Source organism: Oreochromis niloticus, linkage group LG3 (assembly GCF_001858045.2).
Source record: "Oreochromis niloticus isolate F11D_XX linkage group LG3, O_niloticus_UMD_NMBU, whole genome shotgun sequence".
NCBI classification, from domain to species: Eukaryota; Metazoa; Chordata; class Actinopteri; order Cichliformes; family Cichlidae; genus Oreochromis; species Oreochromis niloticus.
Window position 1 is genome coordinate 30,294,501 of NC_031967.2, and position 128,938 is coordinate 30,423,438.

At 41.7% G+C, this 128,938-nt stretch overlaps 6 protein-coding genes and 2 long non-coding RNA genes across 9 annotated transcripts; 3 read left to right on the forward strand and 5 right to left on the reverse strand.

The window, feature by feature from the left end:
* The first annotated feature begins 208 nt into the window (after positions 1-208).
* Positions 209-3,748, forward strand: LOC100703374 (uncharacterized). The gene is made up of 6 exons (XM_025905476.1): positions 209-400; positions 1,966-2,354; positions 2,567-2,775; positions 3,003-3,123; positions 3,265-3,448; positions 3,524-3,748. Exons 1-6 carry the CDS (start codon positions 301-303, stop codon positions 3,568-3,570), a joined length of 1,050 nt encoding a protein of 349 aa, XP_025761261.1. The 5' UTR covers positions 209-300; the 3' UTR covers positions 3,571-3,748.
* Positions 3,749-4,292: 544 nt separating this feature from the next.
* LOC106098876 (uncharacterized) lies at positions 4,293-12,461 on the forward strand. 2 transcript variants are annotated; one of them, XM_025905477.1, is made up of 5 exons: positions 4,293-4,893; positions 5,905-6,113; positions 7,047-7,164; positions 10,480-10,657; positions 10,867-12,196. In XM_025905477.1, exons 1-5 carry the CDS (start codon positions 4,435-4,437, stop codon positions 10,899-10,901), a joined length of 999 nt encoding a protein of 332 aa, XP_025761262.1. In that variant the 5' UTR covers positions 4,293-4,434; the 3' UTR covers positions 10,902-12,196. The 2 variants fall into 2 exon arrangements, with proteins under 2 accessions (XP_025761262.1, XP_013132190.1); XM_013276736.3 differs by lacking the exon at positions 10,867-12,196 and adding an exon at positions 12,203-12,461 and having other exon boundaries at positions 4,294-4,893.
* Positions 12,462-16,514: 4,053 nt separating this feature from the next.
* On the reverse strand, positions 16,515-33,384 carry rab39bb (RAB39B, member RAS oncogene family b). Its single transcript, XM_003453925.5, has 4 exons — positions 32,924-33,384; positions 29,924-30,205; positions 22,971-23,151; positions 16,515-21,922 (listed from the first exon to the last, which is right to left on the reverse strand). Exons 2-4 carry the CDS (start codon positions 30,136-30,138, stop codon positions 21,677-21,679), a joined length of 642 nt encoding a protein of 213 aa, XP_003453973.1. The 5' UTR covers positions 30,139-30,205; positions 32,924-33,384; the 3' UTR covers positions 16,515-21,676.
* A 2,290-nt stretch (positions 33,385-35,674) lies between these two features.
* Positions 35,675-48,568, forward strand: zgc:162171 (ras-related protein Rab-38). The gene is made up of 4 exons (XM_003453948.3): positions 35,675-36,490; positions 41,398-41,528; positions 43,423-43,572; positions 47,761-48,568. The coding sequence occupies exons 1-4, from the start codon at positions 36,298-36,300 to the stop codon at positions 47,977-47,979; spliced, it is 693 nt and encodes a 230-aa protein (XP_003453996.1). The 5' UTR covers positions 35,675-36,297; the 3' UTR covers positions 47,980-48,568.
* A 4,170-nt stretch (positions 48,569-52,738) lies between these two features.
* On the reverse strand, positions 52,739-62,833 carry LOC100707337 (uncharacterized). Its single transcript, XR_003219030.1, has 10 exons — positions 62,398-62,833; positions 61,542-61,833; positions 61,323-61,459; positions 60,884-61,178; positions 55,919-56,070; positions 55,544-55,835; positions 55,238-55,383; positions 54,750-55,005; positions 53,524-53,702; positions 52,739-53,427 (listed from the first exon to the last, which is right to left on the reverse strand). It is a non-coding gene; the product is annotated as an uncharacterized LOC100707337 (long non-coding RNA).
* A 19,671-nt stretch (positions 62,834-82,504) lies between these two features.
* Positions 82,505-91,592, reverse strand: LOC100710080 (uncharacterized). Its single transcript, XM_025904838.1, has 8 exons — positions 91,568-91,592; positions 91,185-91,476; positions 90,966-91,102; positions 90,356-90,650; positions 85,412-85,563; positions 85,029-85,323; positions 82,726-82,904; positions 82,505-82,629 (listed from the first exon to the last, which is right to left on the reverse strand). The coding sequence occupies exons 1-8, from the start codon at positions 91,590-91,592 to the stop codon at positions 82,565-82,567; spliced, it is 1,440 nt and encodes a 479-aa protein (XP_025760623.1). The 3' UTR covers positions 82,505-82,564.
* An 11,377-nt stretch (positions 91,593-102,969) lies between these two features.
* LOC100709541 (uncharacterized) lies at positions 102,970-115,536 on the reverse strand. The gene is made up of 10 exons (XM_005458624.4): positions 115,512-115,536; positions 115,128-115,419; positions 114,897-115,033; positions 114,309-114,603; positions 112,261-112,412; positions 112,080-112,173; positions 111,586-111,731; positions 111,075-111,330; positions 103,158-103,336; positions 102,970-103,048 (listed from the first exon to the last, which is right to left on the reverse strand). The coding sequence occupies exons 1-10, from the start codon at positions 115,534-115,536 to the stop codon at positions 102,984-102,986; spliced, it is 1,641 nt and encodes a 546-aa protein (XP_005458681.3). The 3' UTR covers positions 102,970-102,983.
* An 11,883-nt stretch (positions 115,537-127,419) lies between these two features.
* LOC102077924 (uncharacterized) lies at positions 127,420-128,912 on the reverse strand. The gene is made up of 3 exons (XR_266987.4): positions 128,833-128,912; positions 128,195-128,348; positions 127,420-128,091 (listed from the first exon to the last, which is right to left on the reverse strand). It is a non-coding gene; the product is annotated as an uncharacterized LOC102077924 (long non-coding RNA).
* Between the last annotated feature and the right edge of the window lie 26 nt (positions 128,913-128,938).

The window sequence follows — 128,938 nt, forward strand, 5'->3', positions numbered from 1 at the left end:
TAAAGAACGGACTGAGGCTCTGCGCGACTTGCCTGTGTCTTGCCACGCAGTAAGCCTCACCCATGTACATGCCATAACTTGAGTTTGTGTTTCTTGCTTCTCTAAGGTTTTTTCCTTTGACAGAGTGTTCAAAGAGTAAGTTTCATTTCTTAGTTAGCGCATCATTAGTCACTGGGTGTGGTATGGAAAAACGGTTGGCTGTCACAGAGGAGACCTTACTTCTCTTCACACCAGCTGACGGTGCGCTCGCCCTCTGCACAGTACAGACCATTAATTTAGGTTTTTGATTTACACCTGATCATGCAGACAACAAGAAACAGTCGTGGAATTCCTGAAGATTACTTAATAAGAGAGCATGCAAAGCTGAGTCATTTGAAAGAGGTAGCTCAAAGTACTCATTTACAGGGAGTGCAGAATTATTAGGCAAGTTGTATTTTTGAGGAATAATTTTATTATTGAACAACAACCATGTTCTCAATGAACCCAAAAAACTCATTAATATCAAAGCTGAATGTTTTTGGAAGTAGTTTTTAGTTTGTTTTTAGTTTGAGCTATTTTAGGGGGATATCTGTGTGTGCAGGTGACTATTACTGTGCATAATTATTAGGCAACTTAACAAAAAACAAATATATACCCATTTCAATTATTTATTTTTACCAGTGAAACCAATATAACATCTCCACATTCACAAATATACATTTCTGACATTCAAAAACAAAACAAAAACAAATCAGCGACCAATATAGCCACCTTTCTTTGCAAGGACACTCAAAAGCCTGCCATCCATGGATTCTGTCAGTGTGTTGATCTGTTCACCATCAACATTGCGTGCAGCAGCAACCACAGCCTCCCAGACACTGTTCAGAGAGGTGTACTGTTTTCCCTCCTTGTAAATCTCACATTTGATGATGGACCACAGGTTCTCAATGGGGTTCAGATCAGGTGAACAAGGAGGCCATGTCATTAGTTTTTCTTCTTTTATACCCTTTCTTGCCAGCCACGCTGTGGAGTACTTGGACGCGTGTGATGGAGCATTGTCCTGCATGAAAATCATGTTTTTCTTGAAGGATGCAGACTTCTTCCTGTACCACTGCTTGAAGAAGGTGTCTTCCAGAAACTGGCAGTAGGACTGGGAGTTGAGCTTGACTCCATCCTCAACCCGAAAAGGCCCCACAAGCTCATCTTTGATGATACCAGCCCAAACCAGTACTCCACCTCCACCTTGCTGGCGTCTGAGTGGGACTGGAGCTCTCTGCCCTTTACCAATCCAGCCACGGGCCCATCCATCTGGCCCATCAAGACTCACTCTCATTTCATCAGTCCATAAAACCTTAGAAAAATCAGTCTTGAGATATTTCTTGGCCCAGTCTTGACGTTTCAGCTTGTGTGTCTTGTTCAGTGGTGGTCGTCTTTCAGCCTTTCTTACCTTGGCCATGTCTCTGAGTATTGCACACCTTGTGCTTTTGGGCACTCCAGTGATGTTGCAGCTCTGAAATATGGCCAAACTGGTGGCAAGTGGCATCTTGGCAGCTGCACGCTTGACTTTTCTCAGTTCATGGGCAGTTATTTTGCACCTTGGTTTTTCCACACGCTTCTTGCGACCCTGTTGACTATTTTGAATGAAACGCTTGATTGTTCGATGATCACGCTTCAGAAGCTTTGCAATTTTAAGACTGCTGCATCCCTCTGCAAGATATCTCACTATTTTTGACTTTTCTGAGCCTGTCAAGTCCTTCTTTTGACCCATTTTGCCAAAGGAAAGGAAGTTGCCTAATAATTATGCACACCTGATATAGGGTGTTGATGTCATTAGACCACACCCCTTCTCATTACAGAGATGCACATCACCTAATATGCTTAATTGGTAGTAGGCTTTCGAGCCTATACAGCTTGGAGTAAGACAACATGCATGAAGAGGATGATGTGGACAAAATACTCATTTGCCTAATAATTCTGCACTCCCTGTATACTATAAATACCTCTCCAAAGAAAACATCCCTGATTACCCTCAACCTGAGTTTCATGTGGCTCAACTGAAACATGACACACAGCGACGGGCACTACTTCGGATCTGGAAGGACGAAGGCTTCAAGGATCCTCGTGGAGGTTCCTCTGATCCTCAAAAACACTCCCTGGTGTGGTGGAGTCTGGCTGTGGGAACTGAGGAGATCCAGAAGGCTGAGGCGAGGCTCCTGAAGAGGACCTACCCAGACTGGACGGAGGAGCAGACAGCGAAGCAGAAGAGCTTCCTGTGGAAGTTTGCCACCTCTCCAGCCTTCAGTGAGAAGTCCATCTTTGGATCGTACCGCTTCACCTTCACAGTGCAGGAGGTGCTGGAGGCCTACCGCAAGCAGGTACTGACTGCTTACTTTTAGACTAATGTGTGTAGAGGGTGGGAGGGTTTCTTACAATTCATTTATCCATCATCTCAGACTGAAAGTAACATCAGGCTGAGAGAGTAAACGACCACAGAGACAAAGAAGAACATCCTGTGGCCACGAACAGGATCTGCTGTGTGTGTGTCAGTACACCAGTGTAACAGGTGTGTCTCTATTGTTGTTGCCAGTTTTGCTCCGGAGCTCCGCCCATCATGAGGGTGTTCAAAACCTCCCTGTACAAACAGGAAGTGGTACATGTTGTCCTGGTCCACAGCCCGGACAATCAGGAGCTCTTCTCAGGGTATCCTTTGCTCCCTCATAATGACCCGAACGCTGTCTGCACTTACAAAGATGGACGCTTCATCTGGAGACCGGAGGCCATGTGCGAGACACACAGGTAAGAATCACACAGGTAAAAATGTTAACCAAAGGTCACTGAAGGGCTGTTGGTTGAAATGTATTGAAAAAGCAACTAAATCAGTTTCACTCTCTCCAATGATTGGCTCCTTTGCTTCACTCTGGCTGTGAGCATCAGTGTGATGGACCTGTCACACTGCAGCAGGCTGAAGTCCTCTGTCAGCTGATTGGTTAAAATGCTGTGTGTGTCTCTGACCTTCCTCTCAGCTATGAGTTGATCCGAAAACCTGACGAAAACCAGATGTACACTCAGAGTCTATTTGGGTCTGATCGTCAGTTTTATGTTTGGGATAATGTCGCCATCGCCCTATACGTGGAGCGCGGACAGGTACTGTCACCTCTTCCTCACTCTGTACAGCAGGTGTCTTTGTGTGATAAAGTGTAGTGTGTATTTGTGAGCGTTTCATTCATAACAAAGTTTTGTAGTTTCTCCTCATAAACGTCGCTCGTCTTCTCTGCTCTCTGTCAGGTGCTGAAGTTTGACTGTGACCTTCTGGGAGAGAACCTCACGTTCTGCAGAAAAACCGATGGGAATGTCCCATTAGGAATCCAATTTGATGACTTTAAAGCTGCTAAAGCCTTGGTGGAAGATTTGTGGCCTGACCCATGGTTCCAGCTGGAGGAGGAGCTTTCACTCAAGCAGGATTTCAAAGGTAATAAATCAATACGTCTCTTATTTTTGAGCCTGCGCTGGCCCGTCTGACCTCCTCTCTGTTTCTCTTCAACAGAAGAACCAAAGGAGGAACCAATGGAGGATGAGGACTCCCAGAAGTGAGACGACTCCTGTGGTTTACTTTTATGAAAACCAAACACGGAGCTTCATATTCGCGTGCTCTCAGCCTGCAGCTCTGAATCTGATGTGCCCCCATGCTGTTAGCGAGGGGGGCAGGGTTTAAATGCACGCTGTCTGTGTTCACGTGGAAGATGGAGAATAAAGTTGTTTTGAATCTGAATGAATCTGTGTGTCTGTGTGTAACACCAGCTGCATCCACTGACCGTGTAATCGTGGTGGTATAGTGGTACACATGGTTGTAGAGTCAGGAGCACAGTGTTTGACTTTCCTCTGAAACACATGTTCACCATCGATCAGGATTGTTGATTTACTGAGAAAAGTTACTAAAAGTTTGCAGAGCCGAAAATGATTGGATGAGTTTTTCAATCTGAAACTAAAAGTCTCAGACTTTCAGTTTGTGAAGAAAAGGAAAAAAAGAAAACAGAAACATTTGGCTCGTATAAAGAAGCCTCTGTGTGACCGTGATGTCTCTACAAGCCAGCAGAGTGTGTCTGTGTGTGTGTGTGTTTGGGGGGGTGGCATCAAGGGGGCGCTTCACACAGGCTTGTTTACATGCTGTTCGTGGTGAATCATCACATGACAGCATGTTTCCTCAGCGCCATCGGCTGTTATCGTTCTGTTTACAGGCTATAAAGAGTTCATATCGCAGGCGTGTTTGGCCACGCCCACAGGCGGATCTGACACAGTAGTTTCATTTCTTAATAAATCCATTATTCTAGGTGGGGTCTGAATAAAGTCTGAGCTGTCAGAGAGGAGAAATCACTAATGCTGAGAGTGAACTCAACGTCTGACAAGGACAATTTTCTTTTTTCTTCATTGTTGAACTAAATCGTCCTCTGTCTGATCATGCAGACACAAATAGAATATGAAGTAAAAACTATAAAAAGTAAGCATTTGAGGCTGAATGACCTGAAACAGGAAGCCCAGGATTCCTACTTGTACAAGAAATATCTGTACAAAGAAGACATCCCTGCATATCCCCGACCGGAACTTCATGTGTCTTGTCTGAAACACGACACAAACCGACAGGGTTTATGCGGGATCAGGGCTGACGAAGGTTTCAAGGCTCCTCAAAAACTCTCCCTGGTGTGGTGGAGTCTGGCCGTGAGGCCCGAGGAGATCCAGTCGGCTGAGACGAGGCTCCTGGATGAGACCTACCCAAAGCGGACGAAAGAGCAGGCCGCGAAGCAGGAGAACTTCTTGTGGAGGTTCGCCTCTTCTCCAGCCTTCAGTGAGAAGTCCAGGTATGGCTCATACCGCTTCACTTTCCCCGTGGAGGAGGTGCTGACCGCCTACAGGGAGCAGGTAATGACTAACACTTAATGTTTACAACGATCCTTTGAAGCATCGCTCCTCTAAAACAGCAATAAGGATAATTATTAGGTTATATACATTATTATGTAAATAACAAAATAACTTAAAGCAAAAATTGGTAAACGTAAAGTCCGAAGTCTTTATTATTAAGGGCCATCAGTCAAACAATACTGTTTGGTCTGGGTCTAAACAGAGCGCGTTGACATCTTCTTTTGCGTATGCGGGCCGCTTTGAGCGTTCACACTAGAGCGCGTTTGCTGTCGCATTTTATTTGTAGTGTGAACAAGCAGACAAAAAAAATCGTATTTCATCAAAAAATCGGAATTGAGCATTAAGACCTGCAGTGTGAAACAGCCACCTAAACCAACCCAGAGCTCTATGAGACAGTTTGCAGAAGTCTGTGACCCAGCAAGACAGAACTCAGCTGATAAAGACCTGGCAAACATGACTGCACTTGATTTCCAATTATTTTCAGTTGCTGACGATAAAGGATTCAGAAAGTTTATTCATGCACTGAATCCTATGTATGTAATTCCAAACAGGAAAACACTCCTAAAAAATCATCCCAGGCCTATATGACAGAGAACGTGCATCTTCTTTTTGTTTTGCATATTTTAATTTATATTTTATTGTGTTGTGGTTTGCAATGTTTGGTTTTGTTTCACTTTAAATTTGTTTAAAAGGAAAAAGCTGAAAATTAAAATCGTTAAATATTGAAATGTAGTTGGTTTTTGATTTTATAATTTATTTTTTTACATTTTATGTGGAGTGAATAAATAAAAGTACATCAGTAATTTATTTTGTCCATAATTTTATATTGTTGTTGATAATAAATTAATTAAAGCAATAAAACAACCTGAAATTCCGGCTCTCTAAAAAGAGCCGGAATTTCCATCACTAGTGTGAGTGTGTGAGTGTGTGTGTGTGTGTGTGTGTGTGCACAGTGCCTCTCGGTCCTCGGCGTTGTGTAACGGGGTGATGCTTCCACTTTTTCATGTCCAGTTTTGCTCCGGAGCTCCGCCCATCATGAGGGTGTTCCAGACAAATCTGTTCAAACAGGAAGTGGAGTACGCTGTGCTGGTCCACAGCCCGGCCAATCAGGAGCTCTTTTCAGAGTATCCTTTGTTTCTGTATGATGACCCGAACGCTGTCTGCACTTACAGAGATGGACGTTTCGTCTGGAGACCAGAGGCCATGTGTGAGACACACAGGTAAGAATCACACAGGTAAAAATGTTAATGGACTCTCATGAAGTATGTTCACAGCTGTCCACCTCAGAATCAGCTGACCTTTATCAGTAATGGGGACAGGCCACACATTTGATTTTTTGTTGTTATTGTTTTATTTTGTCAGCATTTTTGGTCTCAAACTTCATAAGTCCAGCAGATATCCACATGAAGATTTCACAGCTGAAAAACATATTTAAATCTAACCAGCTGTGAGCATCAGTACGATGACACATCACAGTCTGAATAATTCTCAGTAGTTTATTGTCTGTGACGTAGAGGAGCAGAGCTCGGCGTTTGATGTGTGATGTCATAAAGTGCATCCTGGGTAAACCTTGAGGCTCAACATGTGGAATAGCTGGCTGATCAGGAAAGGTTGAAGCAGTGTGGGCTGGGCCCCCTGGTGCCCCGCAGTAATAACAGAAAATAGTTTGAAATGACTCACAAGTATGTACAGTTTATTTATTTAAATAAAAGCTGAATTCAAACTGGTACCAGATTCGTTTGTCATTATCTGGCCTAAATTCACTGCTTTTATTTTGTGTATTGATTAGAGCAAAGATTTAAAGTTGAGTGAGTAGTGTGGGATTTTGTGGACGGACATCTCTATGCAATATTAGTATAACCCCGCCTCTCGCCGTATGACAGCTGGGATAGGCTCCAGCGACCCTGATGAGGATAAGTGGACAGAGCATGGGTGGATATGTAATGCAGTATTAATAACCAATGATAAAACTAATGACCTCTTAAAACATTCATTTAAATATTTGTTTTGACAAATTAGAAAAATCTGATGAAAATGAATGACTTCATTAACAAATTGTTAATTTTCCGTGACTGCTGTTGTTGCTTGTGACGGTTCTAGTGTTGCAGGCTTTAATAAACTGAATGACTGTCTCTCTCTGACCTTCCTCTCAGTTATGAGTTGTTCCAAAGACCTGATGAAAACCAGATGACCGCTCGGCCCTGGAGTTGGAGGCCTCCATTTTATGTTTGGGATCATGTCGCACTCGCTCTGCATGTGGAAAACGGACAGGTACCCTCACTCCTCCTCTTCCTCACTCTTCAGAGACACCTGAAACATTTTAGAAGAGGAACTGAGTTTTATTTTGCTTGTTTCATATCCTATAACTGCTGTCACTGAGAGGCATTATCACCCCATCAAGAGAATCTGCAGCTTGTCTGCTTGATAACAGAAGTTCTTTGGGATTACCTTTAATATTTTAAGCAGATGCAGATAAATAAATGTAGTTCCAGGTGTAGAGTGCACTAGTTGCAGAAGAGAGAAGGATGGGACACCGAGGATGGGGACAAGTGGGTGAAGAATTTGTCTGACAGACAGCTCACCCAAACAGAGAAAAACATCCTTGCTAAAGGGTTGAATTTTGCTGTCACACTGAGACAAATCCCGCTAGTGGAGCTGATCACAGCCACAGAAACAGCAATTCGTAACAACAGTATTGCAGAAGTGGAAGCAGAGCAACTACGGACAAAAGTTTCAGCCTGTCTCAGCAATGCAAAGCCCCCAGCATCCAACATCACCATGGAGGAGAGGAAGGCACTCACATCACTTAGTGATGACAACAACATTATCATCCTTCTGGCAGACAAGGGTAGGTGCACAGTATTGCTAAACCAGAAAGACTATCATGAGGAAATTTTGTCACTACTTGGTGATGAAAATACTTATGAGCCCCTGAAACGAGACCCAGGAAGTGGCTACAGGAAGAGGGTGATAGACTGTCTGAAGCAGTTAGAAGAAGACAAGGCTATCGACCGGCCCTCATACCTCAGGCTGTACCCAGGGGAGTCTACACCAAGTCTGTATGGTTTACCGAAAATACATAAGCAGGGTGCACCTTTAAGACCGATTGTCTGTATGATCAACTCTGTCACCTATAACATCTCCAAGTTTCTGGCTTTGATCCTCAACCCGCTGGTGGGCAGCTCTGAACACCACATCCAGAGCACTTTGGATTTTGTTGAGAAGGTGAGAGATGTCATGATGGAGGCAGATGAAACCAACAGCAACAGGACCACTCTCAGCATCGACCAGGTGTGTTTGAACTGTGTCTTCATTCCACCTGTTTCTCATACAAGGGTCAGTACTACAGGCAGAAACATGGGGGGCTCCCCAGTTTCGTGGCCAGTTTGTACATGGAAGAAGTGGAAAAGAGGGCTTTGCTATCCTACCCTGGAACACCACCAAGTCATTGGTTCAGGTATGTGGATGACACCTGGGTGAAAATCAAATCTCAGAACGTACCACAATTCACGGATCACATTAACTCGATGGACCGACACATCAAATTCACCAGGGAGGATATGAAAAGTGGAAGTTTAGCCTTCTTAGACTGTGAGATTTCCATCAGTAATGGGGGACATCTAAAATCTGATGTCTACCGTAAACCTACGCATACGGATCAGTATTTAAGGTTTGACTCTCATCATCTGTCACAAAGGCCAGGAGGCCAGTACATGAAAATGGACCCAGATGCAGCGCTTACTAGGGTTTCTTTAGGCACCAGTGTGTTTATTCAATAACACAAAAATACTTGTTCCATGAAAAACCAGCAATCACCTACGACGAGAAAGATTCTGAGGACGAAGGAATCACAGGGGTGAAGGTACTGTAATAGAGAAAGAGACTGAGTAGAGTAAAGACAGATATGAGAGAGGGAAAACTACAACTGACTGGTTAAGGCTTACTTGTAGGCAGAGGCGAGAGACTCTGGAGGAGGGGGTGAAGGGCCGAGTGAGTGAATGAGGTGGAGGAGAGGTCCTGAGTTCCACTGATTCCAGAAAGAATGAGGAAAGGCAGGTGACTACAAAGCAGGGACTGAATCCAGAGAAGCGGTAGTGGTGCAAAGGTGCAAACCTTGTAACGTTTAAAACAATTATAATTTCTTGTAACAGCAACCAGACAGGTAGGTTCTGAGTGATCGGCTCATTTCTACTAAACAACAACAAAGAAAGGTAAGTACACAACAGAGTCATAAGGCAAAGGTTGTTTTTCGAGTCCTGGTAACCACCATAGGGTAGCTGATGGACTGGAGAGGAACTGATGGAGACGGAGCTTCGAAAGAAAAGCGTCTGGACTTCTTTAAGAAGACGTTTCATCCGAGAAGCTTCTTAGGGTCAAATGGTGGAAAGTCCCAGATTTAAGCTCTGTGGGAGTGGTCCCCCCCCCCGAGAGGGACAAAAGGACCCCTGATGATCCTCTACCTAATGACATGAGCCAAGGCATGAAAACGAGTGTAGGTCACAATCAGCCAGGGTTTCGGGTGAGCTCATTGTGAAACCTGGCCCCACCCTATTATGTGATATGAAGCTCCTTAGACTACGATGACCTGGATGACTTAGAACCTTCAGTTTGAGATGCTGGTCTTAAGTATAGCCCAGCTGATTCCTGGTGATGAGGAACAAGTGCCGGGGAGGAACCAGGGCTCCACCCCAGGTGCAGCAAATCAGGGCCGGAGTGGAAAAATACCAGAAACTCACTTGGATTATGACATCATCCACTGGAGCACAAACTGGATTTCCTAAGTACTCTGCAACATGTAAATGTGGTTATCCCAGCTGGACATTTGTCAAAGCTGAGAAGGCACCTAAAGAAAGCTCCAGCTGACCCAAAAATTGGTCCACCCCAAGGATCAGGTCCCCCGACACAAACAGAGTAACATAGTGTACGCTGTTAAGTGCCAGGAGGATTGCCAGGATTTATACATCGGGGAAACCAAACAACCTCTGGCGAAGCGGATGGCACAACACAGAAGAGCAACCTCGTCAGGCCAGACTCTGCAGTCTATTTACACCTACAGGCCAGTTACACTCTTTCAATGATGAGGATGTACACATCCTGGACAGGGAGGAACGCTGGTTTGAGCGCGGAGTCAAGGAGGCCGTTTATGTGAAAAGGAAAAGACCATCTCTGAATCCAGGAGGGGCCTAAGGGTGCATCTTTCGCCATCTTACAATGCTGTGATTGCAGCCATTCCCCAACTCTCTGTGAATGGGACTCATGGCCATTGATCAGTGGCTGTTGATCAATGGTAATTTGCATATTAATGATCATAAACTGACCTCCCAACACATTGTGAACACACCTGATGATGACAAAACGTTTCTCCCACTGAAAATGTCCAGATGAACAGAATCAACTTTTTGAGAATCTGCTATTTAACATTTAAATTTGTAGGAAAGTAGCACAAACTGAAAACATAACGTCTGGCATCTTTTGATGAACATACATGATAAGTAATAAAAACAGTTTATGTAAATGAAGTAATAGTTTATATATTTGCAACAGATTACTACATGTCTTTCATGTTTTTGTCTTTTCCTTTTGAAGATGCTGAAGTTTGATGCTGATCGACTGAGAGCAAACCTCACATTCTGTGATCAGGACAATGTGAAACTCCCTCTTAAATTCAACTTTGATCGTTTCGAGGATGCTAAAAAGGTGGTGAGACATTTGTGGCCCAAATCCACCCCGCTGAAGAGGGAGCCTTCGATCTGGGGTTTCACAGGTAATATAATCTGCAATTAAAACTCACATTTCTTCTGCCAGTCTGGGTGGAGTCAGCTTTAGGTGGACATTAGGACAAGTGCAGGTTTTGATAAATGACTGCTGGCTCCATATTTCAGCTCCAGAGATTGCTGCTTGCTTAAAACACAACTTAAATGTAGTGATGAATTATCTGACCCTAACTTTAATAATGACATTTTTTTCACAAAGATGGACCTTTGTACTTGCCACCTGTGATGACTTAGACCTCAGAGGGCAACAACCCAAGATCATGGGGCAACTTTTGCTATGCTTTCAGACAAACATAAGGATCCAAGCACAGAGCCAGACACAGGAAGAGTTCACAGCAGTTATTTGCAGTAGAGAGTTGTCTTGGTGCTCATCAACAGTTTCCTTTCAGTTTGCCAGTGTTACTATAATAGAGACACTGTCCTGGAAGGATGCTCTGTCACTCCTCCAGCTGCTCATTACAATGACCTACAGTAGACGTGACAGAGGTGGTGGACAGAAGAACAAGTGTTATTGGAGGCGAGTAGATTGAATTCGACAGATTGAATTATAGTTTCATTCACAGGCTTCCTCTTGAAGGTGTCTGCAAACCTATAAGCACGAGCTGATCAAAACTTGTAGAGTTGGGGCTCTGAGCATCTCTTCTGGCTCTTGGAGGAGGCGGATGCATCTCTCCCTCTCCCTCCCTTATCTTTCCTGCTTCGGTTCTATGTCCTCGTCTAGTCTCGTCTAACTCTAACCCACAGAGAGCCTCTGTGTCTCGGTCTTGTTCTCTAAATCCTAAAGAATTATGGATTTGATCAACTGGTAACGTAATGCAGTTGACACTCTCTCCTGGGTTTGGGAGAGCCTGAGTGTCCTGGAGGGACGTTCCCTGCCGGACACACGATGGACGGGTGGCAGAAGTGGAGCATCGTGTGCCTGGCGGGACTGTCTATCGAGGACATCGAAATATAACGGGGTTCCTGCTGATCAGAGCTGGCTCGGCCCTGGCTTATTGGAAAAAGAAGAAAGCGGTGACAGGTGTTCAAAACCCCACAAGGCTAGCTGCTATAATCGAAGGGCTGGGACAAGCTGTGAGTACTCAGACTGTTAGAATGCAAGAAAGATCTTGGAGAAGCTCACGGCTATCATCAGCTCAAACAATCAATCAATCAATCAATCAATCAATCAATCAATCAATCAATCAATCAATCAATCAATCACCTCTGGTCACCATAAGCATTTTGCACTGCTCCTCGGGCTGAAGGAATCTTAAAATTTCAGAAGCACAAACCTACAACACAGGAACAATTCAAAGTGTTTATTTAAAGCAACAGAGCTCAACAACTGCAGTATTTTCACCTGAGCAGGTTTCATGGAGGAGCTCACAGGCAGGAGAGTAATGATAAAGTTTAAGGTTCAAATGCCATCATATCCAAACTGTGATGATCCCACCAGCAGCAGGAAATACACTGTGGGAATCAAAAATAAGGAGACCAGAAGGGTCAGCCTGAGCCTAGAAAGATGACTTTAAGTCTTCTCCTCTCTATTTCAGCTGAACAACCAAACAATGATCCACTGACAAAGGAAGAGGAGGATTCAATGGAGTTTGAAAACTCCCAGCAGTGAAGTGGCAGCCTCAGTCTTCACCCCCCAGGTTCATCTGTGTTCTTTAGATTAGAATAGAATAGAATAGAATGTTTTTTTATTGTCACCAGCATCTCCTCCTCAGTGCAAACATGCGGGAAAAGAAAGGTGGGTGAGGTGCAGTTCTGCAGCACTATATAAACATGAACAGTAGTCAAAATATCTAATGTACAAATATACAAATCCAGTCAAGAAAAATAAATAAATAGAGTTTTGTATTTACAGTTTGGGTTATTGCACAGTGGTGATGGGTCTTTGGATTGGGGGGTGTCGTCAGTGCATGTGTGAGATCAGAGTGGTCATGGCCTTTGGGAAGAAACTGTTCTGGAGTCTGTGGGTCTTTGTGCTGATGCACCTGTAGCGCCTCCATGAGGGAAGCAGGTTGAACAGGTCAAAACTGCCTTTACTTTCAAAGAAACCAAACACTGAGCTTCACAGAGTCTCACAGTATGAAGACGTGCATGTTTATTTATTTTACTTATTGTATTTAGAAAGAGGGACAATACATATTAATGAACATTTTAACAAATGTAAATATGCCAGATTATAGCCTTGGGCTAATTTCCACACGCTAGTAAAAACATACAGAGACACTATTTACAGATCATGTGACAGTGATCACATTATACTACAACAAACAATGACAAGAAGAGTGGACACAGAGGACAATAACGGAAACACATCGATTATATTGCACATGCCCTGACTGTCCTGATATTGCACTGACCCGTTACACTAATAGTTGTTTCCCTTTTTGTAATACACTAACTGTTTTTCACGTCCAGTATACAGCATGATTATTAAACATGATCACATGTTTGTGTGTCCCTCAGCCGCCCTTTTAAGTGACTCTTACAGACAGGGAGACTTTCCCTCGCTGACAGTGGAAGAATATTCCAGAAGCTCACTCCCTGATATGACAGAGCATCTGTGAAAAGTGCTCCGTCTAAATGCCAGTTCACAATCACCTCTAACAGTGGCTCGAGTCCGTCGAGCAACACTGCTACACTGTTGTTTAACAAAATCCCTAATTGGTGGAGATGAGCATATGCAGGATTAGATCCTGATTCAATCACATATTTGAGTTTTTCTTCACTTTTATATATATTCAGAGAAACAAGCATCACTGTGCTGCACTGCACAGGCAGTAGTGATGTGTCGGTTGCGAACGAAACGGCTCTTAGAGCCGACTCTTTGAAGTGAACGATGCGAGCCGGCTCCTTATTGAGAGCCGTGGGTTTTTTTTTTCTTTCTCTCACCCTCTCTCTCGCACTTTTTTCCGCTTCACTCCGCACGCGAGCTTTGTGCTTTGCGCTGGGAAGAGGGGGGAGGGGCGGTAGTTACACTCACAGTAGCACAGGAACAGAGCGGGAGGGAGAGACAGAGAAAGACAGCCAGGGACAACAACGTCACATTAGAAAGGTATAGTGATCATCCACAACTATTTTCAGTTGCGGATGATAAAGGATTCAAAAAGTTTATTCCTGCAGTTAAAAATATCCATCCATCCATTCGCTTCCGCTTATCCTTTTCAGGGTCGCGGGGGGCGCTGGAGCCTATCCCAGCTGTCATTTTTTTGAATTATTTGAATATATATGAGTGCTTGTGCATAAATACACAAACAATACACATATGCTTTCAATTGTGTAATTTAAGTGATCTAGGTAGCTCTGTTTGGGAAGTTCAGTTAACGCTAGAAATGTGTTTTGGAGTTTGTATGTGCTTTGTCTCTAGGGGCCACCGTATATATTTATATATAAACATATATAAATAAAACCACTTTTTTTTACATTAGTAATTCCTTTTGTGCATAATTTTATATTGTTGTGAATAATAAATTAATTAAAGCAACAAAACAACCTGAAGAGCCGGTTGGGAGCTGGAAGAGCTGGTTCTCTAAAAAGAGCCGGAAATCCCATCACTAAAAGTCATACTTCAAGTTACTGCTGCCAAAGGTGGTTTCACTACTGTATCAAAGGGTTTATTTAGTATATCACACTGATTAGGTTTTGTGAAATAAACGATGACACAGTGTAATGTGTAGTGTTAATCTTAAGACCTCAATGTTTTTTAATGTCCTGATATATACATTTTTAGAATTAACAGATGGTGTGCTTTGTTTTTAAGACTGTAGTTTCATAAGTGCACAGATCCACTGAAGGGGTTAAACCAGTTGATTAAACAGTGATTTGTATTGACATCATCGCCATTGATTATATGTTGCTGACAGAAATCAGTTACCATCCTCATCCTTCTAGTAATAAAAGAAAACATTGTAGAAAGATCTGACTTTTAAGTGTAATTGTTCAAACCCTGCAAAATAAACCCTGTTAAAAAAAATCAGATTTGCGTATAGCAGTGAATTTCTTGTTGCTTTTCTTCACTATTGCCCTCCTGCACTGGCCTCACTTTTCACGTCTTTTATCCATCTATATATTGTCTGTGTACAACACATGTTCTGTCCTTGCTAGTGTTGCAATACAAGGTTGAAAACAACAAGGTTGCAACAAAATGACAGTGGAGATAAAAACCTTTCAGCCCCTGTAAGGCTACAGCCGTGGTGACATCAGTGTTTTGTATTCAGTGTGAAAGCAGCCTCAGTGAAACCAAAGCCAAGGATCCCGGCAGAAAACTGTGCAGCGTGCCCGTAAATCACTCTGTTGGTTTCCTCTTGGAAAAGAGCCATAAAGGAGATTGCTGTGCTGTCAGCATGAACCTACTTTCCACCATGTGAAAGACATCTCTCAAAATACTTTCCCTTGATCACTTCGCAGGTCCTGAGGTGACTTTGTCAGCACCCTTGAATGCTTCTTTTTGTTACCTGCCAAGCCAAGATTCAGAGCCTTTCAATGCCGAGGAGGGTTTTCTGTAAGGGGGAAAGGACCAGTTGACAGAGTGTATCTTTCGAGATCAGCAAGTTCATGTGACTTTCTGAGGAGTGTGTGTCGGAGCCGGAGAAGGAAAGTAAATTACTTCACTCACAGGCTGCAGGTCAAACTAGCACTGAAACATTAAAAAACACTTCCAGACCACAAGAGCTTAGTGGACTTCTAGGAAAGAAGAGGCTGCTCACATAAAGCCTGTGTTACTGCTGGCTGCTTATTTCACACACTGGCGTATGTTTTACTGGAAACGTGACCTTTCTTTGGGAGTAATCCTGACTAAAAATGAACGTGCCTTTTTGGTCATTATTACACTTTTCTGTCCTTTTATTGAAAAGAAACAGTTTTAGAGGTAAAGAGCATGGACGCCTACAACAACCTTCAACATTTAGAAAGTGCCCCATGTTAAAAGACCACAAATGTGGAGCATGAAAAAGAAATTAGAGTAGATTTCACACTTTCTGCAAACTAAGAATGAAAAAAGTGAATTTTATTGTAAAAGGTTTTGTCCAGCAAGAAGTAGGAAAAATTTGCAAACTCAGGAGGGTTGGGTTGTATTTCGGAAGACATATTGATTAAATTGGACAGTGAAGATGATCTTAAAGGGTTCCCCCATAAAGCCTGGAAACAGGATGGTGAGAGTTGGTAAGAAGAGGGTGCGTTTTGTCACCAAGTCCTTGCTTCCAAAATGTATTCTGGCTAAGCCAACAGACAGCTGGCAGTGGTTTCATCGAGCTTCTCTTTAAACTCTCAGCTTAGGAGAAAATATGCACACCTCCCAAAGTGTTTTAATGCTGTAAGACAGGCGTATCAAAGTCAGGCCAAATTTAATCTTAAGAGGTCCAGACAGCTAAAACTATGCCTAATAAGTTTGCTGGGAAGAAGTTCAGCTGTACATTAAATATAATAAACCATCCATTTATAAAACTGATTGTGAACAGCATGAAGCTTCTTAAGAAAAATGTGCACAGCTTCAAAAATGCACCACAGTTGTTCCACACGTTAAAGCTATAACGCTGCTGTAGTAAAAGTCAGTGCCACTCTTGGCTTAATTGTAGAAAAAGCGCAGGCAGCTCTTATCCAGACTTGTCCCTATAACTACAAAATTGGATATTTATTTTATTTTGCAAAATAATTTGTGTAAAAAATGGGATGTTTTCTGTTATTTAACAGAATAGTGTTTTTCTTCTTAATGTCAATAAGAAGTGCAAAACTGAGGAAAACATAGCTAAAAGTCCAAAATTTATGGGGGGTTTTTTTCCTTTAGCAATTTTCACAAAGCTTGGACTCTTTTTGGCTCCCAAGCTATCAGACATTATTCAGTAAAGCCCAGCAACATTTGTATTATATATCATTTATTTAACTGACTGATATGTTTCATCTTGTGGCCTTCATGAAAATCATCGTGAGAGTATAAGACAAACTGTGCTGGAGCTGCAACCTGCAGACTTTATGCTCTTCTTTATGTGGAAGTAGATGAAAACCTGTACTCTGTCTCTCCAGCCACGCCGGTCTAAAAGCTAGACAGCATCTGCTGACAAAGCTTTTGGCACCCATGAGGAGGAGCACTGCACCGACTGTAACCCACACAAACCTTCTAAACTGTCGATTCAATGAAATCCACTTGGGAACTTTGAGCATAATACAACACAAACTCTCGTAGAGGATACAAAGTCAGAGCGATACATGTTTTGAAATGACAAGTAGCGGGCGCATAGTACACGCAGAGCCTCCACAAAAAAATACATACAAGCAAACCACAGCGGACAGTGCAGCACTAATTTTGGCGCAGTGCATGCGCGTCCGATGTAAAAGGGCCTTTACTCTGTAGAGACTAAAGGTCTTAATGATGATGTAATAACATAAGAGTAGGCCCCACATACCAACACAAATCCCTAATGAGGACACACATCTCTAAGATCTTTCTCTTAGTAGAAGAGAAAGAACCAATATGTGGGAACGATAGAAAGAACTTGGACTACTGGGAACCAGTTTTCTACAAGAACCGGTTCTCGATTCCCATCCCTAATGATACAGCAAGGCAGAGGAAGGAAACACTTCTTAAAGCGGTTGTGAGATCAAACATTTCAAAAACAGGAGGACCTCAAGCAGAGAGAGCTCAGGCTTTTTTATTATTCCTGTAAGGACTTTTCTGAAGATCCATCTTTTCTGTCTGGCGACAGCATTTCACTCACTTCAATGAGGAATAATGCAGTGTGTATAGCTGTGGAAATGGGTTATTATAATTAGAATAGTTTCTCATAAACTCTCAAAACATGTACATCACTTTTCAAAGCTTTCAGAGGAGTGTTTTGCTTTGACTTGAAATTATTCCTCTAATAGGACAACTCAGTGTAAAATCCCCCCCTACCGATACATTCATGTAAAAATAAAATGACAGACACAAAACTCTTTGGAAACACTTAAAAAGAAGGCATGTGAGAAAATGAAGACATATACTTATCCTCACTGGCCAACAGAGGACTGTAATGCTCATTCATTTAAAAAAACAAAAGAAAAAGAATAATTAGTGCTGTGATCATAGCAGGAATGTATATCTGGTTAACAGACCAGAGTAAAACATTTAATCAAACCGTAAGTTTCCTACATCTACAGCAGCATCCCAGTTACACAGAAGAGACAGAGAGGAAAGAAAAAACATGGAAATTTTTCAAAATGATATATAGATATCTACATGTACACCAAACAATCCAGGTGCTTTAGATGAGTATTTTAAGGTACATTTAATTGCTAAGAACCCTATAACCGTCTATGTTCCTTCTCCATGTTTAAAATGGCTTTAATTACACTCATATACACTCACCAGCCACTTTATTGGGTACACCTTGCTAGTTTTAATTCTTCTGGGCATAGATTCAACAAGGTGCTCTGAGATTCTGGTTCATATTAACATGACAGCGTCACACAGTTGCTGCAGATTTGTCGTCTGCCAATTCATGATGAGAATCTCCTGTTCCATCCCAAAGGTGCTCTGTCGGACTGAAATCTGGAGACTATGAAGGCTATTTGAGTGCAGTGAACTCATTGTAATGGTCAAGAAACCACTTTGAGATGATCTGATCTTTGTCACATGGTGTGTTATCCTGTTGGAAGCAGCCATCAGAAGATGGTACACTGTGGTCATAAAGGGATGGACGTGGTCAGCAACAGTATTCAGGTGGGCCGTGGTGTTCCATCACCCCTAGTATGCTCTATTTATGTTGAAGGGCCCATAGTTTGCCAAGAAAATATCCGCCACACCGTTACACATGACCAGTCTGAACTGTTAAAACAAGGCAGGGTGGATCCATGCTTTCATGTCGTTTATGGCAAATTGGGACCCTACCAACCAAATCTCATCAGACCAGGTAGCAGTTTTCGAATTTTCTATCATCTGACTTTGCCTGTGTGAATTGTAACCTCATCTTACTGTTCTTAGTCTACAAAAATGGCAGCCAGTGTGGTCTTCTGCTGCTGTACTCCATATTGATCATTTAGAGATGGTCTTCTGCATACTTTGGTTCTGCTGGGTGGTTTACTGTTGAATTACTGTGATTTCAAAGCAGTCTGTCCATTTTCCTCTGAGCTCAGACATCAACAAGGCATTTTCACTCAAGCTCACTGGATATTTTCTCTTTTTCTCATCATTCTCTATAAACCCAGTAGAGCAACAGAAATAATCAGATGGTCTACATGGCACCAACAACCATCCCATGTTCAAAGTCACTCAAATTAATTTTCTCCCCCATTCTGATAGTGCACACTAAAGGCAGTCTAACATGTAACTCCAACCCTGTGTTGGAATCAGATATCTTTTTTTATTAAGACACTCAGTTTAAACTTCAGCAGGTTGTCTTGACCATGTCTACACACCTAAAATGCATTGCATTGTTGCCACAAAATTGGCTGGTTAAATATTTTCATTAACGGGTATTTGAAGTGTACCTAACAAAGTGACTGGTGTGGGTATGTAGGTCAGGGTAAGCAGAGTATTATATTTAGTCCAGTGCTGATATCTGCAGAACATGTCATATAAATGGCAAGAAAGTTGCCTGCTGATTTTCCTAACTACTGACTGTTTTTGTTTGTTGTCTGGTATTTAAAAAAAAAAAACTGTAATAGTGTAAAATAATAATATTAATTTAAGAGTAAAATTACTTTAAAAGCAATCGGGTTTTTTGCAGAATATGTTCAGTCAAAGGACCGATGAGGCTAGCAGCTGTTAGCTTAGCTTAGCAATTAGCTAGTCTCTGTGCAAAACGTTAACATCTTACTTCTTGCTTAAGTTGTAAAAAAAATGTGCATAAATAATAATTTGTTATTGTGGTTAGGTCTGTCTACCAGTATTTCCATTCATGGCAAAGTAGCTGTACCTCTGGTCTTAATGATGATGTAATTATTTATTATTTAAGCCTTTAAAAGAAATTTAATAAAAGTATCCCGTAAAAGTAAATATAACATAAGGCAGACAACTGTGATTTAATCATTCAAGTATCCCACAAATACTGAATTTTGCATCAAGGTCAAAATTATAGTAAAATTGGGCTAAATGTGGCTAAAATTTCACTTTCTTAAACCTCTAGGTCACACATAAACATATTTTAACAGCATTTTAATGATTATATATCCACATTCAAATTCAGACTGTTTGAAATATAGTCATTTGAGATCTCAAATGTTCACCTTTGTTTTAAATCTACCTTCATGGCCATCTTATAAATAGTATAACTCAAGTAATCATGGCAGTAACATCCACTTGAAGCTTTGTGTTAAATTAAAAACAAAAGTTAGATATGATACACTTACCCACACACATTAAAAAACTTGTATACTACTTGCTCAGAAAAAAAAATTAGTATCCCCTGTATCTGAAGCTTCAGTTCATTTTGTCTCGTCTTGCATTGTGGGTAATGTGGTTCTTTTGTGGAGTCCGTTTTTCAAGTTTCCCCTCAGTGCATCTCTTTCCAGTGTATGTGTTTCTTTTTCCTAGGTCGCTTGTTTTCCCTCTTCAAATGTCCCAAATGGTACCACATTTAAGACGAACTTGGTTACTAAGGTGCTTTTTGGCTCCATTTCTCTCCTGTTAATCCACCTTAACAAGTGTCTCGTTGAAAGGTAAACCATCAGGAATTTTTACAAGAGTCCACCTGGGTTAGACAGCTGTACACGTTGACTTTTCTTGTATGGTGTTTAGCAAAATGATAGTGGATGTAACCATGTAGTCAATGTCATTGAGCTTACAGGAGGCCTAAACTGCTTCAAAGTTAAATAAAATAGCAACAAAATCACATTTGATATATTTAGGACCTCCAGGACGTCTCCATTGAGCTTTGATGGTTGAAACTGGAGATACAGTAATGTGCAGAAACCTTGAGTCGCCTCTCATTTCTCTATATTTTGCTTTCATGGAGCCAGATTTTCTTGTAATTTTTTTATGTGGTCTCGAGCAATAGTTGTCCAGCCTTTCTGAAGGTCTTTCGGGGGTGGGGGGGTTGTTGTTAAGCCACCGAACTACGGACCATTGAATCCAAATTTCACATTTTTGGTTCAAATTCTCACATGTACAATGGACATCAGTAGAGAAGTACAACAGTGAGTGCCAACAGCCATCTGTAAAACGTGATGGAGGCTCTGCCATGGTTTGGGGCTGCATTTCAGCCAGTGGTGTTGGAGATTTTGTCAAAATAGATGCTATGATCCACCACTCAATATCATCTGGAAAGCATCTGATGGGGAACAGCTTTTTTCAGCATGACAATGATCCCAAAAGCATTTCCTATGCAGTACAAATATGTCCGGATAGAAAAGCACACAGTGGAGCAATATCAGTCACAGACTGGCCTCCCCAGAGCACAGACCTTAACATAACTGAAGCAGAGTGGGACAGTCTTGGCATTGTGTGTTTGCACATTTTAGTACATTATTGCAACTATTTCCCATTTTCCAAACACAATATTTAAAACATTAGGCTGACTCAAGATTTTGGCACAGTACTGTAGATGCTAACACAACAGAAATAACGAATGAGGCTGAAGTACACTACACTGAAAATGCAGAAAAAGATGTTGGACACTAACATAGGAGTGATAGCTTTCAGTGTGATCGTGTAATTGCATATTGAGAGGAGAAGGCTAGGGTGCAGAGAGGTGACCGAAGACTTAAACGGAAGAAGAAACATGAAATGGATCATCTTTCTAAGGCTTTTGCAAGGGAGGTTTATTCAGGAAAGGAACAAAAGAAAAGGGAATTCAATCATGGGAGCCCTCAAATGAGCATCATTGATGGGCGCAACCATTTTTAGTCTTACACCCACATTCAAGGTGTTCTTCTCCACGATCTACCAACCTTTTTGTTAAAATATGCCAGACATCCCTTTCTGTGTCTTTTCTAAGAAAGAACAACGAGGGTTACCACCAGTTTTCAGTCAGAGGGCTGACACCTCAGTCCGTCAGCTACCCCTCTCTGATCCACTTCACTCCCCTATCTTCAGTCTTCCCAGATCAACAGAGACAGCGGCGGTCACTCTTGGTCACTTCCTCGGATGAGTGAACCACGTTGGGCACAAACCCACTCTTCACACCCTCCCAGCCCTCCTGGATGGTGATGTCACCAGACCGAACCAGGGCGAAGATGTCTCTGGTCAGCTCAGTGAAGGCGTGTTCCACATTGATGGCGTCACGGGCCGACGTCTCAACATAGCGCATCCCATATGCCCCAGCCAGTTTCTCTGCTTCTTGGCGGGTCACCTACAAGATCAAATGAGTTAAGTGAGTTAATGACGCTATCTCCTGTAGTGGTTGTAAAACACGTTTGAGTGCCACAGCAAAAATTCAACAACAAGTGGTCTTATCAGGAAGTGCAAGGACTAAGAAGACAAGCTGTAGTTTGTTTTGGATTGGACTGCCATTCGCACACAAAGTACAATTTAAGTGAACCAATTAAGCCTAGTTTATGCCTGAAGTATAAAGAAATAGTGTTGGTAGTTCAATTGCATTTTTCCGCATCAAAACATTATTATGTATCATATTGTGATATGCCCCAAGATAACTGAGCACAACTAAAAATCCCAAACCAATAAGAGGCTAAAACACTCCTTGAACTTCAGCGCACTGCTATTGCATTTTCCTAACCCAATTTTTTAGCTCAGTGCTTTGAAGTTGAGTTGAGCAAACCTGCACAGAACAGTTTAAATTTTTAATTTTACATGTATCATCTATTTCATTCCAAAGATCAAAGAGAGAGAGAGGATCAAACTATACTGCTTCTACAGATACTCTGAAGTGTGTTATTCTGCTGACATAGGCCTGATTCCACACCCACAGATAATGACTGTTCAGTACTGTTACAAAATAAAGCTGAAGCATTATTGACCAATTTATGATGGCAACTGAAAATCTGGTAAATGAGCCCTCTAACACAAAGTTATGAAAGTGAGCAGATCAAGATAGGGGTAAGTGGCTAATAGAGGAAATGTTGCATAATTTCATTTTAATCCTGCTCTTACGATGGTGGGATATTAATGTAGACGTGGTCGTATGCTGAGCATTTTCCAGTGTCATGCTGTCTAATTTTCAGTGGGGATATATTTTTATTTCTGTCTGCCCACTGCCCCAAGACAGTAAACTGTGCCTCTGAACAAAATACGTGCAAACAAAAATAAATAAATAAATAAATGTGAACAAAATAGTTATTTTTAAAACTGTGACTTCGTTGAATTGCATCGTGCGTAACCTTTCACAACAGGGGAAAGTGCTTGTTTTAATCCAGTTTTAATCTACTTTACAGTGTACACACCTGGCGCTGTGCCTCCAGATCACACTTGTGGCCCACCAATAGGAATACGATGCTATGTGGCTGGACATGACTACGAGCCTCCTCCAGCCAGTCATGGACATTCTGGAAAGATCGGCGATTGGTGATATCAAAGAGGAGAAGCCCACCCACAGAGTTACGGTAGTAAGCCCTGGTAATAGACCTGGAAAGGACATAAAATAGAGGGAAGCATTTAACATTAATACTACATGCAGTTATTTCACCAACTATAATAAACGCACAAGAATTTGATTATATGAGTTAAACAGATAAAGCAGTGGCCAGTGGATATAGCTTCTGTTAGCAAAGAACATGTATGAAGTTCACAAAGACAATAAATCGACTGAGTTCTGTTGGTCAAGCAAAGCAAGTTCTGCTTGTCCAGCGAAATTTACAAATAAATAAAAATGTAACAAAGTCAATGCAATTTCTATTTCATCTCAAACAGTGTTTTCTCGTAAGTCTTGTATTCAACTGTATCCAATCTTAAAATCACTGCTATCTTGTGGTTGAAGCTGGTAATCATCTCTGGAAGCAGGATTAACTCTGCTTGCAGTCAAGCTATTGTAGTCATTTGAATACAGCTCACTGAAATCTATATGGTCCAGTGTTTTTTGTCTGTTTCTCATATACAATGGCTTGAGCTCAGCAAGCTAGGAGACCAGCAGCTTACAGTTGCTTGTTTGCAGATGCATATTGTGTATAAACCTCTGGTCTTCGACAGGAAAGTGACAGGAATTCTTAGAGCAGTTACAATCTGCTTTGTGTGGAAACAGAGCTAGCATTAGCATGCAAACAAGCCATTTATAATGTATCACTTTAACAAATAAGTTTTCTCTTACTAACCATTTTGATCACATGTGTGATACAGAGGAGTTAAGAGTATAATGGGAAATAGTCTTAATAACTATATTTATTACATTCACAAAGCCTTGATGATGGAGAGGAGACATCAAATCTGGTTTGATAAATAATAGGGGCGATCGTGGCTCAAGAGTTGGCAGTTCGCCTTGTAATCGGAAAGTTGCTGGTTCAAGCCCCAGCTACGACAGTCTTGGTGGTTCTGTCCTTGGGCAAGACACCCGTTGCCTACTGGTGGTGGTCAGAGGGCCCGGTGGCACCAGTGTCTGGCAGCCTCGCCTCTGTCAGTGCGGCTGTGGCTACAATGTAGCTTGCAATCACCAGTGTGTGAATGTTTGGATGACTGAATGTGTAAAGCGCTTTGGGGTCCATAGGGACTAGTAAAGCGCTATACAAATACAGGCCATTTACCATTTAATAAAACAGGCAAGTAACCAATGCAGGTTCAGCCAGCACTTTCAGAATAACATTCAAAAGAAATCTTCTGGTTGATCTCATTTACAAAGTATAACCAGCTGTTTTGTAATACATCACCTTCATTTTGTATTCATTTTTAAATGCCTTTGTAAATATTGATAATTACATTTGTCACAGAATGCTTCAGCCTTTTAATTCAGCTGTTATTTTTTAATGTTATAAATGTATTCAAAATATCTTTTGAATATAGGTAAAGGTATATTTTTGAGCCCATTAAAAGCTATTTATTTAGAGATATATGGTCCTTACAAGCTAGACAAACTATTAAATTGTAACTATCATATGATTTGACAGACGGTAGATTCAGTTTTGTATATAGTGAAATGTTTTTAAATGTTGTTTGAAAATAAAAACAAAGACAAATGCATTTAACTTTCTTAGTACAAAAAATGTATGTAATTTTTTAATAGATTGTGAGTCTGCAAACTACAGGCAACAACAGCAATCGGGTGGTGACCAAAGCAGTTGCAAGGAGGATTTTCGGTGCAGCACTACATACCAATTTCACACTACTGTACCTGCAAAACAACCTCCAACAACAACTCACAGCCGGTCCGGGAATCTCCAGGTCTGTGTAAGCAACTAAAGGATGAATATATTCTTAAACTATTTTTATTAAAAAGTTTCAACAGAAAAAAAAACAAATAACAGACAAGACTTATTGGATAACTCATCCTGGGTAACAGTGTCCTTAGTTTGGATTGTATAATAATACAGTGAACTGCTAAAAATCCAGAATTACTGAGTGAAATACATTAATTACACATTATTCCTGCAGTGATTTTTAATCTAACTCAAAAAACATTAAAAGTCTTTGATGTAGCAGTTGAGCTGGTTAGCCAGACACGCAGCTTGTACATCACAAACATCCTGCACTTTATACATTTTTTCTCTTGATTTTAAAAATAAACATACCCATTATATGTTCAGGATGAATAGAAAAATTAGCCATATAAGTAATAAAACAGATGAACCTAAAGAAAGGAGGTGTGAACGCAGAGGAAGATGGAGGTGTCATTAGGGTATCATTTTAATACCAAGTGGAAACTGGATTTGTGGTGTAGGTTTATATAACTGTAACTCCTCTACGCAATCTGACAGGAAGGAAAAGTGCTGCTAGATTTTGACGAGATGTGACAACCTGCATGCACGCAGGGACACATCAACTGCCTCATGACGTCTCTCTCTCTTCCTCACAGAGTGCATGCGAATATAAATATAACTGGAAGGACAATTAGACGGAAAGAGAGACGTGTCTTGAAAGAGGAAGAAGGGAGGAGTTGCTGACAGAGAGGAGACAGTAAGAGAGGAGGAGTGGATAGCAGAAAAACCTGAGCCGGAGAGTGATTCATTTGATCGGACACACACATAGTTTATATGTATTTTTAGAAGCAAGAACCACGCAGATGAAACAACAATGACTAAGAGATCTGCATCGCTGCTGGAGAAGAAGTGAACAGAGGACTGTGTGGTGGATTAAAACAAGCGAGAACTGCTGCGTCACAAGTTCCCAAAATAGTGGCTTTTAAATATTTTCCTAAAACAGCTACTTTAGTCAACCATAGTGTAATAACTGAAGGATTATCTGGGTGCAGTCTGTGCCACTGCAGCTCCAGTGACAAATGAACAAATTTATGTTTAATTCTTGTTTGCTGCATGTAAGATAAATTATTAGGCTGATAATGTCCTCTATTTCTGTTATTACCAACAATTAAAGGGGAAAACAAAGGAAACAGTTCATCTGTCCATCTTCGCTGTTCATAGTTTTCGGCCTCAAGCCTCTTTGTACCTACTGAATTTATAAATGTTTGGCAGATACATAGTGCTATAAAAGGCTAAAGAAATCACTAAACCAGCGATAGTTATTAGAAAATGTGAGTGGAAGAGGAGTAAATGATTATTCCACTGGGTGTTATTATCAGCTGATTAATACACCATTAGTAAGTACAGTATGTGTGTGGGATCATGTGGGTGACTTGTTCCAATGTAATGAAATTTTCCATACTTAAAGAGAGAGATAAAGAGTGAGTGATAAGGTGGGGCTGAAGATCAGTGAATCTTATGTAAACACCTGATTGGTTGACTAGATATTACAGAGGGAGTTGGAGTGAGTGGGCACATGACAAAGTATAAACTGGGATGCCAGGAGGCGTTCTGGGTCAGTCTCTGGCGCCCTGCGAGATGAGCAGTTCCAGAAGTTCACCGTTGGAAATTCCAGCAGAGGCGCTACGGTGGACTGGACTTAGAGATTGGACTTGGATTTGGCTTTATTTCTGCTCATCATCATCATCATTGCCATGTTGGATTAAAATTCTGTGAAGGATTTGGACTTTAATCGTTTTCCAAGTGGATTGCAGATTCTCAAGACTTTCAAGGTTTCCTCTGTGAAGATGTTGGACTTATCAAGGAATCCTGCATTCCTGATTATTACCATTAACAGAGCACTAAGCACATCTTCAGTGCTGGAAGTGCCCATCTCACCACCAACCTCTCTTCCCCCAAAGATAGGAACAACATGAACATTAGCTTAGAGTGGGTTAATTAAATAGGTAGAATTCATGCGATTTGATTATTCTCTTTTTGTGTGTGCTTTTCCTTTGCCAAGACTCAAAGGAAAGTCCTGATAAATTCAACCTGCAAGGCTACTTGAGTTTTTTCATACCAGGGCAAGAAGGGAAGACACCTGCTTGTTCAAGGCAGTCAGGCTGGACGAGTCCCTTCATCCACATCAGCTGAAGAACCCTGCATTATCTACTGGGAAAGACTCATAGGATCTGGGATGAAACTTTTCTTTATCAGAGCGCCGAAATCAACTTCCTGTATAGGGGTTTTGTGGGTCTACCAATCGACAGGCTTCAACAAGTGCATTAAAGTCAGGTTCAATATCTGAGTTGGATCTTTGAGGGAAAACATCACTGAGAGAGGATCTATAGCTCGATTTATAAAACTTCTTCAATGAGAACGTGAAGCATCTTCACTGTTGGCATGTGAATAAAAATGTTGTTTTCCAACTAGCTTTAAAGAAGCTGCAACCTTGTCGTGAGCATTTCATCTGCAAATATGCGCTTACAGTTTGGTTTTTAGGTCTTTAGTCTTTCCATTCAGCATTTGAGCTCTAGGATATCTTTGACTTTCTTCTTCTCAACAAACTCTTTTAAATTCTGCTCTCAGTTTCCACAGTCTTTGCTCACAGCTGTGTGAGCCACCTGACAGCTGTGTGGCAGCCTATGTCACCATGTTCAGTCTCCTCCCCCATCAAAAGTGTAACAAACTATCTTTTATTCAGTGCTGTATTCAGTTGTAGGTTAATTTCAGTCACTTTATCTTGCACCCAACTCAAATGTCTGACATTTTTCCCAGATTTGCAGAGCTATTGATCATAACACCTGCCAGTTATCCCATTGCAGCCCAAGCCTATCTAAGCATGGACTTACCCCCATTAACAAATCACTCCCTGTTGTTGTCGCTTTCACTGCTGCCAGCTCCTCCATGATTTTAAACTTTTTTAATATCCTAAGTTGAAAGATGAGTAACTGGGCTGAGAAAATCTGATTGCTAGCATAAGAAAGTAAAAAATGATTTCATGATACATAAATTCAAAGGAAATCATCTGAGAAGTGAAGTGAGGTGCTACTTATCTGTGTGAAGTGCTTCTAAAAAAAGTCACTGGATCACAGATTTATTTCGAGGATAATGCCTCGTGGTGTTCGGGCTGAAAAAGGTCTGAGACATCCTTCGTTTTCGGAGGGACTTGCTGCGGTTGCCATAGAGATTTTCATCATGGTGACAGGTGAGACCCGTCCTCCTCTGTTAGGATGATGAGCTGTGCTGTGTGTGTGCGTGCATGTGTGAAAGTGCTTTCCCGCTATGAGGCATACATTATTATAGCTATCCATTACCCTTCTTTATTCTCCATGTACTGTAGGTTCTGTTCTGATGGAGAAATATCTTTAATCTAACATATTAAATTAACATTTTGATCAATTAGCTTGGCACGCAGATATTTGAAAGCTGATATGACAGTTCAAATGAACACTAGAAAACTTCAGTGTGCATGAGAAATAAAAACACTTAAAAATATAAAGATTTTAATAAAATGAGTAAATTAAAATGACTGAAATAAAAGTTTAAATTAGTCATCACATTTCAGCTACAACAGACTTGCTGATCGCTTGATTCCTTAAATAAAATAAATAAGGGCATACTTGTTTATAAATTGACCTAATAACCAAAAGCTCCCTGGTTCAATTCTGGTAGGAGACTCCATCACTTTGAGCTTGTGTCGGGAAGGACATTCAGCATGAAAATCTCACCTGCTGTGTTGAATAAGGGGCACCCAAAAGTAGCTTTAATCGCAGGATGCATATTAAACGCTGGCTTCCTAGTCAGTTACATATTTTTACATGTACATTTTACATGACATACTTGGCATTTCAAAGACTACCATTTAATAAAATGCGTGTTTAACTCTTTCATTAGCTAAAAAATAAATCCCCTATCTTAATCAGTGTGAGAGAGGTTTAATACTTTGGTGTTAAATCTAGGTCATAACCGCAAACCCCTACACTGGCATCCAACTCTCTGGAAATACGCAGCAAAGTACAGTTAAGCAGTTTGCAACTACTGCGATGGGCCTGTTCAGTCCTGTTGATTCCTCCTGTGCATTTCTGGATATTTTCTCGTCACAGTTTTTGAACTTATCAGTGAAAGAATAACAACAGCGGCCTCACAGTTGTCAGCAAATTCCTGGAAGGGGATTGACGAAACTATTGGACGTGTGGGAATGTAAAAAAGAAATCGACAAATGTGTTTTTCTGGAAACAAATGACCACAACAGGCAGTGGGAACTGAGGAGGGGACACCGGGACACGACAAGAACTGCAGATTCATTACAAAAGTTTAAATCTGCCATGAAAGTGGGACACTTCCACAGCAGTCACTGTTTGCATTTCTGTATGTGATTGTACCTCTGGAAGTAGTAGGCAGCACTGTGGGACCTGAGTGTTAACTACTAAACTACTTTTTGTTCTTTCTCCTTTATTACACCTTTATTACACCATATTACACACCATAGTCAGGTTTGTGTAATCTGACTATGACCATATAAATACACCATCTGAAGCAACTGAGACCTTCTTCTCTCTGTTAATGTAAAGGCAGTTCACTTCAGAGTCGCCTGTAGCACCAAAATGACGACTGTCAGGTTTTAGGAGCACCTGCAACTGTTTACTTCTTAGAAACAAACGCTCTGGTTGTTTTCTCTGAGCACATGACCCTGGAGCTCATTTGAATGCCTGCTTTCCCTGTGCAAATTATTGCCGGCAGTTCACGTTCTGAGACATCCAGGCTGTGTTTGTCTAGTTCTGAGCGCTTACATGGTTCTTAATTACCACTTTATAACACTGATAGCTCCTGACACACCCTGTACACATGTCACTATTTCTGCTGAATATAAATGCATCCTCTCCTGCTAAACAAATAGCTTAAATTACCATGCGTCACCTCCAGTAAATTTAAATAATATTTCCATAAAGATCTAAAGGAAATAACACCACATTAAAGGCAGACTCGTTGTAAAGCTCCAGACACACACTTACCTGAAGCGCTCCTGACCAGCGGTGTCCCAGATCTGCAGCTTGATCCTCTTGCCCGGCTCGATCTCCACCAGGCGGGAGAAGAAGTCCACTCCGACGGTCGGGTCGGACACTTGGGCGAAGCGACCCTCCGTGAACCGCCGGATCAGACATGACTTGCCCACCGTGGAGTCCCCAATGACGATCAGCCGGAACTGATAGAGCCATATTGCCTCCATGACTTGGCTTGGTCTGCAGCTCTCCCCGGTGCGTTTGTAAGTGTTGGTCTGCTTGCTGTGGTACGAGCTGTTAGTGCACAAACATGAGAGAGAGAGAGAAAGAGGGAGGGAGAGAGGGAGGGAGGTGGAGAGGGAAAAGAGGAATCAACAAACAAGATTAGATTTAGTGCACGTCTTACTGTTCTTCTTGGTTTAAGCGTGGTTGTTTCTTTGCAAACCAAATGCTAGCATTTGACCTTTCACTTCCTGTTCTCTGAGCAGCCGTGTCCAAGCTCCCACAGGGTGACAAAATAATGAGTTTTGGAGGGTTTTTTGCAGACCAGTCTGGTACTTAGAATTACCCGGGCTTCCTTGATGAAAAGTCAATGGGATTTTTTTGGGATAATCACAAGAAATAATAACTAAAATTAATAAAAGGTTGTGATATTTACAAGTCTTATTCTGCAGGATTATCTTCACAAACTGACACAGCTGTAATTTTTGAAGCGAGATTCCAAGCGCAGAAAGTAAAATGACTTCAGCGTCAACAGCACTGTTTAACATGACGTCTTCAACAGTCCACTGGTGCTTTTTTATTGTTCATTTGTAGACTTTTCGTGTTATAACCTAGTATTTTTCACTTTCCATGGTTAATAAGAACAAACTCAAAAGGATTGTAAACATTTGCATTAAGAGTACAGGCTCTGAAACATGTTTCTGGGCTTTAGGGCTTATTTCTGCAGCACTGAGTGAGAAGTAATGAGCAGATGAGATAAGATTAAATGAGGAACAGCAGAGTGGACAGAGCAGGAATAAACAAAGAGAAACATAAGCTAACAATATCAATACTGTTGATGTTGTTAGCTACTGTTGCTACCTTTGACTGATCATTGGCTCACATGCCTGCAACCAGCTTTACTGTGTGATATGATTAACACCACAGGGTACAAGAAGGAATCCTCTTACGCTTCTTTAGTCACTTGATGGCATCAAATGTTGATTTAATCAAAGCCTGCTTTTTTTTGGGGGGGGGGGGGGTGGATATAACCAACTGCTTTGATTGGACTGATTTTTCTTGCTGCTATAATTAAACCAGTCACAGGTAACTAACTATATTTAAGTTCTTCAGTTATAGATGGAGTTTTGAAATGGGCCCAATGTTTCCAATAGTTCGTGTGACTTTATTTTTACTCCTCTACCTTTCAAATGTAATTATCTGCTTTTTGCTCCATGCCACTTCTCATACAAAAAAATTCTTCGATCCAAAATCGATTCTGATAGCTCCACAATAACAAATACCACTCTAAACAGGTGCTGACATGTTAAAGCATGTCTTAAAATAATATAATAAATATATTAATGTAACAATCTGAGTACTAAGGGGACCAAAGTGTGCCAAGAAAATATCCAGCACACCATTACATCTCCATCATCCAAAACTGGTGATCCAAGCTGTGATGGATCCATGCTTTCATGTTGTTTGCACCAAATTCTGACCCTATTATTTGAATGTCAAAGCACAAATGAAGACACAGAGCAGGGAACATCTTTTCAATCTTCTATTGTCCCCGTCTTCTGTTGTTTGAGTGACTGTGTGAATTTCAGCCTCAGTTTCCTGCTCTTAGCTGGAAGGAGTGACATCCAGTGTGGTCTTCTGCTGCTGTAGACCATTCAGAGAAGCTTTTCTGCTTGCAACGAGTGGTTATTTGAGCATTCTGATCATTCTCCTCTGACCTCTGGCATTTTCACGCAGAGAACTGCCGCTGCTCTGTAAACCCTAAAGATGGCTGTGTGGGAAAATCCCAGCAGTTTCTGAAATACTCAAACATCAGGCACCAACAACACCACCATGCTCAAAGTCCCTTAATTCACCTTTCTTTCTCTTTCTGATGCTCAGTCTGACCTTCAGCCGGTCGTCTTGGCCACGTCTACATGCCTGAATGCACTGAGCTGCTGCCATGTGATTGGCTGGTTAGATATTCTTGTTAATGTGCCAGTTGAACAGGTATATATTTACTCATGCATATTCTGCACATGGTATACGATATTAAGTATATCAGATCTTTAAGGGTTTGCAGAAAAATGTAAACTGAAATAGTAATTCAGTTTTGAACTATGTTTCTTTATTCCATTCAGCTCTGTGTTTTCTCTTTGAAGAGGCAAAACGTCTCTTGAAATTTGTGACTTGAGGGATTTGATAACATACGCTATGTTGCTCTCTGTACAGCAGCCCTGTCTCCTACAGATCCTCACACTACAGCTGTTCCCGACCAGGCCAGGCCATCAGGCGGGCACGCGGCCTCCCATCACCCCATGCGCGTCTCTGTGGAGTCAGGTTGCGTAGCTCGGGAGGTATGCAAACATTAGAGGCTGAATCCCTGCTGAATAGCAGCCTGATGGGCTCTCGCGCCGGGATGGGCAGCTCGTGGGTCCGACACGACACGCAGGGTTTCACATATCCAGCATTTACAGATGGCTGCGGTTCAGACTGACATGATTACATGCGTGGGGGGGTGGGGGGTTGTTATTGATCTCACTGCTTCATTTATTTATTTGCGTACATTTATCCGTGTTTGAGGTGAGTTTGTGCGCAAAATCACGACTTATCATCGATTTGATGTTGTTTATCAACGATGTTTTCGTCCAAATGCGACTTTTCCTGCTATTGTGAATTTAAATCACATCCATGCAAAGGAATCTAAAGGCCTGGAAATAGTCATTACGGTGTGTCGTTTTTAATTAGCCATCGCTTTTATCGCGACACCACAAAGACACGGAGATTAAACAGTAGAGGAAAACAGCCTACTTGGATCAGCAGTGAAGTGCTTCGGGACAGAATGGTCGCTCTTGTCACGCTGTTCAGGCTGCTGAGGGCTCCATGACACAGGCTAGTCCGGGGGATCGATGCTCAGGGAGCCGCAAAAACAACCCAAAAGCAGCGAAGCCTCGATGTTTGTGTGGAAGCTGGATCACAGAGGCTGGTGAGCGGCAGGCCCCGGAGGACTCAGGGCTGACTTCCTCCTTAATCTCAGGCCCGATCGAGCGCTGAAAGGAGAAAACGCATCCAAGTGCAGGTGCAACCAGAAAAAACGGATCTTGCGCTTTCGCTCGGAGCCGCGAATAAACTACGAGCAGGCCTCTGTTCTCGGTTTCGAGCCCGCGAGCTGAGAGGATGACTACGAGGCTGTGAGAGGGAAATCCCGCGGTATCATTTCTGTGTTTGCTCGGGCTTTGGAGGCTTTCGCTGCTGATGAAATGGCAGCAGCATCATATAGCCTGACTCATCCCGCATCAGTACCACTACCGTAAAGGAGCGCGCAGAGGCGCAACACCGGGAGGCGGCACGGCTTTTAGAGGGGAGGGCACATAACAGCAAACCTCCATGTATCATAATATTAACTCCCAGAAGCTGCATTATCCCTCTGTGAGAGAGCATCCTACATACAGTATATGTAGGGAAAACTGGATTAATGTACTGGAACAGTCTGCTGACGTCATCAAAGTAACGTATAATAAAAACACACACAGACTAATTTTTATTTGCATTGCTTAAAGACAAAAAAAACTGAATACTGAAAAAACTTATACAAGTTTGTTTCTCTAACAACATTTTGACCCATAAGTCAAAATGTTGGTTGTTTGGTTATTTGATCGTAATTTTGAGGTAACTAACTGAAAATATGACTTACGGATGAGAAAAACAAACAAACTATGAGTGTTTTCATTATTATTATTAATAATTTATTTGTTTATTGAAGAATATCGCCACCAGAGGGAAGCTGCACACTCACTGCGCCGTCTATGGGCCACTGCGCAGTCACGGAACAGCCGGTGAGAGGCTCCAGCACCTGGGAGTTGTAGTTTTAAGCAATAACAAATAGAACGCCCTCTCTCTCTCGGTGTGTGTGTGTGTGTGTGTGTGTGTGTGTGTGTGTGTGTGTTAGATGTCCTCACTAAAATATCAAAACGAGAATGTGTGTGTTTGTTACTCATGCTGCTGCTGTGGGGACATAAATAAATAATAAGTAAAAACAATAAAAATAAACCTGTTATAAAGTCAGATATCACTCAGAGAATCCACAATGTAACTCATTCACATGAAATGTTCTCTGTATTACTTTTTTTAAATCTGTGCTTAAGCACTTTCACCTAACCCTCACACACTTACACTCCAATGGACATTCAGTATTTTGTCCAAGGATACTTCGGCGTGTAGACTAGAGGAGTTGAGGCTCAAATCATGGAGCTTCCAGTTAGCAGGTGACCTTCCTGCTGAGCCACAGCAGCCGATTTAAAGAGTGATTGTGCTGCGTGGGCCAGGTGCTTTTTAAATGTGGGCACAGTGGAAGAAAACAAAAGGGAAAATGTGATAGAGGTCTGACTGAAATGTCACAGAGCTGATGTGGGATTGTGAAGACGGGAGTCCTCGTGGCTTTTAGTTATATTTAGGAGATGTAAACGACAGCTCACCTGCTGACTGTACAGAGAGGCAGCCTGACTGGACAGTTACTCACACACTGCCTTTCTACGTAGTTGGGTGCAAAGTGATTTCTACTGCAAGTCCTATTCATACAGTGTTTTTAATCCATGCCTGAAGGCTTGATCCAAGATTCACACACACACACTCACACTCTGATGGATGCTCCAGGGGAAACTCAGGGTTCAGTATCTTCAACATGACCATCGGTCATCAGGGATCCGCTGACCTTCTGCTTGTTAGATGATCGGCTCTTCCACCTGAGGCACAGCTGACTGGTGATCAAGCAGAACAAACTGAGACAGGCTGAGCCTGCAGTTATCTGGGATCCTCAAACAAACTACCTGCTAAACACAGAAAATACTGCACTTGTTTCCCACATCTGTGTGACAAATCAACCAGTCACCCAATCAGCCTTCCCAATCAAAAGTAGCCCCCAGAAACCCAGAGCTGCTGTCCCATGGTAGACTCCAGTCAGCAGAGGGAGCACAGCATCTTAAGTAACACGCTGGTTTGTGTTTGGCTTGGAGGATTTATAATTTATTTCAAACATGTTTCAGTGCTAAAAGGATCTACGTGATCTGCAAGCACAAAAAGAATTCAGCCTGAAGCGACAAGGCACCTGTTCTCCTGTGTGTCGACTGCCGCCGACGCCTCTGCTGACTGAAAGCCAAAGACTGCTCATAGAAAGTAAAGTCAAGCTGATGAAAACCCTCAGCCCTGGATCTGAAAGTTCCCTCTCCTCACTCCTAGCGTCTCATACCTATGCACTGTCCCATCCACCAAGCTCTTAAAACACTGCCTGCACCTTGTGAACTTGTTCTCTGTACTTTCTGCTGGCTTTCTGAGTCATTTTTAAGTAAATAGTACTTCATGAAAAACCACCGAGTTCCCCTGAGCAAAGACCAAAAAAGAGGCCGGGTACAGTGACAGCAGAGGAAACTAAACTTAGACTGAAGAAGGCGTCAGAGTGCCTCAGAGCTGTTCCTGTTTGTGTGTCCATCCTCTGCACAACACAGCGTTTAATATGCGCGCTGTGCGTTTAAAAAGCACACACTCACACACACACACACACACACTGGCAGTATGTGGGCGTGGCTCTATAAGACAGTGAGCTGCTGTCAGAAACGCAGTTTGTTCTCTGAAGTCGTGGCAACAGAGCAAACTGCTGCAGAAGCGCGCACAGACCGCAGACTCATCAGATAACAGCGCCTCGTTTTTTCTCGTCTTTATCTCATCAGAGTTTGACGTAAAACGTGATTTTCTTCTTGTTCTTTTCCATTTCACTGTTTAAATTGTGAAACAGCTCGTGGGTGTGTGGCCGGGACACAGAGCAGCCACGGAGATGTGAGCACCAGCGTCCTGGGACGTCATCGAGGTCAGCAGTCATCAGCTGTGGACTGATACATGCGATCACTCCTGTGCGCCTCCCTTTGTGCATCTGCGCCTCTCGGGCACACTCGCTTTCATTTATAACTTTTAACATGAACATTAAGATATGCGCACTTGTTGTAATTTGCGCCTGATCTACTTTAATAGCGCGTTCTGTTTTATTTATTTCCGAAAATCTGCTTTAAAAATTGCGCTTCAAAGTTGCTCTCGAGGATTTGTCGATGGTGTTTGTTTTCCTGCGAGAATCCATTATTTAAAAGCGTGACACTTCGCAGTTTTTGCACGTCTCGTTCACGCGGAATTCAGTAATCATGCAGCGCGAACGCCTGCTCAAAGTTTTGGTGATCGGCGACCTGGGAGTTGGCAAAACGTCCATCATAAAGCGCTACGTCCACCAGGTGTTCTCTCAGCATTACCGGGCCACCATCGGAGTGGACTTCGCACTCAAAGTGCTCAACTGGGACCACAAGACAGTGGTGAGGCTGCAGCTGTGGGACATCGCCGGTACGTGAACCATACTGTTATTGTTTTGTGGGTGGAATATCAGCTAATGACACACCGCTGTTTGGCTTAGATGTACCTGCACAGGTTAATACTCACTCACTCACTCACTCAAGAAACACTATCACGAAAAGTTTTAGTAGCAGATGCAGAGATGACAACTCTCCACTCAACCAAACCCAACGTAAATATCTGGATATTTTTCCAAAACACGTCAGATCCACACCAAATTTTACTGAGCTGTTCCTTTGCGCATGCGCTACGTTGCTACCAAGTTTCATGAAAATCGGCTCCTAATGACCTCAGCAAACCAATGAAAAGTTAACTTCACCTTGTGGGGTTGTGTTTAAAAAAAAAAAAAAAAAAAGGGACTCTGTGTCCCTCTGTTTACAGACAGAACTACGCAAGTTTCAAACGTCCATCAAGGCTGAAAGGTCAAAGCTGTATCTCAGTAATGCCACAGTTAACTCTACTGTCATCTCAGCCACATACAAGTACACATGGAGACAAAAATATGAAGCTCAGGGTCCACGGTACACACCAAGTGCAATTAGAACAAGAAATAGAGACCAGTGCAAGTACAACAAGTAAGGAAGTAATAAGCCAGGAAAGTTGGGCTGCATGCATAATCTGTAATATAGTGTTGCTCGACCTACAGCGACTATAGAAAGATGTGACCAGTAATGTGCAACATATAATTGAAACAGGACCCGCATTTCATCAGGACTTCCTTTACAGATCCTCCAAAGAGCCGGTTGCTCCACAGGCATGCAGACAAATAGCACTGAAAACATGACCTTGGCCGAGTTCCCCTTTCACCAGCTGCAACAGCAGACTGATGTTTACTCAGAACTGCATCAATACTTGTAACCCAATAATACGAGCCCACGATTCTGAAGGCGTACTGCTGCAGTGAAAGCAAAGGGACTGACCACGTCATGTCATCCACCGCTGACTAAACATGACATAGAGAGAGAGAGAGCAGTGTGAGGGTCATAGTCACGTACAGCCGTCTTCATCCATAAACTTGGGGGTCATTTTGGGACAGTCACCTCAGGATTACTTACAGTAGAGTGTCTTGAACGCAGCACACGGCAGGGAAATATTCAAGACACACAAGACGTTAGCTGCTCCCGTCGCACCTGAGCAGAGTCTGACCCACAGATTCTTTAACCTGCCAGCTTCCTCACATCGTCTGGATGTGAGGAAGTTCTGGGTAAAGTCTAGGGGGAAAAAAACATCTTTAGGAAAGTTCAAGACTGTAAACAATGTGTCTAAGACGGAGACACAGTTAGAGGGACGAGACTGAGATGGTTTGGACATGTGCAGGAGAGGGACACTGGATATACTGGACAAAGCAGGAAGGCCACAGAGGAGTTTCATGGATATGATGGAGGAGGGTTGGTGTGATAGATGAGGATGCAGGTGATCTATTGTAGCAACAGAAGAAGAAGATGGGTTATGTTACTTAATCAATAACCTTAGAATATTTCTGAACCTGCAGTGTGTATTTGTTTTGGCCTGCATGATTATCACGCAGTCAGACTCCACTCCTGTGTAAGATACATGCACTGTGTTGCTTTGTGGAAAACTTTCTTTTAAAATGGCACAAATGTCAAAACTTACCCCCGTACAAAGATGCACTCTTTACAAGCAGACGTCTTGCATTCAGAATAAGTACAGATATCTGGAACGAGTCCCTCAAACACAGTTATTAGGTGAATTACATATTTTACTTCTGGTTCTGCAACATGTCATGTTGTAGATGGCTGAGGGGGAGATAACTGTGTTTACTTCCCCTCTGAATTTAGAGACACTTTCCTCTGACATCAGAAGCATAACGCAGCATAAAAGTAACAGAATCTTAAAGTCGAGTTGAGTAAATTCCCAGAAGCTCGGAGATCCCAGAGTGGACAGTGGTGTGCTGCTCCTGGAGCTGTGGCGTATGCCGATGCTGCAAGAGTAAGCCAACATGTTACAGCGTCAGGCATCTGTTAGAAAGTGCTGTGTAGCTCCTGCATACTTTAAAAAAGTACCACTATAGATATAAACAAACTCGCTCAAAGTTAAGCGAATGGATCTGCACTGTGCACAGTGCAAGTAAGCAGTAAACCCCAGAACAAATGTGAAGTAATCTGCATTTTCACACTCTTCAGCTGCTTTTTGCTGATGCATCTAACAGCTATGTTGCACGATTTGAGAAGTGGCCTTAAAAAAAAAAAAAAAGTGGTCAGCCATCATTCCTGCAGAGGCACATAACAAGCTCTGTATTCAGCTTATAAAACCCTCCCATGTGTCTCTTTAATTACATGTAATTAGATTTTTGGGAACTCCTTTCTTTCCTGTCTCATAGCTGTCTCACTCTCACTCTCCCTCTCCCTCTCCCTCTCACTCACTCACTCACTCACTCACACACACACACACACACACACACGCTGTGTGTGCTGAGTCACGTGCCAGCTGATAAGAGTTATCATCTAAATGAAGAGGTCCGGCTGAGGCTGTTTTCCAGGTGGACTTTAGCAGCGAGGCAGGTCATGACTTTACAATGAAGCTGCTGCTGTCACACAAACAGCCGGCAGGTTGTCCTCACGGTGTGGATGTGGTGACCGTACAGCTGCTCTGTGCGGGCTTTTCTGGATGTAGGGAAGCCGGTTGTTCAGGGTCACGAGGAGCGTTTTCAAGTCACAAAGTCGACAAAGTTTTTGCATTTTCCCATTTGAATGTTTTATAGTTACAAATGTCAAGATAAAAAATGTGAGTTGGTGTACGTTCTTTTCAGGTCAGCCTTCACAGAGTGCTTTTACATAGACGTTCTGTCTGTATAGTCATTTTTTACAAGTTATAATCTCTTTTTTTGTGTGTAGAAGTTTCTGATATGGTGACATCACGACTTCCCTCACCCACAGGAAAACATCTTGTTTATTACTTTAACATGGTAGGCGTTGTGTGTGATAGACAGTTTTTATTATTGTTCTTGTTCTTGTTTTGTTTTTAGTCGCCATGTTTGCTTTCCATGCTGGTTCCATTCCATATTGGCTCCTGATTATTATATGGCTCGGGGTGCTAAAACCCCACCAATCAGATGACACCCCCATGAGCAAGCATTTTGGCAACAGAGGGAAAGAAAAACTCCCTCCTAACAGGAAGAAACGTCCAGCAGAACCAGGCTCAGGGAGCGGCTGCCATCTGCTGGGGGTGAGGGCGAAGACGGGGAAAAGACACGCTGTGGAAGAGAGCCAGATAATAATAATAATGCTGATTAAATGCAGAAGGGTGTATGAGCTGCCTGTTGGGTGGAGCTCTCACGTGGTGTTGGCTCTGCCTGTTGCATTGTCCACATAGGATGCAAGAGTGATGTCTCCTAGGAGCACAAAAAATAAAAGGATATTACACATGTTCTGGTTAACTTACATAAACTGTTATATACAAAAAATAATAATGATGTGTACATTTACCTTTGAGTGAACACAGTCTCCTGGTTTTTAGATTGCCGCACTTGCTTATTTTAAATTCTGAAAACACTGGTCATTGGTGCTGTTGACCTTTGACCTCAGACTAATAGTACTGATCAGATGGTGTGCAGAAAAAAACGAAAGGTACCATCTGCTTTTAGGAGACAGTTTGTGTGTGTGTGTGTGTGTGTGTGTCAGATGCTCCACTGCTGATTCAGCGGTATATTGGGATCATGTGGAGCAAGTTAGTTTCCAGGATAGAGAGTTAAATGTTCACACACATGCTTCTCTCATTTGCAACAAATTTTTTTTTTTTTTTTTTTTTTTTTTTAAACAAGTGAGGGTGTCTGTCAGCAGTGAGAAGAGCATGTGCAGTACCAGTTCCTGTTTAAAAAAAAAAAAAGTGTCTTATTGTGCTGTAAAACCAGGGCTAAATGCTTGATACTGACAAAGATATCAGTTATTATTATGAAAAGTGACCAGTTTTAATATTAATGTTGTGACCTTCAGAAACTGATGTGATCACCCAAGCTATCATCACTTTAGATGGCTTGGGTGGGCTGGTGCTGCGGCGTCTCTCAGACTCTGGCTGGTCTGTTGGGCTTTTTTGTCTTCATTGTTGGTTGAGTGAGGTGCTTGTGCCGGCCTTTGAGAAATCCAGCTGGACTACTATTGCAGTGGGGAAAACAGGTGCTGGCCTTCGGTGCGGGGTTGCAGTCAACACGGGTCCCGGATCCGCTGTTCCTCGCCTCCTCGAAATGGGGGGTGCTTTGCTGGCTCTCTCCTTCCAGGCGTAGTCCTCTCCTCCGCCCACTTCCTCTGACAACACATCACTCACACACATAGGACTGGTTGGACCATTCAAGTGTCTTTGCTGGGTGTGATGTGTGGTCATCTGTTTCTCCCTTTTTAATGACACCATAGTCATTACATCTCACCACACATGTAGGACCTCAAAATTGTGTATTTGTTTATGTACCTCCCTCTGTTTTGTCTTTTTTGGTGCTGTTGGAGCAGTTGGAGACCCAGTTTTGTCCGTTCACCCTTGACTTTTTCCCCAACTCCCATTCTTCTCTCCTTTTTTTCCTCCCCCTCTTCTTTTTCTATTTCTCTGCTTTCGTTTATCTTTTGCTTATCTATCTAAGGGCAATTCTGGGCTAAAACTTTTAGGGAGGCCCAAATGTCTCTCACCAAGCTGGCCTTTACCTGTTCCAGCATAACAGCCACAAGACAATAATATGAATAATAAAATAAAGTATATAAATAAAACAAAAATATTATCGAGAGGAGCATACAGAGAGTCAAGAGTGCTCCTCTAGGGAAAGCAAATATGTTTGGCACAACAAAGCATTCAGACCATAATTCTTCTTGCTTCAACTGTTTGATGTAAAAAAGAAAAAGTCTCTACTGTAAATTAACGTTGGCCTGGGTTTGTCTTCTGTTTTCTTTAAAAAGGGCAGGAACGATATGGCAACATGACCCGTGTGTACTACAGAGAGGCCGTGGGTGCGCTCGTCGTCTTCGACATGACCCGGCTGTCCACATTTCAGGCCATCCTTAAATGGAAAGGAGACCTGGACTCAAAGGTAAAATATCAGAGATGAAGGAGGTGGAGAACTGAGAAGAGGAGTGTGGTGGGAATAAGGCACGGCGAGTCCACGGGTCACAGTTTTGAGCCATCTTTATTGACCGCGGCTGCAGCTCTCGGCTGTCAGCTGCACATGTCATGAATCAGGTTGTAACTGATCTCAGAGCAGTGAAAGCGGAGTTAAAGGCAGCACATCAGGTTAAAATGAAAGACCAACATTTCTCCACAGTATGCATGTGCTTTGTCTCTTAGCTTGAAAACCTCTAGCCATTGTTAGCAGGATACCTATGCCTGTAAAACTGATGCACGGCATATTTCAGTGGAACCTAAGCCAAGCGGAGTTGAGCCTCCTTCCAGAGACTGTGGTCCACTGCACCAACAACATGTCAGTAATTTAAACGATGGATGCAAACAAGCAATAGGAGAAGCTTAATGACAGAACACTGTCTGAGATAAAAGGAGAGTGCTCACTTTACTTTGGCTTTAATTGATGTCTATTTTTATATTTTACTGAACAACTGCCTGCCTTGTTTGTGTTGATGGAAAGCCACTGCTTAAAGTTAAATGTTGTGTTTTCATCCTGATTTAGCTAAAAAAAAAAAAACAATTAAAAAAAGCTGTTTCTCAATAGTTGTGCATCCCCTTCTCTGTTTTCCTGTTGTTGGTGGTGTTTTCTTTTTAATGTCACTTTTGCTTGTTCAATTCATTTTGGAAGTACTGTATTCAGGATGGCTAGCCTAGCTTGTGACTCAGCAATGTCAGGGAGAAAGCAGCAGGTGAGATAAAGACAGTTATATTCTACACATATAATTTTGTTATGATATATGTTTTGATAATATATGTATTCAAGATCTAAAAATAATAAGAATTAAATTTTTGTACGTTTTGTGTCTTGTTTCTTGAGTTTTTTCTTGATTTCCCCTGATTCTCAGAATCCCCGTTTGCTAATCTGGCCTATTTTCCAGTTTGGTCATGAGGAAGCAATCCTCAAATGACCTGCTAACTTTCAGCTTAGTATCAAATGACCGACAGCTGACTGACTGACTGATTTCATTTGCCACTTCAAAGCAGTAGAAGTACTTTACACAAAAGTGAAAAGTGAAGTTGTTGTTTTTTTTCTTTTACACATCCAGCAGTTAAAGAGCTATATTTGGAGGTGTATTTCTTTTTTTTTTTTTTTTTAATCTTCTTTTTAAAATGTTTTTCACTGAAAAAGAAGAGACCTGAATAAAGACATCCAGGAGAAGAAAAACAAGTATAAAACAAAGACCGCAAGTCAAGGCTATATATAGCATGTGTATATGTGTATTTCCTTGTGAGAAATGTCTCCTTTGTTACTTACAGTGTTTTACCAGCTTGATGCTAACTATGTTCAAAGATCTTCAGTGAGGTTGAGAGCTTATTCTGGACAGATACAAATTATGCTTTGAGGGCTATAAGATGGGGAAAAAGCATATTTGCATACAGGACAGCGTAACATTGAAACATTGAGCTGAAACTGAGTGAAACTGTAATGCTGAGCAGGGGCTGCAGACAGAGGCCAATCCCCGGAAGCAATGCTCTTTATATTGTCATCTCATTCTCAGTGCCCTCTATCTATCAACGATGTAATAGATAGCCAAGTCAGTATTTTTTTTTTTATCACTGTATTACAAGCCTGATGCCTCTCTGATATTGATATAGATAAATAAATAGGCATAACAAAACAGACACATGTCATCACTGAATGCTGCTTTATCCCTTCACAAACTGCAGATTACGGTGAAGTACATCAAATTGAGGCTCATCTACTCGAGTCTTTGAGATTAGACAGGTCTTTGTTGCTTCATCATGAATTATTTTCGTAAATTTTTATTGCATTTCTTTATCCGTCTTCCTCTGGGATTCATTAGGTTGCCCTCAGCAATGGGAGGCCAGTTCCAGCCGTTCTGTTGGCCAACAAATGTGACCAACGGCGTCATGGTTTGTGCCCCAAGCTGCCTAAACTGGAGAACTTCTCCAAAGAGTATGGATTTGTCGACTGGTATGAAACCTCTGCCAAGGCAAGATGTGATTATTTTCTGTTTCTTGCTTCTGCTGTCAGTGCTGCTCTCATATACACTGATTTCTGCTGTCATCGGGGCCTTGTAGTTTATGCTTGTAGTTTATGCTTGTAGTTTAGCATGTGTATATATGTCTGTGTGTATCGCTTCCACAAACTGGTGTGCCAATCTTAACAAAACTTTGAATGATTATCATCACATATACAGTGATTATTATGATTATCATTCTGATTATTCTGATTATTATTATCAATGTTTTTTTTTTTTAAAAAGATAGGAAAAAAAAAAAACATTTTTTTTTTTCATATCCCAATTCTTCAGACTTCCGTATTTATCGCTTTCCTGCAAATCTGATGTCACGTTGTCTGTTTGCGTTTGTTTCACGTGTCACGATCAGCGTATGTCCCCATTTGTAACTTAACGGTCACCAAAGTTTGTATCCAGGGGAAAATTTAGTTTTTTGACCAATAAATACAGAATGAGAAATTTAAAAAATGTCGTAGGCAGCTAGTAATGTAATGCTGTAAAAATGTTTATTTCTGCTGCACAGTTATGCATTTTAACATGGGAGTCAAACAGAACCGACTCGCTTTTAGAGGCAGCCTCAAGTGGCCACTAGAGGAACTGCAGTATACAGCACGCCCGCGATGGCTTCATTTTTTTTCTTAGCCCTGGTGTCATGAATCAAATGAGTGTTTGGAACCCAAATTCAGGTGGGTTCTAGGTAAAGCTTTATTTTGCATTGTTGAATTTCCACCAGAAACACAAACACGATCCAAAACTTGGTGGAAAACACACATAGAGGAAGTTAACAAACGCTGAAACAACGACTGAGAGGAAGACTGCGCTATGTATGCACAAGGGTAACAAGAGGCAGGCGACAGTAATCTAAGACAATGAGACAGAAAGGGAAGTAAAACTAAACACGCTCTAGAGACAAGACAACTATTAATATAAAACAGGAAGTGAGAACTGTAACTAAACGGAGAACCACCGACAATTAAAAGAACGTCGCTGTCTTCTCCAGGAAACGCTCAGAATGAAAAAAACTGAGATATATTTAATTTAGAAAAAAACAAGACTAAAATACTCCAGGAGCTATTAAGCTTAATATGGATGTGCTGCTGTAACAATCTAACAATTGGGATTAAAAAATTGTCTACCAAAGCAACAATTCAACCCCAAAGCTTCAAAAGCCCACAGTCTGACCCGGGGTCGTGACACCCAGAGGGTACAACTAGGTCTCATCAACTAAAATTTGAAAACGGTGTTGTCAGCACCGTGTCAATACATACTGGCCCTTTACAAAAATAAAGCATGTCTTCTTCTAGGCTGTTAGAAGAAAAGAAGTTAGCTACATCAGGTTATCCGGTCTTTAAGTGATGACGTGATGAATCCTGCTTCTGGGCCCAAAGTAGTCTGCAATTTAATAAAGCTGATGTGTTTTTAACATGTTTTAATGCTTTGTATCTTGTTCTATTTAATCTCAACAAGCCCCTAAAAACAGTCAGTGATCACTGTCGGCTTCTCTCGGTTTTTATTACTGCTAATCATTTTAAAGCCCAGTTTTTAAACCCTTAAGATGTAACTACAGCCCAGGTCATGCAGAAGTATATTAATGACTAACCTCGTATTGTGGATGGATTATCTCGGTGGTTCTCCTGACTGACGTTTGGTCCGTTTAAAGCATCCTGCCATGCGAGTGCATTTGCCCCTAACCATTGGGAACCCTCACATTAACTTTTATCGAGTGGAAAAAAAGTCCTCCGTTAGCGTTCCTCCTCCAGCTTTACTGTTTATGTTATGCTAACATAGCTTTGTCGCGCTAGCGGTCACGTAGCACATGATTATATACCAGCTAGCCAAACTTCAGTGACCCTACAAATGTCACTGTTTAGTTTTCTGTCTTCACTTATGTTGGAAGTGATAGCAGAGCTGTAGGTTTTAATTTGTTTCAGAAATCTCTCAGTCAGAACATGTTATATTAAATTTAGATGGAAGCTAGCGAGCTAACTCCCTGCTAACTTCTAACTCCGTTAAATGTTATAAATTCCGTTTTCATGGATGCCTGGATGTTAAACTCAATTGTTACACCTTGTAGAGCAGCCACAGTGATCATTTTATTACAGATGAGAGAATTTAGACAGTTTTTCAACTCTCAGTAATGCTGCAGTGATCATTTGACATGGGGACTTGCAGCAGAGTTTGGGCCCAGACATGGGTAATGACGTCAGACTTAAAGACCGGATAGTTGAATGCCATGTTCACATAATATCCAGTTATATAAGTTTTCAATATTCAGTCACAGCTGGCTCTCGTAGCTGCCAACTTGGATAATCCAATTAGTTAATATAAGCTAAAAGTACCAACAGAAAAACTTTGAATTCAATTAAATCTTAAAAGGGGAAAAAAAAAGTGAGAACACGGCGTTTACTGTGGCTCATCTGTTGATCAAATTTATTTAAATTATTAAATTGAAGGTGGAAGGCTGGAAGCACAGCTTATTGTTCACCTTAGAGAACCTTCAAAGCCTCATGTCCTCCTTTTACCCGTTACATAACAGAAACAACTTTACTCATAATGAAATAAAAAATGTAAAGACACACACACACACACACACACACACACACACACACACACACACACCCCTCAGCAACTGAGGAGAGCTCTAGTAGACTTTAGTCAGTTTCCTTTTTTAGTAGATGTTGTAGACAATGCAGAGAATGCTACATTTCAGTGTTTGTTTTACTCTTTTACTCGGATGTCAGCAAGAGCTGAGATCCCTAATACGGTCATCACAGGCACACATAAGCTCCACCCCCTGCTGTTACAACCCTTTGTTTCCAGTGGGCACCCAATCAGAAAAAAGATGCCTTAAAGAGAGGGTGGTCTGACAGAGAAGGGATTTAAATGATGACAGTGAGAAGATCTTTATTGTCATTAATTGAACGAGCATACAGAAATATTTCGTCTCCCTACAGTTCACGACACTCACAAGAAAATAGGAATTGCTCCTAAAGGGCTGCAATAGAAAACCAGTTAAAGGCACATTGGTAATAAATAATAATAAAATGAGTTGACATAAGAGGAACAGTGTGGCAACTTGTTAAAGCAATCACATGATTTTGTGGAGACTGATTCAAATGCACGATAGTGTTTGTTAGGGTAGTTGTATGATTTTGTACAGTTAGAGGGAAAGTTGTGAACAGGGAACGTCCTGGGTGAGAGGTATCTCTCGAAACTCAAGATATTCTCCTCAGTGTTGTAGACTCTCGCCAAGGCCGAAAGCTGCATTAAAAAAAAAAAAAAAAAAATGTCCTGAGCTGTACATCTTTCAAACCATATGGTGATGGCATAGCTGAACACGTTCTTTATTGCACATCTTTGCATTGTTGGGTTTTTTGTTTGTTTGGGTTTTTTTTGTTCGGATCCTCAGGAAGTATATCTGTGCTTTGTTTGTGACTGCTAATGTGTCTCTTCCCTGTTAGATAATTTTTGCTGCACCAAGGCAACCACACACCAAGTCAACTGTAAATCATGCAAAGCAAATTTAGTAGAGTTCAAGGACAAAATGAAGTTGAAGCTGTGGGTTCCAATAGATCACCATTCCATTGAAAATGCACCCTTTTCCAGCTGTTCTGGACTCTGCAGACATGTGCACAGAGATGCCCAAACCTCCCTGTCCTCAGCCACCTCCTCCAGCTCTTAGAGACAAAGCACTGAGATGTTCCCAAGCCGGTCCTGGGGTAGACCCAGGACACCAGTGTGTCCTAGGTTCACACCAGGACATACAGGAAGCGGCTCACTTAGGAGGCATCCAGGAAACATTCTAGTCAGATGCCCAAAACATCTGAGCTGGCTCCCTTTGACGGATTAGCACCTCCGAAATGACCAAGTTCCTAACTATATCAATAAGCTGAGCCCAGCCACCCTTCAGAGAAAGCTTGTTCCTGCTGCTTGTGTACATTATCTCTTTCTTTGGGTCATTACCCAGAGCTCTTTTAAATCCAAACAAGAGTTTTAGTCATTCGTCCAAGTTTTTCCTGATTGATTAAGCTCCTTAAGACAACCCTTAAATACTTAAATGGACAATACAGTGGATTTTACTGTTAAGACATTTCTCTATTTCTACCTCCATTGACCTTCTCCAACCCTTCAGCTTCATCCTATCTCTCTTTCTCTCCCCAGGACAACACCAACATCGACGCTGCCATCACATGTTTGGTGAAAAGCATCATGTCTGTGGAGGAGGAGAGAGCGTTGGGTGAAGCCACCAGCGGCGCCGATAAGGGGGATCCTGATGGCAGCGTTCTTGTTCTGCCTCGCTTTGACTACAACACGACGGAGAAGGGACTCGGTGGATGTGCGGGGTGCCTGTCAATTAAACCGAAACAAGACCAGGACTGAAGGACTGTCTGAACCAAAAGACTGCAGGGACATGCAGAGGATGGTGTGGATGACTCTGCTCTCCGTCACTTTCTCCTCACTGACTTTTCCTGAGATAATTTAATAGAAATGTTTTTGTTTTTTAAGGATTTTTCAGGAAAAAAAGATCTATCAAACACTTTTTTAACCAAATAATGAAGTTTTTATATCAAACTGATTCAAAATGAGTTCAGTCATTGCAACAATGTGTTATTCGGAGAATGTGATAAATAGCATTTTTTTTATGGCTTTGAAAGGCAATTGGTACACGGGATTTAAAAAGTTGAGATCCTAATGAAGGATATTTGTCAAAATAATATTTTCCCAAAATTTGTATTTATCTTGTCTGATACTTTTAAGGGTTTTTTGCTTTGATGCTTCTATTGTAGCAGAGACAGCAGGTATGTGAAATTTACAGCTCTGTCCACCAGTGTTTTTTAGTCTTTAAATTGCTTTGAGTTATAACTGCTTTGTAAGTTACTACTGTTTGCCTTCGAGCAGTGCCAAGTAGCTACTTATTGTTCATTTTTAATATTTAATTAATAATTAAAAAGATTTGTTGTGTTCTGTATTTGATCTTTATTTGTTAAAAAACAACTTTACAAAATACCCCATTTTATACATAAAGTTTATGGGGGTGGTTGTGTTCAGCTAAAGGACATGAGTTTAAAGGCAGTTGTATATGCTTTTGACCACTAGTGGTGCTAGAGCAGTGGTTTTCTTCCTGTTTATATCTCAAGATCCTATCTGTCTGAGATTGAAGAGGGGTATTTGAATTGTGCTTTTCATGTAAGCTGTAATGTATAGCGTATTATTAGCCAAGAAATATACCAAAGTGTGAGTTTATATGCAGCTTAAGGAGACAGCTGGTAGATGTCAGCCACGGACATATTAAGAATGGAATAGGGTTCATCTATGCTGCCACTTTTTCTGCCATAATTGTTACAATACTGCAACAAAAAAGCATTTTCCATGTCAAACACCAGACTGTTGATAATTATTATTGATTGTGAATTTTGAATATTTGGTTTGGGAGACCTCCCCAGCTCAGCTGAGAGGAGACCGGCAAGGAAGCATAATGTTTATATATGTGCTACATGAAAGCAAACCTGGAGCCCAGAAACTGAAATAGACAGGCAGTCTTTGAGTTTGGTGTCCACTTCTCTTCAATACTAATGATCTATGCAGGTTTGAACATAATTACCAAAGTGGTTTGATGAGAAACAAACTGCATTGTTAAGTCTTTGTCCCTAGGACACGGTTGTGTTTGTCTAAGGCAAAAAGTACAAGTCTTACCAAAGTTTTAATCCCTAACACTGTTCTATTCTAAAGATTTTCCCTTGTTTGCATCCATCCTTTAAATTACTTCCATCTTGTGGCTGCAGTGGCTGTCATGTGTGGAAGCAAGCTGGACTCGAACCCCACTGAAATATGTAGCACCCCTTAATTTCATGGCGATGTCGGTGGGCAAGCTGAGAGACCGACAAATGTTTCTGATTGTGTATTGTTGATAAATCAGACAAGCTGCTGCTGCTGGCTCAGGTTTCACTCCTCTGAGATCAGTTACCATCTGCGCTTTGTGTGGAAACAGCACTGGCGAGTAACCAAGCCCTCTAGGATTCATCCTGGTAACAGATAAGTTTCCTCTTACTAAACATCATGCAGTATGGAAACATTTTCAATATCTCCTTTAGTACATTAGCAAAGAAAGCCTTGCTGGTGCAGGGGAGACATCGGCTCTTGCAGCAGGTCTTGGTGAGCGCTCAATTATCCAGTTAAGGAAAACCCACAAAGTTGACTCGTAGCATTTTCAGTGTGAGAAACGTCGTTCATCCAAATGATTTCTTCAAGTGTCAGCGTCTCTGCTGGTCTGTCTGCTAAAGTCACCACACACTACTGCATCACTGCCATGGTCGCCACATTTTTTTTCTCGTTTAATTTAAGCAAATTTGGGTTATTTAACCTCCATTATCTCTGGGGTCTCCCCATTTTGCCTAAAATATTATAAACCGAAGGCAATCCAACCAAATGTTCATATTTGATGAGCTGGAAGAGAAAATGTGTTTTTAATTGTCCACCGAATTAAAACGTAATTGTGCTAAATTACGGTAAACTGATAGTGAGCATACGTAAACAAAGGAGATCCACCGGCGTTGCTGTCAACTGTCCCTGTTTCTTCTTCACTAACTATAAACATTTGCTTTTTTAAATTATGTAAATTGTGTTATTTAACACATGTCAAAACTTACAACTTTAAGCAATCTTATCCCACAGCAGTGCTTCAGTGAAGCACAATAGTCATGCTTTTTCACTGCGCATGCTTTGAACAGTGGTAATTGTGTCAGATTATATATGATGGTCTGTGAAGAAAACGTTTCTTTCTACCACCAGCCTGTTATATTCATGGTTGCATACAGTCTGACCGTTTATTGATGCTCTTCTCAGCAGGAGATCTCTTGATCACTTGATGTTTGATCTCCAGCTGTGATGCTGTAAAGATTCGTTTATGCTACACGTAATAGCCGTGCATTTGTTTTTGTTTTAGTTTTGTTTTCTTACTCGTTCAGGAGAATACTGCAGCAATTACCAGCAGTGTAACAACAAGCAAAAACGGACATGGCTGTGTAATGGCGTTAGTGGTGGTGCACAAAGCAACCAGTGTATACAGGTATACGCTTTGGTCATTAGCAGGAACTCTTCCTGTTTGTTGGGAATTGTAGTTATTAATGTGCACCGCTATTAATGTGCGCAAAACGGGCGATGTGCAATAGATCACAGTACTGTCCAAACATCTTTGGCCACAACTCATTTCTGTATATTTATTTGGGAAAGTGTAGTATATAAAGCACAAACCAGAGTTTGTATAATTGTACTTCTCTCCTGGCCTCCTCCAGACTTTGACAAAAATGTCAAATTTGGATTAATCAGCTCATCAGACAACAGGGGTTTTCAGTAATTTCCATACCTCAGCCTTTTCTCTACCTTAAGAATAGTTTCTTTACAGCCCCCCTTTCACTGACCATTGATGAGGCTTCAGTGATCAGCTGAAAGGCCAGATGTATCTCTCACATCCTGATCCTGGTGAATTCTCAATGATAACTGAATTATTGATGTAAAATTAAAATCATGGAGCAACTAAATTAAAGTCAGATTGAAGATGGTGATAAACACTCCAATAACGCCCCCTGGTGTTTTACTTGTAATATTACAATTATGGAGAAGGAAACAATAACGAGGAGCACTGTATAGTGTACCATTTAATCAGCATCAGCTGCTTTATTCTCCCTGATATAATCAGGTAAATTATAATTGTGTCAGTTAAAAATAGAAAAGCTTGAACATTTTTGCAGCTTTTACTTCTTTTCCATTCTTTACTTTTACATCCTTCCAGAGAAATACATGTAAAATTACATAGAAACAATCAGAGTTCCTGTTACTCTACATCTCCACACAGACATAGCAGTGCTGCCCTTCCCTCACAGCTAACAGTAATGCTATTCTAGTACAGGCTCTGGTTTTATCTCATATTGATTATTGTAATTCTATCCTTCCTGCCTCACCACACAGACTTCAGCGGATTCAAAATGCAGCTGCTCGTGTTTTTATTAGAACAGGTTTCAATGGACCCCCGTCCTTCAGCAGCTTCACTGGCTTCATGTAAAATACGGCGATGATTTTAAGATTCTGCTTCGAACTTTCAAGTCTCCATAATCTCTCTGATATTCTGCACATCTCCACTCCTTCCTGTACTCTGAGATCATCCTCCTTTTTTTACTCTTTCCCACACCACATTTCCTTTCTGCTAAAGCATATAGTTAGGGCTGGATCAGGTGACCCTGAATCCTCCCTTAGTTATGCTGCAATGGGGGGATTCCCATGATGCACTGAGTATTTCCTTTTCAGTCAACTTTCTCACTCACTATGTGTTAACAGACCTCTCTGCATTGAATCATGCCTGTTATTAGTCTCTGTCTCTCTTCCACAGCTTCCATCCCGCTCTTAGCCTGGTTCTGCCGGAGGTTTCTTCCTGTTTTTCCTTCCCACTGTTGCCAAAGTGCTTGCTCATAGGGGGTCATATGATTGTTGGGGTTTTCTCTGTATGTATTATTGTAGGGTCTACCTTACAATATAAAGCACCTTGAGCTGACCGTTGTTGTGATTTGACTCTGTATAAATAAAACTAAATTGAAATTCACAATATTGGTTCTGTCCCTTTAATCTTTAAAGCCAGCCATAAAACACATTTTAATCTCACAGATTCTGTTTGATTGTTATTTATTATTATTAATTTTCAGACATCATCATTATTATTATTCTAGACCAAAATTTAAAAAAAGACAAAACTCAGGTGTATGAGTCTTTTTCAACCCTGAAAATTTAATATGGGTGGCTGCTGTATTGCAATGTTAGAAACTAAAAAATGAGTGAAAAAGAACAAAGTTTAGACTTGTCACTATCGGGATTATTATAATTAACTAAAAATAACAAATAAGATGAAACTTTTACATACTGAAAGAGTTTTGTGATGTAACTAAATCAAAAGTGACATTATAGAGGAAATAAATGTAGTGTTTGTTAATTTGGTAAAAATGATATCAGAACTTCCCTGATGAGGCATCGATAGAAACTCTGGATCTCTACAAGACTGGTTCCACTGCTTTTGAAATACCTAAAGAAAGTGTGTATAAGCGAAGGGCAAAGCATGGAGACCACACATGACATAACTTGTATGAGAGGCAAATTTATTAAAACCCAAAAGTTGAACACGTCATAAATTGTAAGCAAATCAACAGATAAAGCAAGCTAATGACAAATACAGCCAAATGACTTGAAAAAGAGAGAAAGAAAGAGAGAGGCATAGACTGGTAAGATATATTAACCAAGATGGCAACTATTACTCTAAATAAGCTGCTTCACTACAAGCCACACAAACCTACAAGTGGATGTAGGAGCCTAAGAGCACCACAGGGCCCTACTTGTATATTTTTTTAATGCAAATTCAATTCATTTGGTGAATTTGGAGTTAAGTTCTGTGTTGTTTTTAATTGTAATCTACATTTAATTGCTAACCTTTTTCATATAATCCAGAACCATCTTCAGAGTTACATCTGTTAATTGAATGAGGTTCATAAATATTAATTACTGTTTTTTTAAACTAACAAACAGGAAACATGAGTACATATTCTATGATCATTATAGTATGATGCTGCGATACAATATAACAAGCGATTTAGATCTGGCATTCAGTTGTAGACTATGACGCTGCATTTGGTGACCAAACTGTCAGTTATATATATGTATGTGTATGTATATGAAAACTATTAGTAACTTAGAAGTATTCCGATATGCAGTATATTGTTGGCCTTTACTTTACAGTTGTGACATTCTTGGTGCTGTAGAAGTCCACTCTTTGCACATTGTCCCCAGCACCTAAATGAACAGAAGGTAGAGTAATTAATCCTCAGAAGCACAAAACTTTCTGAGGAACAACAGTGCACACATGCATTAGTGTCGTCTAAGCCCGACCTGATTGGCAGATGAAGTTGAGGTGTTCCCCACAGTGCAGGTCCTGCCACAGGAAGTGCTCTCCATTGCTCATAGCTCCACACGTGCTGGAGTAATAGTAAGGGACAAAATCTTGTGGCCAGTTGAAGAAATTCATGGAGTGTCCGGACATCCAGAACCAGTCGTCTCCACTCAAGGATCTGTTGGACATAATGAATCAAAATACTGCCATTTTTGTAGTCTATGGATTTTAACTGCTTTTTCACATTTTCAAGTTATGTGGTCTTTATGATATAACACCAAATCCCTCCAAGCATTCATTCATTTTCTTCCTCTTACCCAGTTCAGCATCATCACTATTCACTATGACCCCAATGTTGGTCCATCAAGAACTGAGTTACCATGAGGACCACTGTTGTCTTTACCCTTCACATCTTCTCTAGCTCCTCTCTCAGTCCATGGTACTTCTCCAGCTTCCCATGATCCTTCTTCCTGGTATCACTTGGGATAGCTACTTCTATCACAACATACTACATACATACTGTACAGTGGTCTTTCCTTCCAATATGGTTCCTCTTCTTTCTCCTCTTCTTTCTCAGGTTTCTGCAGACTGAAGTGTTCACTTGCACGATCAGTTGTGGACATCTTCCTGATGTACTCATGGATGTTTGTTGTCTCATCCTGGAGAGTGGTTCTGACACTCACTAGTCCTCGGCGTCTCAGGGTGCTGGACTAAGATGAACACTTCATTCCTGGTAATGAGCTCCTTGTCTTGATGTAAGTAGCTTCTACCTCCTCTTTTGGCCTGCTTATTATCCCAGCACAGCACAGGTGTTGACTGCCAGAATCTTATTCTTCCCATTCAGCAGACTTCTTGTGACTCGCCTTACTGTCTGAATGTTTTGCATGGTTGCAGCTGTCCTAGCGGCCTCTTCATGCTTCCCATTTACCTGTGGATTCCTTGGTGCTAACAACTATCCTTGATGTCTGTAATGTAATGCCTTCTGTCTGTGTAAAAGTGGAAATCAAAACCGTAGATGAGACTGGAGTTCTGACAATCTTCGCTCTCTTTGTTACCATCCGACTCCACTTCTCCTGTCTAAATGTTATTCCGATCTCATTAACACACACACACACGTTCTTAATGTGCATAAGAAAACTTGAACTATGACCTTTTGAATCCTGGATGACTCTGTGTCCTCCCTGTTCATTCATTGAGCTGTTAGAAGTATCTTCTGTATAAGTACCTGCGCAGTCCCAGCCAGACGTGGTCTGTGAGGGAGAAAGGAATGAGGCCCAGCAGCTGCTCCAACTCGCTTTGCTCCTGTTGGCTGCGAAGGCTGAGCAGGTCCCAGTAATAACGTCTACAGTACATCAGAGCATCAGACCAGCAGAGCCTCTCTCCCACCACCGTCACGTTCCTGCCACCAAGCTGCACACTCACAGTGGGAGGAGCAGGAGGAGTTGGTGGAGGAGTCGGTGAAGGAGTAACAGCTTCTGGTGCTGGAGAGAAGTTTGTTAGGTTTCTGTTTGTTTCATCCATGACTGTTTGTTTTTATTGTAGTTTAACAGGTTAAACTGTAATGTTGCCATCAGCTCCAAAAATCAAATAAAAAAAACACGAACACTGAAAGCTAGAAAGTCAGTTCAATTTCTCAAATATGAGAAATCATATAAAAAAAACAAAAAAAAAACAAGCAGCTTCCACATATACCACTAGAAAGAACGGCTATACCAGGCAGAGGAGCAAACACCTCCACTTCACACAGCGTCAGAACTCTCAGAGGTGCTGGTATGATCACATTGATGTAGCGACCTTCCATTTCATTACAATGGAATGTGTATGTTGGTGTACCTGCTAATGATTCAATAATGCCACACCTGATGGAGTTGTAGAAACATCAAAGAGAAATGTGTCAGTTTTACTTACTAAAGGAAAAAAAGCTAATATCTATTCAAACAATGTGTTGTTTAAATGGGAGAAAAAAAATGAACAAACAATTATGGAGAAATGTTCCAGTTGTCAGAAATCACGTCTCACCTCGGGTTTTGATTTCCATTTTGATCCAGTGAGTCCCCGATCCGAATCTCTACCCCAAGAATCCTTTCAGAGCAACAGTCTTGTCTGTTGATGATGGTGACAGCATTGACTTTATAGACAGCTAACAAGTCTACTCTCCACCAGGGATTTGTTTCTTCTAAAGTGTGGGAAAAGCCTGCACCATAGAAGCTTCCATTTTTGTACCCATCAACAGCTTTTGAAGAGAAATGTGGTGACGAAGTCGATGACTGTACTGTTGGCTTTTTTAAGGCCACATTTGAAAGCGGCTCCACTAAAGTGTTAAAAAGAACAAGTATGAATCAGTATTTGGGAAGTGTCTTTCAGTAGATCAGATCCAGTCACTTAAAGCTCTACCTGCTGGGGCAGCATACACCTCCACTTCACACAGGGTGAGAGTCTTCTTCTGTCCAGGAAGAAACACGTTCACAAAGCGACCCTCCATGCTGCCTCCGTCACACTGGTATGTGTAGGTTTTACCTGCTTTGATATGTGAGATGGAAGCACACCTGACAGCAGAGAGTGTGGGGAGAGTATTGTGTTAGTATTATGGGCCTCATGTTAAGAGAAATGTAACATAGATGGCCAAAAGGAACATCACTGGGTTCTTATAAGTTTTCAAAACTGTATCTAAGAAGTTATCAGTGAATTAGGTATTTGATCCTGAAGCAAGTCTAAGAAGTTGTATTGAGAAAATTGTGATGGAAAAAAACAGAATTTTAAAGAAAAAAGTAAACAGAAGTATTTCTATATAACTGGATTAAAATGGAGTAAGTTTAACTGTGAAAATAATCAAATCTAATTGAAGAAAGATAAACTGAATAAAACACAACGTGAAGCATATTTATACGTAACGGAATTTTCTAATGTAATGCTATTTTCTATGTGCTCCTCTTGTTCATGAGAATCTTTCATTTGTTTATTTATTCATTTCTTTTTGTATTATTTCAGATATTACATTACATTCAGCACCTAGAACACAAAAATTAGAAAAACACAGATACAAAAATCAACAATCTTCTTACAGTGTATGAGTGAGTGTGTGTGTGTGAGAATGCCTCCTGTCCAGCTTACGAGTTATGTGCTTTAAGGTGCGCATTTGAGAGTTATACCAGGGAGTCAAGTCCTTGTGATTTGAGGCTCTCTTTTTCAGAGGCGCTACAGTATCCAAGGTCATACATAGTGAAGAAAAAAAAGTTATTAACAAGATAATCGACCTCTGTTGAAGTAGCATAAGTAGCAGCTGCTCTGCTTTGTGTTGGCACAAGGCGTTAAAGAAGACAACAGTGAGTCAAATATACTTAAATTTAGTTACAACGTTATTAGGAATTGATAAGCCCAAAAGAATTTTCAGGAAATACTGTTAAATGTTCAGTTTCTATGCTCTATGCTAGAAACCATGGTTAAAGTGGTGGGTAGTGCTCTTTTACATTTTGAAAGAAGGCAATTGAGTCTAATAACAGATTAAATGCTGTTGTTGTGGCAGAGGTTTGGTCTGTGGCTGCATTACACAGGAGGGGTAGCAGGCTTGAGGTGCAGTGCCAGGGAGGTTGGCAGGGCAGCTGCACCTCAATTTGTAATGATTCGCTCACTCTTTTCAGTGATGTCGGGACCTGGAGAGAGGGATGTGATGTAAGCTGGTAAGCTTTCCAGCCATGGACTGTACAATGGCGCAAGACAAATCCTCTGTTCGTCGTAAAGACCATCTCAAATCACACCAAAGTGTCCAGAGTAGTGACTGCGATAACAAAGTGGTGCAGAAACCAGTGCCATCATGTCGGACCTGCAGCCTGCACTACCTCCCCAGCCAGTACAATTGCCCATGCAGTTGCTAGCGGAGATGGCAGCTATGCACAGGGAGGAGGCATTGGCACAGAGACAGCAGTTGAACAGACTACAGGACCAGGCCAAACACCAGACGCAGGTGTTGGAGAGGCTGGTCACTGCGGCTCCGCCCCTCTTCCGTTATCAGTGACAATCCCCTAACCCTAACTCTAAACCGAGGTGTTCTTGAAGGCTTTCCAGTTGCCGCTGTTGCCCACTAACCTTTTTTTTTCTGATCTGCCTCCCCTTGTCCTGAAGGTGACACCCGGCCCACAGAGGGCTGCACAAACACTGAAGCAGGAGTCCAGGCAACCAGGACACCTGAGACAGGGCAGTGTGTGGGGATCCGCTCACAACCTTTCATAGCATGTAGTGTTTGCTCTGCACTCAGCTGTGGCACCAGGTTTTCTGACCCCTCTGGGGAGGAGCAGATGGCAGGGCCTTCTCAGGAGGCGCGGCCGGCTCCGGTGATTTGGTCAGTAGAAGATTTTCCACTAGAGCAATCTCGTGATGACGGCCTATGCTCAGCCTTTGACCAAGTGATAGAAACTGATGGTCACTTTGTGCACCCTGAAGCTGCATGGACCTACCTGCAGTTCATATTGATGAAAGACAGGCTCTGCTGCAGGGGTGGGCAACTCCAGGCCTCGAGGGCCGGTGTCCTGCAGGATTTAGCTATAACCCTGGGTCAACACACCTGAATCAAATGATTATTTCATTACCAGGCCTCTGGAGAACTTCAACACATGTTGAGGAGGTCATTTAGCCATTTAAATCAGCTGTTTTGGATCAAGGAAACATCTAAAACCTGCAGGACACCAGCTCTCGAGGCCTGGAGTTGCCCACCCCTGCTCTACTGAGTGAATTCTGATGAGTGTTGGTCAAGTTACTTGAAAAAAGTAATTAGTTACTAATTAATGATAACTTCTCTAAAAAAGTAGTCCAGTTACTTTACTGATTACTTATTTTCAAAAGTAATGAGCAAAATGTCGAGGAAAAGTTTTCTAAATCAACTAACAATGAGGTTGAGTTGTTGCTGCGAGTAACACAAAAGTTCCAAAAGCGAGTGAGAATTAAAGAATTTGAAGAAAAGCTATCTGGAGCATGTACAAACTGATATTAATCTTTAATAGGGCTGTCAAAATTGAGAGCAAAAATAACAGCTGCTGTATAATGCCCTCCGCTATTTTTGTTTAATTGATCACATGACTAAAATGCAACACATAAGCACCGTCTTCAAATGTATTCATTTTCGAGAGCGTTTTAAAAACGCTGCGTTTTTCCTTGGGGAAAACGCCGTCTCAGTGTGGACGGGAAGCCAAAACGGAGAGAAAATGATGCGTTTTCTAACGAAAACGCATTAGTGTGGACGTAGCCTAAAGCTAGTTTTCGGATACGAGCCCGACATGGAACCCGACATATTAGCCAGAGGTCCCTTTAGTACGGTTCGGAGCCGTGGATCTGTTTTATATACGCGTGGAATAGTTTTCTATATGAGGCCTGGTTAAAGAAAACTGGGAGGAAGGTCCAAGCCCAGTGAAGAATGAAATCCAGATTCCTTTGTCTGCAGAGTGTAAGGAAAAAACAGCCTTCTCCACTCCATGTGGGTTGTACAATTTTGGCACACTTTTGTTTGGCTTGTTCAGAGCCCACACCACTTTCCAGCCCTACATGGACTGGGTGCTGCATTCACATGCTGCATATACTGCAACCCACCTGCATGACGTTTTCATCGACAGTAACACCTGGGAGGAGCATATGGGTGACTGCAGTCATAGATTCTCTGAGGCAGCCAAACCGAAGAAGTGTGCATTTGGACGGAGGGGGGTACAGTATCTAGGGTACCATTTGGGAGGCGGGCAGGAGCATCCACAGGTAGACAAAACAACAGCAATTGCATCCTGCCCACCTCCCAAAACAAAGAAGGATGTAAGGCAGTTCTTGGGGCTGGCTGGGTACTACCACTGGTTTGTTCCAAATTTCACAGACCTGACAAGCCCCCTGACCAACCTCACTCAAAAAGATGCTTCAGAACTCATCCAGTGGATGGACTAGTGCCAGACGGCAGGTAAAAAAGGCTCTCTGTGGGGAATCTCTGCTGTACATGCCTAATTTTTCCCTCCCTTTTCTGCACACCAGCACCTGGAATTGGGGCTGGGGGCAGTTTTGTCCCAGCAGATAAGTTGGGCCAGCGGCCCAGTTGTGCCAGAAAAAGAGAGAGTGCCTCGCGATACAGTGGGTGGTCCACTCCTTTCGTTATCACCCTCTGTTCGGATTATGCCCCGCTGTAGTGGCTCCATCGCGTGACGGATGCAAACCCTCTCAAGAGAAATGAGAGCACCTCAGTTTGAGGATAAGGTGCATTCTCCACAGAACCAGGAGGGTGTGCAGGACCCATCCCTCATCACACAGACTAACTGCACAGAGAGAGGAGAGCAGCAGCAGCTGGTCCAAACCCACATCAAGGCTGGCGCCAGCCTTGATGTGGGTTTTGAAGCAGCCTTTAGGATATCCAGTATCTTCATCTGTTGCCATGACGACATTCCATTCCCTGACATCTGTTCTTTGGGTTATTTCCAGAATCACTGTGATTACCCAAGTAAAAAGATCTCTACACTAACACTGAGGAAGACAACAAGGGTGTAGGATGTGCTCTGTCCTTATCACCTACAGCTATGTTGGGACACAAAGTAAGAGTGAGAGGTGAAAAAGTGTCCTCCTTCAATGAGAGCTTCAATGAGAGCGTGCCAAGCTCCAGCCCAACAAGGTGGTTTGCAGAGCGAGACTGTGTCATCTACAAGCGATCAGCAGTGAAGCGTAAACGGCAGAGGTCAGGGTGGTTTCAATTTTCCTTAAGTTCCTGCTAAAGAGGAACTTTAGCATGTCAGGAGTTGATTTTTAGGTTTCTTAGGTTTAGGTTTCCATCAACTCAAAGCCTTAGCTCCTTCCACAGATTTTCTATCTGGAGACTGGCTAGGACAATTACTAGTTTGTTGATTTGGCCGTATGTCTGGTGTTTTCGACAAGCCTATTGCTGATGCTCCTCTAGCTCTTTCCAGCCTTTTGCAGTCTTGTCCCTTTAAAAGCTCTTTGCTCTTGCCCACTGTGGTGGAGAGGTCGGACTGGACCAAATTGATTTTCTGGACAGGTGTGCTTTATACTCAATTAAGATCAGTTTTATCTGTAACTGATCGACTAATTTGTGGCTAATAGGAACTGAGTCAATCTATGAAAGCCAGAAATCTGACTGGTTTGTAGGGGATCAAATACCAAACGAATTTATAACTTTTATATTATAGGTTTTTTATTGATATTTTGTCCCCTGCCATTAAAATGAAACTACCATAAACTGGAGACTGTTCATTTCAACAGGGGTTAAAATATTATTAGCCCTCAGTATGCTAGTTGTCATGCTGCACATAGTATATATCTTTTAAACTTATTAAACTTATATTGCTCTTCTAAATATTCTAAAATTAACTAACTTCTCATTATTACCTGGGATTATTGTTTCCATTGTTCTCCAGTGAGTTTCCTATTCTGATCTCAGCTCCATCCAGTCTTTCAGCACAGCAGTCTCCTCTGTTGGTGACTTTTACAGCAGTGATTGTAAAGCTTCGCTGCAGGTCCACCCTCCACCAGGGGTCGGTCTCGTCTTCAGCCGTGTGGCTACAGAACCCATCGCTGTAGAATGAGTTCCGTCTGCCATCGATGGCTTTGGACGCAGTGGCAAAAGAGAGTGTAGATGACTGAGTAGCTTCTCCTTTCAGTGCCACATTGGGTAATGGGTATCCTTGAAGGAAAAACATTATGAGTCAGTATCTGCAGAAGGTGCACTGTGTGGTGATTTTAAAGATCGCATTTGGCTGTCAACAAGTCCAGGGAGTCTGTGAACTACCAGACTTCTGTATCAGCATCAGAATAAAAATGTGATTACCATAGTACACTTCAACCTCGCAGAGATTTAGGACCTTCCCACTTCCTGGGAGAAACACAGTGACATAGCGTCCCTCAATAGAGCTACATGGAAAGTAGAACGTCTCCCCACTGGGGATGTGAGAGATGACCGCACACCTGTGTATGAACAAGAAAAGAAATTGAAGGAACTATGACTGACTGCAAATTTATTATGTTAGTCTGTATCAAGCTGTTTCACCTCTCACGCTCAGGGTCACTGAAGTTTGTTGACTTTCCAATCCAGATTTCTGCACCATCCAACCTGTTTTCAAATCCTGCTCTATTGGTTATCACAACAGCACCAACTGTATACACTCTTGCCAGGTCTACCCTCCACCACGGATCAGACTGTGATAAAGTAAGTGTGCAGGACCCTTTCTGATAGTTCTCGTCTCTGTTGCCATCGACGGCCTTGAAAGCAAATCCGATGTTGTCTCCGTTTGAAGACTGCACAGCTGTCTTCTTCAGTGCCAGGTTAGGAAGAAGATGCCCTCGATGGGAAAAAAAGACATAATTAGTCAAAATTCATAGATTGCACTGGGGGCTTGGGGTTGTTCAAGATTCATTCATTTATTTGTGTACCGCAAATGTGAGAGATGACCCCATACCATTATTATTGATTATATTATATGGATCTGTATCAGGGTCGCTTATTTATTTTTTTTTACATTTCTGATCCAGATTTCAGCGCCATACATTTTTCAATTCCACTCTATTGGTTATCACTGGAGCACCAATACACTATGTCCAGGTCTACATTCCAGCAGTGGGATTGTAACGTGGTAAATGAGCAGCATGGAACAGAGCATGTTAAGCGTAAAGGTCAGGAAGAATTCCAGTATATTACACACCCAGGTATACATCCTGTTTTGGGTATTTAAAGCAAGCAGTCAAATTACTTTTGCCTTTCCCCAAATCACAAATTAACACTGACTGAAGATGGGATAGCGTTTTGATTCAGTGCTAGGTAATGGAGGTTTTGTAATGATAAAAATGAGTAACTATTATTTAAACAAAAAAGATTGTTTTCAAAAGAGGAGAAAAAAAATCTTTACCTGGAAATGCTCCAGTTGTCATCATGAAGAAAGTTCCTGTAAACATATGCAGTGATTCTAAAAATCATATAGATGGTGAAATGAACATAAAATATCATTTATATCTAATTAAACTGTAGTTTCGGAATTACATAGAAAGGCGCTCGAGGAGGGAAGAGTTAAAAGAAGTGAATGTTCCTCAGTGTCTCTGCTGAGCGAGTCTTTTAGTGTTATTTATCTCACTGTTGTTTTTGTTGACTGACTGATCTGCATGAGTATGAGTCAGCTCTTCCCTCATCACTGCTTCTAATAATTTAATACAAAGTCCAGTGTGTGTTTCCTCATTTTCTCTGTGTACGCCAGGATATGATTAAAGGAGGAGGAAATATTTTAATTGTTTAATTGTACCACAACATAGCTGTGGTATTTGGTCTGGGTTTTGTTTTAAAGATGAAAAAGTTCAAAATATCTGGTACTGATTATTTATTAGTTAAGTAACACATTTAGTTAAAGGCAATTAGGCTTACCAGTGAAGATCCAAATATAATCCATTCCACTATTGTCTAGTAAAAAAGTTCTCACATCAAGTATGACATTAAAGAAATGACACTAATTACTGGTATATCCCTGCTGAGTTGTAGATCGGCTTACTTCCTCTGTAGTTTCTTCAGAGTACTTCTAATACAAACACACAAACACTGCAGGGTGATTTAAAGAAACCCCCCTGTCTCCATACTGTACTAATTTGTTTAGTCGGAACATTCCAGCAGCACTAGTGAGTGTTTGCATAAACGACAAGACACCCAAGTGGATATTTGCATTTTCCAAACAAATTACTTTGCACTTTTCTAAAAGAAAAAATTGCATGGGAACACACCAATATGTGTTTTCAGGGCTAGCCTGTATGACAAGTGTCATTAAGAACAACAACTTTAATAACTGTTGAGTCAGTTTGTCATGGTACCTGGATTGTTGACACAGTGTTCTGACTTTAGACTTTTTGTCATTGTTTAGTTTTTCCGTGTCTTTTCCTGTTTTATTGTGATAGTCTTATTTCCTGTGTGCATTATGTTTAGTTTTAATTCCTCTGCTTCATTAGTTAGATTTAGTCCAACCGTCTTCCCACCTGTTTCCTATCCTTCCGTTATCCTGTCCATTTAAGCCCCTTGTTTCTGCTTCTGGTTACATCATCGTCTTGTCCTCATGTTTGTGTGCCCTGTTCGCTCAGTCGTTTATGTACAGTTCACCTATCTTTTGTGTCTTCTCTCTGTGTTTCACACTCATCTGATCGTGTCATAACTTCAATATTTTTAAAGCAATTACCTGAAGCAGTTTCAGTCAGGTTAATTAGGTTGATTATGGACAGTGTTGGGGAGTAACGGAATACATGTACCGTTGATGGCAACGTATTTAAAATATGACTAACTCTATTCTGTTACAGTTACCATTTAAAAAGGTGGTATTCAAAATAGAGTTACTTTGTTGAAATAAAGGGATTACACGACGGTCTTTTCCTGTTTCATATGTTAGAGTGGAAAAGTACGAGTTGTCAACGAGCAGAAACGGGAGATGGAAGCATGTAAATATAACAATAACCACAGCAGCCCAAAAAGAGTGCCTGACGAGCCCAGCTGTAAGTAAGCTATTAAGACTCGACTGTACACTGTGTTCGTGTTTTTTCTCCAAAACAATGAATTCATTGGAGCAGCCTTTCAACGCCTCTCTCTGTCTCTCACTAGCAAAGTTGACCCAGACAACAAAGTAAAGCTAGTTTTCGACTTCGCCTTACCTAATGTCCACCCTACTGTTACTCATTTTATAATAAGATTTAAAAACCTAGTTGATATTGGTATGGCGAGTAACCTTCAGTAATAGTAATAAATCACACCGCAATAATCCATTCATGTAGTTGTAAAAAGCACAACAATATATTAAGTAGTGCTGTCAAAATGAACATGTAAACATAGATTAAGCTGTCATCACGATTAACGCGATAAAGAAACTTTATGCTATTAACACATCTGGAGGGCAGAATGACTCAAAATCCCTGAAATGTTTCTGTCCATGCATTTCGGGCAGTTTGTTCAAGTAGTTACCTTCGCACATGTGCAAATGGGCAGTAGATCTGGTAGTGACGGGCAGCTGAACCAATCACATTGTGCAAGAAGGAATTTTCTTTTCACCGAAGCACTTGCAGCTTAAAATATCACATTGGCGCAACGAGTACATTAGCCAGGGATGCTGCTAGGACTTTGGCTAACGCATCACCCAGCTTGTGACAGACCACCCACGGAGCATCTAGGGCTCAGTAAGTCTACCTCGGACATATTGACTGACACGATTGCTAAGTGAAATGCAACAAACTGCAGACATATTAATGTTGTTGGGAACACGCTCTTTACATAGCTTTGTTTCCTCGTTTCAAGGACTTGGAAGTGCCTCCCCAAGCATGACAGAGAGAGAGTGGATAAATGTTTACAGAGTTTTTTGTTAACATGAATGTTCAAGATGTTCAATAAACATGTTAAGTGCGTATAGTTTTACCTTTTTTTTCCGAGTCTGTTTGCTCATGCAAAATGAAATGCGATTAATGTAGAATAAAAATGAATGATTGTCAAAGGAATTTGCAAAGAAAAGCGTCTGGACTTCTTTGAGTTGCTTGAAGACGTTTCACCTCTCATCCGAGAAGCTTCTTCAGTTCTAAGGTCAAATGGCCGAGAGTCCCAGATTTAAACCCAGTGGGAGTGTCCCCCCAAAGAGGGACAAAGGACCCCCTGGTGATCCTCTAATCACATGAGCCAAGGTGTGAAAGCGGGTTCCTTTGACTACGATGACCTGGATGACTGAGAACCTTCACAGACAAAAATGAATGATATTGCTCTGGGCTCCTTTGATCAGCTCCATCACCTACAGTGGACACATTTTGTCACATTACAGCCACAAACATGAATCAATTTTATTGTTTTATGATAGGATAAACGTATCTATGTCTGTTTTTAGGTAAGTGCCTTTTGTTTAGATGAACTGTTGGACTTCCAGACCAGCAGGTTTAGGGAAGTCTTTATGGGGTCACACTCTGACCCCCCCCCCCCCACACACACACACCCAATGATGTATAAATAAAGACCATGGCAGTGGCACGGCGCGAGTCTCAGAGCCCTCACTTCTGTGCGAGTACTCTGTGACTGCCCTTGCTTGCAAGTAACTAACTGCAGTGTGTGTTTCTCCTCTCTGATTCGAAGCTGAAGAAGTGTCTTAGAATACATCTCTTGACATTAGTCATTAGCACTCATCAGGCAATGTCTATGGGCAACTGACTGCACTCAGGGGGCTGAATAATTACGCACACCCCACTTTGCAGTTATTTATTTGTAAAAAAAAGTTTGGAATCATGTATGATTTTCGTTCCACTTCTCACGTGTACACCACTTTGTATTGGTCTTTCACGTGGAATTCCAATAAAATTGATTCATGTTTGTGGCTGTAATGTGACAAAATGTGGGAAAGTTCAAGGGGGATAACTGTGACATGACGTGGAGTAGATAGCGTAGATGTAGCACAGGACCCAAGGATCAACACAGACAGGGTTGCGATTTGTATGCTTATTTATTTATGGTGCAGCGGTTTCTGCGTACTACAGCGCGCGGAGTGATGGTATTTTAGCACTTTTCTGCCGAGAAGGGAAGAAGGCCATTGCAGAGGACACTCTGAATGTAAAGGGAAGCTGGATCCAGTAAAGCCAATCGGGCGGCCAGGGACAGAACTCAATATGTGACTGTATGGTAAGAACTATGGGTAAAAGTGAGATGGGTAGTGCGAGATGGCAGAGAAGGTAGAATGGTTGTGTGATAAAGGGTTCACTCAGCATGAGCCACTTGAAAGTTAGAAGAGCAGTTGGAGGGAAATGAACAGAGATATTGAACAAGTGAGTTAATACGTTAGTGTGTGGGTGTAAAACTGTAAAAACAATGGGGGGAAAAAACAAGGAAAACAAAGGAAAAAGAAAAGAAAAAAAGAGTGGAGTGTAGAAATGTGTGTGAGAGGAATTGTCTCCAACTAGTGGGAGAAGGTGATACTGCAGGTCACCCTGCCCTAGGTGGACACAAAAGAGAATAGGAGTGTTGTTGATGAAAATATAATAATAATAGTTAAAGGGGTTTGTGTTTTTCAGCCTAGAACAACTACAATCTCACTTTCTGGGTTTTTAAGAAAGGATAATTCAAAACCAAAGAGGGGTGATGTGTTGTTTAAGCAATGATTGGAATGATCAAAATGTCTCAGTCTGTCAGTTGCAGGTGGGGAAACAGACCTGGATCAATCTCCACTGGCGGCGCTCGGAAGAAAATTATAGGTTAACATCATAAGAAACACCCAGGCCGAGTTTTGTCTTGCAGCTTCACTTCCATGTGTTCCTCATCCTGAAAAGCAAGCTCCAAGGACATTAACCTCTCCCTGAAGACGAGAAACGCCGTTCCAAAAGCAACAACATGGCAGGTCAAGAGACAACAGCAGTGTCCTGAGCAGTGATAGGTCCAGCAGCAGCAGCATGTGCAAACGGCATCAGCAAGGAGAAAACACCATCATCATGACTGGATGGATGGAGATGCATTTCCAACAAGCTGCAACTTCACTGTGTGTGAACGGACCTTTGAGAAGACTGTCTGAGTTTGACATTTGCCACGTTTGGAGTGAAATGGCAATGGGAAGAGACCGTGGTAATACACAACACAAAGCTGAAGAGAAGTGACTGCAACTAACTGCTGCAAGGGGGAGAGGAGACCACAGCGAAAGGAGGAGGAGGACACATGGGGGAATGCTGTTGTTTAGTGTGGGAAATCATAATGGGTTAAGGAACCAGGGGAGGAAAAACCGACTGCTTTAAGTGGAAAATTGAGAAAGTGTTTTGGAACACCACAAAATAGGACAGGTACACAAAATCACACACACAATCAAGAAAATGCATTAATCCTACTAACAGACACACACACGCAATGAAGCTCATGAAGACCAGACAGCATCTTAAGCACGTGATTCCATTTTACTATCTTGTCCAGTTCACTTAGTGGAATGAGAAGTGATATGTAAACTAGTGGACTAGTATTATATTAGGAAAGATGATTGATTTATAGCAGGGGTAAACAGAATGCTGGAGAGAGAGTTTGAATGAGTGAAATAGATAGATCATTGAGTTTCTTGTTTCTGATGTGTGGGGGAGGTTTTACCATGGCACACACCTGGTTACATGGGAAGAAACTCAATATCTAATAGGACATTAGGGTTGTGTGGTGTGTGTGTGGCTGATGGATGAATGTTTTTGGGATTAATCTGGCTGATGCATTTTCTTTTGATACCAAGGTGAACCTGACATTTAGTTTTGATTTACCCACCTAAGATGAAGAGCATGCTTCATGACTTAACTTGACCTTTTTATTTTTCACTTTCACAGTGCACTCAGAGTTTTGTTTGGTAATCTCTCTTCTTTGAGCAGGCCTGCACGATTGGAACTGAAAGCGCTACACAACATTTTGTCGGGAACAATCACAAACTGAATTTCTCCACATTACAATGGACTCTGGAGAAAGCCACTTATTTGGGACATAATCAGATAGCGAGTCCCTGTTTTAAAGGATTCAGCGAGGTAATCCAGTCTATATTCTTCTTTTTCTTTTTTGAAATTACGTCATATTGCTGGCAGTAGAAACTCAGTGAGACACGAGAGATTCCACTCTCAGCAATAAAAAAAATGGGGAACTGACTGGACTGACAAAAGCTTGACTGGCTTGACTGACTTGACACCAGTACGCAAGATTGCACCTACCTCCACCCAGACGTGACAAAAGGGTGGATGTATATATGTATGGTTTTTTTTACAGGAGCAGAAAGGTGACAGCAAAATCCTAGGTTTGCAAGAGCCTTTGGGCCATGCCAACTGAACCTTTTAATTGACACTTTCTGTGTCTGTGTGAATTTACCAGTGGTGTGTTATTCATGACCTTGTATTGCTTACAATGCAAAGGTCGCTGTGAGAAAATATGCATACAGATGCACTGTGCTAACATCTACATCACTATTTCCGCAGCAGAGGGTCAATCGTGTGATTTAATCGTGTGATTTACAGCAGGACACACCACTGGCTGTTTTTTTCCCTTAACACAGGGTTACAGGCCTGGAGTGGAGCTACTCCAGGGGAGAAGCCCTAGAACAGGGGTCCCCAATCTCAGTCCACGAGGGCCGGTGTCCCTGCAGGTTTTAGATCTCACCCTGGGTCAACACACCTGAATCACATGATTAGTTCATTACCAGGCCTCTGGAGAACTTCAAGACATGTTGAGAAGGTCATTTATCTATTTAAATCAGCTGTGATGGATCAAGGACAACTAAAACCTGCAGGGACACCGGCCCTCGTGGACTGGGATTGGGGACCCCTGCCCTAGAATGTTTTTAAGAGACAATGTACATTTTTCTTGTGCTTCTCTGAGTTGACACATGGCAAGGACCATGCAGCAAAAAAGGGTTTTCCGGGGCAGCTTTCATTTTTTAAATTACAGGTGTAGTGTGACGGAAGGAGATCAGGCATAAGATGCAGACTGAGACTGGGAGAGAAGGCTTCAAGAGGACCAGTGAGAAGCAAGGACCATTTCCAGCACAGCTGACAACCCAGAGAGGAGTTAAGGCAGATGGTTGTACAACTTGGCTTCCTAGAAATCGTCAGGAGGAGAGTTTGAACAACAGTGAAATCCAAAAAGGTGGAAAGTGACCCTACGGTGACATTGAGGAAGACTGTAGGGGTGTGCGACGTGCTCTGCCCTTTCAACCTACAGCTGCATTGAAACAAAATCTGAGGGATGAAGAGAGCTGGCCCAGCTCCAACTGACAGCACAGAGAGAGGTCAGTGATGGAATTATGACTTCGTGAACAGCACCAGAACCAGGAGCCATGACCGTGACTGGAAATGACTGACAGCAATTTCCCATGAATGACCACCTAATGCTGTTTCACTTTGCAATGCATAATTTGACATTCTGGAGAGGGCCTTTCCATTGATTGATTGATCGATCACACTTTATTCATCCCGAGAGAAATTGGGTTAAGGCTGCCAGCCGTGCCAGTTGTATCAGTGTTGTTGTCATTTGCATGTGAGACCTTAGATTGTGAGAATGATTGGAGATGAACAAAGGGTGGTGAGAGAATAGTGACGTGAGGATGCACAGTGCGAAACTTCTTTAAGTGTACAATGGTGTTGGTGTGATATGCAGGCTGTCTGTCATGGTCCTGGGTTGGTGACCCAGTGTTTCTGAGTTTTGTACTTTTTTCAGTTTGGATTTCCTCATGTTTTGTCACTGTAGTGTTTTGTTTTTCTTTCTCACTGTGTCTAGCTCCCTAGCCCTTTAGTATTTCCTGAGTCTAGTTTTAGGTTTTGTTATGTGGCTTCCCTGTGTTCTGTATTTCCTGTTTTACTTTGAAAGTCCCTGTCTTGTGTGTAGTGTGTCTGGTTTTGCTTCCCCTTGTCTCCTCAGCCCTGATTTGACCCAGCTGTGTTTCCCTCCTGTCTGTCATCCCCTGATTGCTCCCTCTGTGTATTTAAGGCCCGTGTTTCTCTGTGTCAGCGTCGCGTTGTTAACGTCTGCTCACCGCCTTCCCTTGCTGTGTGTTCTGCCTGCCTGCCTGCCTGCCTGCCTGCCTGCCTGCCTGCCTGCCTGCCTGCCTGCCTGCCTGCCAGCCTGCCTGCCAGCCAGCCTGCCAGCCAGCCTGCCAGCCTGCCAGCCAGCCCAGTTCAGTTCAGTTCAGTTCAGTTCAGTTCAGTTCAGTTTGTGCACAGCAATAAAGTTGTTTAAGTTCACTTTTTTGTCTCTGCGTTTTGGAGTCTGCGATTGGGTGCTTTTCTGCCTGCCCACACACAGACCTTAACAGAACGACGCGACCAAATAATGGACCAACAGACTCAGTGAGGGAGCGTTGCTCGCCCTTCGATGCAGGGCTCTAGACTAACTTTTTGCCACGGTTGCCTAACTTCTTTTCTTAGGCGCACCAGCACAAAAGTTAGGGGCACCCAAATTTTTCAAACGCATCACTTAACACCACAGTTTTACATGTGCACTTTTTTCGGGTGGGGGGGGGATTTCTGTCCATACAGACAATATTGATTTGTAAATGATTAACTAACAATCTTGTCACACAAAGTTTTTTATTTGGAGCACAGTTCTACAAGAAAGATAAGTTACTGAAAAACTGCTTGTGCTTAAAGTGCTTTGGCACTCTTTGGCAATATTGTAGGCAATGTTAAACTTAATCATCACATCGGCCTCCTCTGACGACCTGTTTGCTGCTGCCTGCCACTGAAAGGCAGTGGGGAGAGGGGACACTTGGGCAGCCCATTTATCACGACATATAATGCGGCCGTCATCCAGACGCAGCTCCTGGAGCAAGTGGTGAAACTCACCAAACTGCTCACGCTTCTGGAGGACCTGATGGACCCAGGTACGGCGTGGACGTCCTTTACGCTGCTGCTCTGCTCTCCACAGTAAATAGAGAAGGGAGACTCTCTTCAAACGCTAGATTGACAGCTGCCATCTTGCAAACATACCGTCTGGCACTACTTCCTCCCACATTTCTGCTTCATGCACGTGAAAATTGCATGTTTTGAAGAGCGACCAATTTGTGTTGGTTGCGCGTCGAGGTGCAAATGTGCACGCGACTAGGGCAGCTAGGGGCGTCTAGCGCTTATTGGTCGCGTCTATCGCGTTCGGTGTGAACGCACCGTAAGAGCTGCTTTGTTCGCGACCGACACGTCACTACCAATCATAGAGGTCTCGCGATAGGGGCATAATGTGTGTCAGTTTAAGAGTTGCAGAGACTTTTTTTTTTACTGAACAGCTGATCGCACCGGTGCGACCTAGGATTTTCTTTAGTCAGACCATTGAAAAATTTTGTTGCACTTGCGACCAAATTGGTAGCACTCTAGAGCCCTGCTTCGATGGCACCCGGCTAGCTTTTGGGGGCCCTCCATGTTGCCAACACTAACTTGCAACCAACCCTTCAGCCCACTTTTCCATTCCCTTCCCTCAGACGCCAGTGCCCTGGTCTCGCAGAAAGCGCGCAAGACGGCACCGGGAGGATTACTACGAGCCCGCGAGCAGCCATCTAACGCGAGCACAGGCGTTTTACAAAATGTTGGGGATTATCTTTGTGCCACCTGGCTCTCCCAGCGTTTTCACACCGCAGCAGGAGCAGCCACAGCGGAGTTTTTACTTGTAACCTTCAAGCACCCCTGCTCCTTCTTCCACAGGGATGCAGCGTACGTGCAATCGGCGGCCCCAGCTCCAATGGGCGTCCAACTTCCCTCAGGGATGTCCAGCTGGGGTGAGTGACCTAGACTCCGTTCTTCCACCTTTTGTGTCAAGGGATAAAAAGACTGTTTCCCAAGTCCGCTAACGCCAACTTTATGAACTTTATGAGTTTGTGTTACTCCTGTTCGTGAAAATAAAAGGAGTGTTCATTTTGAGAATAATTATTTCCCTCTGGGTTCAAAAGACTGTGCTTCTCATGTTCCTTCAGAGCCAGGAGTTGTTAAGACTGTTTCATCTGGGACTGTTTTGTATTCTAATGCAAGCTCAATTAAGGACTCAATTTGTTTTGCTCCTTCTAAGCTCGGATTTATTTCTGTAGAATCTGTTTACGGTGAGCCTGTTAATTTTGTGTCAGTCGCTTCTGGTCTTGTAAGTCTTGAGCCTGTCCAGCTGGTTAGTGCATGTTCTGAAGACTCAGGAGAACCTACACCACCACCTATTCCACTTCCACCACAGTCACCAGCCTACAGCTCAGCTGCCCTTGTTGTTATCAGCTCAGCCACCTGCCCTGCCGTCAGTTCAGACTCCTGTTCAGTCGCCCTCAGCTCAGGCCCCTGTTCAGTCAGCCACCCCGCCTGTAGCTTAGTCAGCCATTCAATCACCTGCTTCGCTTTCACCACAACCACCACTTCAGCCTGAAGCTCTGTTAGCCGCCTGGCCTGAAGCTCCATTTTCACCTCAACCATTACTTCAGTCTCCATTAGCTCAGTCTCGTCCAGCTCAGTCTCCTGCTCCGTCCCTAGCATGGTTACCTGTTCCGTGGTCTGCAGCTCAGTCACCTACCTACTCAGGTTGCAGCTCAAACATTAGCTCAGCCATCAGTTCAGTCTTGACTCAACCACCACCTTCACCTGCTTTTCCCATACAGGAAGCTGTAGCAACATCATCTGTAAAGGACTGATTTTTAACACTCATTCTAAGCAGAGCAACAAACCCGTTAAAACTGTTAAGTTCCCTCAAAAGCTGGGCCCCTTAGATTAGTCACTCTCTCCAGGGCTTCCCCAGGGATTAAGTCTCAGCCTTCAGCTGACTCTGGAGCCATGGAGGCTGAAAGGCCAGCTGAGGAATACTCCCTGCTGCCGCTGCCTGAGCAAAGCCAATGTGGTGCTCAGCCCCAGCCAGCGTCAACACTGCCAGAGGTCCCTGAACCTGCTGATTCTGTTTTGTGCCTGCCAGAGGTCCTCGTACTTACTGGTTCTGTGTCTGTCTCCGCTGGAGGGTCCGAGGGGCCCGTTCAATTCAATTCAACTCAATTTTATTTATATAGCGCCAAATCACAACAACAGTCGCCTCAAGGCGCTTAATATTGTACAGTATATCCTATAATAATAGAGACAGAGAAAAACTCAACAATCATTTGACCCCCTATGAGCAAACACTTTGGCAAAAAACTCCCTTTTAACAGGAAGAAACCTCCGGCAGAACCAGGCTCAGGGAGGGGCGGGGCCATCTGCTGCGACCGGTTGGGGTGAGAGAAGGAAGACGGGATAAAGACATGCTGTGGAAGAGAGACAGAGATTAATAACAGGTTAATCACAGCCCATTGTTCCTTCAGTGGGCTGGTTTCAGTCATTATGCAAATGTACTGTTTATAAGGTTTGGGGAAACCTGCAGTCAGCTGAGACTGAAGAAGTCACTTGGATGAGTGACGAAATGTTTCTCCCACAAAACGCTACGTCCAGATGAACAGATTCAACTTTTGGAAATGGGTATGATTCAATGCAGAGAGGTCTATTAACACATAGTGAGTGAGAAAGGTGACTGAAGAAGAAGTACTCAGTGCATCATGGGAATCCCCCATTGCAGCATAACTAAGGGAGGATTCAGGGTCACCTGATTCAGCCCTAACTATATGCTGTAGCAGAAAGGAAATGTGGTGTGGGAAAGAGCAAAAAATGAGAATGATTTCAGAGTACAGGAAGGAGTGGAGATGTGCAAAATATCAGAGAGATTATGGAGACTTGAAAGTACAAAGCAGAATCTTAAAATCGTCGCCGTATTTTACATGAAGCCAGTGAAGCTGCTGAAGGACGGGGGTCCATTGAAACCTGTTCTAATAAAAACATGAGCAGCTGCATTTTGAATCCGCTGAAGTCTGTGTGGTGAGGCAGGAAGGATAGAATTACAATAATCAATATGAGATAAAACCAGAGCCTGTACTAGAATAGCATTACTGTTAGCTGTGAGGGAAGGGCAGCACTGCTATGTCTGTGTGGAGATAAGTAACAGGAACTCTGATTGTTTCTATGTAATTTTACATGTATTTCTCTGGAAGGATGTAAAAGTAAAGAATGGAAAAGAAATAAAAGTAAAAACTGCAAAAATGTCCAAGCTGTTCTATTTTTAACTGACACAATTAAAATTTACAAGATGATATCAAGGAGAATAAAGCAGCTGATGCTGATTAAATGGTACACTGTACAGTCCTCCTTGTTATTGTTTCCTTCTCCATAATTGTAACATCACAAGTAAAACACCAGGGGGCGCTATTGGAGTGTTTAAGGCCAGACTGTCATTTTAGGTAGCGCTCACTTCTATTTTACGTGGGCTGAAACAGTGAAACTCACCTCTCTGTCAGCGTAAAGTAGTTTAACTGCACCTTTGAACTCTGAGATATCTTAATATGAGAAAAAGAGTTTTAATTCACAGAAAATGTCCCATTTTATTACAATTTTATTTCATTTGTATTTTTTTTATTATGTTACACATTGTAAAAAAAAAAAAAAAAACCCTGAAACTTTAATCATAGAAAGAATAGAAGAAATTGCAGTTAGAAGTCCAAAATGAATGCCCTCACTCACATTGTCCAAACCTGTCTAGTGGGCCAGATTGGAGTCATTGTGGGTCTGACTCTGGTCCCTGGGCCTTATATTTGACAGCCTTGGTTTAAGACCAATAGTGAGCCCACTCCTTAATGCAACCCCTGACGATTAAATTTAACATCAATAAATGAACCATAGTGTAAATCAAATTTGCTTATAATGGCTCTAGATTTGAGTAAAGAGTTGTTGTTATTGAGTCATTCATGTAACATCAAGCAACAACACAAAACCATCTTCAATATAACTTTAATTTATTTGCTCCCTTATTTTAATTTTCCTTCAATAATTCAGTTGTCATTGAGAATTCACCAGGATCAGGATTTGAAAGATACATCTGGCTTTTCAGCTGATCACTGAAGCCTCATCAATGGGCAGTGAAAGGGTGGCTGTCAAGAAATGATTCTTAAGGTAGAGAAAAGGCTGAGGTATGGAAATTACTGGAAAAAAAACCTGTTGTCGGATGAGCGGATTAATCCAAATTTGACATTTTTGTCAAAGTCCGGAGGAGGTCAGGACTAAAGTACAATTAGCCGCAAACGATGGTGCAGGTCGTGGCACTGCAGGCTGGACGGATCTCTAGGACCCTCCAGCGCAGACAGGCTGCTGAATAAACGATGTGGGCTTCATAGATAATTGGCAAACCTTCTGGAGGAAACCTGGTCTTGTTAGGAGAGACGGCATCCATCCCACTTTGGATGGAGCAGCTCTCATTTCTAGGAAAATGGACACATTTATTAAACCCCCCAAAATATGACTATCCAGAGTCAATTTGGTAAAAATCGATTTACTCTGCCTTACAGAAACCTGGTTGCAGCAGGATGATTATGTTAGTTTAAATGAATCAACACCCCCGAGTCATTCTAACTACCAGAAATCTCGAAGCACAGGCCGAGGGGGCGGTGTGGCAGCAATTTTTCACACCAGCCTATTAATCAACCAAAGACCAAGACAGACTTTTAATTCATTTGAAAGCCTGATGCTTAGCCTCGTCCACCCCAGCTGTAAAACTCAGAAACCAGTCTTACTTGTTATCATCTATCGTCCACCTGGGCCTTACACAGTTTCTCTCTGATTTCTCAGACTTTTTATCTGATTTAGTGCTCAGCTCAGATAAAATAATTATTGTGGGTGATTTTAACTTCCATGTAGATGCTAAAAATGACAGCCTCAACATCGCATTTAATCTGTTATTAGACTCAATTGGCTTCTCTCAAACTGTAAAAGAACCCACCCACCACTTTAATCACACTCTAGATCTTGTTTTAACGTATGGCATAGAAACTGAACATTTAACAGTGTTTCCTGAAAACCCTCTGCTGTCTGATCATTTCCTGATAACATTCACATTTATGGTAATTGATTACACAGCAGTGGAGAGTAGACTTTATCAAAGTAGATGTCTTTCTGAAAGTGCTGTAACTAAGTTTAAGAATATAATCCACCCACTGTTATCATCTTCAATGCCCTGTACCAACATAGAGCAGAGCAGCTATCTGAACACTACTCCAACAGAGGTCGATTATCTAGTTAATAATTTTACCTCCTCACTACGTACGACTCTGGATACTGTAGCTCCTGTGAAAACTAAGGTCTCAAATCAGAAGTACCTGACTCCGTGGTATAATTCTCAAACACGTAGCCTAAAGCAGATAACTCGTAAGCTGGAGAGGAAATGGCGTGTCACAAATTTAGAGGATCATCATTTAGCCTGGAGAAATAATTTGCTGCTCTATAAGAAAGCCCTCCGCAAAGCCAGAACATCTTACTATTCATCACTGACTGAAGAAAATAAGAACAACCCCAGGTTTCTTTTCAGCACTGTAGCCAGGCTGACAAAAAGTCAGAGCTCTACTGAGCCAACAATCCCTTTAACGTTAACTAGTAATGACTTCATGAACTTCTTCACAAATAAAATTTTTATCATTAGAGAAAAAATTACCAATAATCATGCCACAGATGTAATATCGTCTACAGCTACTCTTAGTACCATTGATGTTAAGTTAGACTCTTTTTCTCCAATTGATCTTTCTGAGTTAACTTCAATAATTAATTCCTCCAAACCATCAACGTGTCTTTTAGACCCCATTCCTACAAAACTGCTCAAAGAAGTCCTGCTATTAATTAATTCTTCGATCTTTAATATGATCAACCTATCTCTAATAATCAGCTATGTACCACAGGCCTTCAAGGTGGCTGTAGTTAAACCTTTACTTAAAAAGCCATCTCTAGACCCAGCTGTCTTAGCTAATTATAGGCCAATCTCCAACCTTCCTTTCATATCAAAAATCCTTGAAAGAGTAGTTGTCAAACAGCTAACAGATCATCTGCAGAGGAATGGCTTATTTGAAGAGTTTCAGTCAGGTTTCAGAGCTCATCACAGCACAGAAACAGCTTTAGTGAAGGTTACAAATGATCTTCTTATGGCCTCTGACAGTGGACTCATCTCTGTGCTTGTCCTGCTAGACCTTAGTGCTGCGTTTGATACTGTTGATCATAATATCCTATTAGAGCAATTAGAACATGCTGTAGGTATTACAGGTACTGCACTGCAGTGGTTTGTATCATATCTATCTAATAGACTCCAATTTGTACATGTAAATGGAGAGTCCTCTTCACACACTAATGTCAATTATAGAGTTCGGTAACAATAATTGTGTCAGTTAAAAATAGAACAGCTTGGACATTTTTGCAGTTTTTACTGTTATTTCTTTTCCATTCTTTACTTTTACATCCTTCCAGAGAAATACATGTAAAATTACATAGAAACAATCAGAGTTCCTGTTACTCTACATCTCCACACAGACATAGCAGTGCTGCCCTTCCCTCACAGCTAACAGTAATGCTATTCTAGTACAGGCTCTGGTTTTATCTCATATTGATTATTATAATTCTATCCTTCCTGCCTCACCACACAGACTTCAGCAGATTCAAACTGCAGCTGCTCGTGTTTTTATTAGAACAGGTTTCAATGGACCCCCGTCCTCCAGCAGCTTCACTGGCTTCATGTAAAATACGGCGATGATTTTAAGATTCTGCTTTGTACTTTCAAGTCTCCATAATCTAAAAAAGCAGGAACTCCAGCAACACTTGAGAAACGAAGAACAGCTTTAATAATAATAATAATTATTATTAAAGCTGTTCTTCGTTTCTCAAGTGTTGCTGGAGTTCCTGCTTTTTTAATTCTTTCATCTTCTCCATGCACCTTGGAAGCAGGTGAAGTTGTGCCAGGATTTTTTGCTGTGAAGTCTCCATAATCTCTCTGATATTTTGCACATCTCCACTCCTTCCTGTACTCTGAAATCATTCTCAGTTTTTACTCTTTCCCACACCACATTTCCTTTCTGCTACAGCATATAATTAGGGCTGGATCAGGTGACCCTGAATCCTCCCTTAGTTATGCTGCAATGGGGGATTCCCATGATGCACTGAGTACTTCTTCAGTCACCTTTCTCACTCACTATGTATTAATAGACCTCTCTGCATTGAATCATATCTGTTATTAACCTCTGTCTCTCTTCCACAGCATGTCTTTATCCCGTCTTCCTTCTCTCACCCCAACCGGTCGCAGCAGATGGCCCCGCCCCTCCCTGAGCCTGGTTCTGCCAGAAGTTTCTTCCTGTTAAAAGGGAGTTTTTTGCCAAAGTGCTTGCTCATAGGGGGTCAAATGATTTGGGGGTTTTTCTCTGTATGTATTATTGTAGGGTCTACCTTACAAAATAAAGCGCCTTGAGGCAACTGTTGTTGTGATTTGGCGCCATATAAATAAATTATCTCCTTTTAGTCTTTAAAGAAAGGCATAAAACACATTTTAATCTCACCAATTCTATTTGATTATTATTTCATGTTAATATTCAAACATTATTGTTATTATTATTATTTTATTATTATTATTATGCTAGACCAAAATGTAAATAAAGACATGCGGTATGATTGGAGTTTGTCTTTCTCAGCTTTAAAAAGTTTTATATGCGTAGCTATTGTATTATAATGTTACTAAAAAATGAATTAAAAAGAACAAAGTTCTGACTTGTTGCTATCAAGTGTCATGAAACGGCTGTGGCAGGCAGGATGTAGCACCCAAAATGCAGGACACTCAGCCAGAGGAGTAAACTCAAAGAGGTTGCTTTATTGCGGTTGCAGGAAAAAACTCCATAAACAATAAACTTGCAAAAACAAACCAAAATTAGAAACTAATACTAAACACTAAGAAACCTGGAGACAAGAAACTAGGGCCATGGACCACAGAGGGAAACACACACAGCATGAGGGGAAGACACAACACTGACTGAGAGAAACACAGGGCTAAAGTACACTGAGGGATAACAAGGGAATGGGACACAGGAGGAGAGCACACCTGGGAGTAATCAAACACAACAAGACCAGGGGAAGCCAAACTAGACCCACTGACAGGAGACACAGACAAAGTAAAACAGGAAACATAACACATTGACGTGGACTTGACAAGGGGATACAGCTGACAAGGGAGACAGAGAATAACAGCGTTACAAGTAACGGCGTTACTTTTTTCAGTAACGAGTAATGTAATTAATTACTATTTCTATCGTTACAACGCCGTTACCGTTACTAACAAGAAAATGCGGTGAGGTCGCGTTACTATTTTTCAACAAACAGACGGTTGAAGCTGTGTTCAGCTTACCGCATCTTATATCAGCTGCACGGAATAGCTGTAAGTAATCTGGGCGCTACAGCTTTAAGCAGCTGCGCGCTCCCGCGGACGGCAATCACTTTTTGGCAGATGATCACTTTCTGGCACAACACCTGGAGCTAAGGGGACAAAACAGTCGCATGAGTGCTGCTGTTTGACTGAGGAAGAATAAAGTAGTCGTGGTAAACCAATCACATGACCACTTAAAGACGAAGCAACAAGGTGATATATAGCAGTTTATAAATTGTGTTGATAGGCCACGTAAAACCAGAGTCATGATAAACAATATACAGGCGGCGTCCTTTCCTCAATAGTTTCGTCACGCTTAATGTCTAAGGACAGCGCTAGCAAGCACTCTCTGCTTATAACCAGTGTTGGTCAAGTTACTTGAAAAAAGTAATCAGTAACTAATTACTGATTACTTCCCCAAAAAAGTAATCCCGTTACTTTACTGATTACTTATTTTCAAAAGTAATTAATTACTTAGTTACTTAGTTACTTTTTAAAAACACGATTTACAACCTGAATAGGTGATAAAGTGATAGATCTTTCAGCCCAATTCTACTTTTTCTGCATAATCCATCATACAAAATGTAATCAAATGGAAACGTCTCTTTTTAAAACTTGTTTTATTAGTTTTAATCTTTTAACTTTATGCATCAAGCAAAAATTAAATTATATGCAACATTCTCTGACTGGAAGAAATTTGTTTAACATTTAAACCTATTTTCTGCACATTCCAGCACATAAAATAAAATATTTTTTTGTGTTTACACTCACTCTTTCAAATAGATGCAAGTAAAACACAACAGAAAATAAATAAAGTCAAAGGCTAGTTGCTCTATTTTCACCTGTAAAGCAGGACTGGGGTAGGCGGAGGTTTATCCTGGTGCAGGTGTGCCGCAGTGGTCAGTTGAAGACTCCGCGAGTTTCTCTGTGAATTTCCCATTACAGTCGTAGCGCACTTGGCACTTGCTTGGAAGTTAAGGGGGTTTTTTTTGCTGTAAAAAGAAGTTTTCTTCCCACGCACAACGGACACTAATGTTTTTGTCACTTTTTATGGAATCAAACTCAAAGTAAGGTCAGTACTTCCACGCTTTAAACGCTGCACGCTCATACTCTCTCCCGCACTCGATATATTATCCATTGTTGATCTGCAGACAGCTGTTGTCACGAACGTCGCACTCGCTTACGTCACTATCATGAGACATTCTCGCAAAAAACTCACGGTTTTAGTAACGCAGTAACGCAGCATTCCTACGGGAAAGTAACGGTAATCTAATTACCGTTTTTGCAATGGTAATCCCTTACATTACTCGTTACTTGAAAAAAGTAATCGGATTACAGTAACGCGTTACAAGTAACGCGTTACTGCCCATCTCTGCTTATAACCAAAAAATTTAAAAAACAAAACAAAAAACTGCCCTTTAGTGTTGGTGGAAAAATGTACCATGTTGATCAATCAAAAATGATATGATTAGGAAGAGGGGGAAGTTTTAGGAGTGACGGCGAGAGAGAGAGAGAGAGAGAGAGCAGAAAAAGAGAGAGAGCGAGTTTTGAGATGTGAGATTTGTGACGTTTAGCGTGTTTGGAGTGTGTAGTTAATGTGTTGTCTTGTGTAGTTAGTGTGTAATGTTGTGGATAGTTTTGTGTTGTGTGTCAGAACAATGAGGCGACTGCTGTCTCCAGGTAGAAACAGCAGTGATACACCTGCTGCTGTCAGACCTGCAGGTATCAGGCTGTGATGTTCTCCTTTATAGTGGACAGAAATTCGTTTTTTGGAGTGGCACAAATAATTTGTGTGGCATCTTATTGAAGAACAGCTGATTGTTCTGTAAATAGTTTGAAATGGTTATTTTAAAAAGGGTAAAAGGTAAATGGATGCAAATAACTTTGTTGTTTGCAAAACTTGTGCATATGAATTTAAAATTGACAATTAATATTTGCATTTAAAGTTATGAAATATGATTCATTAAACATGTTTGTGGTTGTTACAGTAAAAATATAACTTTTTCTACTCTGATTTTATGTTTTTTGTCCGATTTTAGATCAATTGTGTTAATACAGTATGTCAAAATGAAAACATAACTGTAAAATCAGACACATGAGGTTGTGCTGAAAAAGATGATACCAAACAAGTAAAGTAAATAGTTTTTAAAGGTGAAATGTGGAGGGAAAATCAAGAGTAGTTAAAAATGGCCAATTATACCCTGGACCCCAGAGGGTTAAATGTTTTTTTTAAGTAACGCAATAGTTTCTTTTCAAGTAATTAATTACTTTTAGAATCTTGTAACTCAGTTACTTTTTTGAAGAAGTAACTAGTAACTATAATTAATTGCTTTTTCAAAGAAACTTGCCCAACACTGAAACCCAGAATACTAAGAATGCTAATATTGAAACCAAAGGACTAGAAATGATAAATACTGACAAAATCAAAGTCAAAATCAAAACACTGGGTCACTGACCCAGGACTGTGACATCAAGATCAATATAATTAACTAAAAATAACAAATAAGATGAAACTTTTACATACTGAAAGAGTTTTGTGATGTAACTAAATCAAAAGTGACATTATAGAGGAAATAAATGTAGTGTTTGTTAATTTGGTAAAAATGACATCAGAACTTCCCTGATGAAGCATCGATAGAAACTCTGGATCTCTACAAGACTGGTTCAACTGCTTTGAAATACCTAAAGAAAGTGTGTATAAGCAAAGGGCAAAGCATGGAGACCACACATGACATAACTTGTATGAGAGGCAAATTTATTAAAACCCAAAAGTTGAACACGTCATAAATTGTAAGCAAATCAACAGATAAAGCAAGCTAATGACAAATACAGCCAAATGACTTGAAAAAGAGAGAAAGAAAGAGAGAGGCATAGACTGGTAAGATATATTAACCAAGATGGCAACTATTACTCTAAATAAGCTGCTTCACTACAAGCCACACAAACCTACAAGTGGATGTAGGAGCCTAAGAGCACCACAGGGCCCTACTTGTATATTTTTTTTTAATGCAAATTCAATTCATTTGGTGAATTTGGAGTTAAGTTCTGTGTGTGTGGGTTTTTTTTTTCATTGTAATCTACATTTAATTGCTAAAGTTTTTCATATAATCCAGAACCATCTTCAGAGTTACATCTGTTAATTGAATGAGGTTCATAAATATTAATTACTGTTTTTTTAAACTAACAAACAGGAAACATGAGATCTGGCATTCAGTTGTAGACTATGATGCTCCATTTGGTGAGCAACCTAACTGTCAGTTATATATATATATATATATATGTATATGTATATGAAAACTATTAGTAACTTAGAAGTATTCCGATATGCAGTATATTGTTGGCCTTTACTTTACAGTTGTGACATTCTTGGTGCTGTAGAAGTCCACTCTTTGCACATTGTCCCCAGCACCTAAATGAACAGAAGGTAGAGTAATTAATCCTCAGAAGCACAAAACTTTCTGAGGAACAACAGTGCACACATGCATTAGTGTCGTCTAAGCCCGACCTGATTGGCAGATGAAGTTGAGGTGTTCCCCACAGTGCAGGTCCTGCCACAGGAAGTGCTCTCCATTGCTCATAGCTCCACACATGCTGGAGTAATAGTAAGGGACAAAATCTTGTGGCCAGTTGAAGAAATTCATGGAGTATCCGGACATCCAGAACCAGTCGTCTCCACTCAAGGATCTGTTGGACATAGTGAATCAAAATACTGCCATTTATGTAGCCCATGGATTTTAACTGCTTTTTCACATTTTCAAGTTATGTGGTCTTTATGATATAACACCAAATCACTCCAAGCATTCATTCATTTTCTTCCTCTTACCCAGTTCAGCATCATCACTATTCACCTCGACCCCATCAAGAACTGCACTCTTTGGGGGGATCCCTGCCCTGAGAGCTCCAAATACCATGAGGACCGCTGCTGTCTTCACCCTTCACATCTTCTCTAGTTCCTCTTTCAGTCCATGGTACTTCTGCAGCTTCCCATGTTCCTTCTTCCTGATGTTGCTTGGTATAGCTACATCTACCACAACAGCCGTACTATTTCTTGATATAGCGCTTTTCTACTCTGAGTGCTATCAAAGCGCTTTATACAACTAATTCATTCACCCAATCACACATATATGAAAACTATTTTAAGTGCTTACACATTTAACAACTTAGACTCCGATGGATGCATCGGAGAGCAACATGGGGTTAGTATGTTGCCCAAGGATATGGAGTGGAGGAACCTGGGATCGACCTGCTCTACCACCTGAGCTACAGCCACCCCATATCAGCCACTGTTTTCTATCTGACAGTGGTACATACTGTACAGTGGTCTATCCTTCCTTCCTTCCTCTTCTTTCTCAGGTTTCTGCTGACTGAAGTGTTCACTTACGTGATCAGTTGTAAGTGGATGAGACAACAAACATCCATGTTTGTTGTCTCATCCTGGAGAGTGGTTCTGACACTCACTAGTCCTCGGCGTCTCAGGGTGCTGGACTAAGATGAACACTTCATTCCTGGTAATGAGCTTCCTTGTCTTGATGTAAGTAGCTTCTACCTCCTCTTTTGGCCTGCTTATTATCCCAGCAGAGCACAGGTGTTGACTGCCAGAATCTTATTCTTCCCATTCAGCAGACTTCTTGTGACTCGCCTTACACTCTGAATGTTTTGCATGGTTGCAGCTGTCCTAGCGGCCTCTTCATACTTGCCATTTACCTGTGGATTCCTTGGTGCTAACAACTATCCTTGATGTCTGTAATGTAATGCCTTCTGTCTGTGTAAAAGTGGAAATCAAAACCGTAGGTGAGACTGGAGTTCTGACAATCTTCGCTCTCTTTGTTACCATCCGACTCCACTTCTGTCTAAATGTTATTCCGATCTCATTAACACACACACACGTTGTTAATGTGCATAAGAAAACTTGAACGATGACTTTTTGAATCCTGGATGACTCTGTGTCCTCCCTGTTCATTCATTGATCTGTTAGAAGTATCTTCTGTATAAGTACCTGCGCAGTCCCATCCAGACGTGGTCTGTGAGGGAGAAAGGAATGAGGCCCAGCAGCTGCTCCAACTCGCTTTGCTCCTGTTGGCTGTGAAGGCTGAGCAGGTCCCAGTAATAACGTCTACAGTACATCAGAGCATCAGACCAGCAGAGCCTCTCTCCCACCACCGTCACGTTCCTGCCACCAAGCTGCACACTCACAGTGGGAGGTGTGGGAGGAGGTGTTGGAGGAGGAGTCGGTGAAGGAGTAACAGCTTCTGGTGCTGGAGAGCAAAGTTTGTTAGGTTTCTGTTTGTTTCATCTGTGTGTGTTTGTTTTATTTTATTTTAACAGGTTCAATTGTAATGTTGCCTTCAGCTCCAAAAAAAACCAAAACACAAACACTGAAACCTAGAAAGTCAGAAAAGTGCCTCAAGTTCAATTTCTCCACTGTACAATGATAAATATGAGAAAAAAATTTTTTTAAACAAATAAAAACAAGCAGCTTCCACATATACCACTAGAAAGAACGGCTATACCAGGCAGAGAAGCAAACACCTCCACTTCACACAGCGTCACAACTCTCAGAGGTGCTGGTATGAACACATTGATGTAGCGACCTTCCATTTCATCACAATGGAAAGTGTATGTTGGTGTACCTGCTAATGATTCAATAATGCCACACCTGATGGAGTTGTAGAAACATCAAAGAGAAATGTGTCAGTTTTACCCACCAATTAATCTTTGTCCAACGATTAATCTGTTGCTTAAACAGGAAGAAAAAAATGAACAAACAATTATGGAGAAATGTTCCAGTTCTCAGAAATCACGTCTCACCTCGGGTTTTGATTTCCACTTTGATCCAGTGAGTCCCCGATCCGAATCTCTACCCCAAGAATCCTTTCAGAGCAACAGTCTTGTCTGTTGATGATGGTGACAGCACTGACTTTATAGACAGCTAACAAGTCTACTCTCCACCAGGGATTTGTTTCTTCCTTAGTGTGGGAAAAGCCTGCACCACGTATGTTTCCATTTTTGTACCCATCAACAGCTTTTGATGACAGAAAAGGTGGTGACGAAGTCGATGACTGTACTGTTGGCTTTTTTAAGGCCACATTTTGAAGTGGCACCACTAAAGTGTTGAAAAGGAAAAAACAAGTATGAATCAGTATCAGGCAGATGTGTTTCAGTAGATCAGATCCAGTCACTTAAAGCTCTACCTGCTGGGGCAGCATACACCTCCACTTCACACAGGGTGAGAGTCTTCTTCTGTCCAGGAAGAAACACGTTCACAAAGCGACCCTCCATGCTGCCTCCATCACACTGGAATGTGTAGGTTTTACCTGCTTTGATATGTGAGATGGAAGCACACCTGGTAGCAGAAAGTGTGGGGGTAGTATTATGTTAGTATTATGGGCCTCATGTTAAAAGAAATGTAACATAGACGGCCAAAAGGAACATCACTGGGTTCTTATAAGTTTTCAAAAACTGTATCTAAGAAGTTATCGGTGAATTAGGTATTTGATCCTGAAGCAAAACAGGGCTTGTTGTAGAAACTCTTGTTAGGAAGCACAGCAGTATGACATGTTTTATAGTTGGTCACCAGGTTTGTGCACATAACAGGAGGGACTCTGGCCGACCCCTCCTTGCAGTTTCTTAGCTGCCACTTAGCAACTCAAAGCTTCAGCTCCCTCCACAGAAAAGTTTCTTTGTTTTTTATTTAACTGTTGAAAAGGTGGGATTGAAAGACAATGAAGTCCCCGCAGCTTTCCTCTTATCACATCTGAGAGACATCTTGAAACCCAGCATTTTATGTTTAAAATGACATAGAGTGCTATAACAGAGCTTTTCCATATTTGCTAATAGTAAATCATCTTTATTCTTTTCTCTTACTCTTTAAAGTGTACGATTCATACAAAGAAACTGTATTGAGAAAATTGTGATTGACAAAAACAGAGTTTTAAAGAGACAAAGTAAAAGGAAGTATTTCTATATAACTGGATTAAAGTGGATTATGTTTAAATGAATGTTTTTGTGAGAATGTGCTAATGAAAACTAATTGAAGAATGATAAACTGAATAAAACACAAAGCGTATTTATATGTGCCTGAATATTCAAATGTAATGGAATTTTCTGTGTTAAAAATAATAGAACATTAGAAGAAAAGAGAAAATGTAATGAGGTGATTTTAAAGTTTAAAGTGTTAAACTTTGTCTTAAATCTTCTTGATGCATGCTCAATCATCCAGGTAAGTAAATCTCCAAAAGTTTGGAGATTCTGTTCATCTGGATGTAGAGCTTTCAGTGGCTCATCCAAGTGACTCATCCCAGTCACGGAAGCGTTGGAGGTAGTCCGTAAGAGATTACAGGATGACCCCAACCTCAGTAACAGGACCACTCTCAGCATCGACCAAGTGTGTTTGCTTTTTGAACTGTGTCTTCATTCCACCTACTTCACATACAAGGGCCAGTTCTACAGGCAGAAACATGGGTGTGCCATGGGCTCCCCAGTTTCACCCATCGTGGCCAATTTGTACATAGAAGAAGTGGAAAAGAGGGCTTTGTTATCCTACCCTGGAACACCACCAAGTCATTGGTTCAGGTATGTGAATGACACCTGGGTGAAAATCAAATCAGGACGTACCACACTTCACGGATCACATTAACTCGCTGGAACAACACATCAAATTCACCAGGGGGGACATGAAAAGTTGCAGGTTAGCCTTCTTAGACTGTGAGATTTCCATCAGTAATGGGGGACATCTAAAAGCTGATGTGTACCGTAAACCTACACATGCAGATCAGTATTTAAGGTTTGACTCTCATCATCCACTGGAGCACAAACTGGGTTTCATCAGGACGCTACAACACAGAGCGAACACCATCCCCACTGTCACAGCGGCCAGGGAGGCAGAAGAACATCACATCAAGAAGGCCCTGAGTAAATGTGGTTATCCCAGCTGGACTTTTGTCAAAGCTGGGAAGTCGCCAAAAGAAAGCTCCAGCCGATCCAGGAGAGAAGGACAACCGCTGACTAAGTGAAAACCTGTAGTGATCCTGTACGTGTCAGAAGTATTGGAACAGCTGAGATGCATTTTTTCGTAACACAGCGTCTCTGTGGCTTTTAAACCCCAAAACACGCTGCACCAAAAATCCCAAGGATTGGGTCCCCCGACACAAACAGAGTAATATAGCGTACACTGTTAAGTGCCAGGAGGATTGCAGGATTTATACATCAGGGAAACCAAACAACCTCTGGCGAAGAGGATGGCACAACACAGAAGAGCTACCTCGTCAGGCCAGGACTCCGCAGTCTGTTTACACCTACAGGCCAGTGGACACTCTTTCAATGATGAGGATGTACACATCCTGGACAGGGAGGAACGCTGGTTTGAGCGCGGAGTCAAGGAGGCCATTTACGTGAAAAGGGAAAGACCATCTCTGAATCAAGGAGGGGGCCTAAGGGTACATCTGTCACCATCTTACAATGCTGTGATTGCAGCCATTCCCCAACTCTCTGTGAATGGTACTCATGGCCATTGATCAGTGTTCTTTGATCAGTGGGTTTTGGTCAATTGTCATGAGAATTTGCATAACTATGATGATATCTTTCATATTGATGAAAGATAGGCTCTATTGAGTAAATCATGACACTTGCACAGAAGAGAGACAAACCTAGTTGTTGGTGCGTTATACCCCCATGGCAGGGCATATGGGATATGACAAAACTCTGGAGCTAGTCCAATTTTATTGCCCAGAGTGTAACCGGGTTACCCCGCCAGCCGTTCCAAAAGCGCCTTTGCACCCATTACCATTAATGGAGGTCCTGTTTGAATGGATTGGCATGGACCTTGTCAGGCCATTTCACTGGAGTGCATGTTGGTATTTCTTTGTGATATCTGGTGGACTATGCAATGTGATATCCTGAAGCAGTGCCACTGCGCAACATTTCTTTAGGAGATGACACTGTTTGAGGTCATTTCCCACAGTCAGTTTCCCAAAAGAGATCCAGACTGACCAGACTAATTTCTCACACACTAAAAGAACTGTACAAATTACTGGGCATTAAAGCTGTTCAGACCAGAGTCTACCGCCTTCAGACTGCTGGGCTGGTGGAGCAGCTGAATAAGCCACTCCATTCATAATCACCATTTGTAGGTTCATTCACAAAGATAAAAGCAATTAGGATTGCCAGGTAGATTCTCTGTTGGGAGGAACTGGGAGGAAGGTCCAAGACCAGTGAAGAATGAAATCCAGATTCCCTTGTCTGCAGGAAAACTGCCTTCTCCACTTTATTGGGTTGTACTAATTTGGCACACTTCCGTTTGGCTTGTTCAGAGCCCAAGCCACTTTCCAGCGCCTCATGGACTGGGTGCTGCACTCACATGCTGCATATGCTGCCACCCACCTGCATGACGTTATCATCAACAGTAACACCTGGGCAGAGTATATGCAGTGGGTGGCCGTGGTCCTGGATTCTCTGAGGCAGGTGAGGCTCGAAGACCAACCCAAAGAAGTGTGCAGTTGGACGGAGGGAGGTACAGTATCTGGGGTACCACTTGGGAGGCGGGCAGGTGCATCCACTGGTAGACAAAACACAGCAATTGCATCCTGACCGCATCCCAAAACAAAGAAGGAGGAAAGGCAGTTCTTGGGGCTGGCTGGATACTACCACTGGATGGTGCCAAATTTCGCAGACCTGATCAGCCACCTGACCGACATCACTCAAAAGAATGCTCCAGATCTGGTCCAGTTGGCAGACCAGTGCCAGGAAATGAAGACTCTCTGTGGAGAATCTCTGCTCCACATGCCTAATTTTTCCCTCCCTGTTGTTCTGCACATCACTGGGGGCTGGGGGCAGTTTTGTCCCAGCAGGTAAGTTGGGTCGACCGCCCACTTGTTCCGGAAAAAGAGAGAGTGCCTCACGATACAGTGGGTGGTCAACTCCCTTCGTTATTACCTCCTGGGCCACTGCATTCTTCACAGAACCAAGGGGGCCGAGCAGGACCTATCACTCATCACACAGACTAACTGCACAGAGAGAGGAAAGCAGCAGCAACTGGGATTCAGTTACACAGGAGAACATCTAAGGAACCAATTCAGGCAAAGTATGGTGCTATTGGAGGAAGAAAGTGGCTGATTCAGTCTGCAACAGATAGATCTGCTGCACTGAGGGGGTCCTGGGGTCCCACATCAAGGCTGGCACCAACTAAGAAATCGGGACCAGAAGCAGCCTTTAAGATATCCAGTGTCCTCAGCTGCTGCCATGATGACATTCCATTCCCTGACATCTGTTCTTTGGGTTATTTCTAGAATCACAGTGAAGTGTGTACGATGTGCTCTGTCCTTATCACCTATGGCTATATTGGAACACAAAGTAAGAGTGAGAGGTGAGGGCATGCTTCAATGAGAGCGTGCCAAGCTCCAGCCCAACAAGGTGGTTTGCAGAGCGAGACTGTGTCATCGACAAGTGATCAGCAGTGAAGCGCAAACGGCAGAGGTCAGGGTGGTTTCAATTTTCCTTAAGTTCCTGCTAAAGAGGAACTTTAGCATGTCAGGAGTTGATTTTTAGGTTTCTTAGGATTAGGTTTCCATCAACTCAAAGCCTTAGCTCCTTCCACAGATTTTCTATCTGGAGACTGGCTAGGACAATTACTAGTTCGTTGATTTGGCCGTATGTCTGGTGTTCTCGACAAGCTTATTGCTGATGCTCCTCTAGCTCTTTCCAGCCTTTTCTAGTCTTGTCCCTTTAAAAGCTCTTTGCTCTTGCCCACTGTGGTGGAGAGGTCGGACTGGATGAAATTGATTTTCTGGAAAGGTGTGCTTTATACTCAACTAAGATCAGTTTTATCTGTAACTGATTAACTGATTTGTGCCTAATAGGAACTGAGTCAATCTATGAAAGCCAGAAATCTGGATGATTTGTAGGGGATCAAATACCAAACCAATGTATAACTTTTATATAGTTTGTTTTTTCATTTATATTATGTTTCCTGCCATTAGAATTAAACTACCATAAATTGGAGCCTGTTGATTTCAGCGGGGGTTTAAATTATTATTAGCCCTCACTACGTTAGTTGTCATGTTCCAGATAGTATATATCTTGTAAACTTTAACATATTGCTCTTCTAATTATTCTAAAATTAACTAACTTCTCATCATTACCTGGGATTATTGTTTCCATTGTTCTCCAGTGAGTTTCCTATTCTGATCTCAGCTCCATCCAGTCTTTCAGCACAGCAGTCTCCTCTGTTGGTGACTTTTACAGCAGTGATTGTAAAGCTTCGCTGCAGGTCCACCCTCCACCAGGGGTCGGTCTCGTCTTCAGCCGTGTGGCTACAGAACCCATTGCTGTAGAACGAGATCCGTCTGCCATCGATGGCTTTGGACGCAGTGGCAACAGATAGTGTAGATGACTGGGTAGCTTCTCCTTTGAGTGCCACATTGGGTAATGGGTATCCTTGAAGGAAAAACATTATGAGTCAGTTTCTACAGAAGGTGCACTGTGTGGTGATTTTAAACATCGCATTTGGCTGTCAGGGCACAATCTGACTCAAAACACTTTCACCTATATACTACCATAAGAAAAGTTTCTTAAATCAGAAACAACCTGAAATGATTCACTGTTTAAATTTTTTCTTTGGTATTTGACTCTGTTGCTCAAATTCATGGAGGTGGAGAAGTAAAAGTGATTTGAACAACCAAAGCCAACAAGTCCAGGGAGTCTGTGAACTATCAGACTTCTGTATCAGCATCAGAATAAAAATGTGATTACCATAGTACACTTCAACCTCGCAGAGATTTAGGACCTTCTCACTTCCTGGGAGAAACACAGTGACATAGCGTCCCTCAATAGAGCTACATGGAAAGTAGAACGTCTGTCCACTGGGGATGTGAGAGATGACGGCACACCTGTGTATGAACAACAAAAGAAATTGAAGGAACTATGACTGACTGCACCTTTAACATCTGAGTCTGTATCAAGCTGTTTCACCTCTCACTCTCAGGGTCACTGAAGTTTGTTGACTTTCCAATCCAGATTTCTGCACCATCCAACCTGTTTTCAAATCCTGCTCCATTGGTTATCACAACAGCACCAATTGTATACACTCTTGCCAAGTCTACCCTCCACCACGGATCAGACTGTGATAAAGTAAGTGTGCAGGACCCTCCTTGATAGTTCTCGTCTCTGTTGCCATCGACGGCCTTGAAAGCAAAACCGATGTTGTCTCCGTTTGAAGACTGCACAGCTGTCTTCTTCAGTGCCAGGTTAGGAAGAAGATGACCTCGATGGGAAAAACAGACATAATTAGTCAAAATACATAGATTGCACTGGGGGCCTGGGGTGGTGGGACAGGGGTCAGGGTAAGGCTGTACCTGCTGGTAGTCCCGATGCATTCATGAAGGAAATGCCTGTTAACAAACAAGATTCATTGATTTTTAATAACTGTTCAGCATGAACAGAAACTCCTGGGAAAAATAGATCACAGCAATAACTTATCCATAAAAAAGATATAAAAGAAAATTAAAAGAAACAAAAAATAATAATAAGTGCACATGCATTACAACCTGGCCTGATTGGTTCTTTTTTTGGTCAACATTAATTTATTGCAAATCTGTTTGTTTTATTTGTGCACTGCGAATGTGAGAGATGACCCCATACCATTATTGTTTATTATATTATATGGGTCCTGTATTGGGGTTGCTTATTTTTTTTACAGTTCTGATCCAGATTTCAGAACCAGTTTCAATTCCACTTTATTGGTTATCACTGCAGCACCAATACACTTTATCCAGGTCTACCCTGCATCAGCAGTTGGATTGTAAAGTGTTAAATGAGCAGCATGGAAAAGAGCATGTCAAGTGTGAAGGTCAGGAAGAATTCCAGTATATTACACACCCAGGGATACACCCTGTTTGGGATATTTAAAGCAAGCAGTCAAATTACTTTTGCCGTTTCCCCAAATCACAAATTATCATTGACTGAAAAGGGGATAGCTTTTTAATTCAGTGCTAGGTAATGAAGATACTGAGATAAAAATAAGTAATTATTATTTAAAATAAACAGATTGTTTTCAAAAGAGGAGAAAAAAAATCTTTACCTGGTAATGTTCCAGTTGTCATCATGAAAAAAGTCCCTGTAAACATATGCAGTCATTCTAAAAAACATTTAAATGGTGACATGAACATAAAATATCATTTATATCAAATTAAACTGTAGTTTCGGAATTAAATAGAAAGGTGCTATGTGACAAATCGTCAGCATGTTACGCTTTCGGCCACCCAACCCATCTGTATGTTACGCATTTGGAAACATGAGAACCGTTTGGAATTAATCAACACATGTACATTTATTTTACTTTCTCATCATGAATCAATTTGGAAAACACTATCTAATACCGTTAAGGTTGTCGTTAAGGTTAGGGATAAGGTTATGGTTAGGACTAGGACTAGGGTTAGGGCTGGAATACATGGCTGGAACGTGTGTTATGGGAACGTCATGCTATTGGATTCCATACACAATCTGGCGCATATCATAGGGACACGGAAGGTTACCTTTTGCGTTCCTATTGGATGTCTTGAGATGTTACATGTTGGGAATGAGAATGGAGGAAATCTTGTAATTGTATGTTTTCTACTGCATAGCTGTGGTATTTGGTCTGGGTTTGGTTTAAAGGATGAAAAAGTAAAAAATATCTGGTAATGATTATTTTTAAAATTAAATAAATTTAGGCTTACCAGTCAAGAGCCAAATATAATCCATTCCATTCATGTCTTCTCACAATCTCACATCAATTATGACATTAAAGAAATGACACTAATTACTGGTATATCCCTGCTGACTTGTAGATCGGCTTACTTTCTCTGTAGTTTCTTCAGAGTACTTCTAATACCACACTGTACTAATTTATATAGTCTGAACATTTCAACAGCACAAGTCAATGTTTGCATAAAGAATAAGACTCCCAAATGGATATTTGCATTTTCCAAACAAATTACTTTGTGCTTTCCTAAAAAAAATTTTGCATGGTAACACCCCAATATGTCTTTTCAGCACCAGCCAAGATGACAAGTGTCATTAAGTACAAGACCTTTAACGACTGTTGAATCAATTTGTCATGGTACCTGGATTGTTGACACAGTGTTCTGACTTTAGACTTTTTGTCATTGTTTAGTTTTTCCGTGTCTTGTCCTGTTTTATTGTGATAGTCTTATTTCCTGTGTGCATTATGTTTAGTTTTAATTCATCTGCTTCATTAGTTAGATTAAGTCCAGCCGTCTTCCCACCTGTTTGCTATCCTTCTGCTATCCTGTCTATTTAAGCCCTCAGGTTGTCTCTGCTTCCGGTCACATCATCATTTCGTCCTCATGTTTGTGTGCCCTGTTTGCAAAGTTGTTTATGTTCAGTTCACCGAGCTTTTCTGTTCTCTCTCTGTTTCACACACATGTGATGGTGACCTAACTTCAGTATTTTTTTAAAGCAATTACTTGAAGCAGCAGTCTTACATAATTATGGGCCACCCACTAACTTCCTTTTATCTCAAAACATTTTTAAAGAGTATTTATAAAACTGCAAACTGTTGATCCACACAGGAGTGGCTTATTTGAAAACTCCGTCACATTTCAGAACTCATCACGGTACAGAAACAGCCCTTGTGGGAGTGGACTCATCTCTGTGCTTGTTCTCCTAGACCAGGGGTCTGCAACCTTTTACACCCAAAGAGCCACTTGGACCCGGTTTCCACGCAAAAGAAATCACTGGGAGCCGCAAATACTTTTTGACATATAAAATGAAGATAACACTGTATGTATTGTTTTTTACCTTTGTGTGAACAACTAAGGTGTGCTGCTTATGAAATCCATGAAGTGCTACAGAGAAAATTACATTTTATTTATGTAATCAACACATTTTGAACTCTTAAAGAAATATAAGAAAAGCAAAGACACCCAGCTGAACTAAAATGATCCATGTAGCAAACAAAAACTGTTGTGAGCCGCCTCCCTTATATCTCCTTTGGGCTTTTGGAGCCTTGACCTGACTTTTAAAAAATAATTGGTAAAAAAGCTCTATGCTGCTGAAAAATTGAAAATAGATATTTGCAAAATTCTGCCTAAATATGTATTTTACCTGGTTAATGCGTGCGGCGGGGGCGTGGTCTGCAGCGCCGCTGCAGGGGAGGCGGACGCACCTGAGCGGCACCCGCAATCACGCCTCGCCGCCTTAAAGTCTGTGCTCTCTCTGCTGTTGTGTTGGTGGTGTGTGTCGGGCTGTGAGCTGCGAAGCTACAGCCGGCTGTATGCGTACAGCAACCGTGGGTGAAAAGTGGTCAATAAAGAGATGCTGAAAAGCGCGTTCATGCAAACACCGTCGGGTCTGCCGTGATATGTTTACAATGGGACTTCTGCTCCTGAACCTCTGCGCACAACGTCTGCTAATCGGTGCTGTGCGAAGTCAGTTTACGCAGGACTGTAAGCTGTCATCTGTCGTCTGTGAGGCGTGAGCAGTGTTTGTCTTTAACATAGTTCATGGTGGAGCTGCTGACATAATGTGGATCCGAAGATCCATAATTGGCCTACCTGGGGTTGAAAGTCTCGATAAATGCACGGTGTTTCGGCGGGAATACCGGCTTCCGCGAGTGTGACGCTTATATTGAGCGAGGAAAAAATAATAGAATATAATTTTATATTTATATTTCAATATCACAATAATCTTCCAATTGAGAACTACAAGTTTAAAAGAACTAACATAAATAAAATACACTTCAGGGAAATACTTCTAATTTATTTTCCCAAACCACGCGGAGCCTCACTATAAGGACTAAAGAGCCGCATGCAGCTCAGGAGCCGCGGGTTGCCGACCCCTGTCCTAGACCTCAGTGTAGTGCTCAATAATGTTAACCATTATATTTTATTACAGAGACAAGAACACAACATTGCTTTTAAAGGACCTGAGAGCAGTTGTTTAACTATATCTATCTAATAGAGTCCAGTGTGTTCTTGTAAATGTGGAGTCATACACTATCGTTAATTATGGAGTTCCATAGGATTCAATGTTAAGACCATTTCTGTTTACATTATATTTTAGGCAGTATCAATAAAAGGCATAGCATGCATTTCCCTGCTATGCAGATGATACCAAGCTTTACCTATCCAGGAAGCGAGATTCGGAAGACGGTCGCTATCTCTACTTTTAAGATTAGGCTAAAAATGTTCCTTTTTCATAAATCATATAGTTAGGACTGGATCAGGTGGCCCTGAATCTTCCCTCAGTTACATTGCAACAGGTGTAGGCTGCCAGGGGATTCCCATGATGCACTGAGTGTTTCTTCTTCACTAAACTGTTTTTGGTCTCTCTCTCTCTCCATATAGATATATATATATATATACGCCAGAATCTCAGGTTAAACCTCACAAAATTTCAACAACCACCAAACAGCTAAAACAGTAAATGAGAGCAGGTACACGGATTCTGCACAAACACGTAAACACAAAGCGGACCCTCAGAAGATCTACTAGATTATGTGAATGCAGCACTTCGGACGATACCTACCGCCACCATTACCAAGCTCATCTACACCACGGCAGCAGTGAACAGTGAGATGCTTGGCTGCAAGTTTAACAGCCACAAGGAGCAGTACCCTCCATGGAGAAGGAGACTAGAGGCGAAGATCAAGGTAGCACGGAAGGAGGTTAGCCAACTATCGGAGCTGCAGAAAGGTGCGATGAAGAAGGTGCCTAACAAGTACAAGCAAGCTGTCCATACCTGAGGCCTTGGAAACTGCCAAGCAAAGACTCACAGCCTTGGCCAGCCACTTGAAGAGGTACACCAGAGAGATTGAAGGCAGGAGAATAAATCAGCTGTTCTCCACAGAACCAGCCAAGGTGTACTCTCAGTGGCAGGGGAACAACATGTGAACTGTACCACCAAGGCTGGAGACGAAGCAATACTGGAAGAGCAAATGGGAGGACGACGAAACCCATAACGGCAATGCTCAGCGGCTAGTGGATCTGAGAGCAGGCCACAGCAACCTCCCTGAACAGGTTCCAGTAACCATCACAGTGAAAGACATCCAAGAAAGGGTCTCCAGTATGAAGAGTTGGTCAGCACCTGGCCCGGATATGGTTCCCACTTACTGGCTGAAGAAGATGACAGCAGTTCAAGAGCGCCTGGCAGCACAAATGAACCAGATGCTAGTTGACGAGAGACACCCAGAATGGCTAACCAAAGGCCGGACAGTCCTGATCCTCAAGGACCCCCACAAGGGACAAGTCCCATCCAACTATCGACCAATAACCTGCCTCAGTAATAATAATAATAATAATAATACATTTTATTTGAAAGCGCCTTTCAAAACACTCAAGGTCGCTGTACACAGTAGAGTATAAAAGCAACATAAAAGCAAAGAGTTTACACAATCATAAGACATAAACAAATTTAAAATCGCCAAATGGAGAGGTTATGTGGGATAAGCTATTTTGAACAAGTGGGTACCACATGGAAGCTCCTGTCAGGCATCTTAGCGGCTAATATGAACAGGCACAAGAATCCATACATGAGTGGGGCACAGAAAGGAATTGGCAAGAATACCAGAGGCGCAAAACACCAGCTACCAGTAGACTGAACACTCAGCCGAGACAGCAAGACTAGGCTGACCAACCTGTGCACTGCCTGGATTGATTACAAGAAGGCCTACGACTCAATGCATGTTACATCCCCCAGGAGGATGTTGGTTTTCTTCTTTCAACTAACTCCTTATGTTCTGTCTAGGCTCCACCTCCTCTGTCCTGATTGGATGCTGCTCACAGAATCCAGCTAATTGTCAATCAGCAGAGCACTACTTAAGGCCTGTGGAGCTGTGTTTCTGGGCCCTCTGGCCATTTTGATTGCCATATTTGTGCAGGCTTGCATGCCTCTTGACTTGTATGTGCCTTTTGTGTTTTCATGTTCAGACTGCCTGTAGGGGAGAGCTGCCTTTTGTTTTGACACCCTGTTTTCTCCCGTTTATGTGTTGTTAGGTAGGGTTATGGTTACAGGTTGTATATTTTGTTTTCTTTGGAGTTAGGTAAGTTTCTTTTGTTTTCATATCAGGGATGTTTTGTTTGTTATGTTGGCCTTGGCTCTCCCTGAAGTTAACCCTCAGTCTGAACCAGAATTTCAACGCTAGCATGAAATAAACCTTTTTAAAATTACCATCTTGGCTCCTCCTTCACTATTTACTTTTATGTTAGTCCCTTCAAACCCCCTAGACTAGCCAGGGGACATAACAATGCCCCACACCTGGATCCTGGAATACCTAGAACTGTACAAGATCAACAGGACCCTAAGAGCCTTCATCAGGAACTCAATGGGGATGTGGGGGACAACACTAGAGGCCAACTTCAGGCCCATAGCACAAGTCACCATCAAGTGCGGGATCTACCAAAGTGATGCTCTGTTCCCGCTGCTATTTTGCATAGGCCTGAACCCCCTTACTGAGATCATTGACAAGGCTGGCTACGGATACCGACTATGGAATGGAGCAGTTGTCAGTCACATCCTGTACATGGATGATATCAAGCTGTATGCCAAGAGTAAACACGACATCAATTCAGTGATCCACACTACCAGGATATACAGCAATGACATTGGAATGTTGTTTGGACTGGAGAAGTGTAGTCGGATGATAACAAAGTGAGGGAAGGTAGTCAGAACTGAGAGGATCGAGCTACCAGAAGGAAACATTGCAGACATAGAGGACAGCTAAACGTACCTGGGGATCCCGCAGGCGAATGGGAATCATGAAGAGGCCGCTAGGAAAACTGCAACCACCAAGTACCTGCAGAGAGTCAGGCAAGTCCTGAGCAGACAGCTGAATGGTAAGAACAAGATCCGGGCCATCAACACCTACGCCCTGCCCGTGATCAGGTACCCTGCTGGGATAATAAGCTGGCCAAAGGAGGAGATAGAAGCCACTGACATCAAGACAAGGAAGCTCCTGACCATTCATGGAGGGTTTCACCCCAAATCCAGCACCCTGAGGCTGTACGCTAAGCGGAAGGAAGGAGGCCGGGGACTGGTGAGTGTCAGCACCCAGTCCAGGATGAGACAATGAACATCCACAAATACATCAGGAAGATGGCCCAAACTGACCGTGTGTTCAGTGAATACCTCTGGCAGCAGAAACCCAAGAAAGAGGAGGAACCATCATGGAAGGACAATCCCCTGCACAGTATGTTCCACCGGCAGATAGAAGAGGTGGCATGGAGCGCCTTAACCAACTGGCCTGCATAGTATACAGAAGCATCTTTGCCGATATAGATGGAAAAAATGGCGATGGTCATGTATTGACCCATGTGTCTGTTCATCTTAGCCACTATGATGCCTGACAGGTAGTTGGATGGGTCCGGTCACTTGTGGGGGTCCTTGAGGATCAGGACTGTCCGGCCTTTGGTTAGCCATTCCAGGTGTCTCTCAACAACTAGTGCTGCCAGGTGCTCTTAGAGTGCAGTCAGCTTCTTCAGCCAGTAGTGTGAATCATTTTGGGGCCTGGTGCTGTCCAGCTCTTCATACTTGGATGTTTGCCACTGTGATGTTTACTGGACCCTGTTCAGGGAGGTTGCTGTGGTCTGCCCTCAGATCCACTAGCCACTGAGCACCCTCTTCCAGTATTGCTCCATCTCCAGCCTTGGTGGTGCTTTTCTCATATTGTTCCCCTGCCACTGAGAGTACACCTTGGCTGGTTCACCTGGTTTAAGTGGAAGCAGTCCACTTAAACCAGGGGTAGGCAACTCCAAGCCTCAAGTTCCAGTGTCCTGCAGGTTTTAGATATCACCCTGGGTCAACGAATGATGGGAATAACGGCGTTACTAATGGCGTTACTTTTTTTAGTAACGTGTAATCTAACTAATTACTATTCCTATCGTTACAATGCCGTAACCTTTACTAACAAGAAAATGTGGTGCGGTCGCGTTACTATTTTTCAACAAACAGACAGTTAAAGCTGTGTTCAGCTTACCGCATCTTATATCAGTTGCACGGAAGTAGCTGTAAGTAATCTGGGCGCTACAGCTTTCAGCAGCTGCGTGCTCCCGCAGATGGCAATCACCTTCTGGCAGACAAATCACTTTTTGGAGCCAAGGGGGCAAAATAATCGCATGAGTGCTGCTGTTTGACTGAGGACGAATAAAGTACCACTCCAAGATGACAAAGCAACAAGGTGATATATACCAGTTTTTAAATTGTGTTGATGGGCAACGTAAAACCAGAATCATGATAAACAATATATACGCGGCGTTTTTTCCTCAATAGTTTCGTCACGTTTACTGTCTAAGGACAGCGCTAGCAAGCACTCTCTGCTTATGAGCAAAAAACAAAAAACAAAAAACAGCCCTTTTGTGTTGGTGGAAAAATGTACCATGTCAACCAATCAAAAAATGATATGGTAACATGACATTTGGTTGTTTAGGAAGAGGGGGAAGTTTTAGGAGTGATGGCGAGAGAGAGAGAGAGAGAGAGAGAAAGAAAGACAGCAGAAAAAGAGAGAGAGCGCATTTTGAGATATTGAGATATTTGTGACGTTTAGCGTGTTTGGAGTGTGTAGGTCATGTGTTGTCTTGTGTAGTGTTGTGGATAGTTTTGTGTTGTGTGTCAGAACAATGAGGCGACTGCTGTCTCCAGGTAGAAAACAGGAGGAGTGATACACCTGCTGCTGTCAGACCTTCAGGTATCAGGCTGTGATGTTCTCCTTTATAGTGGACAGAAATTAATTTTTTGAACAAGTAACTAGTAACTATAATTAATTACTTTTTCAAAGTAACTTGCCCAACACTGGGGTCAACATACCTGAACCAAACGATTGATTCATTACCAGACCTCAAGACATATTGAGGAGGTAATTTAGCCATTTAAATCAGCTGTGTTGGATCAAGGACACATCTAAAACCTGCAGGATACCAGCACTTGAGGCCATTAGTTGCCTACCCCTGACTTAAATGAAGTGGATGGGTCTTCAGTTATCCTCTGCCAGAACCTCTGGGCAGGCGTGCAGAACCATATAACATGCACATAGTTGTCAGCAGAGTTGTCTTTGCAATGGGTGTATATGTTTGAGTGTGTAAGGCCCATGTGGAACATCCTTTGTCCTGTATGGTGTGTTTTATGGAGAACTCTGTATTGTATAAGTTTTAGTTGGGGCTTTTGGTAATTTTGAAGGTGTTTAAGTATATTTGTGTCCAGAAGTTTTGATCCGGATTGATGGAAATCCAGATTACTCCCACTTTACGGTTGGGAGAGAAATTTGATTTTTAAATAATGGCTTATACGTTTTTGGTAGCCATTTGGGTGTACCAATATTTGAAAGATATTTATCTCTGCTTAAATATCAAGCTCCTGTCTGTTAGCATTGTTGCATAAGTAAATGCACACAATTCTTTGTGAAGTTTGGGGAGGGTTACTGTGCTTTGCATGCAAATTATAATGCATAGCACATTATTAAACCTGAAATATACCAAATTTTGAGTTTACCTGGGGCTTAAGGAGACAGCTGGTAGATGTCAGCCACGGAAATATTGAGAGTGGAACGGGGCTCACCTATACTGCCACTTTTTCCACCATGATCATCCACAGTACTACAACAAAAAAGCATTGTTGTAGTACTGTATCACCAGACTGTTGATACAGTTACAAACAAGGTCAGTGTTTGCTTTGGTTTGTCAGACCTCCCCAACTCTACAGGCTGAGAAGAGTATAATGTTCATATATGTGCAGGAACCCAAAATTTAAATAGACAAGCTGTATTTTAAGTAATGTATCACCGTCTTTGTGTCTGATGTCCACTTCATTTTTCATGCTAAATATCTATGCAGGTTTGAAAATATTTACTGACCTACATCAGGCTTTAACAAATGACACAGTCGTTGTCTCTAGAACACAGTTGTGTTTGTCTAAGTCAGAAAGCAGTTTTACCAACGTGGAAGAAATTTCTCTCTTTTCATTGCTAACACTGTTCTCTTATGAAGCTTTTCCCCTGTTTGCATCCATTCTTTAAAATGCTGCCATCTTGTGACTGCAATGGTTGTCGTCTATGGAAGCAGGCTTGACCCTGCTTCCTTCCGATCCCACTACATATTGCTGTGGGATCGGAGAAATATTGACTTTTCTTTTTTTTTTCATGTGGATGTCCATGGACAAGCTGAGTGGCCAACACATTTTTCTGCTTGTGCATTGTAGATAAATCTCTGTTTTTAGCCAGGTTAATTTCCTAATTTTCCTCCATGGTCGCTGGCTAGATCATAGAAGCAATCTACAAACATTTAATTGATGGATGGCAGAAAAAAACTTCTATAGAAAGTTTTTACAAATTTTCATCAGCTGTTTTGCTAATACAACACCCTAATTTTTCCTTCATGTTTTTAATCCCTTTGACAAACGCAACACACAGTGTTAAAGCCTTTTATTTTAGCTGTGCTTGATGCATAAATATGTTTCTGAGCTCATTAAAAGCTGTTTATTTATTTGTATTTTATGTACAGTTTGACAATCCTACACTTTTATTAGTAGTACAGAATTTTCATTGTGTTTTATTAATACTTTTTAAGGAATGGGTCTAAATAAATTACCCACCACAAGTCATAGGGAACATTATTCTCCAGAATAATTACTTTCATTTTTGGTACTTTATGTACAGCGATCTAATAGTTAATATTTAGATGGTGGACTGGTTCTTACACAGTTCTCGACTCTGAGCACTCAAAACGCTTTACACAATTTACAACAATCACCCATTCTCACAAGCACTTTCTATCTAACATTCTCACACATTCATACTCCAATCAGAGAGCAAGCTGGGTTTAGTATCTTGCCCGAGGATATTTGGTATGTGGACTGGAGCAGATAGGGATCAAACCACCAACCTAGGTAGGTGACCTAGGCCTAACCACCTCCTGAGCTTCAGCCACCACCGATAGTAAATAAGAAAGAGAACTGTTAAGTGTGTCACTTGATTAGCATGCAGGTTTACTGCTTTCATCTCTTAGATATAATTTTGTAAATTATTAATGTGTCAGTGAAAAAGCAGAACAGCTCAAAGATTTTGGCAAAATTTGTTACTTTTATTTTTTTTCCATTTTTTACCTTTATATATTTCCAGTGTATTGAACTCATGAATGCATAATTACATAGTATTTGACTATAAACAGTTAAAACATCTCATAGAAATAATAATTTACAATCGTTAAACTATGATGCTATGATACCACTACATTGTTCCATTTCATTCTATACTATTTCATTCTGTACTATGACATTATATTCTGAGCTCAACTGAACAGGTGTACATCTATCTACCTGTCTGTCTGTCTGTGTGTGTGTGTGTGTGTGTGTGTGTGTGTGTGTGTGTGTGTGTGTGTGTGATTGTGGGATTTGTATCTAATATTTGTACACGCCATATAGATTTTGGCATTCATGGTGCCCTAGGCAATGTTTATGCAAAGTTTCATCAAGATTGGGCCACTCATCTAGGATGAAATAGGGAATATACAAACATACATAGATATATACATAAGTTATGATGATTATAGTATGATTTTACCTCTCTGATTTTTAAATCAAGTGATCAAAATGTGATTTGACTGCACTCTTTCAGATTTCATTTAAAGGTTAAAACACAAGGTACCATACTAACTGTTTGAGAATTACAGCTAAATTCAGTATGAAAGTTTTTATTGAGTCTTCTACAGAATGGTTTACATTGTTAAAGTGAAAAAAACAAACCAACAAAAAAAAGTTTCACTTGTAAAGTCTAAGAGTATGGCTTTACTTTACAGTTGTGACATTCTTGGTGCTGTAGAAGTCCACTCTTTGCACATTGTCCCCAGCACCTAAATGAACAGGAGGTAGAGTAATTAATCCTCAGAAGCACAAAACTTTCTGAGGAACCCAGAGTTTACAATAAAGTGTACAGATGCATTGGTGTGGTATAAGTCCAACCTGATTGGCAGATGAAATTGAGCTGCTCCCCACAGTGCAGGTCCTGCCACAGGAAGTGCTCTCCATTGCCCATAGCTCCACAGATGCTGGAGTAATAGTGAGGGACAAAATCTTGTGGCCAATTAAAGAAACTCATGGGATGTCCAGACATCCAGAACCAGTCGTCTCCTCTTAGGGATCTGTTGGACATAGTGAATCAAAATACTAATTATGTAGCCTACTGATTTTAACACTTGTTTCACATTTTCAAGTTATATGATCCAAATTTATCTTTATGACACTGTCTTTATGATGAACAAAAAAGAACATTCCAATTACTCATTCATCTTCTTCCTCTTACCTATTCAGGGTCATGTGCGGTTGGGTTAGGGTATTTAAAGCTATCTGTTTGGCACGGCAGCGATGAAAATAAGAAAATGCAAGCAATCATTGTCTGAACTGTTGTGACTTTGATTTTCAATGGTAACAGGACCTCTGCCCTGTCAGTATTTTGCAGGCACTATGAAAGAAATTTCCCACAACCCCGATCTTGATCCTTCAAGAACTGCACTCTTCTGGACAGAGATTGTCTCCCACCACATCTCCTTGAGTTCCTCTCTCACCCCTTGGTACTTCTCGATCTTCTCATGTTCTTTCTTCCTGATGTTGCAGTTACCTGGTATAGCTACATCTGTCGCAACAGCCGTCGTCCTCTGCTTGTCCACAACTACCATTTCCGGTTGGTTAGATATCAGCAGTTTGTCAGTATGTATCTAGAAGTCCCCCATTTTGACATTGGGACCTCATGACCATTCTCAGCACATATGTTCCTGTATACTTTACAGGCCACTGGGTTATGGCGTTCCATGTATGTCCTGCCTGCCGACATCTAGCACCCTGCTGTTGTGTGCTGGATTGTCTTGTCTTGCCTGGTGTGATAGACCCCAGCCTCAAAGGATCTTGTGCTCAGAGCTTGTCCCTGTGCTGCCATAATTAGTGCATCTATGCTGTCTTTCAGTCCAGCTTTGTCCAGCCACTGGTAGGATTTCTAGATGTCAGCCACTTCCTCTATCTGACGGTAGTACATACCATGGAGGGGCCTGTCCTTCCATGATGGTTCTTCTAGTTGCTCCTTTTCTTTCTTGGGTTTCTGCTGTCTGAGGTATTCACTAAGTGCGCAGTCAGTTGTGGTCATCTTCCTCATGTATGTTGTGTTGTTTCATCCTGGAGAGTGGTTCTGACACTTACCAGTCTTCACTTAGTGTACAGTCTCAGGGTGCTGGATTTGGGGCGAAACCCTCCATTCATGGTAAGGAGCTTGTTTGTCTTAATGTCTGTGGCTTCTATCTCCTCCTTAACCCATCTTATTATCCTAGCAAGGTATATAATCACCAGCAGGGTGTAGGTGTTGATTTTAAAAAGATGGCGCCGGTGTGTATGGCAGGCCGTCCTCGCCCCCGCCTTGGCTTAGTACTCCTTATTGTTTTGTTTTTGGTTTTATGCTCACTAGGTGGCTGTGCACTAATAACTTACGACAGACATATGCTTTTGAATCTCCGATTCTCTTACTCCCATCGCCCGGATGCATGTTGGACCCTAGGTGACGCCACCCTTCTATGGCCAGACTCCCTCACCAGTATGTCCTGCCTACCTCTCTCCAACCTGCTCAGGAAACGTTACAGGAAACGGGGTAAAAAGAGTGGTTTTCTCGTCCGTCTTAAGGCTTACTTCAAAGCCAAGGTTACGGATTATCCATATGCAAGCCGGGATATTCTACGCTTTATCCCCTACTTCAGAGGTCGCCCTGATGCTAAACTGCTGAGGAATCGGTGGATCTGCCCCGCTGGATTTCAAGCCTACCCAGCCCTTCCAGTGGCTTGCCTCCCTGTTCGGTCCTGGATAACGTCCTCCGGTCGTGGTGTCCATCACAACAACCTCAGCGTCCTGCGACGTGCCACCGCTGGTGACCTAGCTCCTCGGACACGGATGGCTTTATTTAATGTCAGGTCGCTGGCGAACAAGGCTTTTCTTTTAAATGACCTTTTCCTCACCGCGGGACTGAACGTTTTACTCCTGACGGAGATGTGGATTTCTCCTGGTGAGTTCATCCCCTTCTCTGAGCTTCTCCCCCAAGACTGTATCTTTTTTAGCTCGCCGAGGCTCACTGGCAGAGGTGGTGGCTTAGCTTCGGTTTTTAAAAATAAACAAAGTTCGGCTGCTACCCTCCCCTACCTACCCTAGCTTTGAAGCACAGCTACTGGAGATGACTGACTCTTTGACTAAATACAACAAGACTTTCATCTCTGAATTCGCTGACTTTTTAGGATCTGTTCTTTTTAAATATGGCTGTGTTCTTATTACTGGCGATTTTAATATACATGTCTGCTGTAAGAACAACCCATTAGCTAAAGATTGACTCTTTTAACCTCACTCAGCGGGTTAATGAACCAACCCATGCTAAAGGCCATACCCTTGACCTGGTCTTTTCATATGGCTTGGACATTTGCATCAAGGATATAAACAATGCTGGGTTCTCTGACCACTCCCGGGTCATCTTTGATGTTGACTTAGGTAATACTGAACTGCACCTTGAGGCCCTCCTTCGCCCTATGCGTATAGTTAATGCTGAAACTGTGGCAAATTTTTCTGCTTCTTTTTTGAATTCTGCATCCACTACGTTTGATTGCTTTACCTCTCATATGGTTGAGGACTTTGCCAACACCTTGTTAACCATATGCTCCTCTATCCTTGACACTGTTGCACCTATTAAAATGAAGCGCCCTACAACTTATTCCCAATGTTGGTTAAACAACTCTACACGCGCCTTACGACGTATGTGTCGCCGCGATGAGAGGAGGTGGAGAAAAGATAAACTCCAGGTATCTTATGAAATCCTACGTACCAGCCGCTCGAAATTCCAAACTGCTGCCAAAATGGCCAAAGCGGCTTTCCTATCAAAAATTATCCTAGCTAATGGTCACAACCGCCGAACACTATTTAAAATTTTTAATTCAGTGGTCAATCCCTGCCCTGTTATGCCGCTGGTGTGGTCTCCGGCTCTTTGTGAACAATTTTTAAATCATTTCTTAGATAAAGTTTGTTTTTACCCCTGGTTGTTCGTCTACTTTCCATCAGTTTGAGCCCGTGTCACTCCTTACTCTTAAGCGTTTAGTTGAACAACCAGTGTTGGGTAAGTTACTTTAAATTAGTAACTTAGTTACATTACTAGTTACTTCTCTAAAAAAGTAACTCAGTTACTTCAAGTTACTCGTTACTTTCAAAGTAACTAGTTACTAGGGAAAGTAACTTTGGTTTTACTCAGAATTCTCTTGTTAATGTGTTGCTTCCGTAACTGGATACCCAGCCAGACTGCCAGTCTTCTAGCTTGCTTAATTGCCACAAGTGCATTGTGCCACCTACCAATAGAAAGGAAAAAATAATGTGCACATTTCCACGAGAGAAATCCCACGCCTGGACCGTCGTTGACCGCCGCCATGATTCTAGCCTGCTTTTTACATCCAACACAAAAACTGCAGTCGTGGTGCTTTTGATTGTACTCAGAACTTGGAAATTCTGCCTTCTGAATAGGAAGATGTAGGTAACACCAGACTGCAGATGAGCTGCATACAGAGCTGGACTGGGACAAAAAAATCGTCCCGGGCATTTTGACTAGAGACCGGCCCACCATTATAGGAAAAATCATAAAGCCTTTGAATGAAAATAAACACTGTTGTGACAGTGATGTACACTGTTCTGATGGTATATATGTATCAATCTATCAATTGTTTGTTGCAAGACTCAGATAATTATTTTTTTAAAAGCTACACATTTTAAATGAGAATAAGAAAGAAAAGTATTTCCTTGTGCCCCCCTCTCCCTGTTAATGCCCTACCTGGCCCCCTGGCAAAACTTTGCTAGACCCGCCCCTGCACAGTTACCAGCTGTCAGCTACATAGAAAAGGATCCTGGTGTTATTTGTCTCTCAGAAACAGTTCATAACTTCCCTTCAACTCATCCATGTCACCTAAAAGGTAAACCTGTTTCTCCATCACCTGTTCAGCTCTGATGATTCAGTAAGGACATCTCCTGGTTTCATCTGCATGTTTCCCTCTCACCAGATAACCAAACCGATATCATGACCAGCAGCTTTACAGCTGTGGCTCCAGCAAACATCAGCTGATACTAGAAATTAATATTAAATAAATTCTAACAACAGCTGATCAAGCTTAAACGTGCTGCTGTTGTTTAACGCGACATCCGCTGGTTTCCTCTTTCTGGCGCAAAGTGAGCGATAAATAAACAAGAGAGAAAAGCCGATCAGCTGATCACTGATCAGTTTTGTGATTGAAGTAGAAACGGGAGAGAATGAGAGAAGAAGAGGCAGCTGTGCAGCTTCAGCTTTGTGTCTTTTTCATTGTAGCTGAAGTCCGGGACAAACTGTGTTCCTTTTCACCTCAGTACGAAACGCGTAATATTTTCTCTGAATACCAGACGATTCTGTTTTTTACGGGACGGTTGGCAACTCTAATAATTAACCGTATGAACAAAATAAAGTTCAACATCAGTAACATAGCACCCACACAGCTGTATAGAAACTCCGTCATGCTAGCTAGCACGCAGTACGAAAATGTCAGCATACCGAAAATAAACTCCACCTAAACTTGGTTTATATCTGACCCAGATAGACTGCAGGTCATAACTTCTTACCTGAAGTTCAGTTCACCTGACACGCGGACCGGCGGCCGCTTCGGGTCTCTCCTCTTGCCTCCCTTTTCCTTCATCCACCTGCTGGCTTCCACCAATTGCTAATGTTATTGAATCTGTGGAAGCTCCGCGATATCCACCACACAAAGTAACGAGTAACGAGCCTATCTAAATCCCAGTAACGAGTAACGCGTTCCTGGTTTTGGCATAATAACTAGTTACCGTGCTCGTTACCACAAAAATAACGTAGTTACTGTAACGCGTTACTTAATAACGCGTTAGTCCCAACACTGTGAACAACTGAACAATACTAATCCTATACATGATACTCTCCCATCTCGCATAGTTAAGGACTGCTTCGATGTAATTGGACCCAGTATTTTATCGCTATTGAATTCTTCCTTACTCTCTGGCTGCGTCCCGTCAGCTTTTAAACATGCTATAGTTCAGCCTGTTCTTAACAAAAGGAACCTTGATTATAACGATTATGTGAATTACAGGCCGATCTCTAAGCTCCCGTTCCTGTCCAAAATCCTTGAGAAGATAGTTCTTCTACAACTCCAGGTGTACTTGGATGAGAACGACATTAATGATAAATTCCAGTCTGCCTCAAACCACATCATAGCACCGAAACAGCGTTGCTTAGAGTCCTTAACGATCTTCTTCTAATTGCTGATAATGGACGCTCTGCGGTCCTAGTTTTATTGGATTTATCCTCGGCCTTCGATATGGTAGATCACAACATCTTATTAGCGAGGCTTGAGCATACTGTAGGCATTAAAGGTGTTGCCCTTGATTGGTTTAAATCATACCTCTCCAATAGGTCCTTCTCGGTCAACCTGGGCACTTGTTCTTCCTCTGCTGCACCTGTCTGCTGTGGCGTGCCTCAAGGATCTGTGTTGAGCCCTATTCTTTTCTCACTGTATATGCTCCCTCTAAGTGCAATCTTTGAGAAATACCGCACCGCTTTCCACTGCTATGCTGACGATATATAGATCTACTTTGAACTAAATGATGATCTTGCTTTGTCCTTGCACTGCTTTCAAGAATGCATGCGCGAGGTCAAAGAATGGCTTTTAGCAAACTCTCTTATCCTAAATGATAAGAAAACTGAAATCGTAGTATTTGGCAGCAACGTTCCTCGTGGCCAACTTTGTGATGCCTTTGGTTCCCTTACCAGCTCCCTTTCTGACACTGTTAGCAGTCTGGGCGTGTTGCTTGACAGCTCGTTCAAATTCGATAAACAAGTGTCTGCTGTAGTTAGAGATGAGACGCAGTTGGTAGAAACTAGATCTAAGGCTAGGCAGTATGTTCCGCATAAGGACCTGGAAAAGCTCATCCACACCTTTGTGACCTCAAGGCTGGATTACTGCAATTCACTTTACTTTGGTCTTCATTCTGCCCTCCTTCATAGACTGCAGACAGTCCAAAATGCTGCGGCACGCATTCTGACCGGAACTGGGAAGTTTGCCTGTATCACCCCTGTTCTAGCTGACCTTCACTGGCTACCCATTGAATACCGCATGCAATTTAAAATACTGCTGCTTACGTTTAAAATTACCAACAACACAGCACCGAGCTACCTTAGGGAACTCCTTAAATCATATGTTCCTGCCAGAGCATTAAGATCATCTACTCAGTTACTCTTGGTGCAGCATAGATCTCGGCTGAAGTCTAGAGGTGACCGGGCGTTTGCCCTGGCTGCACCAGAGTTGTGGAATAACCTTCCGATTGCAATCCGGGCGTCCGATTCTATCCAATCTTTTAAATCACGGTTAAAAACCTATTTGTTTAATCTCGCCTTTCCCGCTTGTTAATGCTCGCACCTGACTTTTAGACTTACTCTATTTTTCTTTATACATATTTTTTATGGCTTGTGCTTTTACTATGTTTTTACTTGATATGCATTTTATACTACCCCTGTGTATTAGTGGCACTGACCTGTGAGTATATTTGATACTTTGCTGAGGCCTTATAATACTCATATTACTTCTCTGTCTTTTATGTTAAGCACTTTGGTATACCGCTGGTTTTTAAATGTGCTCTATAAATAAAGATTGTTGTTGTTCTTGTTGCCTGGACCTTATTATTCTCATTTAGATGACTGTTCAGGACTTGCCTTACTCTCTGTAGGTATTTAATGGTTGCAGCTTTCCTAGCAGCCTCTTCATGGTTTCTATTTCCTGTGCAATTCCCAGGTTCTTGTAGCTGTCCTTGAAGTCTGCAATGATGCCTTATAGTAGTGTGATCCCCTCACTTCTGACTACCTTCCCTCGCTTTGTTACCATCCAACTACACTTCTCCTGTGCGAATGCTATTCCAATATCAGTGCTGTACATCCTAGTGATGTGGATCAGTAAATTGATGTCTTGTTTACTCCTGGCATTCAGCTTGATATCATCCATATAGAGGAGGCGGCTGACAATTGCTCCATTCCATAGGCAGTGAACGTAGTCAGTCTTGTCAATAATCTTATATGCAGAGCAGCAGTGAAGATGGAGCATCTCCTTGGTAAATCCCACACTTGATGGTGACTTGTAATTGGATTGAAGTTGGCCTCTAGTGCTTTTTGCCCCATCCCCATCGAATTCTAGAAGGTTCCTGTTGATCTCGTACAGCTGACTCCCTCTTGACATATGATTTGTGTTGTACATCACGAATCTCTAGATGTGACAGTTGTAAATCATCAGTTGGTTCTTCTGAATTTTGGAATACTTGGCTACTAGTTGTTTCACCGTCAGTCGGGATGCTGGGTATTAATGATTCCATAGGTCCCACAACCTTTTCATGGAACCCCTTCCGCTGGTGTTATTTGCATAGTACCATTCCAACAGCACCCTGTCCTCATCCCTTGTCCACCTATGCCTTCTTGGCATTCTTGGTCCAGTAGCCACACTTATCAGGGTGTCCTGGTTCCTTAACACCTGATGTAGACCTTGTTAATCCACCCATCCGAGCTGGTATGGCTTCAGTTATATCTCTCTCGCTCATATCCAAGGTAGGCTTGGGGGCCTAGCCTGGGGACCCTTAGTGGATACAGATGCCCTGGTAGGGAGTGAAATTATTTTGATGTGTTTTTGATATCTGTGTTTTGATAGTGTACTATCAGGGCTAATTTGGTGGAATTGAGTACCTGCACAAGAAAACTTGAACTATGACCTTTTGAATCCTGGATGACTCTGTGTCCTCCCTGTTCATTCATTGAGCTGTTAGAAGTATCTTTTGTCTAAGTACCTGCGCAGTCCCAGCCAGACGTGGTCTGTGAGGGAGAAAGGAATGAGGCCCAGCAGCTGCTCCAACTCGCTTTGCTCCTGTTGGCTGCGAAGGCTGAGCAGGTCCCAGTAATAACGTCTACAGTACATCAGAGCATCAGACCAGCAGAGCCTCTCTCCCACCACCGTCACGTTCCTACCACCAAGCTGCACACTCACAGTGGGAGGAGCAGTAGGAGGTGTTGGAGGAGTTGGTGAAGGAGTAACAGCTTCTGGTGCTGGAGAGCAAAGTTTGTTAGGATTCTGTTTGTTTCAACCGTGTTTATTTGTTTTTATTTTATTTTGACAGGTTCAACTGTAATGTTTCTTTCAGCTCCAAAGTAAATGAAAATGAACACTGAAAGTTAGAAAGTCAGCAAGGTGAATTGAGTCCAATTTTTCTAATGTAAAATAATAAATATGAGAAAAAATATAAAAAGGGAAAATAAAAACAAGCAGCTTCCACATATACCACTAGAAAACAACCACTATACCAGGCAGAGAAGCAAACACCTCCACTTCACACAGCGTCAGAATTTTCTGAGATCCTGGCATGATCACATTGATGTAGCGACCTTCCATTTCATTACACTGGAATGTGTATGTTGGTGTACCATCCAATGATTCAATAATGCCACACCTGATGGAGTTGTAGAAACGTCAAAGAGAAATGTGTCAGTTTTACCTAATATTTGTTCAAACATTTATCTGTTGTTTAAATGGGAGAAAAAAATGAATAAATAATGATGGAGAAATTTTCCAGTTGTCAGAAATCACGTCTCACCTCGGGTTTTGATTTCCATTTTGATCCAGTGAGTCCCCGATCCGAATCTCTGCCCCAAGAATCCTTTCAATTAAATTATCTTGTCTGTTAATGATCGTGACAACACTGACCTTATAGACAGCTAACAAGTCTACTCTCCACCAGGGATTTGTTTCTTCTGTAGTATGGGTACAGCCTACATCAACCAAGTTTCCATTTTTGTACCCATCAACAGCTTTTGATGACAGAAAAGGTTTATTGGGCCAAGTCGATGACTGTGCTGTTTGTTTGCCTAAGGCCATGTTTGGAAGCGGTTCAACTAAATTGATGAAAAGAACAAACAAGTATGAAACAGTATCAGGCAGATGTGTTTCAGTAGATCAGATCCAGTCACTTAAAGCTCTACCTGCTGGGGCAGCATACACCTCCACTTCACACAGGGTGAGAGTCTTCTTCTGTCCAGGAAGAAACACGTTCACAAAGCGACCCTCCATGCTGCCTCCGTCACACCGGTATGTGTAGGTTTTACCTGCTTTGATATGTGAGATGGAAGCACACCTGACAGCAGAAAGGGTTAGCGCAATATTATGTTAGTATTATGGGCCTCATGTTAAAAGAGATGTAACAGACTCAAGGACTAGAAAATAAACTACCCCCCGAAGTATTCTCTTGTTATCATCATCTTGTCTCAAGAACCAGTATGAACATGTCTGAGTTTTTGTTCCAAAACTGAAACTAAGAAGTTATCACTAAAATAAGTATTTGATGCTGAATGAAAGCATAACTTTATGCTTGGTAGAGAAACCCTTGTTGGGAAGTACAGTAGTAAGATGTTTTTTGTAGTTGGTCCCAGGTTTACACACATCTCAGGAGGGACTCTGGCCCACTCCTCTTTACAGAAACGCTCTAAATAATTTAAGTTTTTCAGCTGCCAACTTGAAGCTTTAGCTCCCTCCACAAATTTTCTGTATTACTGAGTTCTGAGACTCGTTAGGCCACTCCATGGCTTTAATATGATTCTTCTTTAGTCATTATTTGTTTATTTGGTGGTATGTTTTGGGTCTTTGTCATGTTGGAAGACCCATTCATTACCCATTTTCAGTGTTCTGGCTGAAAATGTGCAAGTTCTAGTGTAATATTTTATGGTACATGGCCTGTCTATTGACCCCTCAGTGTGGTGAAGAGTTGTCCTGTACCTCTACGACGACAACGACAACAACGACAACAACAACAACAACAACAACAACAACAACCTTTATTTATATAGCACCTTTAAAAACCAGTGGTATAACAAAGTGCTTAACATACGAGAGGGTCAGATATAAGTAAAAGAGAAAGATGAAGGCCATGGCAAAGTACCAAACATGCTAGCAGGTTAATCGCATTACAAACCTTTGTGCTTGAATGTGGAGTTGGTGATCATACTCAGCATTTCTCTTCTAGCAATTAAAGCAGGTCAATTTGATATTAAAGAGCTGAGTTTTAGTTTCATCTACCAAAGCACTTTCTTTCAATCCTTCTCATTTACATGTTTACTGGCAGGCTTATGACAGGCCTGTACTGCGCCGTCTTGAGCAGAAAGACCTTGCAGGTGCTGTTACGACCCGGCTCAAAAGCTGCAACATAAATATGGAGACTAATACCAGAATTTCACAGAGAAGAGGTTTTATTTTAAATTACATAACAACTTGGCTAAAATAGCTGGTACCACTAAGACAAAGACTAGTGAGCCTTTACGAAAGCCCTCCTCAGGTATGCCTTTATCTACACCTGACTAGGTGTGGTCAATTAGCAACAGCTGAACATTCTTGCACTGCCACTGCAAAGAGATTAGGGGCTGCAGAGGGGTGTAACAGGTGCTGTAAGATTTCAGTCCATTGTGGCATAGTAGGTTAACAATAGTGTTCTTGGTGATTGTGGTCCCAATTTCCTTTACATCATTAACAGGTATAGTTTTGGGCTCATACACCACCTTTGTCATGATCTTCTTCTGCCCATGAGTCAATAACTTGCATGGCTCTCCAGACCAAAGGCAAGTGATGGTCATTTTGCCTTTCTTCCATTTGCGAATAATCACATCAACCAACCTCTAACCAAGCTTCTTGCTGATGGTCTGGTAGCCCATTCCAGCCTTGAGCAGGTCTATAGTCTTATCCCTCACATCCTTAGTTATCTCTTTGCTCTTGCCCATTGTGGTGGAAAGTTTGGAATGGAAGAAATTTATTTTGTGGACATGTGTGCTTTATACACATCGAAGATCACGACTGTCTGTAACTGATTGACTGATTTATGTCTAATTCAAACTCATTCTATGAAAGCCAGAAATCTGGCTATTATTAGCACCACAGTATGCTAGTTGTCATGTTGCAGATAAACTTTAACATTTTGCTGTTCTACTTATTCTAAAAATGAATTTCATAATAAAAATGGACCAATATTAATTCACGTCATTACCTGGGATTGTTGTTTCCGTTGTTCTCCAGTGAGTTTCCTATTCTGATCTCAGCACCATCCAGTCTTTCAGCACAGCAGTCTCCTCTGTTGGTGACTTTTACAGCAGTGATTGTAAAGCTTCGCTGCAGGTCCACCCTCCACCAGGGGTCGGTCTCGTCTTCAGCGGTGTGGCTACAGAACCCATTGCTGTAGAACGAGATCCGTCTGCCATCGATGGCTTTGGACGCAGTGGCAAAAGAGAGTGTAGATGACTGGGTAGCTTCTCCTTTGAGTGCCACATTGGATAATGGGTATCCTTGAAGGATAATCAGTATGAGCCCATTTCTGCACAAGGTGCACTGTGTGGTGATTTTAAACATTGCATTTGGCTGTCATGACACATTCTGGCTCAAAACACTTTCACCCATATTCTCCCATAAGAAAACTTTCTTAAATCCGAAACAACCTGAAATGAAACACCGATTGATTTTTTTTTCTTTAGTATTTGACTCTGTTGCTCAAAGTCAACCAACAACCAAGGCCAACAAGTCCAGGGAGTCTGTGAACTATCAGACTTCTGTATCAGCATCAGAATAAAAATGTGATTACCATAGTACACTTCAACCTCGCAGAGATTTAGGACCTTCCCACTTCCTGGGAGAAACACAGTGACATAGCGTCCCTCAATAGAGCTACATGGAAAGTAGAACGTCTCCCCACTGGGGATGTGAGAGATGACGGCACACCTGTGTATGAACAACAAAAGAAATGCAGAAAGAAATTGAAGGAACTATGACTGACTGCAAATTTATTATGTTAGTCTGTATCAAGCTGTTTCACCTCTCACGCTCAGGGTCACTGAAGTTTGCTGACTTTCCAATCCAGATTTCTGCACCATCCAACCTGTTTTCAAATCCTGCACTATTGGTTATCACAACAGCACCAATTGTATACACTCTTGCCAGGTCTACCCTCCACCACGGATCAGACTGTGATAAAGTAAGTGTGCAGGACCCTTTCTGATAGTTCTCGTCTCTGTTGCCATCGACGGCCTTGAAAGCAAAACCGATGTTGTCACCGTTTGAAGACTGCACAGCTGTCTTATTCAGTGCCAGGTTAGGAAGAAGATGCCCTCGATGGGAAAAACAGAAATAATAAGTCAAAATACATAGATTGCACTGGGGGATTGGGGTGGTGCGACAGGGGTTCAGGGTAAGGCTGTACCTGCTGGTAGTCCCGATGCATTCATGAAGGAAATGCCTGTTTACAAACAAGATTAATTCAATTTTAGTTATTCTTCAGCATGAACAGAAACTACTGGGGGAAAAATAGGTTGCACCAATGTCTTATACATAAAAAGACATTAAATTAAATTAAAAGAAATTAAAAAAAAAAATATCTACATATATATATATATATATATATATATATATATATAATAAATGCACATGCATTATAACCTGGACTTCTTCCTGCATTCTCAATCATCCAGCTAAGTAAATCCCAAAAAGTTGATTCTGTTCATCTGGACGTAGCGTTTTGTGGGAGAAACGTTTCATCACTCATCCAAGTGACTTCTTCAGTCTCAGCTGACTGCAGGTTTCCCCAATCTTATAAACAGTACATTTGCATAATGACTGAAACCAGCCCAGTGAAGGAACAATGGGCTGGGAGGTCAGTTCCTTCATTTTAATTATACAAATTCTCATGACCATTGATCAACAACCACTGACTAAAACCCACTCACCAAAGGATGATTGAGCATGCATCAAGACGTTTTAACCCACTTTGGAAAGGACTGCCTAAAGCTTGTATGAGCAAACAGCACGTAAGATGACGGATTACAGGAACCACCCGAGATTCAGCCTCAGATGGAGAAAAAACAGGATTACTCCTAAAAGTCTGCAAACAAGCTCTTCAGTTAAAGGCTTCCGGGCAACAAAAATCCTCCAGACGGCACAGCACCAGCTGCTTAATGAACAGGTAAGGTAAACAAATTTTACCATCGACATGCTGAAATCTCAAGAGGAGCGGATCCGACAGAGACTTACAATGCTTCTAGATGAGAATACTCTTAAAAAGGTGTTTGACTTTCCTGAGAAGGCTTGTCTAGCACAGCACAAGAAGTCTAAGACCAGGCAACAAAGGAAGTTTGACTTACTTGTTGTACGTCAGAAACCACAGCAAAATACGGAGAGTGTCCCCAGCGGCCAGAAGAGACAAGGATGGGACACCGAGGATGGGGAGAAGTGGGTGAAGAATTTGTCTGATAGACAGCTCACCCAAACAGAGAAAAACATCCTTGCTAAACGGATGAATTTTGCTGTCACGCCGAGACAACTCCCACTAGGGATGGGTATCGTTTAGGTTTTATCCGATACCAGTACCCAACCGGTACTTTTGAAACGGTGCCGGTGCTTAAAGAATGGAGAACACACAATTTGTCCTAAAACCTCTCATTTTTAGCTGTTTTTTTTTTTTTTGTAAAAAGATAACAATGTTAGCCTTTTCTGCAGCTATAGGGCATATATGGTCTCACTCTTGGCTGGAAGCAGTGCTTAAACAATGGGAAAAACACAAACTTTGTCCAAAAACCTCTCATGTTTAGCCGTTTCCCACTTTTTCTTTGGTCATTTTAGCCTTTTTGGCCAGGGTGAAGGGAGTATCTGCCATCAAACAAGAAGACAGCCGCATGTAACTACGACGGTGTTTGCTAGTTCACCTTACATGCATTAATGTAATAACGTGGTTAGCGTACTCAACGGTAATTACACACGAACAACATGAAGCTACTCACGCAGAGGAGAACGGCTGCTGCTGCCATCATCATCCGTCATCATTTCTGCTAGGCTGGCAGGGCTAGGGGCCAGGACTCTACTCTTCAGGTTCTTGGGGGATGTTGCTAACTCCGGGTCCGATAACAGGCACCACACCCTCAGTAGATGTGCTCGGTGTGAGGTCTCGCAGCAAGCTATCAAATACGGTGCATTTCTCGGCTTAAAAAAAACGCTATGCGTCACCAGGTGTTTCATCAGATTCGAGGTGTTACCTCCTTTGCACAGTATCACCTTAAAGCACTTGTTGCAGGCTGCTGAGTTTGCATATTTGGCTCTGAAGTACAGCCAGACTTTTGGGCCCGCCTACTACGCTTGCAAAGGTAAAATGATTGGCTAGAATCCAAAGTGTGTGACATCTCAGGGAAAAAAAGCACCGAAATAAAGCACCGAAATGTGCGCTGCTTTCGGTCTGGTTACTACCGTTTATGTCAGAACCGGTGCCATCATGGCACCAAATACCGGTACCCATCCCTAACTCCCACTAGTGGAACTGATCACAGCCACAGAAACAACAATTCGTAACAGCAATATTGCAGAAGTGGAAGCAGAGCAACTACGAACGAAAGTTTTGGCCTGTCTCAGCAATGCAAAGCCCCCAGCATCCAACATCACCATGGAGGAGAGGAAGGCACTCACATCACTTAGTAATGACAACAACATAATCATCCTTCCGGCAGACAAGGGTAGGTGCAAAGTATTGCTAAACCAGAAAGACTATCATGAGAAAATATGTCTGTGAAGGTTCTCAGTCATCCAGGTCATCGTAGTTTAAGGAGCTTGGAAAGAAAAGCGTCTGGACTTCTTTGAGTTGCTTGAAGACGTTTCACCTCCCACTGGGTTTAAATCTGGGACTCTCCACCATTGACCCTTAGAACTGAAGAAGCTTCTCGGATGAGAGGTGAAACGTCTTCAAGCAACACATTTTTTCTAAACACCGGGTCTCTGTGGCTTTTAAACCCCAAAATACGCTGCGCCAAAAACTGGTCCACCCCAAGGATCGGGTCCCCCGACACAAACAGAGTAACATAGTGTACGCTGTTAAGTGCCAGGAGGATTGCCAGGATTTATACATCGGGGAAACCAAACAACCTCTGGCGAAGCGGATGGCACAACACAGAAGAGCTACCTGGTCAGGCCAGGACTCTGCAGTCTATTTACACCTACAGGCCAGTGGACACTCTTTCAATGATGAGGATGTACACATCCTGGACAGGGAGGAACGCTGGTTTGAGCGCGGAGTCAAGGAGGCCATTTACGTGAAAAGGGAAAGACCATCTCTGTCACCATCTTACAATGCTGTGATTGCAGCCACTCCCCAAATCTCTGTGAATGGTACTCATGGCCATTGATCAGTGTTCTTTGATCAGTGGGTTTTGGTCAGTGATTGTTGATCAATGGTCATGAGAATTTGCATAATTCTGATTAAGGAACTGACCTCCCAGCCCATTGTTCCTTCAGTGGGCTGGTTTCAGTCATTATACAAATGTACTGTTTATAAGGTTTGGGGAAACCTGCAGTCAGCTGAGACTGAAGAAGTCACTTGGATGCGTGACGAAACGTTTCTCCCACAAAACGCTACGTCCAGATGAACAGAATCAACTTTTGGAGATACAACCTGGACTGATTCATTGTTTTATTTGTGCACAGCAAATGTGAGCAATAACCACACACTAAAAAAAAGAGTGATAGAAATCAAAGTCTTAACAAGTGATTTGGGATTTATCCTTATTTATTATGTTATGTGGGTCTGTTTCAGGGTCACAAAAAAAATTCTAATCCAGCGCCAGTACACTTTTTCCAGGTCTACCCTGCACAAGCAACTGCACTGAAAAAAAGGCCATGTTGGATTTACTTGATTCAATAGTGGACATCGGTTGCACACAAATTTTTTGCTTTGGCAGAAACTTAAACAATTGAGTTCAATCAACACAACTTTTTCATATTCAGTAAACCTGTGCATTTTGTGTTCATAAAACGCGATTGAAACATGTTTAGATGAAGTAAGTTGAACTCTTGGAATATTTTAATCCTTTACAATTTTGTCATTTTATTTCAACACTATTCAGTAACTTTTACCCCAATACTACTTGGTCACTTAAATACTACATGTTCTCTTCATATTATATAATGTTCAACAAAGTCTAGATCCTGGTTACCATAAAAATTGAATGGATGTACAACAACTACCATCCTCCTATCTTTATCCCGGTTGCAGGGGGGCTGGGAAATAACCCTGAAGTGATAGGTTACAAGGCAGGGCACACCCTGGACAACTCATAAGTCTATCACAAACAACCATTTGCACTTACATTGACAGGTAATTTAGAATCACCAATTAACATAACTCTAACAACTGCATGACTTTTAACTGTGGGAAGAAACCAGAATACCCAGAGAAAAACCAGTGCAGACTAGCCAGACTGTGGATTTGAACCCACGATCTTCTTACTGTGAAGCAACAGCACTAACCACAATGCCAACAATCTAGACTTGACAAAAGTAGGAAAGCTATGATTTCAAGGCTTGATGCAGAATTTTTTTGTACGTTTTCGTCCTTGACAGGTTAAACCACAATAAATAGCAATAGCATACACGTGGTGTGTGTGTAGTTGTCTGCCTCTTATAACTCCAGTGATTTTCCTGCAGTTTGAAATCTCGTGCGATCTTGTGAATTTCATGAATTCAACAACTAACCACTCTTACTAGATTGTATCATGTCATCTCAACAAGAACAAATTAAGTTGTTGGATTTCATACAGAGCCTTCATGATTTAATTACGTTTATAGAAACATGATATTATTGTGTTTACATTACAAGTTAGACTTTTTTAATGTAACAACCACCCAATTTGCTCGATTTGACTGAGATGGATGCCTTCCTGAAACCATGATCCAAAGCGTATGAGACTGAAAGTTATTGACTTACTTCACTCGAACATGATATGAACAATTTAATCTAGCCTCTCTGCATATCATGTAGTTTCTACACTATATAGTTACACTTAACGTTAAAGCATGAGGCACTTATGTTAAATACACGCAAGATGCTTACGTAAATCCAAGAGTTGGCCAATCCCTTTTTTTCAGTGTGGATTGTAACGTGGTAAATGAGCAGGACATACTTTCATAGCTTGGGTCTCTTTTCCCATCAACAACCTTATCAGAAAAGATCATTGTGGCACTGGTCGAATGTGTACTTATCTGGCGCTAGATGGTAGTTTGTATGTTGTCCCAATGTTTATAACACCAAACTGATCAGCAGTAATGCTGATATTTTGATTAAATGGAAAAGAGCATGTCAAGTGTGAAGGTCAGGAAGAATTCCAGTATATTATGCACCCAGGGATACACCCTGTTTGGGATATTTAAAGCAAGCAGTCAAATTACTTTTGCCTTTTCCCTAAAACACAAATTATCATTGACTGAAAAGGGGATAGCTTTTTGATTCAGTGCTAGATAATGAAGATACTGAGATAAAAATAAGTAATTATTATTTAAAATAAACAGATTGTTTAAAAAATCTTCACCTGGAAATGCTCCAGTTGTCATCATGAAGAAAGTCCCTGTAAACACATGCAGTGATTCTAAAAATCATATAGACGGTGATATGAACATAAAATATCATTTATATCAAATGAAACTGTAGTTTCGGAATTACATAGAAAGGTGCTCGGTGAGGAAAGAGTTAAGAGAAGTGAATATTCCTCAGTGTCTCTGCTGAGCGAGTCTTTTAGTGTTATTTATCTTACTGTTGTTTTTGTTGACTGACTGGTCTGCATGAGCATGAGTCAGTTCTTCCCTCATCACTGCTTGTAATACATGTTGTTGCTAAAGTCCAGTGTGTGTTTCCTCATTTTGTCTGTGTAAGCCAGGATATGATTAAAGGTGGAGGAAATCTTGTAATTGAGTGTTTTCTACTCCATAGCTGTGGTATTTGGTCTGGGTTTTGTTGAAAAGATGAGTACCAACTATCTGGTACTGATTATTTAAGGTAATTTGGCTTACCAGTCAAGATCCAGATATAATCCATTCCACTCCTGTCTTGTAAAAAAGTCTCAAATCAATTATAACATTAAAGAAATTACACTAATTACTGGTATATCCCTGCTGACTTGTAGATCAGCTTACTTTCTCTGTAGTTTCTTCAGAGTACTTCTAATACCACACTGTACTAATTGATTTAGTCTGAAAATTTCAACAGCAGCAGTCGGTGTTTGTATAAAGGACAAAACACCCAGGTAGATATTTGCATCTTCCAAACAAATTACTTTGCGCTTTCCCATAATTTTCAAACACTGCCAGGTCCTGGAGGTTCTTTTACATTGTTTTCCATGTTTTGCATGTGAACACTCCAATACGTCTTTTCAGCACTAGCCAGGATGACAAGTATCATGTACAACAACTTTAATAACTGTTGAGTTAACTTCAATATTTTTTAAAGCCATTGCTTGAACCAGCCGTCTTAACTAATTATAGGCCAATCGCTAACCTTCCTTTTATCTCAAACATTTATCTCAAACAGCTGATAATCTGCAGAGGAATGGTTTATTTGAAGAGTTTCAGTCAGGTTTTAGAGCTCACCACAGTACTGAAACACCTTTAGTAGGAGTGGACTCATCTCTGCCCATATCCTCCTAGAAATCAGTGTAGCGTTTAATACTGTGGACCATAATATTTTATTACAGAGCCTAAAACACACCATTGGTATTAAAGAAGCTGGGCTGCAGTACTTTAAATATCTATTTAATAGACTTAGTGTGTTCTTGTAAATGTGGAGTCCTCTTCACACGCTAATTCTGTTTACATTATATGTGCTTCCTTTAGAGAGTATCATTAGACCATTTCCCTGCTATGCAGATGATACCGAGCTTTATCTATCCATGAAGCGAGATGATACAAACCAGTTAGTTAAAGTGCAGGAATGTCTCAGACACGGATGATCTTTAAATTCCTGCTTCTGAATTCGGATAAAATTGCGGTTACTGTACTTGGCCCTAAAAGTGGACCAGTATAGCAAAACCCGTAATGGTCCCCTTGGGAAAACAAATCTGTTGGGCATTTTTCTTGGCCTTCAGGTGATAATTCTGATCGCTACACACATACAAGGTGTTGTGTCAGGCTCCATCTTATCTTAATGACCTTATGGTAGCGTATTACTCCATTAGAGCCCTTCACTCTCAGACTGCAGGATTACTTGTGGTCCCTAGAGTATTTAAAAGTAGAATGGGAGGCAATGTTCTCTCTAAGCTGTGCGTGTGCGCAAGTGTGCACTGCTGACACAGTCTCCACACACAGAAAGTCTGCGCTGTGCACAAAAAAAATTCCAACCTTACTCGAAACGCTCAGACACGTGAAAAATTAGAGGGGACGTTGATGGGAGGCAGAGCCTTCAGCTTTCAGGCTCTTCTGTGGAACCAGGTTCAGGTAACCTTGAATCCTTCTTTAGTTAAGGTGAAATAGGTCTAGACTATTGGGGAGTTTCCCATGATGCACTGAGGGTTTCTTCTTCACTAAACTCTTTTTGGTCTCTATGCACTAATACAGCACTGCTAATTAAATTCAGGCTGTCTCTCCTGTAATTTATATTTTGCCCTGTCTCCCTTCCCTCATAATAGATATATATACAGTGGTTAGCCTACAAGATTTAACTTTTCAGATTCAGATTTCAGATTTTTCAGATTTAGCCAACATTAGTTCTATTTTGCATACTCTCTTGAGCCACTGAATGAGGATGAACCATCAGATGTTGGCTGTGGTCGCGAGGTCTCAGAATCTGCTCTGTGAGCAAAAGAGTGACAAGATCTCGGATTCGAAGGTAAATAACATCATGGAAAAACTCGCAGCTATCCAACGGATGATGGAGGGACCAGTGTCGGAGTGCTAAAAGAAACAGCTCGAAATTCTCATGAGTTGGTTGGAAGACAATTGCTATCATAATCTGGCTACCCCTCCGGCGCCAGCTGCGGGCTCAAGGCTGGAGCCGATCAAAACAATCCCTGATAACGACTATGTTGAGACTGTTCCTTCCCATCCCATGCAAGGCCACCTGGGTTGGCTGGTAGACTGTTTACTTAGCCTGGCAGGGCGAAGGACACTGTCTCAGCTGAACTCTGGATACGCACACACATACATATACTGATACTGATAAGCACTCACCGACGCATCACCCTCCCTACCCCGGATCCAACGCCACCTCCAACGCTTACCTCCCCTCTGATGTGGACATCGGGTCAGCTGGAGGCGCAGTCGAACGATTGCAGCGGTCCCAGATCAGATGTACACACTGGAACTCTTTCCCATGTTGCTCGTCTGTGTTTTATTGTGCTATGGTGTGTTGATATCTGTCCATTCCTGTATTATCCTTTTGTGTTACACATTTCGATGTTTTTTCCTCGCTACCTAGCCTGACCTGTCTCCCCAATGTGATGTTGTGTAATGTATGTACGGTCGGCAAGGTCTGTCATCTCGGTTGCGGGCAAAAGACCTGCAACTGACAAATAAAGGCTATCTCATCTCATCATCTCATGAGGATGAGCCACTGGAATATCCAACAATCTTTCACCATAGATGAGTTCACTGTGTAGTAGTAAAATAACTAAACCATATATTAACCATTGTAGATTAGGGTGTAAAAAGAAGTAAAAGGGGGTAAAAAAAAAAAGGGGGGGGGGAAGAAGTCAATTTATTTGCACAGGACACAGCAATACATCGTAAGTCTTGATTTGTACTATTTAACAATCTCTGAGTAAAGAAAACAAATATGACATATTTCTGAACATGTGCATGCATATGACACAAAAATAGGTCAAATTAAGGAGGCTGAAGCTTAAATCTTGTGCCTGAATTATGTACATTTATTCAAGCATTAATGTTTGCATACAATGTTCTATTCAAATTGCTTTGAATTTGTATAAGGACTGAAACACAGGGAAAAAACACAAAGCCTTGCACACACTTTTAAAACTTTGCTTTCATTGGACATCATTAAACAGACTTTTGTGACTTTTTTCAGCCTAAGCAAGTTCAAATCATCACCCCTCCACCACCATGCTGACAGTTGTTATGGGCTGTTGGTGCTGATACCCTGTGTTTGCGTTCCTCCCAGTTTTACACTGTGCATTACAGCCAGCTATCTGCACTTTGTTCTGGGGTCCGTTCTTCGTAGCTCTCTAAGTAAGTTAGCCGGATTTGATTGTTGACGATTTCGCGTGATCTTGGATCGTTCGGTTCTCCGAAGCTCATCCGGGACTTGCTGCCATAGCAACAGATCCGTAAGCGTAAACCTGCTCGGGAGCAGGCTTACTTTATGTAAACAGGATTAGATCACGGCCACTCAGGTATGTCCGCTTCATTTGTACGAAAGCAACAGCGATATTTCACCACTGTTTTTCCATAAATACATATTATCAATGTAACTAAAGATAATGCAGTATTTGATTCTTTTATTGATTTCATACAGATACATACAGGTCATTTCCTAAAAAAAGGGAAATGTACTATTAATCATTCTATTTCATGTATTTGATTATTTCAGATGTAATTCATATTTTAGAGTAGTAATAGTAAATTACTTCGTGTAATCAAGATGAGAGACCACGACTATAAAAGTGAAGGTGGATTTGGGAAGTCTGTCGCAGCCATGTCCGTTTGTACGCGAGCAAGGAAGGTGCAAGATTGATAAGGAGAGTTTTCAGAATTCTCTCTCTCTCTCTCTCTCTCTCTCTCTCTCTCTCTCTCTCTCTATATATATATATATATATATATATATATATATATATATATCTCCCAACTTACTGTGCATGCTTCAGTCACCCCTTGCATGAGAACAGGTAAAAGTGATGGAGTGTTATGTAAAACTACACACAAAAAACCCCACAATGTCAATAAATGTCACAGTACAAATAGCCAGGGTGTGACGAGGGGGTGCAGGACCACCACCTGTCTTTATTTGCTCTGCCCTTTTCTTGGTTGCTGTTACAAACAAACAAACAGATTATTTCAGGGTCTCTTTTCAAGAGACTAAAAGCAATATAAGTGATAAATATTACCATTCTGTAGAATATTCTTATATTTCACTTTTACTTGTTCCCATGTTCTAGTGCATAGGTGTCAAACTCTGGCCCGCGGGTTTGGTTTGAGTCCATAAGAAATGATTCATTCTCATATCTGGAGGAAGATTTTTTTTTCAATAAATATTAATGTTAGCCCGCGACTTTTTTCCAGTTTTGAATTTTGGCCCACTGTGTGTTTGAGTTTGACACCCCTGTTCTAGTGGGTCCTGTTGTGGCTCTAATGTGAAAGAGGATATAATGTAATATAATATAATAAATTACTTACGAGTTTAATTTGTCAGCAACTTTCTGCCAGCCCTCTCTCCTTGCTTTTGCAGCCTTCGCAGTGTTCCCTTGCGTTTTAATTAAACTCTGAAACTCCTGAAATCCCTCAATCAAGAGTTCTTGCTCTGCTGCTGAAAAATACTGAGCGCGCTCCTTCGACATCTTCGCCGACCAATCAAAGGGTTGCCGATCAATGTAAGCGAGGTACGAAGAACGGACCCCTGGTCTTTCCAAATGACATTGTTTCCAAAGCCCCAATAACGGTTATTTTGCATACTCTCTTAAGCCACTGAATGAGGATGAACCATCAGATGAGGATGGGCCACTGGAATATCCAACATGTCATTGGGGCTTTAGAAACTGAAGCTGTGGTCCCATGATATAGATAGAGATAGATAACACCGATCGCCCCTTGCGAGGGCTGCACGGTGCTACCATGTTAACAAGCTAACGTGTTGAACACTAATATATATACAAACGCTTTGAGCCGTTGCCTTAAAAGTTTGACTTCCCTACTTGAACTTCTAAGTGAATAACTCAAAATTGAGACAAATTTCAACTTATTCACTTGAAATTAGAAATTTTTTTTAAGTGGCAGAAACAAACGTCCACAGAAAAAACTTTGATTGAATAAAACACATTTATTGAGCTGCTTTGCTAATACACCACCTAATATTTTATTAATATCTTTAATGCCTTTATAGATAATAACAAATAAACATTTCACAAAGTACTCAGACATTTTTATTTTAGCTGTATTTTTTTTTTTGTTATTTTACATATATGTAACATGGTGGACTAATGTTGATGTGTGTCACATCTGCTGACATCCAGTGGTTGTGATGGGGTTGTATTAGTTGGAGGCGGGTGTATTTGATTGTCTGATACTCTGGTCTACTTACACAACCCACAACAAACACCGCAGTGCAGGCCAGGGCCTACTACATGCTGCAGCCTAAAGGCAGAGTTGGGTTGCTGAGGCCGGCGTGATCACCGGCCTTCTACTTACAGGATGGTGGGTGTTGGAGGACAACTGCTGATCCCTGTTAAAGTGGTCAACATGTAAAGTGTAAATGACTTGTGGCGTAGCTGGCTCTGACCTTGGATTGAGTGTTTTATCCCTTTTGCAAGTGGGACACTGGACTGTTTTATCCCTTTGTTTGTTTTTATCATTGTACTAATAAATAATCTTTTAGAATTGTATTGGTTGTCATCTTTTGCCCACGGCTGACACGGTTGTTCTGACATAGAATTTAAAATGAACATGTGTACTCATGTTTCTGAGCTCATTACTCACAAACAGATGATTTGATAGATTTGACTCACCCTTAACCAGTAGCGCTGATCCATATAGCACCGATGGGGAACATTACTTTTGCTTTTGATACTTTATGTACAGTCTGGTCATTTTGCATAAAGCACTTTAATGAGTAACGAGGCATGTTCATAGTGTTTTGTTGCTACTTTTAAAGGAATGCTTCTAAAAACATGTCTCCCACCACTTGTCATTGTCAGCTAATAATAAATATTTAGATGGTATTTACAGAAGTTGCACATAGTTAAACATCACTGCATTTGTCTCTTTTCAGAGTAGAATGAAATAGCATGAATTTATATTTGTTTTCACCAGTTTTGCTTCTCTTTCTTTTGCCTCGTTTCTCAGCTGAATTGCTCTAAAAGCTTGACAATCAGCTCTACTGGGAGATTGCCACAAAAGCAACGCGTGTGTGTGTTTTGTTCAGCTCCGCTGGTCTCCCCGTTGTTCTGCCTGACAGGTAATGCAATATATTGTTGTGCTCACCCATGTGATTGTTACCGTTCATTGTGCCAGATTGCGTGTGATAGCCTGTGGGGAAAATGGTTTTTTTTTCTAGCCTGTTATATTCATTCATCAGTATGGATTCACAGTCCGACCAACAGGTTCCCTTTAAGAGTGGAGAAAACGCTTTGCAAACACAAATGAATCACATATTTATCGATGCGCTATTGTGTGCTCTCTTCAGCGTCACAGCAGGAGATCGCTTGATGTTTGATCTCCTGCTGTGACACTGAAAACATTCATGTTGTTTTCATCTTCAGATAATTTAACTAAGTTCTGCCCTGATTTTACACTTAATGGCTAAAACTTGTTATTGTTTTGGGTTGTTTTGTTTTTTAAATCATCGAATCTCTGGAAAATTATTTCATATTTTATTTCATCCTCGTGCTGGATCGTTAGATGTATAGTTTTCAGAGTTAGAAGCAACAAAGACTGTTGAACAAATGCCACCAATCTCCCATTAATTTAAGTTTTTAACCACATCGCTCCAGTATTATAGTCCATCCCACAGACTGAAAAGAAAAGATGGGCATGGCGACTGTGACATCGTCCGCCAGATCGTTGAAGCCGATGTTATGGTTCATGTCAAAAGACCGAATGGCGGGAGGCTGCTAGGAAAAGTACCTCATTTTTAATAAGCGACTCATTACAACTGCTTAGTATTTGCAATCAGATCAGAGATTAAATTGACATAATGTTCAAAGGATTTAGTTCAGGGTCTGGTCTGATTCCAGCTTCCACAAGTTTTGAGACAGGTGAGTTTCCTTCAGCGGGATGACAGTGGGACAGGCCGGCACACTGTGAAGGGATCGCTGTGATGGAGGACAGGTGAGGTAAGTAGGCACACTGAGTCACTGTGTCAATTGATTGAAAAGAAAGAAATTGGTGTTCTTTAGGTTTGTGAGGACATTTCACCTCATCCAAAGGAACTCTTTAGATACAAAGAACTGATTTAGAGTCCCAGGTATTTAACTCTTAGTGAGGGCTGTCTCTTTGAAGGTGGTCATGGGGGTTGTTGGCCCTCTGCTGATCATGTGAGTCGACCTCTGTAAGACACTGTTCCACCCTACTGAGGCGGAAACACAAAAATGAGAGCTGTTGTAGAGTTTTATAGAGAACAGCAAGAATGATCTCCTGAAGTGTCCTCTATAGCAGCGGTCCCCAACCTTTATTGCACCACGGACCGGTTTATGTCCGACAATATTTTCACAGACCGGCCTTTAAGGTGTCGCGGATATAATAAAATAGTCAAAATAAAACCAGTACCGGCAACAAAAAAAGACGATTTATTCATAAGACACAGGAAAAACCCAGGGAAACCGAGTTAATGATAAAAACAATAACGTCGCTAAAAACCATAAATTTCACACCCGAGCCTCAACTCTCGTGGCCCGGTACCAAATGACTCGGTCCATGACCCGGGGGTTGGGGACCGCTCCTCTATAGCATGTAACGTGTGGCGGAGGTGAAGCCAGCCAGTTAGGTGGATAGCAAAACACTTTCTACTAGTACTGATTAATTTTAAACATCAAAAATAAAGGTGCCGGCTTTACCACACTTTACTGGAGAATACACTTGCCGCGTACACACGGAAGAATCCATTACAGACATAGTATACAACAAAGAAGAATAAACAGGGGGTGACCTACCAGTCAAGAG

What these genes read in the sequence shown, in the direction of transcription:
- LOC100703374 (XM_025905476.1), top strand. Translation starts at nt 301, where the DNA reads ATGCAGACAACAAGAAACAGTCGTGGAATTCCTGAAGATTACTTAATA. An exon ending in GCCATGTGCGAGACACACAG is followed by an intron (nt 2,776 to 3,002) that starts GTAAGAATCACA and finishes CCTTCCTCTCAG; the next exon opens with CTATGAGTTGATCCGAAAAC. An exon ending in ACTCAAGCAGGATTTCAAAG is followed by an intron (nt 3,449 to 3,523) that starts GTAATAAATCAA and finishes TCTCTTCAACAG; the next exon opens with AAGAACCAAAGGAGGAACCA.
- LOC106098876 (XM_013276736.3), top strand. Translation starts at nt 4,435, where the DNA reads ATGCAGACACAAATAGAATATGAAGTAAAAACTATAAAAAGTAAGCAT. An exon ending in TGACCGCCTACAGGGAGCAG is followed by an intron (nt 4,894 to 5,904) that starts GTAATGACTAAC and finishes TTTCATGTCCAG; the next exon opens with TTTTGCTCCGGAGCTCCGCC. An exon ending in TTCGATCTGGGGTTTCACAG is followed by an intron (nt 10,658 to 12,202) that starts GTAATATAATCT and finishes TCTCTATTTCAG; the next exon opens with CTGAACAACCAAACAATGAT.
- rab39bb (XM_003453925.5), bottom strand. Translation starts at nt 30,138, where the DNA reads ATGGAGGCAATATGGCTCTATCAGTTCCGGCTGATCGTCATTGGGGAC. An exon ending in GCTGGTCAGGAGCGCTTCAG is followed by an intron (nt 23,152 to 29,923) that starts GTAAGTGTGTGT and finishes TGTCCTTTCCAG; the next exon opens with GTCTATTACCAGGGCTTACT. An exon ending in ATCTGGAGGCACAGCGCCAG is followed by an intron (nt 21,923 to 22,970) that starts GTGTGTACACTG and finishes TTGATCTTGTAG; the next exon opens with GTGACCCGCCAAGAAGCAGA.
- zgc:162171 (XM_003453948.3), top strand. Translation starts at nt 36,298, where the DNA reads ATGCAGCGCGAACGCCTGCTCAAAGTTTTGGTGATCGGCGACCTGGGA. An exon ending in GCAGCTGTGGGACATCGCCG is followed by an intron (nt 36,491 to 41,397) that starts GTACGTGAACCA and finishes TTCTTTAAAAAG; the next exon opens with GGCAGGAACGATATGGCAAC. An exon ending in AAGGAGACCTGGACTCAAAG is followed by an intron (nt 41,529 to 43,422) that starts GTAAAATATCAG and finishes GGGATTCATTAG; the next exon opens with GTTGCCCTCAGCAATGGGAG.
- LOC100710080 (XM_025904838.1), bottom strand. Translation starts at nt 91,592, where the DNA reads ATGAATGCATCGGGACTACCAGCAG. An exon ending in TGCATCGGGACTACCAGCAG is followed by an intron (nt 91,477 to 91,567) that starts GTACAGCCTTAC and finishes TTTCCCATCGAG; the next exon opens with GTCATCTTCTTCCTAACCTG. An exon ending in AGTGACCCTGAGAGTGAGAG is followed by an intron (nt 91,103 to 91,184) that starts GTGAAACAGCTT and finishes GTTCATACACAG; the next exon opens with GTGTGCCGTCATCTCTCACA.
- LOC100709541 (XM_005458624.4), bottom strand. Translation starts at nt 115,536, where the DNA reads ATGAATGCATCGGGACTACCAGCAG. An exon ending in AGTGACCCTGAGCGTGAGAG is followed by an intron (nt 115,034 to 115,127) that starts GTGAAACAGCTT and finishes GTTCATACACAG; the next exon opens with GTGTGCCGTCATCTCTCACA. An exon ending in GGTGTTTGCTTCTCTGCCTG is followed by an intron (nt 111,331 to 111,585) that starts GTATAGTGGTTG and finishes TTTGCTCTCCAG; the next exon opens with CACCAGAAGCTGTTACTCCT.